Below are 130756 nucleotides of genomic sequence, written 5' to 3' on the forward strand. Positions count from 1 at the left end.
ACAGGGCAAAGAGGGAGATTGTTTTTCATCATCAAAATGGATGACATATAAATATAAAAACATCGTCTTTCAGATCACAGACCGCGCTGTTATATTTTATCGGAAACCCTATAGGTGTGTGGCATTTTAATAATTTTACCAAAGCAAGAGCATAATAATAAGAAGAAGAAAACAATATCTCATGAAAGCATGACTGATTAATTATTAAATGCTTGACCACTATTTGATATTAATAGTTGATATTAATATTATTAAAACAGGCAAAAAATTTCAGCAATTTCTCCCTCTCTGATGTTTTTTATAGGATTTTTTTTTCTTGCAAGGTTAGCTAGAAAATCTTTTTCAAATGGTTAGTAAAGTGCAATGCAATGAACTACATTGAAATCTCCTGTGAATTTCCTTCAATTTTTGCAGCGTAAAGAAAGATCTTTAGAAAATACACATGGTTTAGCACTTGCAGTCGCACTGGTTTTAATTATACTGTAGGTACATACTGTAGGAGGGGAGGGCGGTAGGGGGGTGTAAAAATGACCAAATCCACCAATCAATACAACGTAACTGACAATTTCTCTTTCAACTGAAACAAACACGATTTTCCATTTTAGCAACCTTACAACAGGAACACTAAAACTAAATAAATAAATAACACAGAACTACGTATGTGTTAAAAATCAACATGAGAAAGAAATGTAATGAATTTCTATGGAATTCCTGTTTCAAATAAAAAATACATTATACTACTTTGGTAAATGGTTGGCATTCATATACCGCCTTTATCTAAAGCACTGTACAATTGATGCTTCTCATTCACCCATTCGTACATACACACTCACACACCAACGGCGATTGACTGCCGGACAACTGCTCTTACCGCCTGAGCCAATGTCGGCCCGATACTTGATTTCACCATAAGGAAATACTAATTTATACAAGTCAAACTCTTAAAGGCAGATGATACAGAATTTTAGCCCTTGATGCGGCCCTTTGTTTACATACAAAAAACATATATGCCCCCATTCTCAACCTCGCTCGCTCCAAGATTATTCTGGCTGCAGATTATTCTGGCTGTTACAAAGACTGCAGTGTGAAAGCGCTGAGCTCAGAAAATCGCGGTCTAATATGATTCGTAAAACATCTGCTTTAGTAGTTGCTTTCCACACAAGCCATTTAGCTAGCTTTTTAACTGAGGTTTCTCGTGTTTGTATTTAGCTAAACATTGTTAGTGGTGACACTAGCCACTGCTAACATCAATCTGTCTCTATCCTGTCTGGAAGGAAGCGCAATTCTGTAACATAAGCACGCATACTCACAACACATCACTTCATGGTCACTTTTATTTTATCAGTCATATCAAGTCTTCTGAAAGTCTGGGAGGCTAGACATGGACTCCCTGCCCAGGAGAGGAAATAAGCCGGTAGAATTTCCCAAAAATATAAACAGTGGTACTGTGCAGTGAGACCCAGCTATCATGGCCTGCCAGCTGATATACATACAAACCATTCACTCACACACCTAGGGGCAATTTACACTCTTCAATCAGCCTAACCTGCATGTCATGGGGGAAACCAGACAAGATATCCAGAGTAAACCCACAAGGGAATGGGGAGATCAACTCCACACAGAAAGGCCCAGGCCAGGATGCAAAACCCAGAACCTTCTTAATGTGGGGCAACAGTGCTACCCACCGCATTGCATTATATTTCAGCCAATAGACGACATGGAAACATATTATTAAGCACACTGTGGAATAGCGCATTGAAAAATGGTTAAAAATTACAAATAAATCTTGGTTGGCAGCATGTATGACAGTGTGTAGCTAACATTTCACCTGTGCTTATTGGCATGGAGGGTTCTGTAACGTTCCAGTTGTAGAATCACAGATTTTCCGTAGCTGTGCCGGATGTGACAAGCACACAGCCATCATGCTGTTCCACCGCAATTATACCATAATGGCTGCAGATCTAATTAAACACTGAGGAGATATCCCACCACAATACTGAAATAAAACAGACTGCTTCAATGCAGTAACAAAGAACATAGCATTTCTGACTGCTCCCTGTTCCAAATATACCCTCAGTGAGCTCTTTATTATGTATTTATTAGACTTCTACTGCTGTCCTATCCGCTTAGAATCATGATGCATTGTGTGTTCAGAGATGCTCTTCTGCATACCACTGTTGTAATGTGTGGTTATTCTTGCATTACTGTGACCTTCGTGTCAGTTGTAAACAGTCTGGCTCTTCTCCTCTGACCTCTCTCAATAACAACAAGTTTTTGCCTGCAGAAGTGCTGCTCACTGGATGTTTTTAGTTTTTCACATCATTTTCTACAGACTCTAGAGACTGTTGTGCATGAAAATCCCAGAAGATCAGCAGGTTCTGAGATACTCAAAGCACCCTGGTTGGCACAAATAATCATTCCACCGTCAAAGACAGAGTGAGCTCACATTTCTATTCTGACATTCTATTCTATTCTATTCTAAACAGCTGAACCTCTTGACCATGTCTGCATGCTTTTATTTAATTGCTGCCACACAAATTAAATTTAAGTCTAAATTTAATGGCTGACTAAATATTTGCATTAACAAGGTACTGTACAAGTCTAACTAATACATTGAATGTATGTCACCCTTTACAATCTATGAAACAGATCAGCCAGTGATTAATATCTGGGGGCACAGAGGGTTTTTTACCCCTCCCATACCTGTTACTGGTTGATCACAAAAACATCACAGCGAGAGTGTAAGACATTTATATACGTTTCTTAGCCAAACGCAGCCTCCTTCATAAACAGATTCCACGCTGTGTGGCACTATATCAGCAGGACTGATATTCATTAAAGCACGACTCGTGTCAGCAGGCGACCTCTAGTGGCCAGTCACAGTAAGACGATCACCCTTCATTCAAAACTTTCCTGGTTCATTATAAAGATGTTGTCATAACATTTTGGTTGTTTATGAAAATCATATTTTAAATGTAGCCATTTTTTGGCTTTTATTATTGTTTGCTTTTTTTAATGCAGTTTGGAAACATATTTGTAATAATATGCTAAACAACAACAACAACAACAAAAAAACTGCTGTGAGCTTCTGCATCAAAGGCTTAAATAAGTGGTTTCTAAAGAAAGCCATTCCGAAAGTGAAATTAACAGCATTTTTCCACAGTGAGCACTGTGAGTTGTAGCTCAGAAGACTGTTCATAGTTAATGTCATTAATTAATTAGTAATTCACCAAAAAGATTTTTATGTAAACTTACAGTATAGTACTGCCACTAAAGTAGCAAAGAAGTGAATATAGTGTTTAATGTAATGTTTATTATTGCATTTTGAGTCCAATAGCAGTCCATACATTTTAAATCTTACGGTGCAAAACAAGCGTACCTAGTACACTTTTATGATATATATTACAACTTTCACTTTCTGTTTACTATTTTTTACATACAAATAATATCTATGATGTTTATATTGTGTATATTGTTCACCGTTTCCAACATCCCAACCATTACCGTAAATTGCACGGTATTATTAATTTGTTAATATGCTGTTTTGTATTAACAATATAGATTTTGTTTTTAATTAAAGTTAATTACGGGTGGTAATATAGCCCAAAGTTCTAGCACACAGAGTGCAAGCATTAAAGCAAGGGAACTAGCTGCAGACAACACCTCTCCTTCGACACAAATAGTGAAATGTATAGGCCAGCCAGGGATACTCAACCTTTCTCAGAAAGGGCTGGTGTACGTACAGGCTTCTTTTCCTACAAAGCAGTTACACACCTGATAGTGTAACAGGGTTAGCTCGGCTAGTTCGGTTAGCTCGGCTAGTTCTCCCATAGGCACTGTGTGAGGTGCGGCGAAGGCCCGGAGCAGGTTACCACGACAGCACTCCCCGATGACATAACCCTCAATTCAAAATAACATCGTTGCCCGTGGCTAGGGCCGAGTTTGACTGGTAACACGTTCGTCTGGTAATTATTTGGATGAGTGAGAGGCTGGGGTTCAAATCTCCAACTCGTTAAAATAGTACTAATCAATCAAAATCTTTGCTAACAATCTTGAATAGTAGAATCAGGTGTGTAACTCTTTGGTTGGAACAAAAGCCTGCACCCACACCAGCACTTTCTGGGTAAGTTTGTGTATCCCTAGTATAGACCATAGTTCACAACACAGGTGCACATTTCCCACGCCGAAGATCATAAACAACAAAGCTATGATTGAACAGATACCATCATACAAACAGGCTGTCCACAGGTTTGACTCCTAAACTACCATACCATGACAAATAGGTTGGAAGTATAAGAGATTGGGGTAAGTTTTCCCAGCACACTGTATCTAGGCAACTGTACAGTATACAATTTTTGTCATGTGACCATAAATTTAGGAAAGTTTATTTTTTCCTGGCTGTGATGGAGTGAATCACATAACTGTATGGAGCCAAAACAATCAGGGACAGTTTGTGTCCTAAGAGCTTAGTGGAGGGTGAGGGACAAGTGACAAAATTAATGACCTACATTTAGCACATTGGCAAATCTGTTAGGCCTCAACTACTTAGCTACATCTATCAGAGTATCTAGGTTACTAGGCTTTTTCGTTTTTTCAAGTTTTGGCTACTCTGAATGACTCAGAGAGGTTATCTTTGTTTTACAGGTACAATTTCCCTCCAAACATGATTCATTATGCTGATGAAACGGGTGTGACAACAGCCAGTGGATGTGAAGAACTGTGTTACTTCATTAGCCAATTCATTAGTCAGATTAATCAGATTGTTAATTAAGGGAAATTAATGAAAACAGGTTGAGACCAATGCTCAGTTTTAAGGAACATTCGCACCATAATTTTCAGCTCACCAACCTTTGCTGACAACAGCACATGCACCAAAGCATGGAGTGAGATGGAGAAAAAGCAAATGAATGCCATCAAAATGTTTTTTCAGGATGGTTTCATATTGTTAATGAATGCTGACTGCTCTACTCTACTGCTCTACTTTTTGTCGACAAATTTACCCCCCAATTTGTCAGCTATGTTCAGAAAACAAATTCAAATGGAAACCTATTCAAGCAAGGGACTTAGTGGCCGCTGATACGATTGGAATGCAGGAGCTGGTTGTTGCAAAACACCACTGAGTGAATACATAATCTGCACAACCGCGCATTCACGTGCATTCATGGACAGGCTGTACACCCAGCAGCGAGGTAAACTTCGCTAAACTCATTTTCTTTTAATCTGCCACATGCTCTACTCGTGAAATATGCATATTGAGACAAGCTTAATTAAATGCATAACATGCCGTGATCAATTTGTAAGTCAATTGAACAATTATTGGAAATACCAAAATATCCAGTGTAGCTTATCTGGCTAACTGATGCTAGTCTAGTCTCAGTGCCTTACAGTGGCTATATGAACAATGTGATGAGGTAACGTTAACTAGCTATATTGTGTACGTATACAGTGATAGCGAAGTACGTTAGATACCAGAAACAGTTTAACTTGAGATAAAATGGAATTGCTAACTGGTTTTTATAGCATACTAGCTAGCTGTACTCGCACATGTTAATGTGAACTGTTAGCCAATGTTATTGTGCAAGAGCAGTGTTATTATGCACGTCTTCCGCAAACTGCTATGAAAACACAGCTGTAGCCTTAATGCTTTTAAGACTGAGTTTTCCCACTCAGAGGACAAATTTACACATTTTGTGAAATCTTAATGAAAGACTAACATTAACATCAGTGGCTAGAGTGATGCTCTTTTGGTGTAGCTAACTTCGCCAACTTTAGGTTCGAGATCCTTCAGGTGTGCCTTTAACGTTGTTTGTTTGTAAACGTTATTGGCTGAGCCTGTTCTAAATTTAAAATCGCGACGCTTGCAGCTGCGTTATAGGCTAGCTAGCTAGATGGCTTGTTACCATCCGAATATCACGCAGTATCTAACATTAGCTGAGTTGAGTACTGCCTTGCTTGGCTCTAGTTTTCTAGCTAAGTTACTTTAGCAGCTGTTAACTCATCTTCTTAACTCTATACAAAAAAATAACCAGGTTAGCTACTGTTTACAATATGCAGCAGTCCATGAAATTAACTTTAGCTGCCTGTGTAGAGGTCAGTGGGGAAAAGGTTGTGCGCTAACTACATGGCTAACATAGCTAAGCTACCTCCGGCTAACTTGCAACGTGGGTGAATAAATTACGGCGGCGCTGCTACACATGTGATTGTGTGAAAACAACGTGGTTTGATATCAAGTGGATGACTTCAGGGCATAATTTAGCTAAAATAGCAAGCGTTTTGGTTTTGGCCCACTATAACGTTATATTTCGTTAAATTTGCATCGCTGTCTATTGATTTGTGGACTCAACTACATAATGCATCAGATCATACAAGAAAAGATTTTTGCATTCATATGTGGCCACGTTTTATAGCCAAGGGAATGACAGGAAGTTATATCTACAGCAACAGGTATTTCAGATGATTGATTTGTTTGTTAATCTTTTTCAAAGAACAGTGGTAACCAACCCTTTTCCCGTTGTTCTACCATGCTGTAGGCTTTCACTCTAACCCTAACAAAGCCAGCTAGAGATATTGAGCTGCCAAATTGTAGAGTTAGGTGTGCCAAATTAGGGTTGAAATGAACCTGTGGATGGTTGACCTCCAGGAACAGGGTTGGTAAATGGTTGGAATTTATATAGCGCCTTTATCCAAAGCACTGTACAATTGATGCTTCTCATTCACCCATTCATACACACACACACACACACGGCGATTGCCTGCCATGCAAGGCACCGACCAGCTCGTCTGGAGCATTTGGGGGTTAGGTGTCTTGCTCAGGGACACTTCAACACAGCCCAGGCAGGGGATCGGACGGGCAACCCTCCGACTGCCAGACAGCTGCTCTTACTGCCTGAGCCATGTTCTCCCCGGTTGGTCAGCCCTGGTTTAGAAAGGATTCCTATTAAAAATAACACTGTAAATAGTGAGAAGAAAAGTAAGTGAATACATTTTTTGGGAATATTTGAAGTGAATAATGCACAAAATGAGGTCACACAGGTGCCGTACCCAGGTGTGAGTTACATAAGTGTTCGTGCCTTTTAGCGACTGTCGTGTTAGCAGTTGCTATCATTGAGCTTTTGCTCCAGTTGACAGATTCTCCTGCAGAACTGTGGCACTGATGTGTAAAATTGGCGAGTTACTCGCTCACAAAATGGTGCCCAGCAGGATGCCATGCGCAGTTGTGTTTAGCACTGTAGTGACGCCCAGGCAGGACTAATTCTCTAGTGTTCAGGCACCCCTTTGCCAAAAGTCAGTTGACCGTTTTTTTTGTTTTTTCTTACCCCACTGTAGTCTCTTGTGACAACTGCAGTCTTTCCAAATGTGTAACATTTAGCTTATCTGGTGGCATCAGATATTTAAAAATGCTTGATCATTATATTAGCCATTAGATTAAGTCTAATCTTTACTTAAATAGTTGTGACTGATAGCAAGCCATTTACTGTATGGTTATGTCAGTGTGCTTGCAGGAAACACAAAGCCATAAATCAGTGAAGGCCCCCCCCCCCCCCCCCCCACGTAACATTGTCTCAGAACTTGTACCTTCTGACACACAGCTCTGCTCTCATGCTAGTTTAAATTGGCAATAAAGGAACTGAATTACAGTAGTCCTGAACTGTCACTCGCCTGCTTGTTAAACGTGGTCAGTTTCTACTTTGGCTATCAACAGCTAGCTTAATGCATTTCCCACCTGTACACTGTTACCAGGCTAATGTGCTAATGTGGAATTTACCGTTAGCCTCCTCACACGGTATGACTGGCATAACACTCTGAGTAAGGCTATAATGTGATCCCGTAGATACTGCACACAGCTGCTGTGCTCTTTATCTGAGGACACAGCGGAAACCTCTCCAGTCTGTAAGTATTTGGACAGTGATACAATTTCTGTTTGGCTCTGTACTCACACATTGGATTTGAAATGTAAAATAATGAATGTCTTAATGATGTTCTAAACAGTTTGTTTCGGTTTCAGCATCATTATGGCTTCCTTGGCTATCATTGGCGCAACTCTGGTCCTCGTATTGACAAATGGTAATAACACACTCCAAATGCAATCAAAGGCTTTGAATCAAGTCCAAATACTGAAAGCTCTCTTCTACCTGCACTAAGGTAGTGACTGAGTACACAAAATAGACTAATCAGAAACTGAGAAGCTAACTGTCAAATTACTTTTGGTCCCCTAAAATGGGGGGACTAGGACTATAAAATTCCTACAAGGATCTCCCAATATGGATTTACCAAATTAAAGGGGACATTCTGCACTTTATTCATTGTTTAATTTCAAATCCGATTTGCTGGAGTACAGAGCCTAAAGAAGATAAATTGTACCACTGTCCGAATACATATGGACTACACTGTACTCAATACTAATGCATCTATAAACTTGGCATGTAAAATGTCTGCCTACCAGCATATTGATATTACAATTACAGGTAATATACTACTTTAGGGTTGAAAGCATACCACAGGTGTTTTTTCATGTTTTTATTTTATTATTATTTTACCAGGGACAGTGCACCCAGGACCTTTTTGCTGTGATGCAACAGTGCTACCCATCGTGCCACCCATACTTCATCAATGTGATGCCTAATACAAAATAATTTGGATAGCGTTCATTATTCTTCATACGCATGTAGCACACACTTTTAAAATTCTAAATTCTGTGAATCCTCCCTGTCATACAGATTAATAGTTAGCTTTACTCCCTTGCACATATGAAAACATTCGATAAAATAGAAACGGTTGCTTATTGGAACAGATCCAGTACACTTAATATTCTTACACTTAATATTCTTGATCAGACCTAATTCACACACTTCCTGTGCTGTGTGGCATGATGTGTTCATCTTGCCAATATTTAAGTGCCATTATAGGGGCACTTTTGGCATCGCCATGGAGAACAACAGTTATGTTTATTGAAGCAAAGGTCAAGGTGATTCAGTTAGTTTTATTTTTTAGATATGATCTAATCAGTCATTAGTAAGATGACCTGGATCAAATTAGTTATTGTTATGGATTCAAATACTTTCCTGTGCTCAATTGATCTGGCCTGATGCAATTAACCAGAAGGACCAGAAGGCAGGGTTTGCAGTTCTTGAGAATATTTTGTAGTATCCAGTCAACCAGACAAGCTCAGTAAAGTGTGGAAAAGTATTTGAATCCAAAACAATGATGGCAATCAAATGAGCAGTTGTGGAAAGGTAATGAAAAGTAGCACATTGGTGCAGTAAACGGTAATCTGCATGCAGGACACAGGGAAAGCCAGTATAAAGCCACCTGGTACAGGATTGTCATGTGTAGGCCGGAGTCTATGCGTCTGCAGAAGCAGAATGACACTGCTTCTATAATAGTCTATTAATACGTCTGTTCATTTACAGTACAGAGCAGCTTGGCTCTGCTGTTGTTGCTCATATTTTTTCTGAAAACATACAGCACTGCCTCATGGCATCAAGCCTAAATGAAGATAGAGTGCCAAAGACATCTGGAGTATTTTTAGACACCAGTACAAATTTACAACTCCTATCCAGATCAAAACAATATCAGTAAAACATGTTGCAAAAAAATATGGTTTCTTTTTTAATTTACCAGTTTTTTGTTTTTTTTTACCCAAATTTGTTATATGTATGACTTGATATTAATGCACAGTCATTTTAGTAATTTGTGAAGGAGTCAAAACTAAGAGTAAATGTGTTTGAATGTTGCTACTAGCAGCACAGTTCACATATTTTATGCTGACTAGCCATGGCCACACACACACAAGTTCAGGAAATATTTATGTAATCAATTTGAGGAAGCATTGCTTGTGTATTTTCTGTGAAATGTACAGTAGTGGTTGTATGACCACAGGGTTCAAGTCGCTGATACAGCATGTTGCACTTTATAGATGTTTGATGAATCCCTGCCAGACCGATTCAGAGGCTTGCGCAAAACCCTTTGTTGTTCTCAGAATTAACACAATCCACATTGTGAAATCAGCAGGGTATTGGCTGGAAAATGTATTAAGTTAAAGGTAAGCTGTTTCCTGCGGCCACCGCTGTTTTCAAAAGGCTCATGCATTCACATTTCTAAAGTATTTTGCATACTGATAGAGAAATTGGTCTGGAGCACATTGATTTCTTTATTACAAACAGACAAACATTTCAACGAGTCAAACATTAGTCTCTTCACAGTCAGTTTGCAATGAAAGTGGCAAATCTGTGTGCTCAAGACTGATTCCTTTGTCTGAGTTCACCGCCCTGTTTCTGAGAAGCAAGGATTCAAATATGTGTGTGTGTGTGTGTGTGTGTGTGTGTGTGTGTGTGAGGTGCACATCCTAAAGACAGTGTGTTGGAAGTGATTGGTTGAGTAAATCAGTATTTGCATGACTTCTTTTTCTTGGAAGAGTCTGGTGACAGTAGCATTGTACCGTAGCTTTATGGAGATGACCTGCGATAACCTGGATATATTTTTTCTTGTAGGTGCGACACAATGAGTGGTGATGTTGTGGTCGAGGGTCCGTGTTCAATCATTGGCAGGTGCTGAGGACGAGCAAAGGTTAATACGTTTGAGCAGCTTGTCAAGAGTGCGTACGGCATGGAGCAGGATAACTCACCAATCACCGCTTCTCACCACACGATTACACTCATCTGTATCGCCGCCTCTTCTGGTCCCTAAAAATCGGAACACTAAAAAGTGATAGCATAGTCTCAGGTTGAGACTCTTCAGGACTTTGTAAGGAAACTCCTCAAACTTTGAGTGAGCTTTACACACTCTGCCACATACTATCGGACGCTTTACTAAGCCAAACGGATTGGGAGTTTGGCTCCAGGGCTCCACGGTGAGACATGGTGGACACCATGACAGGTGATGATGATGATGATGTCAGGGACGCCGACAGGGATTTGATGAAAGACGCCGACGGGGATGTGATGAAGCCGACAGGGAAGCCTGAGGATGAGGAGAAGGGTCCCTCACAGACCCCCGCCACAGAGCCCCCCACCTGGGGCTGGTCAGTCATCTTCCTCTGCTTCTACGGCTTCATGTTCCAGCAGAAGCCCGGGGAGCCCTTCATCACCCCCTACCTGCTCAGCTCCACCAAGAACTTCACCAGAGACCAGGTCAGTCAGCCGAGCGGGTCAGTCAGCTCACTGTGTCCCAGAGCAGGTCAGTCAGCCGAGCGGGTCAGTCAGCTCACTGTGTCCCAGAGCAGGTCAGTCAGCCGAGCGGGTCAGTCAGCTCACTGTGTCCCAGAGCAGGTCAGTCAGCCGAGCGGGTCAGTCAGCTCACTGTGTCCCAGAGCAGGTCAGTCAGCCGAGCGGGTCAGTCAGCTCACTGTGTCCCAGAGCAGGTCAGTCAGCTCACTGTGTCCCAGAGCAGGTCAGTCAGCCGAGCGGGTCAGTCAGCTCACTGTGTCCCAGAGCAGGTCAGTTAGTCGAGCAGTCTGGGGAAGAAATGTGATCTAAGTGATTGTTGCTATGATTGTTGGTGCCAGACAGGGTGGTTGGTGGTTGTCTGATCTCCTGGGATTTTCACACACAAAAGTCTCTTGAGTTTGCAGAGAATGGTGCGAAAAACAAAAAGCATCCATTGAGCAGCTGTTCTGCGGACAAAAACTCTTGTTAATTAGAGAGGTCAGAGGAGAGGGGCCAGACTGGTCAAACCTGGTCAACTTGTCAAACCTCTAAGTGCAGAAGACTTAATAAGTCTAAAAAAATACCTAATAAAGCATTCACTAAGTAAATCTATATTTACCTAATAAAGCATTCACTAAGTAAATCTATATTTACCTACACACAATGTTATGAAATAGATTTTTTTTAAATATCCTGCAATATATTGACACTTTATGTAATATATTCAATTTACGTAAGGGTAGAGTAGTGATTACCAAAGTTTCTGGACATCCTAAAATGGAATATTCTGCAGTACAGCTCATGGAACAAGCACATTGTGCGTATAATGTGAGTGCTTTGAATATCAGTTCTAGTAAATACTGTAAGTTGTACGTCACTCTGGATAAGAGCGTCTGCCAAATGCCAATAATGTAATGTAATGTAAGTTATCTATTTTCCCTTGTGGCTTTATCTCCTCCTGAGACCCACAGTGAGGGAGCTGGCATTGAGGACACACTTCTATTATGAAAACCCTGCAGTTTTTATCTTCTGCTTCTTCATTGCAAAGAGACACAAACACGTTTGTGTAATTTTGCAATGTGTGAGTGTTCACCATGACTGGAAGGCTGGCTTCAGAAGCTAAAATGCAATTTTGCTAATACTCAGTTATTCACCTATAACCTTATCGAGGGCAACTTGTGGATAACCAGCTTTTTCTGTCATCTTTTGCACAGCTGGCTTTTTAAGGGTAAATTCATGGGAAGTAAATTGCAGAAGATTGCAGTGGCAGTGCCTCATTTGGGAATCAAACCAGCAGCCGTGTGATCACCAGACCTGGGTTTGGATAGTGTTTGTTCTGGATTCAAATACTTTTCTGCATTTGACTAAGCGTGCCTTGTTTATTGGAAGAAACAACATTATCCCAAAAGTGTCTACCCCACCCATCTGCTCTTCCTTGTAGGCTCAAATGCACCAGGTAAGATCAGTAGAGCACAGAAATGTATTTAAATCTGAAACGGAGTCTATTTGAGCCTAGGTCTGGTGGGTACAGGCCTATTATAGTGCACTGCCACTGTGACCCCCCTACACAGAGCCAGATAGGAGCTGTCCGCCACAGTACCCCAAACACCCCTCTCTCCTCGTCTAAAGAGATGTGTGTGTGTTCTTCTGACGTATCCTACACAGGCGGTCAACTGTGGCACCTTACACACCCCAAACACCCCTCTCTCCGCGTCTAAAGAGATGTGTGTGTGTGTTCGTCTGGCCTTTCCCGGGTCTTGTGTGAATCCCTCTGGGAGGGCAGTAAACCCAGCTGTTTCAGACATACGGAGCGTTATCTGCCGCTGACACACAGGGACATAGTGCCCATCACCTGATCCACCGGGCCAGCACTGACGTAACCGCCTCAGCGGTGCAGTTACGTTCATGACACAACGGTTGCGTAATTTAACCGTAATAGGTTTCAGAATGCCTCATCGAGATAAGCGCAGCTTTTTACACGTTTCGATCCTGGCAGCTTTGGGACGAATGCAGAGCAGGGTCCCTGCGTCAGAGAAACCCTGCATCCTGGGTACAATTCCTGAAGGTCTTTGTGCCCACCCCACCCCCACCCCTACACCACTGAATGGGAACGGTAATCCACTGAAATTTTCCTCTCTGGACTGGAACAGCTAGCTGGGTAGAGAGTGTTTAGCCTTCCCAGCATGCACCTCATTAGCGAGAAGCCGACTGCTGTGTCAGGACTGGGAGGGAGAGGGGGAGGGGGCTCCAGCCTGTTGAATGAGGTCAAAGAAGACATTCTTTAAGTGGGTCAGTACTTTCCTGCAATGATAAGACAGATTAAGACAGAGGAACCCTTCAAACAGAAAAACCCTCTGGGTACTTTTTATGGATGCATTACAAACACCAATTTTGTATTTACCATGTTTTTTTTTTTCTCTCATGTTCAACTCAAAAAGACAGGTTGTTAAATGAGTGAGTCATTTATTTATATTAGCCCAGTGCTGTGGAGTGCCTCATTCTGTTGAATGCCTTTCTGTAACTTGTTTCCAAACGTGTCATTTAAGCCATCAGGAGAACAACAATCAATCAATCCGTCAACCAAATTGTATTTATAGCACATTTTAGAAAGTATTTGTATTTGCAGAAAACTCCGTGGAAGACATGTAGCATGAAACCTTGGAAGGAACCAGACTCACTTGTTTGGCCGTGGGGGAGGGGGGTGGGTCGTTGTGAATGTTGTTCAAAACAGACCATTTGGGCAATTCCACAGTAATGTCAACTTCAGCACGAAAAAAATAAACTTACTTACTTCCTAATTAAACGTATTATGTCCCAAACAGTCGATTATAACCATTTTGAAATCTGATAAAAATATAGGCTAACAAAAGGAAAATTCTAAAAAATGTATTGATTAGTCCCATTTGAAATCAATGCTATTTCGTAGACATCTTGAAAACATTCAAAACCATATCAGATGGTCCCCAAAATACCGGTCTTTTTGCGTCACATCCATAATGTGTAATATTTGTGAAATTTTTTCTGGCTGAACAATATACTTTTTTTATTTTTTATGTGTCCTTCCTGTCAGCAAAGTGTGGGTGCTATGATAATATGCATTAAAAATGTTTATCATGTAAGAAGAGTCATTTTTCTGAGGGATTTTGTAGTTGCCCATTGATTTGAAGAAGGTCCCATATTGTATATTGTATACCTTTCCAGTATTTTGGTTTTAATTCCCCAAAACAAACTATCCAGTTTAAATGTCCATTCTCCAGTGCCTCTCTTGAACTTTATCAAGAACAGGCTGTTTTTCTGACTGTGTCTTTAAGGCTCATTGATATCAGCGAACTGAACACCGTCTGTGCTGAGCGCTTGGATTTGTTCCGCCTTCAAGATGGGCCATGCAAAAGCAAATAAGCGTATCTTTATGTCATAATTTCACGGAAGTCCTCCTTCATAATCCATCTTGGAAATGTCATTTTTCACAATATGGGACCTTTAACTTGAAAATGAAAAAAAGTTTGTGTCTGCACACTGAGTTTTGCAGATTTACTTTAACACGATAACAAATGTGTTTCGGGGGCAGGGGGAGAGCATTTTTGATACTGAATATCCCTACTTCATCCAATTACAAATCCAGGAACTAGCTTGTGTTCCTAGATCCACTAACACAAACTAAGCGGCGGTACGCACTATGAAGTAATGGTACACATTTGATCAGGAGTACCAGCTCGATTCAAGTGCTGACAGGGGCAGAACACATTAGCGGGTTCTGGAAATAAGTCACAATCCAAAGAGCAAAACAGAGAAGTGCGACCGGTGGGTACCAGTCCATTGCAAGCACTACTTATACTAGTGTCCTGCTAATGTGTATACAAAATAAACAAACGAGCGACCTTTTTTTAAACAAAGGTTCAGTTGGTTTTTAGAGTAGCCGCGATAACTCGGTTAAGCTGGTCTCTACCCACAATGCCTTGCAGATCACGAACGAGGTGACCCCGGTGCTGGCCTACTCCAACATGGCGGTGCTGGTGCCCGTGTTCCTGCTGACGGACCTGCTGCGCTACAAGCCCGTGCTGATCCTGCAGAGCCTGAGCAACGTGGCCATCTGGCTGCTGCTGCTGCTGGGCTCCTCCCTGCTGGAGATGCAGTTCATGGAGTTCTTCTACGGCATCAGCATGGCCGCTCGCGTGGCCTACTCCTCCTACATCTTCTCCCTGGTGCGTCCGGAGCTGTACCAGCGCGTGGCCAGCCTGTCGCGGGCCTCCGTGCTCATGGGCGTGTTCACCAGCTCCGTGCTGGGGCAGCTGCTCCTGTCGGCCGCCGGCGTGTCCTACATAACCCTGGGCTGGGCCTCACTGGGCCTGGTGAGCTTCAGCCTGCTGCTGTCCCTCTGCCTGCCCTGGCCCAAACGCAGCTTGTTCTTCAACCGCCATCGGCAGGCCAAGGGGCCCGGGACCAAGCCCTGCTCCTCCTGGGCCGAGTCCACCTTCGTGCTCATGCTGAAAGAGCTCCGCAGCGTGGTGAGGGTGCCAAGCCTGCGGCTCTGGAGCCTGTGGTGGGTCTTCAACTCCACCGGCTACTACCTGGTGCTCTTCTACGTGCACGTGCTGTGGGACAAGGTGTTCCCCGCCTCCGAGAACCAGCGCGCCTACAACGGGGGCGTGGAGGCAGCGTCCACCCTGCTGGGTGAGTAAGGGAGGGAGAGAGGGTGGGAGGGAGGGTAGGATGCAGGGGGCAGGGAGAGGAGGAGAGGAGGGTCGGCTGATTCCCGCTGTTACTCAGCTGAACACACACAGAACAGCAGGCTAGATGTGTTCTTCAGATGTTTTCTCTTCATGAGGTCCACACCTGGTTCCTGAGGTCTGAACCGAGTGCTCATACTCAGGTGCTATTCTAAACAAACCCCTCTCACCTGGGGGCTCTGCTGTGACATCTGACTACAGAGCTAGTCTGAAGGCTGCTTTCACCTGTCACACTGTTTAAAATATCCACAGCAGTCAGAGCTCCATCTGATATCAGTGGCTATCGCATGTCGTTGCTGCTGTCAGCTCTGCTGCCTTATATAGCGAATGCTAAGGGAACAGGTCTTATCAGGTCATGTGTGTTCAGATGGATCTCTGTTGTCTTCATTGAATCTTTGATGTCGAGCCACAAGGCACACTGGTGTGTACACCGCTCTACTCCGCGTCCGTGTTTGTCTTTCCAAAACATGAGGGGTGAACTACAGGGTGCTCCACAGCTGTCCAAACCTGCGCAAACAACAACTTCACTTGGCCGCATGGCTGCGGTGCAAAAAAGAATGGAAAAAAAGATGGAAAGAAAAGGCCTCTGGGGGCATTTCTCCTTTCTCCCCTCCTGGGGTTTCATTCAACCTGTTTCCTGATCCCAAAGAAGGATGGGGCTTCCAGCCCATGCTGAATCTGAAAGGTTTCAACCATTGTCTGCCTTTTCGGATGCTTTTTGTCTGTAATTGGTCCACCACAGTGGACCTCCGCAATGGTTATTTCCACATTCTTGTTGACGGGGAGCTCAGGAAGTACCTCCTTTTTATGTTATGTTGGCGGTCGATGCCCCTGCATACACGTGGCCTCAGGCCATTCTGTACACCTCCCCCCTCTTCCCTCTTCTGCCAGTGGTTCTGGCTAAAGTCAGGGTGCTGCTTGTGGCCCCAGACTGGTCCCATCAGTCCTGGATAGCAGAGCTGGTAGGATGCTGAGGGGATCCCCTCAGGTGCAGGAGCTGTGGCAGCTACTCTACTCCACAGGCAGCCAGGGCTCTCTCTAGTTGGGTGCTCCATGCTGGTTGCTGGAGCAGGTTTTGTTGTTGGTGCCAATCCAGGGGCGAAGTCCCGGTTTCATGTGGCACCTCAGCGGTTCTGTCCTTTCTTCAGTCCCTTCTGGAGAGTGGACTCTCAGAGTAGACCCTAACGGGTCTCGCGCTGCCTATGTCTAGCCGCCATAAGCTTGTTGTTGACTGGGTTCTCAGTCCCTTGTCAACTGCTTTCCTAGATGGACACAGAGGCTGTGCCCTCGAAAAAGTGGTATGGTCCCCACACAGGACCTGGGGGTGGTTTTAAAGGCCCGTACGGAGCCCCCCTTTGAGGCGTGAGTGAGCTGTGTGCTGGGGAAGAGGAAGGCTGTTTTAACTTTGTCATTGTGGGTTATCGAGTGTATATTGTGTGTAGAAAGGTATCCATTTAAAAGTAGATCTACTACTCAATAAGGTGTGCAAAACGTCAAGGGGTCTGAATACTTTCTGAAGGCACTGTATTCACAACTGAGTCTAAAAGGCTTGCAGCCTCCAGCAAAAATGTTAATTTGTCCCGAGGTGGGCTCCTTACAAAATCACCATATCTCATGAATGATTTTCTATTATTTTTTTGTTTTGTCTTTCTGTTTGTCCAATTACACATTACACATGGCAGTACCATCTAATGTCGACCAGGCCGGGAATTTCATCATTTTAGGGGAAAGGCCCCTTGGTGTGGCCAATTTTTTGACGGCATGAACGCCACATGCCAGGGCAGTAAGGCCATCAAGTAAAAAACTATGATTTTGAATGATGGAAATAGGCCATAATTAAAAGGCCTGAATGAATTCTTTTTTCTTTTTTTTCCCGGCCTTTTTCAGCTTTATTGGACAGTATAGTATAGAGATCAGGAAGAATGGGAGCGAGAGAGAGGGAAAGACATGCGACAAATGTCAGACGGTCGGATTCGAACCGCTGACGTCGCGGCTCGCAATGAGCATGCGGACAGTGCTCTACAGGCTGCGCCACCGAGACACCCCAGGCCTGAATGAATTCTAGTTTTTTATTGTTATGTCTTACATTGCAGTCCATAATTATCTGGACAGTGACACATTTGTTGTTGTTTTTGCTCTGCTCTCCAGCAAACTAGCAAACAGTTGAAATACAACAATCACCATGTAGTTAAACTGCAAACTTTCAGCTTTAGTTTGAGGGTTTTACATCCATATTGGGTGAACCGTTAACTGTAACAGCAAGTGACAGAGTTGTAAGGCCCCTGTAATGAAACGTACTACAAGCATTAACATGACTCGGCATGTTACACTTGGCAATGAACCAAGTTATCACAACATACGAGCTATGCCTGTCCTGAGTTGCCTGTGTTAACGTTATACATTCATCAAACTTTCTTAACTCAAATCACTTGGCTCTCTTCTCTACCACTGTCACTTTTGCCTCAGGAGTCTGGTCAGGGATTTGTCACTCAGTTACAGTTTCTTTGTCGTTCTTAGACTCGCACAAAGCACCACACTGTCACAGATCATTGGTTACGCACGCAGCGCTTCAGTTGATTGACCATTGAAAATCAAATAGTATCTCAACAGAACAACTTTGGTTGGCATTTTTAACAGGAATGTGATTGAGGCGAAAACTGCAAAATCAGTGAAGTGAACTGAGTGACAGTGGACAGGGCAGCAAGGCCACCTTGGTCGCATTTTTTTCAAGGGGCACTACGACCAAAGAGTGGGGCAATGATGGCCATGGCTTAAAAAAGGGATAAAGGCTGTGGTGGCTGGCGGTTAAATTCCTGCCCTGATGTGAACTCATCCACCGACAGTGTAAAGAGCCTAGTTTAGTCAGGTTCAGTGAAATGAAGTGCTGGCTGTGCTACCTGTGGGTATAGGCCCACATCATTTGTGAGATGCTGCCTCTGTGGACGGAGGTTGCTGCACTCCTGAGACTGATTGAGCTAAAAGCTCAGAATCTGCACTTTGACCACCTGCGAATTGTCTGACTACCAACGGAGAAAATAAATAATTAATCAGAAAAGGGCAAGGTGTGTCCAAACTTTTGACTGGTACTGTATATCATCATAAATATTGATAATGGTCGATGTGCAAAAAATGTTCCGGCTGTAATGTAGTTCTGTGGTCTTGAGGGTTTAAAACGCATTACACGTTTATTTCTCTGTCAGTGAATTGGGAACAGAGTGTGACTCCGGCTGGATTTTTTTAGTTTATTACTTTGTGGAGAACAAGTAAAGTCCTCTGGGTACAAAGGGGGTTGCCCTGGCGATGCACAAATCCACTGTTGCCCACAGGAAATGGAAAAATACATACAGTGCCAGGAAAAAGTATTTTATTGTATATTTGTCACACTGAATGGCTTTAGACAAAATGTACAGTACAGCCTAAGGGAACTGGATTAAACACAAAACTTAATTTTAATTTAATTTAATTTATTTGATGAAAGTTATATAACAAACAAATCATCCCTGTGAAAAAGTAATTGCCCCCTTTAGCTTAACAGGTTGCACCACCTTTAGCAGTAAAAGTAGCCACAAAACACTTCCTTTGATATCAGTCCTTCAGATTGCTGTGGAGGAATTTTAACTCATTCATTCATTTAATTCATTCATTCATTGAATGTACACAATTTGGTTCGTTTGGTACGAATTAACTGTTTGTTTAAGGTTCACACCAGTGTACATAAATCAGCATTCTTCCCTTCCCAACGTCTTAAACATGCAGATGAAAACCCATGGCGGTGAAGCGAAGCGAAGCTCATCTGTGTCACAGGAAGTCAGTAGGCGTGGCCTGGCCTTCTGATAGGCCTCTGCTGGAGCCAGGCCGGGCTCTTTCCTGCTGCCATGGCAACCATACTTACGGCTGTAAAGATGTCAAAGTTCTGTGTGGGCCGTGGGTGGAGATCGACTGTGACATGATTATGCATTTCTCTGTAGCACACCATTTTCTTGGAACTGCAGTAATACCATTCTCCACTGGGTGTCAGCATTTGTACAATTTATGCAATTCATTAGTCTCCATTTCTTTGGTAACATTTATCGCATACTAGTTTGCCCTCCTGGATTTTCTATGCAAATATAAATTGTTTAATTATGATAGTCCATTCACGTGAACAAGTCTTACTTTGATAGTGGATAGGAAAAGTAGATATGTGAATGTACACTCAGTGAACACTTTATTAGGTATTGTTTAGAATTTTCTTTTAGACTTATTGGTCTTCTTCTTCTGTAGTCTGTCCACTTGATTGACGCGTTGTGTTCAGAGATGCTCTTCTGCATACCACTGTTGTAATGTGCGCTTATTTGCGTTACCTTCCTGCCACCTTCCAGTCAGCTTTGACTAGTCTGGCCCTTCTCCTCAGACCTCTCTCATTAATAACACGTTTATGCATGCAGAACTGCTGCTCACTGGATGTTTTTCGTTTTTCGCACCATTCTCTGCAAACCGTAGAAACTGTTGTGCATGAAAATCCCAGATCATCAGCAGTTTCACACCACCCTGTCTGGGACCAGCAATCATGCCACAGACAAAGTCACTTGGATCACATTTCTTCTTTATTCTGACTGAAAAACAGCTGAATCTCTTGACTATGTCTGGATCCTTTCATGCATTTAGTTGCTGCCACATGATTGTCTAATTAAATATTTGCATTAACAAGCTGGTGAACAGGTCTACCTAATGAAGTGATCACTGAGAGTATGTACAGTATAAGTGTGGTAGCAGGTAATTATTTTGCGGAAAGATTTTCTTGTTCTCTGGTATTGTCCTGGTCCTGGGCTGTACATTGACCATTGCCGGGATCATCAACTGTGGCCCCCAAATCCATACCCAGCCCTGGTTTTCTTTTCTCCTGGGTAAATAGTGCTACTGATTGGCCAGACTGTCTTCACACCTGACTCCCAGGTAAAGGGAGGGTGGACAACCATCAGTTCTTGGCTCTCAAGGACCGTGAGTTGCTGATCCCTGCTGTAAGGCTTTGCAGTTGTGTTCAGTGGTTCAGTGATTCTGTTGAGTGATTCTTTGGTTGTGTTCAGTGATTCTGTGGGTATGGTGAGTGGTTCTGTAATTGTGTAGAGTGGTTCTGTAATTGTGTAGAGTGGTTCTGTGGTTGTGTTGAGTGGTTCTGTGGTTGTGTTCAGAGGTTCTGTCGTTGTGTTCAGTGGTTCTGTGGTTGTGTTGAGTGGTGTTGTGGTTGTGTTGAGTGGTGTTGTGGTCGTGTTCAGTGGTATTGTGGTTGTGTTCAGTGGTGTGGTTGTGTTGAGTCATTCTGTGGTTGTGTTTAGGTGCGATGACCTCCTTTGCGGCAGGCTTCGTGAAGATCCGGTGGAACCTGTGGTCAGAGCTGATGATCGGGCTGATCACTGCCCTGCAGGCCGGTCTGCTGCTGCTCATGGGCACCACCAGCAACATCTGGGTCTGCTACGTGGCCTACTCCTTCTTCAGGGGCTTCTACCAGTTCCTGGTGCCCATCGCCACGTGAGTGTCCCGCTACACCACTACAGCTTACTGTCAGGGTTTTTCACTGCTTCTCGACGGTTTCCGAAACATTGACACAATTCACATCTGAACCCTCCCATCTACAAACTGGCTAAATTCACACATCTGAAACCTCCCATCTACAAACTGCCAATATTCACACATCTGAAACCTCCCATCTACAAACTGCCAATATTCACACATCTGAAACCTCCCATCTACATTCTGCATTATTTGAATGTGTGGTACTTGGGCGTATTCAAAACCTTTTTATACCAGTGGAATAGGCCTGCACTATTTTCAAGTTATTTTATACTGAAGACATTCATGTCTGTTTCCACCAGCTCCATTTGTCAGTTATCAAACAGGAAATTCATACATTACGATCTCACCATAGCAGCACAACTAACTTTAGCGTATCTTCCAAATTATAGCTTCAAGATAAGATGGAAAAATTGATAGCATTTCTGGACCCTTTGAAAAACGGCCATCAAAAACATCAGGCAACAAGCATCCCTGCTAATACTTAAATTAGCTTGAATATCTTTGTGGAAGTCACCATTGACAGACACGTTCAAAGCCGCCCATGTAACAGATGTTACGTGTGCCAGCAGTACCTTTCTAAATTTGCGTGAATACGCGTCGGCAGGAACAGAAAGTAACAAAGTTATTTTTGAACACTTGGCGTCAGCAATGGATTCATTTCAGCGCTGTCACGTAGAGAGCACAGTGATACATAAGTGACAGGGGGGGCTTTAGCTGTGCTTAATCTGACGCAGTGTGTGTCCTACCCCCAGGTTTCAGATTGCCTCTAATCTCTCCAAGGAAATGTGTGCCCTGGTGTTCGGGGTGAACACCCTCCTGGGAACCATCCTGAAGACCTTCATCACCCTCATCGTGTCTGATAAGAAGGGCTTGGGACTTGCTGTCCACCCGCAGGTTGTGCCGCTGAACCAGAACACACTCACACTTACGCATACGTTGCCATTTTATCATCATTTTCCTCAGCACTTTTTAAAAACGCCACTGCATCACTGCACTCATCCGTTTGCTCTTAACCAGCTCTGACGAAACTAGATTCATCAGTGATGATTTTTTTTTTTCGTTTTACACTTTTTCCTCAGCAGACTTGGCTCTGAAGTAAAGGATTAAATTGTGCATTCTGTTCATGTGAATGTCACCTGTGCTCAGGTGATTCCTTCTGTTCTGAAGGTCTTGTTTGTCCTCTCTGCAGTTCCTGGTGTACTTTTTCTACTTCGCCCTGCTCACCGTTGTGTACCTGGGCGCTGCGGCCTACGTCATCACAAGACATTACCGCAGCCAGAGAGGGGGCGGGGCTACGCCGGAGGCCACGCCCACAGAGCTCAGCCCCATGGAAATGGACCCCGGCGAGACAGACTGTCTGGCCAATGGGGTGGAGGCCAAGGCCTGAGCTGCGGTGGGTGTGGCTTCATTAAAATCCACCTGCAGTCAGTTTCTAATGGCTACACGTAAAGATCCTAAATTTATATACATTCTTTTTTTGGCAACACAGCACACTACTGCCCACTACATACATTCGGATTGTTGTTTGAGACAGTGTTGCTTATATAAGCAACATAATGATTTACAATTTAACCAGATACTGTAGCAGTGCATGTTTTGGGGGCTACCAATCACAATGGACCTTTAGTAAGTATGTAAAGGAGAGAACGTCAGATTCTCAGCTCTCCTTTTTAGAAATGGCACACTACATCAAAAGGGAACATGATTATTGTTGTTTATAAAGTATGTAAACATTGCTTTATAAACGTTGCTTTAGTGAAGAGTTTAAATGCAGGAAAAGATATCTGAGTGGTTCTGCGGTTGTGTTGAGTGGTTGTGTTCAGTGGTGTTGTGGTTGTGTTCAGTGGTGGTGTGGTGTGTTGAAAAGAGCTCTAGCTTACGTGCTCATAATCCAAGCTGGGTTTTCCTCCACAGAATGGGTGGTAGCTCGGTGCGGTGCGGTGTAGAGAACACGGCAGATGCTGCCAGAAGGGATCCTCCATGTGCTGCCAGAGAGGCCATTTTGTGGGGGGAAACTGGAGAATGGCTGGGAAACATCCTGAAGACCAAAAGGCCAAACTCCAATGCCAAGATTTCCCATCTCATTCTGACAGCGCGTTCACTCTTATGTCAGGATATATCAACTGCTGCTTAGATCAGATGTGAAGTGTGCCTAGTACCACCTTAGACTGAAATGTGTTCATGATCATTTTAACCCGTAAGAACCGAAGAAACAATCCAACAATGAATATATTTGAAATTGTGATTTTTTTGTTTTTGAATGAAGAATTGAGTTGCTGAAGTATTGATATATCCCTCCCCCTTACAATACTCAAGGTATGTTTGATTTTCACATAAAAAAACCTAACTATTTGAGTTTTAGAGAACATTTAGAGTTTTATACCATTGAGAATGGTATACTGTTACAATTTGCCTTGAATATCAAACGTATACATTTGTAATATTGTGTGCTAAGATTCCACAGTATGCATTGGAGTAGATTATTGATGATTTATTTTTTTAAAACAGGAGACTTGATATAGCTCATTCCTGGTGGGGATTCTTTGACTGAGAATTTTAGTTTTTGGCCTTTGGACCACACATGCATGGTTTACCTGAAAAGTTAAATGCTCATTCAAGTTGTCTGTACTACGCTTGCAGAAAAGATGGTGTACCAGCCTGTTTTGTAATGCTGGGCAGGAACTATTTTTATTCAGAAAGTATTATACTGAATATCAAGGATTTTGTAAGACATTTTTATTGTGCAAGGAAGCAGTATCTAGATTTTTGAATTGTGTAATGTCCTGTAATAAGTTGATATCCATGCTTTTCTGTTAGGTGTACAGTATTTAGCATCTAATTACGCTCAATACGTGAAAATGGTTGTGAAGGGAGACGTGATTTTTAAATTCTTTCCTGCCTTGTAAGAAGTCCTGGTAGTATCCACAGAAATCCACAGTTTAGTTACTTTCACAACAATTCAGTGGCCCCCACCTTTTCTTAAACGTGCAAGTTGTCATGATACATGAGTGTAGACATATCAGTGACACTACTGTTAGTGACCACTGGGTGGCGATGGATCGAAGGCTTACATTTGAGCTGTATTTGTGTTATTGTCTTCCTGATTCCAGTTTCTCTGATGTGTTACGTGGCAGACATTTCTCTAACAGAGCCATAATGTCGCCGTCATGAACGCAACATCGACTGAGCGCGAGAAGCTTCGCAGCACCGCGAGTCACTGCAGTTTATTTCACATTTATTATTCATATTTTTCATTTCAACTCCATTCTAAGCAAATTAGGTGGCACAATTGAATTAGTGAATAATTATTAGTGAATTAATATTATGACAGTTGATTAGTATTATCGATTATTATACTTCTGAAACAATGCAGACAATGTTAATAATGTGAAGATGTGTCTTGAGTAATGCTTGAAGAACGGTGAATGTCCGCGGCCGACGTGCCGTTCGGCCGTTTGTGGAAGAGGAGCGCTGTGGTTTTGTAAGAGATATTTTCACTGATGAAAAATAATGTTTTGTATTACAAATTTCTGTTGAATTACATTTATTTTAAGGAACCCCAATTTATAATAGGTGGGGGCAGTAGATTTTGGTACTTATATACATATTTCATCTGCAGTACTACTGGGCATAATCTGTGAAGAAACTGCATTTGTTACTGCTGTAAAATAGCACATTTTGATTTGTACAGATAAATGATTCCAAAAAGGACTGTGTACTTCCATGTTTACTTCCTCAGCCAAATCTGCCAGGAGAAAAACACAAAGTGTGGTGAAAGATCAAATGGATTTATTCAGTGCCTGGGAGAAGTGGAACAGCACATTCTGATTACAAAAAGAAATGAGATCCACAGGTTCATTCTGTGTGGCTGGTCACATCAGCAGCATTGCCTGAGTCAGTGTTACCCAAGGGAATTCTCTGAGGAGCTAACGCAACTAGTCTTCATTACTTACACATCCGCTAACCCACTTATCACAGCAGTGACTGACAGAGTAGCATCGATCGGAACAGGTTTGAACCACTTCTAAAACATTTTGCTTTCTGATTAGTAGCTCGATTGACCCTTCCAAATGCTACTCTGCTTATGAAACTCATACACTCTTAACGTGGGAAAATATAAATATACATTTTTATTTTCACTCAGGAGCATGTGTCAGCTATACCCTTGGTTGCATTATGACATATTAAGGTGGAGCTCATATTATAAAAAGGATGTATAATTGGAGTTGGTAATATCTGAAGCTAATATCTGACCACAATTTCTTGTCAGTCTTTTTGCTTAAAGGTGCATTGACTTGCAAGCACATTCACATTTTAAATTCTCAACAAACTGTTTCCTGCCTCAGTAACTGACTATAGCAAATGTAATGTTGCTTACTAAAAATTTTACTTTTTGTACCCAAATTGTCTCAATTGAAAAATAAATATATTTTTTAATAGCTTTTTTGTTTTTGTTAAAATATTCTTTGAAGGTTGCGCTGCCCTTCAATATTCCACAATCCTTGGATGGAGAATAAAAATGAAAAAAAAAAAAAAAATTAAAAATCTGAAATGTTATACAAAATTATAGCTACAACTGGTTAAATATACCAATTAAAAGACATCTTAAAAAGTAACAACGACAAAAATAAAACACGAACAACAACCATTTCATATACAAAATTGAAACCGGATACATTTTTAAAACACCGCCAAGGCTGGCTTCTCCTCTTGTCTGTTGCTCACCCCATTAGGAAATATGTGCCAGAACCTCTCACAGAGTGAACACCGTTTCATTTAGACCATCTCTCTTTGGCATTACAGAGGGGAGGACAGGACGAAAGGCCACTTCTCTGCTGTGAGGAGTCGCAGAGCCAGTTCAAAGGGCGCGTGTGTGTGTGTGAGGGGAGGGGGGTGGGGGGGGTTAAGGTGGGAAGGCCCTTATTGGTCAGCTGTAAGAGGTTAAGGAGGTGGTTATTATTTGGACGGTGCGATGTAGCTGTTCTCGATGCACAGGACGATGTGTCTGCTGGAGCAGCTCCGCGGCGTCTGTTCGAGGAGCTGGCCGCCATGCAGGGACGACGACATGCCCGTCATCACCTGCTCCTCCATGCGCCACGTCTCGCAGTAGTTATCCGTCTGCCGGTGACCCCTGCTGCTGGAGCCGTGCCACACCATCTTCTGCGGCCTTTGCGCAAAACAGGAAAACAACCAAGTGGTCACCAGTGTACCTTCTCCCAAAACTCCCAAAATCTTGTGCTATCAAGCCCCTCCAGCTTGTCCAGAATGTTGCAGCCGCCTGACCACCAGTCTGCCCAGGTTGGCTCATGTCACCCCACTCCTCATTGGCCTCCCCTGGCTGCCTATTGCCGCACGCATCCGCTTCAAAGCGCTAGTGTTGGAATTCCAGGCTGCTAAGGGGACCGCCCCACTTTATATCCAGTCTTTAATTGCTCCCTACACCCCAGCAAGACCACTGCGGTCTGCCAGCTCTGGTCGCCTTATGGTTCCCTCATTACGAGCACCAGGTGGTCAAGCTGCACGTTCACGCCTGTTTTCCGTTCTGGTTCATCATTGGTGGAATGACTTGCCTACCACTGTCAGGACAGCAGAATCCCTCCCCATATGTTGACGCAGACTAAAAACACCTTTTTCAGATTATACCTTAGTCCTCCCTCCAGCCCCCCCCCCCCCCCCCCTCTTGTCTAACCCTAACCCTTAAAAAAATAAAAAAATGTATTGCACTTACGATGTTTAGAACAGCTCTTCATACGTATTTAGCTATTTATGGATTTTATGCTTTTAACTTGTAGAATAACCTATGCACTTGTAAATCGCTTTGGTCTGCCATATGACAAAAATGTAAATGTAATGTTTCCAAGTTCCTCAGCGAATCACACGTCCATGTCCTGAGGAGTCGAAGCACTCAAATACACACCCCGCTTCATAAATAGGTCAGTAGGATCTTCGAAAATAGGATTGCTGTATAATAATATTATGCCAAACAATACGTCTCCCTACACAAATGTAGGCTTCCTTAGAGGATGTTAAACACTTAAATGTCTACATCTCTAAACTGACCACGCACATGAGCCTTGTGTCAGCATCTGTCTTGCAATCACTTTTTAATTCTGAAGTCAAATATAGCTGAAAGCAATGTGGTTGGAACCTCGCCCAGCCAATCAGCAGTGATTTTGGCAGTGTGTGTTCGGACCCGAGCCGGGGACTCACCACGCGCTGTCTCTGAGGATGTCTCTCCCGTCGAACGAGTAGATGGGGACGCCATCCTTCATCTTCCCCCCTGTTTCACTGAACAGCGACTCCCAGCTGCTGTATAGCACCTGGTCCTAAAGGACAGGAGACATATGCTCAGAGATACACTTTTCATTCATAAAGGCTATAACAGGTCCTCATAAACAGGTCTGTAGTGATACACTTTTCATTTATGAAGGCTATAGCAGGTCCTCATAAACAGGTCTGTAGTGATACACTTTTCATTTATAAAGGCTATAGAAGGTCCTCCCACAGGTTTGGGCATACTGTCAGCCATGGGCTCTTGTAAGCAGGAGATCAAGCAAGTGCATAGTTCAGCTCAGTTTTGATTGTTTAGCACTTCTCACAAAGGACCAGCGTCTAAGCACTTTACAGAGATTATTGGCCCCAGACCCCCATAAATCATCTTAGGGGACAGGAGCAGGGTTCTTGGAGGAAACAGGATGCAGCCTTGGGCGGGTCCCATGGGGATGCAGAAGTGGGGTGGACTAGATTTAGCAATGTTAAGGTGTGGAGGTACTGGAGTTGGGCTTACTTTGAGGTTGACGATCGGCAGGTTATCACGGTCGGCCTTGCGCACGATGCTGTAGAGGTCCTGGAGCTTGGACGATAAGAAGGCGCGGAAAGTTCCCTTCAAGCCGACAGTGCGGGCCTGCTGGAAGCACAGGTAATCCGCCCCCCGAATCCCATGCAGGTTGCCCAGTTGGGGGGTGTTGAGAGCAATCAGGTGCAGCTGGGAAAAGAACCAAGCGTTAAGAAAAGAAAAGCACACAGGAACACAGGTTCCACTTCAGCAAACAAACCTACATGCATATGACCTGTCTACATTAAGGGAAGTTCAAAATATATGTAGAAACTAGCAAAAACATTCAATTGAAGGGCATTTTAAAATGAGAACTAGCTAGTGTGTGTGTGTGTGAGAGAGAGAGAGAGAGAGAGAGAGAGAGAGAGAGAAAGACGTGTGTATGAGGGCAGGCACTCACTCCTGGACCTGATGTGTGCTCGTGGGAGGCGGGCTGTGGTTCTGGAGGATTTGGCCGGCGTTGAGGATGATGATGTCGGGTGTCTGGCTGGACGGCGGGCCTCTCCTCAGGCCGTACAGGGGGATGCCTCAGGTCTGGCTGGGGCGGGTACCTGGGATCTGGTTGAGAGGGGGACTGTGGATCAGGCTGGGAGGGGTATCTGGGATCGGGATGGGAGGGGTGCTGTGGATCAGGCTGGGAGGGGTGATGTGGATCAGGCTGGGAGGGGTACCTGGGGTCAGGATGGGAGGGGTTATGTGGTTCAGGCTGGGAGGGGTGATGTGGATCAGGCTGGGAGGGGTACCTGGGGTCAGGATGGGAGGGGTTATGTGGTTCAGGCTGGGAGGGGTACCTGGGATCAGGATGAGAGCGGTTATGTTGATCGGGTTGTGAGGGGTGATGTGGATCGTGCTGGGAGGGGTGTCTAGGATCGTGATGGTAGGGGTATCTGGGATCGTGCTGGGAGGGGTATCTGGGATCTGGATTAGAGGGGTATCTGGGATCGTGCTGAGAGGGGTATCTGGGATCTGGATTAGCAGGGTATCTGGGATCAGGATTAGCAGGGTGGTTGGGATGAGGCTCGGAGGGGTTGCTGGGATGGGGGTTATGATGCTCTGGCTGACTGGGCTCACTGTTGGGGACCTCAGGGTGTGGATGATGGGGTTGGCCACGGTTGGCCTGCTCAGCGCCGGTTTTGTCCGGTTCGTAGTGCACCACAGGAGGGGGCTGGACCGCAACCACCTCGTTCTCCTGCACACAGAGAGCCTAACTTTAGTGTGTCTCAGATCGACATTTCCCATTTTACCTATGCAGCACATGCACCTGTCCAATCTTTTAGTCCAGCCTTTTACAGCACTGAATGTCATTGGGCGCTGCTTTGATATGAAAACTCACCCGGTCCCTGGAGAAAGTCCTGTAACCCCCAAGCTAGAAAGGAGAAAAAAAGACTATGTAACACCATGCATCACCCTACATCTCCTTGTAAGAAGGTGAACTTGTTGTCATGAACACCATGTACCACCATCTCTCTGTAAGAAGGTAAACTTGTTCACATGAACACTATGTATCACCCTACATCTCTCTGTAAGAAGGTAAACTTGTTCACATTAATCAAAGCTGGTTTCCTGTGGACGGGCCATCAGTTACCATGACTTGTCGGATTCCTTCCCGGACTCGGATGTAGAGGTCCTCCCGGTCCTCGATGAATATCAGCGTTCCTTCGCGCTGTCTCAGCGCGGTGGATAGCAGGGTGGAATCTGACCCCAGCACCGTCACCTGCGGGGTAAAAATATAAAAATGACACATGCAAAACTTTTATTGATTGCTTGAAAGACAATAATCAAGCATTCAATGTCAATTTTTGAATATCGCCATTGACCGGTCATCACATAACACTGCATCTTTTTCCAGAAATAATCACAAAAAAATCACAACCCTTAAAGAGATCAAACTGAGTTCCTGGCATCCCAGCAACCAGAATTGATTAATATACAGCTCCTTTCTCTTTGGTAAATTACTGTTAATTTCTTATTCAGTGATTGATATCACTGTGCTTCTTCCACAATTCCTTGCTTTGGGCACTCACCCCTGAGGAATGTCCAGGAGAACCGGGGGGCCCAGGTGGGCCGGGGGGTCCAGGGATACTGATAGCTGAAACAGAGATATCAAACATTTTCTTTCAAATGTACTTTCATATATTGTTTTATACTTGTAGCATTTAAACATCCTGCAACCCTCACACAGCTTTGGCCACATTTTAACACATTTTAACATTTTAACTTTAGAGGTTAGGTGTCTTGCTCAGGGATACTTCGGCACACTTAGGGTGGGATCGATCCGGCAACCCTCCGACTGCCAGACAACTGCTTTTACCACCTGAACCAATGTCGCCCCTGTCTCCCCATCTCAACCTACCATCTCGATTCAGTACTGTCAAGATGGAGACACCAAGACCACAACTTAAAAAAACACCTTGTGGCTCCAAACAGCTAGCAGCAGAACCCATAGAGGTGAAACAAGGCACTATCTAAATGTTTCTAATCCATGTGAAAACAACAACCCCATTATCTCTCCATAGTTATGACAATGGATGTGTGTTACTTACAATGTGATGGCCTGTGGGCCCCTGGCAGTGAGGGGGACCCTGGGGGCCCTGGGGGGCCCGGTTGGCCTGGAGGACCTTCCCGCCCAGCGTAACCAATGCCTGGGTTTCCTGGTGGGCCTTGTGGCCCTGGGGGGCCAGGGATCGCGTCTCCCTTGGGGCCCTTAGGAAAAGCAGGAGAGCAGCATGCGGTATCAATAGAGCACATCTTCGACACCATTACCTGCCCCCAGGACAGCGAGAGGTCTGCCAGGGGTTCACCAGGGAATCTCTGCCCCTTCCACACAAGCTCTTACCGGCAGTCCTGGGTTTCCAGGAACCCCAGGTGGGCCCTGTCCACCACCGTAGCGGGGGTCGTAGTAACCCCCTCCACCTGACTCTCCTTTCTCCCCCTTGACCCCGGGATCTCCCTGCTCCCCTCTCAACTGGTTCTGCACAAACACATTACATTACACTACATTACTTTGTTACATTACACTGCACTACATTACGCTACTTTACATGATATTACACTATACCAAATTACATTCACACAGAGAGCATCCATCTGAGTTATGTGAGCAGTAATAACTGGTTAATAGCAATCCCACAACACTAACACACTAAACGTAAGTTAACTCGCGCCAACCTAAAACCATAATAGATTCATACAGCTGATACCTATGTAAAAGCAAAGAGCATGTTAAAGATATAATCCTAAAGTAATTATGTAAGAAAACAGTGCAGGGATGAGGGTTTGTGGAAAGAGAAGGGAGTCGTTGTGAAACACAGTGGAGCTCACCCTCAGTGTGTAAAGGTCCACGTCAGAATTCCCACCTAGTCGGGTGAGAATAACTCCGTCAGGGAAAGCAAAACACTCCTGAATTAATAAATTCTGCTACGTACAAGGAAATTTAACCTAATTTAACCTAAATCTGATGCTGCATTCGTAAGACCACTGATACACGTAATATGAAAACAATTATAACGCGTAGATCTAGTATACACCCCCCCACCCCAGGGAGATTCTTGACACAAGTATGTACAAGTGTCTTAGATAACAAAAACACATTGCATATGATTTACTTAATTTAATTTGTTATTTTTACTGAATGTCCCTTAAAAGAGAAAACACTGAATGAGTTTCGGGTGACCTTCCTTTAAAAGGCCTAAATGACCTGTAGGCCACAGGTAAAGCATCTTACCTGATGTTCCAGGAATGCCCGGTTCTCCACGATCACCTTTGTCCCCCTTTGAGGCTGAGAGAATTTGTAAAAATATTTTCGAATCGATAAATTCAAAATTGCATTCCAGGTGTAAACATTATTATTGATGACACAAATTTAATGGGCCAGGTTATTCACGGTATTCATTTTTATACGACTTCATTGATGAAATACTTAGAAACATGCATTAGCATGACATGATGAAGGCTGTTGAACTCAACCATGACCCTGCTAAATATCTGTGAAAATAAGGGCGGCCATCTTCAATTCCCAGTCCACAGTGTTTGGGTTCGGCATCATCTCCCTCGATTTTCTGGATTGCATAAACATGAATAGAACTGAATCAGCAGGACCTGAAAAAAACAGAACTCACCCGGGTAAAACCGTGCATCGTCATAGCGCTGCAACAAAAAGACAAAGGCAAAGTTGTGTGAATGTTTCCACACTTGCTGAATATATGTTAAATACAAACAGAGTTTCACTTGGTATATCAAACATAACATATTTATGTTTAAAATAACACTATTTTTGGCCTTTCAGGTCATATAACCAGCCAGAGCACAACTTGTGAAGGCAGTAACTCATAGCCCATGTTATGTGAACAAGGTGTATGTCGGCAATTAAACTGACACCTAGTATTCTCCTCCCCTTAAGCTGAGCACCTTTACACTTATACACAGTCAGCCTTAACACAAACACAGATGTTCAACTTTTTGAGAGATCATCTTAAGACCCAATTACTCCCACACTAAATTTAATCAACTATTATAGAGAGATGAAATGTTCGGAACATGTTCAAAATAATAAACCCTACTTTTGAATGTTTTATTATTTTATGTAAGTGCTACATTACCTACATTGATACATGCATTGCAGACCATGGTTAGCATACTGTAATGTATCTGACAGAACCAGGTAATTTAATTATGGGACTAGCTGGATTACTTGACAGGATTAATGGACCGTAACTTAATTACCAAAATAAAAAAAATAAAAATCTTTCTCATTCTCCATAGCTAGCTAGCACTGTAGATGGCCTCTCTGCCTTGCACTACAGCCATACAGGAGTATTGTCTGAACTACAGTACTCCTGTAGTTCAGAGAAACATTCTCACAGAGCCCAGTACAGATGCTGGTGTTGTTTGACTGATCGTGGCTCAGCCCAAACCTCATACAACACATGTAAACCAGTGCTCCAGCTGGCTGTGACTCACGTTGAATCTGTCCACAGGAAGGGCCGGCCCAGGGGGCCCTGGGGGTCCAGGAGGGCCAGAAGGACCCTGAAACGCATCAATCAAATTATCATTTTCAGTTAAATTCAGAATTATTTCATTAACTTCTAACTTTTTTAGCAGCAGGTTTTTAAGTCATACTCACAGGCAGCGCATACCCGGATTCTCCCTTTTCGCCTTTGTACCCGTTCACACCTGGGCGACCCTGCAATCAACAGTCAGTCACTTTAAAAGGTAAATTCACCTAGGTCCTTTAAACATATTGCACTTCTGTGCTCAATAAAAGCACTCAGTCAAGGCCATATCCATTTGTCCTTAACTTTTAAGTACTGAGCATTAACAATTAAAAGCAACTTTGACAATTATAAGAAAGTACATTTGATTTTTCAAAGATGAAAGCTAACTTGGCAAACAGAGATTGTGAAACCTGTGTTTAGCCCAAGGACTTGATTGAATACAAGAAAAAAAGATTTAAAAAATTGAAAACAATATTCACCATATTGGCATGTCTACCATTAAACCCCACACTGAGATACTCACCGGTCTACCAGGACTAAACCCCACACTGAGATACCCACTGGTCTGTCAGGACTAAACCCCACACTGAGATACTCACTGATCTGTCAGGACTAAACCCCACACTGAGATACTCACTGGTCTGTCAGGACTAAACCCCACACTGAGATACTCACTGGTCAACATGGATTAAACCCCACACTGAGATACTCACTGGTCTGTCAGGACTAAACCCCACACTGAGATACTCACTGATCTGTCAGGACTAAACCCCACACTGAGATACTCACTGGTCTGCCAGGACTAAACCCCACACTGAGATACTCACTGATCTGTCAGGACTAAACCCCACCCTGATATACTCACTGGTCTGTCAGGATTAAACCCCACACTGAGATACTCACTGGTCTGTCAGGACTAAACCCCACACTGAGATACTCACTGATCTGTCAGGACTAAACCCCACCCTGATATACTCACTGGTCTGTCAGGATTAAACCCCACACTGAGATACTCACTGGTCTGTCAGGACTAAACCCCACACTGAGATACTCACTGGTCAACATGGATTAAACCCCACATTGAGATACTCACTGGTCTGTCAGGACTAAACCCCACACTGAGATACTCACTGGTCAACATGGATTAAACCACACACTGAGATACTCACTGGTCTGTCAGGACTAAACCCCACACTGAGTTACTCACTGATCTGTCAGGACTAAACCCCACACTGAGATACTCACTGGTCTGCCAGGACTAAACCCCACACTGACATACTCACTGGTCTGTCAGGACTAAACCCCACACTGAGATACTCACTGGTCTGTCAGGATTAAACCCCACACTGAGATACTCACTGGTCAACATGGATTAAACCCCACATTGAGATACTCACTGGTCTGTCAGGACTAAACCCCACACTGAGATACTCACTGGTCAACATGCATTAAACCACACACTGAGATACTCACTGGTCTGTCAGGACTAAACCCCACACTGAGTTACTCACTGATCTGTCAGGACTAAACCCCACACTGAGATACTCACTGGTCTGCCAGGACTAAACCCCACACTGAGATACTCACTGGTCTGTCAGGATTAAACCCCACACTGACATACTCACTGGTCTGTCAGGACTAAACCCCACACTGAGATACTCACTGGTCTGTCAGGATTAAACCCCACACTGAGATACCCACTGGTCTGTCAGGACTAAACCCCACACTGAGATACTCACTGGTCTGTCAGGACTAAACCCCACACTGAGATACTCACTGATCTGTCAGGACTAAACCCCACACTGAGATACTCACTGGTCTGTCAGGACTAAACCCCACACTGAGATACTCACTGGTCTACATGGATTAAACCCCACATTGAGATACTCACTGGTCTGTCAGGACTAAACCCCACACTGAGATACTCACTGGTCAACATGGATTAAACCCCACACTGAGATACTCACTGATCTGTCAGGACTAAACCCCACACTCAGATACTCACTGGTCTGCCAGGACGAAACCCCACACTGAGATACTCACTGGTATGTCAGGACTAAACCCCACATTGAGATACTCACTGGTCTGTCAGGATTAAACCCCACACTGAGATACTCACTGGTCTGTCAGGACTAAACCCCACACTGAGATACTCACTGGTCTGTCAGGACTAAACCCCACACTGAGATACTCACTGGTCTGCCAGGACTAAACCCCACACTGAGATACTCACTGGTCTGTCAGGATTAAACCCCACACTGAGATACTCACTGGTCTGTCAGGACTAAACCCCACACTGAGATACTCACTGGTCTGTCAGGATTAAACCCCACACTGAGATACCCACTGGTCTGTCAGGACTAAACCCCACACTGAGATACTGATCTGTCAGGACTAAACCCCACACTGAGATACTCACTGGTCTGCCAGGACTAAACCCCACACTGAGATACTCACTGGTCTGTCAGGACTAAACCCCACACTGAGATACTCACTGGTCTGCCAGGACTAAACCCCACACTGAGATACCCACTGGTCTGTCAGGATGAAACCCCACACTGAGATACTGATCTGTCAGGACTAAACCCCACACTGAGATACTCACTGGTCTGCCAGGACTAAACCCCACACTGAGATACTCACTGGTCTGTCAGGACTAAACCCCACACTGAGATACTCACTGGTCTGTCAGGATTAAACCCCACACTGAGATATTCACTGGTCTGTCAGGACTAAACCCCACACTGAGATACTCACTTGTCTACATGATTAAACCCCACATTGAGATACTCACTGGTCTGCCAGGACTAAACCCCACACTGAGATACTCACTGGTCTGTCAGGATTAAACCCCACACTGAGATACTCACTGGTCTCTCAGGACTAAACCCCACACTGAGATACTCACTGGTCTGTCAGGATTAAACCCCACACTGGGATACTCACTGGTCTGTCAGGACTAAACCCCACACTGAGATACTCACTGGTCTACATGGATTAAACCCCACATTGAGATACTCACTGGTCTGTCAGGACTAAACCCCACACTGAGATACTCACTGGTCTACCAGGAAGCCCAATTTCACCCTTTAAGCCGGCAGGTCCGAACGGTCCCTGTAGAAATGTAAAAATAATAAGACAATGTTACTGACAATATCTTTACTGCACAGAAAATGTCCAGAAAAATGCATGATTATATTGGTTATAACTCATAACTATATGTTATCTTATAACTTAAAAGAAACTGGACATTTGTACTCTGTCATGATTCTAAATGTTAGTGTTGAATTACAGCAGGGGTGTGGAGTATTTTAGCACTGCAAGACCCAGAGGATACTAAAGAATATTCTGGAATATCCACTGTAGCCCATGTGTCATCAGGACTTTATATACACAGTTGACACTGGGAGAAGATTCAGACTTCAATACAAATGAGAGAAATAGCAAGCATACAAGGTAAGACGCTTTAAAAAATATATATTTATATTACACCTCCATATCTATATAAGCCATTAAACTGGACCAGCAAGCTGATTTTCAACATTTCTGTGTGCAGAAAACATACTCTAAATATATCTGGTGTTTAGTCCTAATGCGTTTAAAAGCTAAAAACATACCGGGGCACACAACTGGATAATAACTCAATTAATATGTAACAGGATTGCACAGTGAACTCATATGACATATTTCATGGTTTACCATGACTGCTATATATGCTTCCAGTAGAGTACATTTTAGGATGAACTGCATTATAATATGAATGTGTGCTGTTGAGAATTCAGAAAATGTAAAGCATTTTAAAAATGTCTTTTCTACGTCAACCAATGATTTTTTCTTTCATTTTAGCCATTCGGCAGTCATTCTTAATTCAGCCACATACACCGATTTCTCACTATATTGCTAATGTACATGTAACATGGATAATTATTTACTGAAAAAACTACAATTTTGAGAGTACGAATACAAATATTTCCTTTTGATTACGTTTAGAAGGTAGACCCATCCATAAATATAGTGAAAGCAGAAATGATACTTTGTTTCGGTATTACATTTTTTCACTTTAAGGTTGGATTTTTTTTTGTTTGAAATGCACTCACAGGTGGTCCGACTGGTCCAGCAGGTCCTCTTTCACCCTAAAGAAACAATGAACAGCGTGTGAATGCCAAACTATAACCCACAATGTGGAAGTGAATGAAGACGACCGTGCCTACAACACTGACCCTTTGTCCATGTCCTCCAGCAAAGTGGAGTGAGTTCCCATCAGGCCCTATGATCATGCCCGGCTCCCCCTTCTCTCCCTTTAAAACAGTGCAGGATGCAGGCGTTAAACTGAACATTCGCCGTTTTGAAAAAAAAACATCTGTTTTCCAAATGTAAATTTAAATCAATGCAGGCTTTTCTTAAGTGGCATCTCCAACCTTGACTCCATAGCCTTGGGGGCCAGCATCTCCTTTGTCTCCCTTTGGTCCAATGGGGCCCTGGAGGAAGACGCTACATTTCAGAATCTGGTGTGTAGAGTGTTTTAAATCTCATCTTTCTTACATCTCATCTCTGCCTCCACAGACCCTGGAAGCACTTCACTTCTATTTCACAGAAATTTCAAGTTAATTTAGGAAGTGGCGCTTACAGGGAATCCAGCTTGGCCAGGAATGCCAGGATTGCCATCCTGAAAATGAGAGAGACAAAGGTGAAGAGTCAGAGTTCCTCTGCTTTTCTCAAGAAATAATAACCCTGCACTCAGCATCAGGTCAGTGTCAGAAAAGAGCACACAACCACACCTTAAATTGTGAGTGAAAAGAACACATTTGTGACGTTGTACAGTATGAACAAACCCTTTAAACAGAAAAGTATTTGTGACATCGTACAGTGAGATCTAACCCTTCAACACATACCCGTGTTCTCGGGCCATCAACGGTCCTTTCACCCTGGAGAGCAGAAAAAAAGATTAAACCATTACCTAATGCCAAATGCGTGCGTGTGAGTTAATGCAGATCAGCACTGGGAGACAGAGGGTGGGAAGACGTACGCCGGTCTGGTAGATGATCTGTCCGGGAGGGCCAGGTGGGCCGGGAGGTCCTGGGATTGACGTCCCATCTCGACCAGCCTCCCCCTAAAGGCGAGCAGCATAGTGTATCAGTGCCCCTGTCAGCCCGGCTCTGCTAAACCGTTGTCTGACAGTGAGAAGGAGCGAACGGCACTGTGGAAACACTCACTCTGTCTCCACGCTCTCCCTTGTCCCCCTTCAGTCCCTGCACCAAGAGAAGAATGGGACACACGGTTAATACTTTAATCCGCTGGTATTGTTCAATATAATCAGAGGCAGGCGTTTCAAACCAATATTAATCCAAGCAAAGTCATTTCAGAGCAGCTTCTGTTTCAAAATGACGACTTGCATTAAAAGAGAAAAGTGCTACAACAATATCAAGCAATGGCAAGTGACAAACACACCAAAGTGCAGGGTTAACAAGGTAATCGGTGAATTGTGTGCAAAAATGTGTAGACTCCTCGAAATCATGAGGCAAGAGTGACGTGTATTAGTAATAGTGTTCTTACAGTAATGTCCTAACAGTAGTGCCCTTACAGTAGTGCCCTTATAAACTATTGTCGCTTGTTCTAACCCGGCTCAATCTTTAGCCCCTTCTTTTGTACGTTAATCTAGGACTTTTGAATTTGTATTTGTCTCAGTACTGTAGTCCTGACCTTATTACATAGAGACTTCGGCTATCTACCTTGTGTATTGGACTTATGTTCATGGCTTTACAACCGATTCTATGTGAATTGTACCTTACCCGACCTGTTCATTTGTTCTTCTGCTGAATAAAACGTGAAGTAAAATAGTTCCCATACAGTAGTGTCCTAACAGTAGTGCCCTTGCAATAGTGCCCTTACAGTTGTGCCCGTTGTATGGTTAAACCGTACGTAAAGGTACAATAGCGCGGTGCCAGAGAGTGGCAGTTCTCACCGGTGGTCCTGGGAACCCATCTAACCCTGGTCTGCCGTCCCTCCCCTGAGGTCCTTCGCTGCCCTTCGAACCTGGTATTCCAGGGAAGCCAGGTTTGCCCTGTGTGTCAAAGGTGTCACAAAACGAGTCATCGTTTACAAAAGGTGCCTTGCACAAAAAATGCAACACTTGCAGTACATTGCATTATCAGTATTTAACGCTAACTTCTACTTCTAGTGTAAATAAAAAAGGTTCTCACAGGAAGGCCTGGACCGCCAGCAGGACCCTGTAAGCAAACGGGAAGCGACAGTCAGCGTTAGCCCATTGGCCAGAAAGAACAGGCGCCTCTGTCGCCGGGCAGAGAAAGCCAGAGGGCACTCACCTGCCTGCCTTGGGGTCCTCTCACCCCAGGAACCCCATTCAACAGTCCCACACCCGAGCCCTCCATGTCGTCCTTCACAGAGACAGCAAGGTCAGAAACACCAGAAAGAGCCGCGCCATTCAACCGGCAGCCATCTTGGCACCAGAGAGCTCTCGCTACCAAGCCCAGTCACTCCGTAAAACACAGAGCTTAGCAAGATTTTAAGCACAGAGACATATTATTTACACATGTATGTGCATATTACTCACACATACATAACTGCTCAGCAGGTTAGCTCTTACCAAGTAGCTAAGAGCTAACAGGCATAAAGATAATAGATACCTTTTTGTCTTTTTAAAAGACAAAAATGAGGCAAGATGAAAAACCAAATCAGGATACTTTAGGAACCTCAGCCAACAAATAAACACCTTCATAAGCCCCCAAATGTGCCCTCTTGCATGCAGTCAGAGTGGCAGAAGGTAAGATGCAGTAATGATACTTGTGCATGTCTGATGCTACTTACAAAGCCTGCCTCGAACCCTGAGCCAGAAGGGCCTGGGGGCCCTGGAGGTCCTACGGGGCCCATGGGTCCGGGGAGCCCAGCCAGCCCACCCTCTCCTGGACGACCCAGTGCACCAGTGGGGCCCTGGGCACCCTATGGGAGAGAGGGAGAGAGTGACCAATAAGAGGTGAGGAGACTGATTCAGCCAGGTGTCTCAAACGTTCTCCCAAACGCTGAAGACAAGCCCAGCTTATACAACCATGTCCTGCTATCCACAAGGACACGGCAAAACCCCAAAAAGAAAATCAGGGGTCACTGAAACATGCACATAGATATACACACACAAACACACACACTCTGGGATTTCTCCATGTGGCTTCACATTAGATATCACATTGAATTTAAACTTCTCAGGAGACAGCTGGACCTGGTAGCTGTGACCATGCCCCTCCTGTGCCTAGTTACAGATTTAAAAGGCAGACGTCTTACAAGACTGAAAGATATGGCGAGCCTGTATCCCAGCAGAATATAATGATGCTTTAAATGATCTTTTATGTGGCCATGTCTAAGACGTCCACGGGAAATAAACCATCAGCCTCTGAATTATGATGTGTGATATCACACTTGGACAAATTAAGCTGTGTTAGTAACACTCGCTCACAGCTGGTGTGGCGCATGTGTGCCAACGTAGTGAGTCCGAAGAGTGTGTGATTGTGTGAGTGCCTTAAGTGTGTATGCCAACACACCGAGTCTGAAGAGTGTGTGATTGTGTGAGTGCTTTAAGTTTGTATGCCAACACAGTGAGTCTGAAGAGTGTGTGATTGTATGAGTGCCAAAAGTGTGTTTACCAACACAGTGAGTCCATAGAGTGTGTGTGATAGTGTGTGTGCGAATGTAGCGAGTCCAAATACTCACCTTTTGCCCTGCAGGTCCTGGAAGTCCGAGTTCACCGCCTTCACCCTATAGGAAAGAGGGATGGACACGGACTGAGAACATCTGAAACAACCAAGAACAGCTACAGCCAGCAACACTGTTATAAAGGCAAAACCAAGAACAGCTTCTGCCAGCAACACCATTATAAAGGTAAAACCAAGAGCAGCTTCTCTCATACTGTTATGAAGGCTAAGCCTGGTGTACATGGTTGTGATTACTTAGCAGAAAACCTGCCCAAGGTATTAACACTGTAATCAGTATAACACTGGAGTGTTACTGTTGGCTACCTTCGCTCCTTTGAGGCCTAAAGATCCTGGACGTCCGTCAGCACCACGAGGACCAGGTGCACCCTAAAATCAAAGAGCCATGATGTACCTTAGACAAAGTCCCAAACACAGACACACACTCACAGACAAAGTCCACCAGCACAATCTTTAGGGTGACTCGCAACTGCAAATGCTTTTGTCATAAGTTCACAATCACACACACACTCACACACACAAACACAAGAAAAGCATACTTACACACATTGACGCATGCATGGATGCATGGCCACACAAACACACACATACACACACTTTCTTCCGAACCATTCATACCCACCGGTGCACCAGGCTGACCAGGGGTCCCGGGGCCTCCAGCAGACCCAAATGAGCCAGCGCGATGGGGCCCAGGAGGGCCAGGGGGGCCAGGGGGGCCAGGCAGGCCAGGCAGGCCCTGGAGGCCCTACGGGAAGGGAGAGCAGACACACACCATTTCAACTTTGTCAAAAAGGGCTGGATGACTTCAACTATAGCACCATCCTTTCATCAACTCCTTAAACTTTGTGAAAAAACTGGTAAAAACAGACAGCAGTGAGGAAAACAACATCTATATGCATAATTAAGATGACAAATTCACAGAATATCTCCAATATAATTAGGCCTGCAGGCTTGCAGACTGAAATGTCAGGAGAAATAATGTCCTTCTGTGAACCTCACAATCAGACCACAGTGCATGACGTTGCTCCTACTGAGAGATGAATATAACACTAAATCATTTTTGTCCAATTCCCACACAAGGCATCGGAACATTCTGAAGGATGGTCAAAAACGTTCCTGTGTATTCATGAAACCGACCACAGAAAAACCTACCCGGATGCTCTCCAAATCTGGGAATCCGGACCCTTCCATGTCCACAAAGGTCTTGAAACAAAGAATCAAACATTACACAGTGGAAAGCAAAATTACACAAGTAATTTGTAATAGAGCACAAAAGTGATGTTGTGGACACAGCAGAAGTAGTTAATCAGCACTGTGAGTGAAGTTTCCCCTCAGAGGTGCAGTTTCACAGTAAAACCTTCTGAGATGATTATGGGTAGTGAGTGATCGTACTCACAGGTCTGTCTGATCGAGAGGGCCCGGGGGGTCCGGGGGGGCCTGGAGGACCTCGGGGGCCTGGCTGAACATCGCCTCGGTCACCCTGAGAGGAACAGAGAAGAAGAATGTGTTAGCCACTCGTGGCTCTGAAAGGTCCACTGGAAGATACCCACTCGGAGCGGCAGTGTAACTCAGACTTAAATCCAAAAAAATACAACACAGGGAGACCATCAAAACTGGTAAACTGGAGAATTTGACATGAAAGAAACACAGTTTCTATGAATTTACCAATGCAAAATGAATACTATTTTGGACAGTACTTTTAGCTTAAATTAAAAAATTTCTTCAGACTGAACTAATTATTCTCCAGTGGCAAATTTCTTTCTGATCTTTTTCATTTCTATTTCTACTTACCCAGGGCACATGCCTTTGTCCCACAGTCTAACAGCCTCCATGAATTCACTTCATGCACCATTGAGCAGTTTCCATAGGAATACATGGAACCAGTTCTTATACTACTGTATATCTCAGAGGAGTCAATACAAACCAAACAAAGATGCTTCCAATATTCCAAATTAGAGAGGACAGACAGTCCAACGGAAACTCCTTATTAAAATGGAGATTCAATAAAATACCTTGCAGTAATAAGAGATACTCTATGGTTTTACTCTCTGCTTTTGCTCCATCAGAGCCTTTGATGCAACGACTGTGACTCTGCTCAACACTGTGTATAACCGTTGCTGTGAACGGTTCAACCACAGGCACATCTTGGTGGTCTGTCTCATATCTCGGTATAGGAATGTAAACAATGGAGATGGTCCATAAGGATGCACAAACTTTAATGTCAATTATCCGGTGTAGGGCACTGTCTCTTCAACACAAGCAAGCCTCCAGTTATTATCATGTCACCACAATGTAACCTGGATGCCAGCTAAGAGTGATTCCTGAAGTGAACAGGGCCCATCAATTAGGCATGTGCCATGCCTTTGTCTGTTAGCACTGTTCAACCACATTGTAAGGACTTATTGATGTGATGCCACTTCAGGTAAGTACTGATATCTTGGCAATGACTCAAAAACACAATAACAAATTTCCCAGAGACATTGTACCCAAACTAACCAAATTTTATACATTTTTCCACAAATCAGCCTTCAAGATTATATTCACTCGTAACTCAGTTACCTTTTGGAGTATACAAAGACCTATAAAATGACACATTCGGAATCATGACCTATAATAATGGAGATATGGCTTGTCAAAGTTGTGGAATCATGTCAATTAGCCAAAACTTTGTTAACCCATATCGGTACAACAGAACAGCCGTTTGTGAAATTGAAGACAGAAATGGAGTCCAGGCTCTTGGTCTCCTTACCTTCTCTCCTTTAAACCCACGATCTCCCGGGATGCCTGGGAATCCAGGAGGCCCAACAGCACCCTGAGGAGGGAGTGCAGAGAATTGGGTCAATAATTGATATACCGCATTCAGAGTCTGGCCCCAGCCCGATAATAAAAGCACTAAACTGGCCCATAAACTGGCCACGAATAATGAATATCAATATATTACAACTGTAAAATGTTGTTACTGCCTTGTATTTTCATAGATTACAGTGAACTTACCGCGATGCCATCTTCCCCAGGATCACCCTATGAAACAGAACGTATTTGTTCTTAATTTGTCATGCATAAAGACAAGGAGCCTTACAGAAATAGCAGAAAAATCCTTACAAAGAGCAATATTGTCAATCACAGTAACAGTCTATCAATATGTACAAGTGATATTTCCTCAAAACTAATTCAAAAACAAACTTTAAAGGCAATATCTCATTGGCGTATACAAACTCAATACAATACAACATAGATAGCAAAAACTACAATGAACTACAGGAAATTATTTAACAGATGCTCTTACTCAGACTGACTTACAGCTTACTTTAGCACAAAATCTATTTACACAACTGGATACTTGTGTGACTGAATGTAGCTTAGATACCTTTAGCTCAAGGGTACAATGGCAGTACCACAATTGGAAATCAGACCAGCAGCCTACATGTTACAATGACATTTCCTTAACCATTATACCGCACTGTTAAAACATTGAAACGTACTGTACATATACGGCCGCTTTCACGGATTATTACGTTTTCTATGCAGAGTCAACTATCGTTCACATGCACTAGCCTTAATCTGTGCCTGTGAAACTGACCCTTGATGTGTTCAGTGAGAGGACCACTCTACAATGTGTTCAGTGATGGACCCAGAACAGTGTGTAGTGTGGGGCTCACTGATTACAGTGAGGGACCCAGAACAGTGTGTAGTGCGGGACTCACTGATTACAGTGAGGGACTCAGAACAACGTGTAGTGCGGGGCTCACTGATTACAGTGAGGGACCCAGAACAGTGTGTAGTGCGGGGCTCACTGATTACAGTGAGGGACCCAGAACAGTGTGTAGTGCGGGACTCACTGATTACAGTGAGGGACTCAGAACAACGTGTAGTGCGGGGCTCACTGATTACAGTGAGGGACCCAGAACAGTGTGTAGTGCGGGGCTCACTGATTACAGTGAGGGACCCAGAACAGTGTGTAGTGCGGGGCTCACTGATTACAGTGAGGGACTCAGAACAATGTGTAGTGCGGGGCTCACTGATTACAGTGAGGGACTCAGAACAATGTGTAGTGCGGGGCTCACTGATTACAGTGAGGGACCCAGAACAGTGTGTAATGCGAGACTCACTGGCTCTCCGTCAGTTCCTGGGGATCCAGGGGAGCCCGGGGGCCCAGGTGGTCCTCGGGGCCCGGTCACCTGCTGCACCACCGAGCCATCTCCCCTCTTCAGCACCTCGGCTGAGGGCCCTGGGGGGCCTGGGGGGCCTGGGGGTCCAGCGGGGCCGGGGTCTCCCTTCGACCCGGGATATCCGAACCCGGCACTCCCCTTTAGAGATGAGACGTTACTGGAAACAGTTTACTGTACTTGTGTCTAAAGGTCTCATTTTTATCATGATAAAACAAAGTCAGGCAAAATACTGTATATCTGCCCTGCATTAAAACAGTGTGCAGATTGTTATGAACATGTTTCTTAAACTTTTCAAACATACCTTCACTCCTTTCTCCCCAGTGGTACCCTGAAAAAAGAAACCCAAATACTTTATCATCTCAGCCATGCCATCTCAGGCAGTTTACCATATCAGCCACCTTACCATCTCAGCCAAGTTCATAGGCATTGCATATGAATACAGCAATACAACTACCTCTACTAGCATTTAGAGGTATTGGCTACAAAAATTCTTAAATATATAAAATAATTATATTTATATTAATATAAATATGTATATTAATATACCTTACAGTAAGGTAAAATCATGCAGTATAATTTACTATATAATAAAATAAAGAGGAGAATCTTGAGATTCAGAAAAAATCTCATGTGCTGGATGTGTCGCTGCCTTATCTGATGATTGCTACAGCAAAATTAAGCCAAAAACATAAGTTAATAAATGTTTTCAACGTTATTAAATAAAGTTTTTTTTTCTTTGAAAGTGCTGCACCTCCCTTACGACTTATGAACAGAAATCCCAAACTCAATCGAGCATTATCTTAATTTTATCAAAATGATCAATTAATGAATACAAAACACACAAAAACACAAATGCATCAAATTCCACCTAGAACCTTGTGTTAAGAGTGACCTGCATTGATTTCTGCAGGACTGACAACAGTGTATAGTCATATTCTGATCGATGGCCCAAACAGGGACCAGCCAATCCGCAGTACCTTCTCGCCTCGGCCTCCGCCCCCATGCGATGCAAACCCAGAGGAGGAGCTGGACTCGCCCTTCGGACCAATGAGACCTCGTTCTCCTTGGCTACCTTTGTCTCCCCGGTCTCCCTTCTCCCCCTTTGTACCTGGAATAGACAGGAACTCTTAGACCATTAGACTACACAAAGCATCCCAGAGCTGCTTTAGCTCTCCTCCTCCATCCCACAATGCATCTCTCCATCACAAGTGCCAAAGATCCCAGCATTCTCCTCTTCTGTCCCACAATGCACCTCTGCATCATGGATACCAAGCATCCCTGCACTTCATCAGCACTCTCCGTCTTTCCTATAATGCATATCTCCATCATGAGTACCAAAGATCCCTGCACTCTTCTCCTTCCCACAATGCACCTCTGTAGCATGAGTACCAAAGATCTCAGTTCTTCTTCAGCTCTCCTCCTCCTTCCCACAATGCATCTCTCCATCAAGAAGACTCAGGTTCAGGTTCTGAAGATCCTGTGACTCACCTTGCCCTCCTGATACCACCCGGCGAGAATCATCAACTGCCACCCGCCGAGAATCATCAACTGCCACCCGCCGAGAATCATCAACTGAAACCAACGAGACAAAACAGGGAAGTCAAAAAATGTTAACTTCCGGATTGGGTTAAGATTGCCTTCAGTTACCACAAGATCTCTCTGCATATTTGTACAGCTAAACCTTTAACTACAGCATTTACAAATATCTGTATTAGGCTGAGCCTGTACTGTTCCTGTAGACTTTTTTTTAAATAAGGCTGAGAAGATTTAAAGCAGAGGCAGACTGGAACCTCATAAGTAGCATAAAAAGTAAATTACCCAAAACATTAACTGTCCAGCAGTTTATAAAGTTCACTTGTGCATTAAGTTTCTTAATTCTTTCTAAAGGGACAGAAAAATAGTCATAATCTACGCACAGGCAATGTCAACTCTGTCCACCAGAGGGAGGCCATCACTTCCATATAAACGTGTACACTCAACTGCTGGCTTACAGAAGAGGAAGCAAGTGACTGTTGTCTTTTGATTAAAACTGACTAATTGACTAGTGTGAATGTAAGATCAGAATGAAGACTGAGGTGTGAATATGGGATCACAATAAAGACTGATGTGTGAATGAGGGATCAGAATGAAGACTGAGGTGTGAATGTGGGATCAGAATGAAGACTGGGGTGTGGATGTAAGATCAGAATGAAGACTCTAAGGTGTGAATATGGGATCAGAATGAAGGCTCTGAGGTGTGAATATGGGATCAGAATGAAGGCTCTGAGGTCTGAATATGGGATCAGAATGAAGAGGTGTGAGTATGGGATCAGAATGAAGAGGTGTGAGTATGGGATCAGAATATAGACTGAGGTGTGAGTGGGGGATCAGAATGCAGGAGCTGATGTGTAAATGTGAGATCAGAATGAAGGCTCTGACATGTGAGTGGGGGATCAGAATGAAGATTGAGGTGTGAGTGTGGAATCAGAATGCAGGAGCTGATGTGTAAATGTGAGATCAGAATGAAGGCTCTGACATGTGAGTGTGGGATCAGAATGAAGACTGATGTGTGAATGTAAGATCAGAATGAAGACTGAGGTGTGAATGTGCACATGGAGTTTCATACTTACCGGCCACGTGAGTTCTTCTGGTGACCGGAGGCTGCTGTATCGGCCGGAAGGCCGGAGAAGTTGTCTGCGTAGAAAAAGAAAAACTATTTTTTAAAGTAGTTATAAACACTAAATCAGATTTTACGAGTTTGAGTCAAGTATACTGTCTCCCTGTGACACATCGCATTAGTCCTATGGTAAAAAGGAAATAACCACAATTCTAATTAAGCCGTGGCACTGCATTTCACACAAAAAAAGAGCCATGAAGTGTCACCCAAAGGTGAAAAGTTTTGTTTCGTTTCACCTGGAGCCCAGGCCACATCCGTGACAGATCTAGAAATCCAAGACATTTTCCTTGTTCCATTTTCTAAATCATACTTTAGCTCAATGTTCGGTATTTCAGTCTTCTGTCAGTAGTAATAACGCCTACGTGCCTATGACACATTACTGACTGGTTCGATGGACTGCTCTTACTCTGGACCTCATTTTTGTGTCTTTAAAATGGTGGGTGGAGACAGGCCAAACAATGGTGTTGATGTACACTGAAGTGATACTGGTATGACTGGCTTCATGGGGCGATGCACACAGCGTGCAGATCCACACAACAACGGCAGGCCAGGCTTCCATAAGAAACGCAGGAAAGCTAATGTAAGGATTCATATTCTACACCGGACACAGCAGCAAGAGCAAAAGCATGGGCTTTAACCCTGGCAGTCACATACATAGTGTCAGTTTTAGCTCTTTAGAGTGGTGAGAGACATCAAGGTGACGTGGTCTCCATGCCCCGTAGCGTGTGTAAGCAGTACCTGGAGAGCATGTTTATTTTAATACTACAAGCCATCGCTGACGGCAGTTATTCTAGTCAGGACAGGCACAGGAATGTGGGCTTCTCTGGACTCCATGGTCCTTAGATATGAGGTGGCCAAAGATCAGCCACCGCCAGTAATCTGGTCTTGGTCCCTCTCTTCTGGCAATAACCCACATCCACTCTGTCCAATACTAAAAGTGCAAATGTGGAATTCCACAAGGGTCCATTTTGGCCCCCTTGCCCTTTACTCTATGTTACCCCAGGGCCAGATAATGAGGCAACACAGAGTCAACTTCCACAGCTATGTAAACTACACACCTCTGCATGACCAGGAAACAACAGTACATAAAAATACATCCTTTTTTTTCTTCTAAAGATGGATGAAGATAAAACTTAGCTATTGGCTCCAAAGCACAAAACAATAGTGCTCTAGCTAATCTCGGACGGCTGATTTCAAGCAGTAAACCACATGACAAGAACTTTAGGGCTTATTCTTTTGGCGAATATGAACTTTCATGCACTTGTAAAGAATGAGGCCAATGTGACTTTCCTACACTTATGAAGCATTCCAGGGATCTGCAACAGTCTAATCAGTCTTGATTGATGCAATGTACTCCTCAGTGGTACTCCAGAACAAACTGAACCACGGTAACTGGTACGAAATGCTACAGAATGAACAAAACCAAATAAGAGCACAAGATAACTCACTACTTTCCACTTGCACTTGCTGCCTGTGACTATGAGAACTGACTGAGGTTTTTTATTGGTTCTTTAATTTGATTCGTTACCCAGATGCATGAATTATATGTTAATAAACTGTTGACATGAAATATGCAACCTGCAATCCCCTGACAGCCTGCTCTGCCTGCCAAAGGTAAAATGCGAAGTATTTTTCATTTCATTAAAAAATTCTTTTTCCCATTTAGTCTTTATAATAACCTACCAAAATATATCAACTTTTATTATTTGTTTCATCCCGTTTTTTGTCTCTAAATCTATACATTACTCTTCTAATGTATGTAAAGCACCTTTGAAAAGTGATGGCAACAATGTGATGATGATTATGAAGATGATGATTATTATAATGCACAATTATAATTTGTATTATTATCGTATTATTATCATCATCTTGCACAGTCGGCCTCTGATTGAATAGCTTTATAAACAGCAGGGATTAAGAAAAGCAGAGCTCTGCGCATCCATTGGAGTATATTCAGAGAAACTGAGCCTTAAAACCTAAATGTGTGATTATGGGTCACAAGAGAGGATGTTTACTCCACTTTCATATGCTCCAGTCTCCATAAAGTACAAAGAATATGAAATTATATTCTCCATGAGACGGGATTTGAGCCTTGGCGTTTACATGTTCTTCTGACCTTGCGTTGTAGCTTTAGCTGGCTGACACTTACAGAGTCTAAAGAAGACTGATATACAGTGTAACAGATGGCAAACAACCTTGGGGGAAAAATTTCTGATTCTCTTCAAGTGATGACTTCATTCCGTTCTACAGTGGTGGCATGCAAAAACGGACACATTTCCTCCCTAAACCTGTCATAGCCAGTTTAATGCATGAATGCAACACTAAACAATAATTACTTGTAAAATCTGCACATTCATAGGGGGTGTAAGATTGGCACCTTAACCAGCTGTTGAGTATGTTTGAAGCCCTAGTACACCGCATCACTAAATACATGCTGTAGGAGAATAGGGGTTGTGAGATTTCCGCCGGCTAATGGAGAAAACGGTAAAAAAAACAGGAGAAAGGCGGCGAGTGTCGCCCGGGGAAACGGCTGCGTCTCCTCTCCTGCTGTGCGCCTGCCCCAGGGGCTGCTGGGATGGCAAGCTGTCTGCTTAACTCCACACATCCTATCCCCCCCCCCCCCCCCCCCCCCCCCAATGGAATACAGGTCAGCGAGGTCTCAGCATGGCTGTCAGATTCCAACCAATCACAAGCCAGCATTTCCTCATAGAATTCCTGTGTGATGTCACCAGTGTCTAGGATGGACTAATTATAGAGCTCTAACCAATGCTCTGTGTCAAAAGGATGATAACACACTATAACCATTTTCCTATTGTGTGTGGAAGGATAACATGCAATAACCATGTTTATGTTGTGTGTGGAATGATAACATGCTATAACCATGTTTCTATTGTCGGTGGAATGATAACATGCTATAACCATGTTTCTATTGTGTGTGGAAGGATAACATGCAATAACCATGTTTATGTTGTGTGTGGAATGATAACATGCTATAACCAGGTTTATGTTGTGTGTGGAATGATAACATGCTATAACCATGTTTCTATTGTCTGTGGAATGATAACATGCTATAACCATGTTTCTATTGTCTGTGGAATGATGACATGCTATAACCATGTTTCTATTGTGTGTGGGTTGATACCATGCTATAACCATGTCCCTATTGTGTGGGGTGTCCTCACCCTACCTGTGACTCAGCGGATCACATAACCTTGCATGTTCACTTTTTCTCATTTTGATTCTTTTAACACACATTGAAAGTCATTTTCTGGATCTATGAACTGACAGAGTTTCATAACTCAGCAAGTAACAAAGCAGTTCAAACCCCCAAATGACAAAACCATAAAATGTATTTGGGAACGGAAAACAGTATAATTTTTTCTTCCTGAGAATTCCCAGTTTGGAGACCCGAGGTTTATGCAGCACCCTGAGGACATTAAACTATTTAAAACAGAAAATGAAAAAGGGACGTACCGTGTCTGTCCTTCTCCTGTCCCCGTAGCCACTGCCGTAATCTCCCGAGGCCTGCAGGAGGGGAAGAGAGCATCAGCACAGCGTTCCCTGGAGTGTTTGCTGCTCCTTCCCAATCAGTTCCGTCGGGAGTTATGTTTTATGAGACGGTCTGAATCTCACATCCCTCGCACACCCACTTTGTTTTATGTTACTATTTGGTTTTCAGATTACGTTTTTTTTAGAGTGAAGAGACGAGAGAGAGAGAGAGAGAGAGAGAGAGAGAGAGAGAGAGAGAGAGAGAGAGAGAGAGAGAGAGAGAGAGAGAGAGAGAGAGAGAGAGAGAGAGAGAGAGAGAGAGAGAGAGAGAGAGAGAGAGAGAGAGAGAGAGAGAGAGAGAGAGAGAGAGAAATGGCAGTACTTATATCCCAGCTTTCTGCCTAATGGCCGAAGAGGGTGGTGGATGAAATATCCATATCCATTTTGAGAGACTACTGCAAATTAAAATTTAGATTTCATATTAGAAATGTAGAACAGTCTATCCAATATGACTTCACTGCATATACAGGTCAATATGTAACCCCAGTGCAAAGTTGCAGTATGTCTTTGGCAGTATGAGAGTTTACAAACTAGGCCCCCCTTGTTCCAGTCACAACTGAAACCCCTGAACTGCCTACCTTAACTGTAGAGAGGTGATTTACCCCCTTATGGCCACAATATGTCAGAAATAACCGCCCAGCCAATGTCCCATCCCAGCAGTTTAAGCCGGTCAGGTTGAATAATGCTTTAATTCAGTGCACTATGTGGCAAATGATTCCTTTAAAAAGCGGTTTTAAATTACATTTCATTGATGAAATCAGTGGGGTTATTAATTAATACATAGTGTACATGTCGAGTGCCCAACCTGTACTGGCAACAATCTTAAACGATCAAGTGACACACACAAGCATACACACACACGTAAACACACACACAAACACGCACATGCGCGCGAGCAAACACACATACATACATACATACATACATACACCCTCTGTTGCTATATTAACCAGCTGACGTTATCCTCTTTCCAGCTAATTCCACTAAAAGCCAAGTGCCCCTCACTCTCCATTGCTTCAGTGTTTCTGATTGACTGCCTTTAACTTTGACTCACAGAAACATTTATGGCTGCCGCGGTGACACATAACTCTATCAACTACACTAAGTAAGCCATAAAGTCATACACACTGCAGGTGAGCTGGTCTAATCTTTTACACATATACAGCAAAATGCACAGAAAGGAAAATCTATATACAGTTGGGAGTACAGGTCAGTTTACATAAAGCATATGACCCGGGGTCAGTTTATCAGCCAGGGCCCAGTTCTCTCAAACCTCACTCTATCACACTCTGGGCTGTGTGACAGCCCCGGCATTTTCAGCCCTGTGAAGCCTATCAGCCTCTCACCCGGGCAGAGATATGCACATCTACAGCCTGCTTACGATATCGGCACAGAACCTCCTGGAAACTCCACCTGCTCACGTGCAGCTGGGGTTTGTGCTTTCAGTTGGACAGGAAGGAAAAACCAGCGCTCACTATTAAAGTGATTTGTTCATAATTATTGCACAATTAGAAATGCAAATGGCAAACTGTGTTTTCTCTCGTTGTTTTGCGGCAGAACCAAACGAGATGTTTCAGTCAACTTTAAGGCAAGCTGAGCGCATCGCTTTAAAGTGAAATGTTTGGGGCTGGAGTGGGGGCAGGAAGAGGGTGATTATCAGCTCTCTGGGGTGTATGTGTGTGTGGGGGGGTGTAACTCACCGCATCAGAGTCATCTTCATCTTCCTCGCAGTGTCGTTCAGCTGCTCGGGGATCTCCCAATACCCTCAGCTCTCCTACGACCCCCTGGAACACACACACATACAAACTCTCATAAACCATGCCCCCGGGTCACCTGTACTGCATGTCAGGACTGCGTGTGAACTCTGTCACCGCGGACTCACCAACACGCCAGTTCTCAGCGTGTATCATGTGAGCGTCTCGGACTGTGTGTTCCCTCAGACACGCGTGACAGATCGGTTCACCGCTGATATCATCCCACGGGATTACCACCTCTGACATTTCAGAGATGACCATCTCCAGTGGAGCTCTGGCCTCCTCTGTGGTCCCGATTCGTCAGCGTGGGCAGAAAATGTAACGCCCGAAACAATGAGCTCTTTCAACATCTCCAGATCTCAGAACAGATTCCGTCTTCCAGAAGCAGGGCTTGGTGAAGAGGCCATGTGCCCTCCTGCGAAAAGACCGCCCCGGGATGGGTTCATTGCCCTAGCCACTGAATTCAAAGAGGCTTTATAACAGTTTAATTGAGCCTTTGTGTGTGCCCCCCACCCCACATTCTACAGTGAGAGACCCACATGCAGAAGCCCCGCCCATCTCTGAGATCTGAGCCAATCAGAGCACTACCCTGAATGTGGTTGATAAGCAGAGACTTTGCTTATGGCAATATATGGCATATATTTATATTTCTAGCATTTTAATTTGCTTTATATTCATCCTAACAATTAGGACTGCTCATACCAGCTCAGTCTAAGAAGTCTGGTATAAGCAGCTGGGGAAAGTGATTTGTTTTAGGTAATATTTGGTGAAACCAACTGCTCTGGGTTTTTCAGGGACTTCCGTTTTGCTTCAATCCCGATAACAAACATCCAATGAGGCTGCAGGCTTAATTGCCGATCAAAATTGGAGAAGAGAGGATGGGTTTTTTGAGCTGTATACATTCAAAATATTTCTTCTTCTGCCCAGATTCTGCTTGCGCCCAAAGATCGCCTACCCCAGCTTTAAGAAAGCATAGCCAGTCAGGGCTTCCAAAACTTTCTGATCTTCAGTTTATCTGATTAATCTACAAGGGTTCAACTTTTTATCTGTGATCACTCTAGCACTTGGAACCGTACTTCCCTCAAGGGTTTTAAGTGCACGAGTCCCTGGTTTTGATTTGCGTCGCCAAATGACTGTAATGTAATGTAACGATAATTATCATGTGCAGTTAGCTACTGTATGTCCAAATGAGCACAGTTATGATGAGTGGTGTGAATATTAATGAGCAGTGTAATGACTACAGTAAGTTGTAGATTCTTTCTGTTTGCTGTTTTTTTAATGTCATCACATGGCCTAATTTATTCCTCTTGTGACCACCATGTTCACAGCCACTGCTCCAGGCAGGCCAGAGAGAAGCAGCGCTTCAAACAGGATTATTACATTCTGTAAGTGAAGACAGGTTGGGGGTTGCTGTCATGGTAGCAGAGGTAAACAAGAATGCCGACCCTCTGACAAGACCCCCTGGAACATGAGTGGGTAATACGTGCAGAAGTTTACCTGTCTCACATCAGCGTAACTTATAACAGCCAGGCAGCCATTAGCCTCCTGCTGCTGCTGACACATTTTGTCGCCATGGATATTTGGATAATTGGACCGAGCGGACTTCCCTGTGCCCCTCTCCCACGGCCGTTATTAGAGCTCCCCCAGGCAGGGTCAGACCCCCCGGCATGGTCAGACGGGCACATTCCCCAAACCAGACGGCCGCCACACACCCCGGAGACACAGAGACACGTTCATGCCCTCAGCCCACGCTCAGACACAACCAGGGCGTGGCCCTCATGTTCACACGCTCAGACAGTACAGCTGGATGCAACACGCCACTGGAAAACTGTGAAACAACACCAACAAAAACACACTGGACACTGTGAAACAACACCAACAAAAACACACTGGACACTGTGAAACAACACCAACAAAAACACACTGGGCACTGTGAAACAACACCAACAAAAACACACTGGGCACTGTGAAACAACACCAACAAAAACACACTGGACACTGTGAAACAACACCAAAAAAACACACTGGACACTGTGAAACAACACCAACAAAAACACACTGGACACTGTGAAACAACACCAACAAAAACACACTGGACACTGTGAAACAACACCAACAAAAACACACTGGACACTGTGAAACAACACCAACAAAAACACACTAAACACTGTGAAACAACACCAACAAAAACACACTAAACACTGTGGACAAAGGCTTCAATAACTCCACACAAACCTCCAACACCAAATGTTCTGCAAAACCCAGCAAATTTCTAAGCATTCTAAATTTCGAGCATTTTTAATTCATAACATACACCCTAAAGCCCATAAAACATGCATTTGGTATAGCAGAGAAAACTTCTTCAACTTTCCACCCAACTTGAACTAATTAAAAAATTCCTCATGACGGACACCTTGCCTGAGCCACACAAACGGCTGTAGTTTATGTAAACTGCAAGCCCTCGTTTGGACTTAAGCGGCTCACAGACCTGCTGGGAAACAGGCTGTCCCATCTCGTCGCGACAGAGCTTAGGGCGACCTTTGCGCCTACCCAGCTGGTCAAGTCATCGGGCCTAAATCACTGCGTTTGTTCTTGTCAACCCCCGGCTAGAAGCATAAAGACCAGCAGACAGATTCCTATCTGGGGCGGGACAGTGCTCATGTCCATACCCTACGGCATACTGCCCTGGAAAACGTGACACAAGGAACTTTCCGGCAGTATGTTAAGCGAATGTGCCACTGCAAACGTAACGTACACGGTCGAAAGACACAGCAAGCCTTCTATGAGTGGGTCTCTTTTTACAGTCAAGCGGTTTAAACTCCTCTGCTTTAAGGATGTATGGGGATATGAGTGATGATTCCACATATCTTTTGGCCTCCAAAAAAACTTCTCCAAATCGGTTTTCCAAGTCTGTGCGGTTATGAGAGGGGTCAGATAAAGTCACCTTGTCTGTGTTCACACATCAGGGGGAATGGTAAACCGGTCAGTTCAAGACCAGGGAAAGTTAATTATTCCCCTGTGGTGGAACGATGTAATTAACTCTCGAGCTACCTTGAGGTGACGAGGGCACTGTTTATGGTTTATGTGTTCTGGTTCATGGGAAGCCAATTTTAAGTAATTAAGAGTAAAATCACAAGGGAGTTCTCATAGCAAGCAGATTCCACATTCTGTGCTTTCATACAGTTGTGTTGCCACGTGGTGTACCTCCCAATGCGTCCAATGGCGTAAAGCACAATGTTCTTTCAAAAATGAAAACCTTGCATGGCATTAGAAAAGAGAAACATTAACAAAGCTGGCAGAAATGTAGATAATTATTACTTCACTTAAACATCAACATGAATTCAAGGGACTCTGAACAATGCCTGGCAGAGTTCATATTATTACAATGGCACACACACAAAGAAGACCATAAAACCCTGAAAAAAAGGGCAAGACTATGGGCAAGTTTGGGCAAGATGCCTTTACACAGACGCAAGTGCATGGTCTGGTTCTTGCCCGTTCGCAGGAGGCAAGGCTCGGGTGATGCCCGGCAGCCGTTTTATGCAAATGAGCTAATTGACATATTTTGTCAATTAGAAGTCCATACTTCATGATAATTGATCTGGAAGACCAAAGATTTGTTTTCGGTGGAACACTACCTTAACTTCCATAAGCAATAAAGGCACATACCAGGAACTTGTCTGGGTCGGCTCCTCCGGCCTGGCCCACGAAGACCCCCGCCCCGGCCTCCAGCTCCATCTCGTCGGGGGAGCGCTCGAAGCGCACCACCTGGGGCTCCGAGTCGCAGTTGAGGTAGAAGCTGACGCGGTCCTCCACCACGGCGATGGCGAAGCGGGTCCAGGAGTTGACGAGCGAGGGGACGCTGAAGCTGGCGGCCTCGTAGGAGGCCTGCGAGTCAGGTTCCGTGTAGTACAGGATGACCCGCTGCCGCCCAGACGCCACCGCAGAGAGCTTGACGCCCACGTACATGATCTGCTGGGAGGAGTCGGTGATGGAGAAGATGACTCCGGCCTTGCTGGAGGTGGGCTGCAGGTGGAAGAGCATTGAGAAGTCCCGGTAGAAGGGGCTGGGCAGGTGGGCTCGGGCGAGCTGGCCCGTGTTAGCCTCCGGCCCGAACACGTAGCCCGGACTGTTGTCGGGGCCATAGACCCTGGTGATCTCTTCGGGGGGAGGGTCTCCGATCAGCTGCAGGAGGGACACGCCACTTTCACCTGCCAGGAGAGGAACAGGAAGTCAGGACACAGGGTCAGCCACCGTGAGACCGGCACAGTGCAGGATTCGGTTAGCAAGCACAGACTATTAGTCTGGTTCAATACATACCTCGGCAGCGAGCGCTAACAGGTAAGAGCTGTACACAAAACAGACAAGTTGCTGCCTACAAGTGCTAGCTAATTTTGAAGCATTTTGTGAGTAAAGTGCGAAGCAAATTACATTCATTCCTGTTTCTCGCTGGACTAATATTCAATCCTCACATAAGACATGTGGGTACGCTCAAGTGACACTGTTGGACAATATTGTCTTTCAATATTGTCAATAAATGTCAATATTGTCTGAGAATGCCTATTTCATAAACTATCTTGGGAAACTGTGCTGACCATTCAGTACATGTCTACTGTATCTCCTCTAGGAATAGCCCTTACACTTTGCCAGGTCATTGAGTGCAGAGGAAAAGTAAACACATTTGGACTGAGAACAAACATCATGAATCCAAGCACTAAAGTGATGACTGATGACTAACATGAATTTCCCATTCTAAAAACTGTAAGAGGAAGTTTGACCCCGGCCTTGTCTTTAGCCCTGATTCTCACAAGAAATTTCAGCTCAGGGTGTCTTGGGGAGGCACAAATTTAAATAATCCCCTTCCCACTGGTCCAAAATAGCAGAGCGGGGTATGGAAACCTAAAGTGGCCCAAAAAACCCTAAACTCATCTCTAGGGGCCAAAAATGAAATCTATTAAACAGACACTGTTTGTCTTTAGCCCCAAGAGAATATATACTTTCATGTGAGATTTATTTTGCGGCTCTCGTTATTACAGTACTCTCGGTAACAGCTGATGTAAAGAAATGCGTCTCACAATGAAGGGAAAAAGCAGAACAACACACTAAATCCTCAAGGTTTAAGCTTGAGCGATGGATTCCCAAGGTTTAGAACAGGCATAGCATCCATAGCATCCATTTTGGAATAATGTGAAATCACAGTGCATAAAAATTTATCACAATCCCTTTACTACAAAATGTCTTTACTCATGATGCAATACAGAAGGACATCATTAGCCCCAGCAAACGAAGGGGAATGATACAGCCATCAGCCTGGGAAAATGAGAATCTGGTTTTCACACTACGGCAATTTTAGAGTACCAATAATCACCCAAAAGCACCAGGTTCCTTTCACATTCGAGAGGGTCTCCTCTTCTGTTTGCTTGAACAGTATCAAAGCCCTTTAATCTGGGCTATATCTAATCCCACACAAACTGCTCATTCTGCTACACTAAATCTAATCTCACACAAAGTGCTCAATCTGATGGACTAAATCCAATCTTCCAAAAGAGCTATCCAGAGGCCAATGTGTGAGTTTGGTCACGTCTCACCAATCAGGGTTTACCGTTCTGACACGACACACCAATCAGGGTGCACCTTTCTGACACGTCTCACCAATCAGGGTTCACCTTTCTGACATGTCTGCGGCCAGAACCCACGCAGGCCAACAAGAAATGTGCAGCTGTGGCGAAATATCCCCTATTTTCCCAACTATCGTCCAGGGTGGACACGAGGAACACTGAAGCGCTTCATAAACAGGGGACAGAGAGTTATGTGTCTTCAGAGTAGTGTTCACCCGTTTGGCACAGGGCAAAGACTATTCACTGCTGACTGGAAGGCTTTCCGACATCTTGTTGATTATCCCTCACTTTCCATAAACAATCCCACAACAGAAGCTCTTCCGCTGTACGCGTGCTGAATGCAAACAGGCCTATGGTTCAGACCTGGGTCAAATACTGTACGTAATTGTTTTTGGTTCAAATACATTTTTGTGCTCGATTGTTCTTGCCTTGCCTTGTCTTGAGCCAACCAAGAGGACCAGGAGGTGGAGTTTGTACTTTTATTAGAGAGTATTTCATAGGTTCCAATACAGCTCAGTAAATAGTAGAAAAGTATTAGATTCCAAAACAATCGCATATTTACCCCAGGTCTGCTGTGGTTTCTGCTTGTAGTAAATAGCAGGGGCAGTTGTGGCTTATCTCAAACCGGTGCACCAAAATGGCAGATTACTCACTGCATTTGGCATTTACATTGTGTTTACATGTCACGGTGACACATACTAATGCTTATCACATTCAAAACTCACAAGAACACATCATTCGGGTTTGCAGATGGTAGCAGCACTGCACCATCTAGATCCATATGAGATGCTCCACATCTGACCTCTGACCGTCATACAGGAACACAGGAATGAAAATACACTACCAAGAGGCAGTAAATATTCCACAGACAAACACAAACATACAGTGCATTTTTTTGGGCCTCTTCCTTTTAGGGTTAACACCTCAGGCATAGCGAGTTAGCGGGATGAAAAAATGGCAGGTCTGGTCAAGATGAGGTCCCAAACAGGAAGTGGCTGCTGTCCGTGTAATCACACCTGAGCAGCTGCAAGTCTGCTCTGTGAAACGTGACCAGATTCTGTGGCGTGCTAATCAGTGCGTCACACACACGTACCTGAAACCTCATGGTATGACACATGTATCTGCAAAAATGTCCAGATTCCGTGGCGTGCAAATCAGTGTGTCTCACACACGTACCTGAAACCTCATGGTGTGTGAGAAAGTCTGCTACACAGCTATGACAACTCAGAGTGAGGCCAGTCCAGCTAGGGCATCTGCTCTTCAGTTGGATGTTTGAGTAAATGGCTCTTTGGACCACAGGATCACAGACTGACGTTTCCTTGGTGGCAGGTGATAAATCTCCCTCGCCCAATCCAGGTGTTTGTTTGGATAAAATGCAACTGAAAACACCCCCGGGGCAGTGTGGTCTGCTTTTACAAAAAAGAAGAAGAAGAAACACTCTGCAGGGCACTGGAGCATATAATTTAGAGTTACACTGGCATTCTGCCATTTTGTGTTACTCGACCCTTTCCTGCCCATGAGGGCTTCAGCTGTGTTCAGGCGAAATTCACGTCTCCACACATAGCAGTGAGCAACAACCGATTCCTGTGGAGAACAAGCCCAACAGGGGTTAATGAGAGGTAACGTGATACGTCTCCGTAAAACGCGGCTCTTGAGGGATCCCGTTTCTCCATGTTGAAGACCTGACAGTGCTTTACACTCAAACACGATTCTCCAAAGATAACTTATTTTGATTTCCGAAGGAATTTGACTCAATTCAACGGCACTCTCCACCCCCTCCCCAGCTCTCTGTGGAGAGCGTTCCACATTTTCTCCCCAGCAGATGGTTAGTCTCTCCATCACTTCCACCGACCTCTGACATTAACGTAACGGCACAGCGGGTCTAACGGGAGATATCTCTCTGACATTCGGCTCAGTTCACTTTTATTTGTACAGCGCTTACAGAGACATATCACACTTCACAGAGTGTTTTTTGTACAGCGCTTACAGAGACACCGTCATACTTAACAGAGTGTTTTTTGTACAGCGCTTTACAGAGACACCGTCACACTTAACAGAGTGTTTTTTGTACAGCGCTTTACAGAGACACAGGAAGTTGGACAAATTTGGCACGGTTGAGCCAGACACCCAGACACCCACCCCACCTCCCCCCAAATCTAGCAAGTGAAGGGGGAAACTCCCCAATGGCAAGAAAAAAAAAATTCCCCTGTGGGAAGAAATGGTGGGAGGAAGCCTGATATGGGGGGGAGCCCATCCTCCGTTGGCCAGCCTAGGGTCAGTTCGTGAAGATAAGCTAGATGATAAAGGACTGATACAATAGAGATTCATATAAAAAGAGCACCAACAAACCATGAAGCAGCACAATGATTCAATCAATATACACTTGATGAACTTGAATTTAAAGATGAAAGCTACTGTTTGATTATGACACTTTGACAACTGCAGGACTCGCAAACAGTGCTGGTAAAAGTAATAACTAACACTCAAAATTTATTTAAAGTTAGTATATACTGAATCCGGACCATGATAAGTTAATTCAGAGAATAGCTTATTCTGAGGTAGCATTATGGTTAGACGCCATTCATTCCTCTTCAATGTCTCAACATTGAAAAGGCACAAAACTACTGATAACTCAACCAATAAGAATGTACATGTTTGGAGACAAGAACCAATCAAAGTCTCCAGTAAGTCACTTTGGAATGTTACATGTAAACCGTTCAAAATTCAAACAAAAAGCAAAGCATTTGAACAAAACGATGACAAACATCCAAATGTGTACTTCGACACTTGAAGTCAACCATAATTGGACACAGAAAACACCTTTACTCTTACTGCCATCCATAAACAGCTCTTAAACTAAAAAAAAACTTTCCATTTGTTTTGGGAAAACTGCTATTAGGGTTTTCCCCTCAGAGACGACTTCCTAAAGTGGTCTCTGTACTTGTGAGCCAGACAGCAAGAGTGGATGTAGACTAGCAACCCTGCATCTGTGCAACAGCAGCTTGCCAGTTTAATCAGTAAAACCAATCGCTTTCTTGGGGTTAAAAATTAGCACTTTCATCGGAATGTCTATTCAGCCATGAGCCTCTTTCTCTCCTTGCAAACCTCTGACAGCTAAATGAGTCCTCCAGCGAATTAACTAAAGAAAGACCCTGAACAGACTGACAGGGTTTATGGTCCTATTCTGTCCTGTCTTGGTTTATATCATGAGGGTCAACACAAAAGCCACGGTCACCTTTTGAAGAAAGGGCTTCACGTGCATGCACGCACACACAGGCACACACATACATACAGGCACACACAGGCACATATACACACACGCACATACATACAGGCACACACAGGAACACACACAAACAGATAAAGGCACACATACAGGCACATACATACACATACACACACACACTGACGAACCCATATGCCCACACACATACGCACAAACACACAGACACACACACAGACAGACCCGCAAGCACTCACATGTGCACACACACACACAGATACACACACACACACACACACACACACACACACACAAACACACACACACGGTCCTCTCCATCTACACTGAACCTATATGTGGGAGTTAGAGGACACACATACATTTTACATTTATATTTTAGTCATTTGGCAGATGCTTTTAATCCAAAGCGACTTACAAGTGCATAGGTTCTTCCACAAGTCAAAGCATCACATCCATAACTAGGAAAATACACATGAAATGCTGTTGTAAACTTATAGTCATCATAAGTGCAATTTTTTTCTTTTTTTTTGGCGTTAGACAAGGAGGATAGGGATATCAGAAAGGGGGGCGGGGGAAATCAGGAGGGAGGACTAAGGTAGAGTTTTAAAAGGTAAACCATTGCTTATTGTTCTGTGAAACAGCTACACACAGTTCTCTCCGCACACGGACTCTGATGTCAGCAGTGAGGCTGTACGCGGGATTTAGCGAGAGGCCAGGAGGAATGACCATTGGGTCATGTGGAGACGGGAACCCTGTTGCCGGGCAGCATGTTCCAGGGCTATCCATGGGAAAATGAGAAACATCTGGAGGAATCTGAATCGCCATGGTGAACTCCGGTCCCCACGGTTACGCTTGGCCACCAGTCCAAACATCTCCATGAGGGTCCTGAAAATGTCCATGGTCCTCTCTAATACTGTAACCAGCCCATGGCATACCCTCCTCCACCAACGGCTTCCAGTGGGTTATATATGACACAGGGAGGAAAACGGCACATCCTGTGTGCCATTCCGAAGCCTGAAAAACGTGCTATGGTTCGTTTGCCTATAAACAACCCCGTGTACCATGACGCCGTTAGCACAAATCACGTTACGCACAAGAGGCCGAGGTTTCATCCTGAGAGCTTATTTTAAGCAATCGTCAGTGTTTCAGGCAATTCTGCAATAATTAGATTTACGTAACAGTCAATATCAAATTCATCAGCTGAAACTGTGAAAGCCCAGTATACAGACGTGCCCACTGTAGCCTTTAAATCTTTATTCAGCGTTTATCAAGGCATTTCTTTCATTCCCTTAGTAATGTTGTGAAGTGCTTTCCAAAAATAAAAACAGCTTCGAGACACAACACAAAAAATGCAGCTCAAGCTTTTCAGAGTAATCATCTCCCCGTTCAGCCATGCAGGCGGTGCAGTACTGAAATTTGAGCGAGGTAGATGTGTGTGAGGTTCAGGGATTTAGTTCTGACATGCCTAATCAAGTCAGAAGAGATACAGAATAAAAATCTTATCTACATCGAGTATCTCATCTTAGAAAGAGATGTTTAACAAGACTGCTGTTAATACACTGCTCTACCATGTGAGGACTTTTTGTCTTATTGACAGACTCTTCAGTGCAAGGCCCAAAATAAATAAACGTCCATCAAACCAGACACATCACACTCAGAAAATCTACTGTACATCTATCCATGTTTGCGTTAATTACACCATCATATTCGCTTACCATGGGCCTTATTGCTCTGAAGGCTTCCACATACAATGACAAAACCCTGCCATAAACAAGTGAAGCATTTAAAACATGAAGTGAAAGAAGCAGCCATCGCATCCAGTGTAACACCCGTAGGTCACCTGGACAAGGCTTGAGAAGAGGCTTAACTTGGTTTGTTTATGTTGTTATGTTGGTTTCCTAACATACACCCATCACAACGAGATAAAACGGAAAACCAATACCGTGTGTCGGAAAGGCTGCCGGATCGTTCCCCGCCCCGGGTGTGTCGAAGTGTCCCACCCCCAATTTGCAGTTGGTGTGTGTGAATGGGTGAATGAGACGCATCAATTGTAAAGCGCTGTGGGTGAAAGTGCTATATAAATGCAATTCCTTTACCATTCTGCTGCCAGATCACCAGAACTGCCCCTTTTCTTTCATAGAGGTCAGAACTTCCGAGAAACAATAACATTATTAACAACCACCCTGGTATTACCAACAGACCCGCCCCACTGTCACCCAGGGTTAGCAGAAGTATCACTGAACTATGGAGCACAGGATACCAACGGCACCTGTTCCTGCAGGGACAAACCTGTGTGAGAGTGTTTTCTCTTTCTCTGCCACAGCTGGTTAGAGGTCATCTCTGTACTCAGATTCGGGGGGTTGTTCATTATTTTCTGTCACTGTTCTTTCATTTTATGTGTGATGCTTACTGTCTGCCACTAATTTCACCTCCAATATATCATAGATCAGCTTCTGGAACAGAAAAATAGCTATAGTGTACACAACACATTAACTGTACATTTCCAAATAGGGTATTCAGACTTGACACACCCAAATCCGAATACATATGCGTATAAATAAATCTGGGACACGTCATAACCACAACAGAGCAACAATACTCATACTGTAGTTCATGCTTATTACTGAATCAGTCATACCATACAACTGACATCAGGCAATTATGTGCTTTTTGGCAAGCACTTTCTTTTTTCAGGAAGATTATGACCATTATTGGACTGAGCACGCAGCTTTGCTCCATGCTAAATGGTGAAATGAACAGACAGATATGCCAGCTGCCAGGTTCTGTCTGGCTCAGATAAACATGCGTATAAAACCATGAATTCCCCTGAACACTCTGCACTGCTTATTGCTTATTGTTCTGTGAAACAGTACGCTCTCAGAAATCAAATTTTAAAAAACGCGTTTTGGAATGGAGAAAATGTTGGCCTGAAACGTACATATCAATGTCTTTGTTCACCATGCAGTCCCAGAGGACTCTAGCCCATAAACACACAACGGCCAGATGAGAAAGCTACGCCCCCGCACAGAAGACATGCGATTCTCCCAGAGCCGTGCTGCTCCTTCCTGTACATCTAGCGCAGGGGGACGGCATCTCAGGAGGCACGGGTCCAAATCGCCAGCCTCTGTCCTTCGACTGTCCCCCACGCCCCCAGTACAAATATTCTGCCATCCTGTCTGCTGGCAGTCACAGGCATCCTTGTAACCCAGAGAACGGCATGGCTGTGCCTCCCCAAACCCTCCCGCCCCCATAACTCTCATAGACGGGACAGGGCACAATGGGCATCTCTTCCCACGGCGGCCATTTTGTCTCCCGCCCCGGCCCTGTCTTCAGCACAAAACCCCTGCAGAATGCCCGCGAGACCCCATTAGCCAAGTTCCAAAGTGGGCTGCAGCGCTTCCTATGAGAAAGCCTTCAGAGTTAATGCAGCTATACAACCAGATTAAAACACACATTTGCTGTATGTGAGATATATGAAGGGTTTAAGCCCCGAACCGTGACCGAGAGGCCTGGTGGAGCCAAATATGGAGATAAATCTCACTCCTCTGCAGCTGGCGTCCTGGGACTCGGAGACAGGGCAGATGTGAGGTGTGGTACCCCACGGAAAACTACACAAGGTTACAACAACACCAGGGCTCAGACATATGGCCAGTGTGTACGCTGAAGCACCAAAGACTGAAGACTTGATTTACATGAAGGAGAAACCTCGAGCGGATGCAACACTTCAGCTCGTCACCAGGAACGTGGCCTCGCCCTACAGCTTTGAGGGGCTTGCACCATGAGCCACTCAGAGCTCTACGTCGAACAGAAAAAAAGTTTGAATATGGCTAGCGTTAGCTAACATTTGCCGTCCTGAACGCACGTCAGTTCTGGAACATTCTACAGCTTCCTCAAGGCATCACCTCTATCCACTACGAAGAAGAAAAGTCACACTCCAGCAGTGTAGGGCTCACAAATCCGTTTCCAATCCCCCAGAAGCCTAAATACAGCTGGATCCAGATGAGTCAGGGATTTCTGAGCAGGAAACACAGAGTGATTGACACCTTGGGTATAGGAAGTAGGTCATTCGAACAGACTACTAATAGAGGACTTTCTGGAATGTGCTGGTGTTATTTCAACAGCTTTTTCATCTGTATTAAAACTGACTCATCAGCAACCACCAAACATAGAGAAGACTGGGCAACCTTCTGCTGATTAATGAGTTACTCTTGAGGCACGGGGGCCTGATGGAGATGAGAAAGCCAGCCACACTTTGCCTTGGCTCACCACCCTGCAGAGAGAGGCCAACGCTTCAACATGGGAGGCAAGGCAACCGACGCTAATCAAGACAGACATTTTCAAACATTGGCGTCTCCCCTTTGTGTTTGCGTGCATATGTGAATGTGAGCTTGAGTTTTACATTAATATTATTTGTAGCCCCAATTTGCTGAAACCAGCACATAAACCCAGAGGCTTGATGTGTGAAGTTGCTGGTTTTATCCAAGACGGTACAGAGCCATGATTTACAAACCCAGCACAGAACAGCCAAAGAGAACAAATGCATTATAAACGGGTTACACAGTCTGTAGACAAGCTAATCGGTAAAAAGCCAATATGCCAAAGAGAGTAACGTGAGAGGAGCATTTTGTCTTCATTTCAATGCTCATCAGAAACCCTACACCTTTGCAGCTACAAGCTGCTCACCCATCCATAGCCGGAGAACCTATCCTCAGGACCTGTCAAAGCCTCTCTTCAACAGGAAATTCCAGACGCTGCTGCGCGGTTAGGTTATAATCTAAGTGGATGTCACAGAGTGGGGCACAGACAGATCAAAAGGCATTCAAACCATGTATGTACTCAAAGTCAACTCAGCACAAGATGCACTGCACTGGGTGTCTATAGCCATATCTCCGCATTGAAATTCCTTCAATGCCTCAACTTCTGTAGTCCATTGATTTAACTTTAGCACCAGACGCATCGTGTCCATGTTGAGGCAGCAACCTGTTTGGGACATCGGGCCCCTAGAAATATACACATTTATTTAAAGCATGTTGATATGACAGAGAGACAAACAGGAGCGGTGTATACCATGTCTCTGATAAACTGCATGAAGGCTGTAAACCGCACAGGAGATACCATGTCCTACAGCAGGGAAACTAGCTGCTGCAGACCATCACAGATACAGCATCTACAGCATGGACAAACAAGACAGGAATGTATATGAGAACACTGCCTGTGTGTGTGTGTGTGTGTGTGTGTGTGTGTGTATGTGACAAAGAGAGAGAAAATGTGTATGTGTGTGTTTTTTCTTATTGTTTTTTTTTATTTGTTTATTTAACAGGGACAAATGCATACAACATTGCTTTATATATAAAATACAAAGTAGATGCCATGCATACAGGTTTCTACCCATGGCTAATTTTCAACCCTTGCCCCGGGCCGCAACCCCTGTCCAGGGCCTGCATGTGTGTGAGAGAGAGAGAGAGAGATAGTGTATGTGCATGGTCTATGTGTGTGTGTGTGTGTGTGTGTGTATGACAGAGAGAGTGTGTGTATGTGTATGGTCTATATGTGTGTGTGTGTGTGTGTGACAGAGAGAGAGAAAATGTGTATGTGTATGGTGTGTCTGTGTTTTGTGTGCATGTCTGTGCATGTGCATGTCTGTGTCTGCATGCGTGTACCCGTACATGTGTGAATCTGTGTGTTTGGGGGGGTACTACAAAATAAAAATGAATTCCTTGAAATATTCCAGCAAACTAGAATTGACTTTCTGCTGAGATTTCCACAACATGGGAGAGATATTTCACCATAGTATTTTATTATGTATTTTATACTTGAATCATGTGATCCATTCAGTTTTTTCCACTCAAGCAAAGCCCATAATTCAGATGCTCTCCTTCAGAAGACATAAATGTAAAGATCCATCAGCATGCAACTGCACGACATGCAGCTGCAGGAAGGAACGTCATTCCTCCATAAAAAGCGGTAAAATTAAATAAATAATAAGAACATACCGCTCCTCAGAATCATCTGTCCAGAAGAAACTTTCCTGAAAGATTTATATCTGGTCTGAGGCTCTTTCTGAAAGGAATGCTCTGCCTAAGACTTTGAGTAATGAACAAAAAGAATGAAAACACACAGGCCACTCAAATCACGTCTGCCCCAAACTCAGCTTCTCCATCTGTAATGAAAAGGTTCTGTGTTCCTCTGCAACTTATCAAAAATTCATATCAATGCATTATCCAGGAAGCAATTTAGTTCAATGATCTTAGGACTTTATCTCATCCAAGTTGCTGCGAGTCAATGGAGCCAATGTCTTTAAAGTACAATTTTTGAGAACTTGATAGTTTTGCAAACTTAATCAAGAAACAGAGAAGTTGCACTCATAGAACTTTACACGCATACAACCGAATACAACCAAATTCAATACAATTGGATTATGAAGAAAAATCAACAAATTGATTTAGAAACAGAAAACCATTCTGTGCTCTGTGCTTCATCCCAAAAATACATACTGAAAGCATATTCCATTTCTGATCAGTCCACATGGCAAAAGCAGGGCTTTCCTTATTTTGAATGAATTTTCCTGCCAATAATATCTACACCAATCGAAGCAGGCCTGTATGTTGACATTTACCCCCTTAAATAAATGTGTGTCCACATTCTACACTGGAAAGGAATCCATATTAGCAGCCGTTTCCCCTACACCCAGTCTCTGCTCTGCTGAAGAGTGTGCTAAAGTAATCAGGAGCTACAAAGGAAGACCAACACACCGCACATTTCTGCCAAAAATAACCACACAACTGGATGTCTGCAGTCAGTTCCTGCCGGCAGCTTGCCTACGCGCAGTTCTGGCTATGAAGAAAAACAGAACCAAGTTTTTAAAAGACGCAACTTCAGCTCAGCATGTTCAAGCATTCTCACTTTACAGGAATAATAAATCAACACCAAACTCCACAGAACAGGCGGCTGCTCAGAAACTACTGGTGCTTTTTAAGAAAAATAAGCTAAAACGTGCTATTTCGGTTACAGCGTACGCGATGCATTAAGAACGACTGCGTGAGCTACAGGTTACTGGTGGCATGCTCTGCGGGAGTCAGTCAGCGCTGAGGTATGGCATGCACAGGAGCCCGCGCAGGTCCCACGTGTTAAGACACCCGTGACACGGTGCGTTATTCATGCCGCGTTTCCGGGCGTGCGCAGGAGTGACGAGGAGACAGCCGTCTCCATGGCGACCCCCCCCATCCGCTCGCACGGTGCGCTCCAAGCTCACACCCCCCCCCCCCCCCTCTGAGTCCGGTGTAGCTTCTCCGGATGGGGCGGAGGGTTTAGTATTAAAGGTGACCCGGCGTAATTAGAGGGTTGACAGACAGACAGGCGTGCCGGTTCAAAATGCATTCCCGGGACGGGGATGCATTTTAACCTGCCGTTACCTCTGCAGTCACTAACGAACTGGCAGGGATGGGCGCGGTGTCCCGGGCGTTCCGTGTCGGGAAGCGCGTGGCATGGCACGAGCAGACGCCCGTGGCTGAGGAGGCTCCAGCAGCTGTCCCTCAGGCCCTCGCAGAGGCTGCGGCAGGGCAGGGGGGCCGGGGCCGACCCGGGCGCGGTGCACGGCGGGGTCAGCAGGAGGCAGTGAAACTGGCGCAGGCTGGGGTGGCAGCCCGACTCCAGGAGCCACGCCCAGTCGCCCAGCGCCGCCCGCACCTCCCCCACGCTGCTCTGGTTCAGGAAGTTGGGCACGGCGAAGCTCTCTTGCCCCAGCCCACTGCAGAAGGGCAGATCGGACTCTAGGCGCAGGCAGCGGGGGGACTCCAGGCCAGACTGGGCTACGGGAGAAGTCAGTAGACGCCCTGCAATCGTGTACTGCTTGGGATACCTGGCTGACCTGCAGTTAGATGCATTCTGACTCGAGTTACAGTTACCACTGCCACTCTGGGCAGCTCCCTGAGGTTTAGAGAGACTAACGCTTTGGAAGGACTTCCTGTCTAAACTGTTACCCTCAGGACTAGCGTCCTGCCCCCCAGCTGTCCGGTTACTCATGCCCAAAGCATCCTGGGAAAGGTCTACCCCTGCCAGCTGTTTCTCAGCTTGTACCCTTGCACTAGCTCCTCCCAGCCCTGAGACCTCAGCAGGTCTACGCGCACCCTCTCGTGTCTGCCCTCCTAAAGGTGCCCCGTTCACAGGCCCAGACCCCAAACCCAAACCCCCCGAAGCAGCATTACCAGGCCAGGCTCCCCCGGCGATGGCCCCCGGTCGCTTGGTGACCGCGGTAGGCTCCACAGTAGTCATCCGGTCCTGGTTCTGGTCCCATGTTTGCACAACCTTGCGTATCCCGGTGGCCACATCCATGATCTTAGCCCCCACGCTGGAGATAGTGGCATCAGGCTCCTCCCCGCTGCCCGCGGGACCTTCACCCGAGCCCTCGCTGGGGGGGGTGGGCGGGGGCGTGGGGGGGCCCGTGGTGGCCGGCGGCACCCACTTGTTCCAAAACCAGGCGTCCGAGCGGCCCGCGCAGAGCGCCAACGCGAAGGCGAGGGCCCACCACATCCCTGCTTTAGCCATGGTGTGCGCTAGTTCCTCTGATGCTGCGGCTAGCTCACACACCCTCCGATGCCCCGGCACGGTCTACACTCCTCACACCAGCGCTCAGCACAAACACACACAGCGGCTCAGACACACAGATCACTTCAACAAAGGAGGAGTGGGGAGGGGGGGGGGGTGGGAACAAAACTGCAACTAACTCCTCATTGGCTGAGCAGCAGTGCACCGCACCTCCATCACCCCCCCTCCCCTGCTCCTCCTCTCTCTCCCTCTCTCAGCTCAGCTGCCTCTGTTGAAGCATTTCATTCTGAGCTCCAGAACTGTGAGTGCCTGCATCTGAAGTTGGACACAGAACTGTAGCAGTGTTCAGTAGCTGTAAAGTAGATCAGCAGATTAATGCCGGAGGGGTCGCGGGAGAGGGAATGTGACAGCTGAACTTTTCAAGTCTTTTCCCCCCTCTGCACATCTGCCCAGTGTGGAGCTGCGCATGAATTATAACTGAAATGTAATTACCAGAAATGTGTCACACCAGGGTCATCACACTCAAAATTACACCCCTACCCCCCTCTTTTTTCTTGGGGGATAGGGGATAGGGGGCTGAAAATGATCCGACTTAATGCTGGAATTCTCCACATTAAGGAATATTTGACACATGCTCCCTCCAGTTATCCGAACACACGCACGCCAAGACCTTCAAAGGCTACCTCTGTAAAAATGTGCCTAAAAGTCCGTCATGAATGCTAGTGACCTTTCTACATTCTGGAAAGACTGTCCCCGTTAGCGAAACCCATTCATGGAGCCAGCGAGATGAGTGTGATGAACAACACTGGGTGCGCTAATCCGCATACATCGCTAACCCCCGGCGCGATGCAGGCCAGCGAACAGGTCCTTCCTCGAAGCGGGGCTTTGTAGGAGGAGCTCAAGAGAGCCGAGGCAGAATTCCTCACTAATTCTCCCACCCTGTCCCCCTGACACCATAAATCAGCGTCTCAGCGTCTACCCAACAATTAATGTTCGCCCTCGCTCAGGGCTCAGTTTCTGAATAAAGGTGGTCTGCGGGCTCCTGCTGCTCGGGCCAGTACAGACACGCACTCACGGACCGGCAGAAAAGACCCCTGGAGATGTCAAAATGGCCGCCGAGAGTGTGGGAGATTAGCATGAAAGGAAGATGGCTGTCTCCCGCTAATACCGGCTTTAGAGGAAATGCACACCCGTCTCGAAGGGGCCGTGTCTCCGGGACTTTCTCCGTGTCAAACGAGACAGAAAAATGCACCGCCTGAGGCTATGTGTGGGGAGGGGGGAGTGGGAGGGGGAGGGTGGGATCCGGGCCTTTCTCAAGACTGTTGATTGAGCTCCATTTTCGACTTTCAGCCGATCTATAATGCAGACTACTCAACACAGCAGGTTGCTCGATGAGTTAATCACAGAGAAATCTGAAAACTCAAACCCTGACACTTGCCATGAAGTTATTTCACAAAGTGCAACAGGTACCTGTGAGTAGGGGACAACACACAGAATAACAGAACACATATAGCATGAGGGACAGAACCCAATGGCATACACTCACTAAGCACTTTATTTTCTTAATTTTTAGACTTATGATGAGGTTATGATGCGGTGTGTGTTCAGAGATGCTCTTCTGCATACCACCATTGTAACGTGTGGTTATTTGCATTACTGTCACCGTCCTGTGAGCTTTGACTAGTCTGGCCATTCTCCTCTGATGTCTCTCATTAACAAGGCGTTTCTGTCTGCAGAACTGCTGCTCAATGGATTTTTTTGTTTTTTGCACTATTCTTTGCAAACTAGTGTGAGTGAAAATCCCAAGAGATCAACCGTTTCTAAGATACTCAAACCACCCTGTCTGCCACCAAAAATCATCCCACAGTCAATGTCACTTAGATCACATTTTGTTCCTATTCTGATGGTTGGTTGATGTGAACATGAACTAAAGCTCCTGACCCGTATCTACATGATTGTATGCATTGCACTGCTGCCACACAATTGGCTAATTAGATAATCTCATGAATAAGTAGGTGTAATAAAGTAAAAATGTTGAATAAAATGCTTTGTGAGTGTATATCACAGAGAATAAGAAAGCAAAGTGAGACCCTTTGGTTAGACGGTAGTGGCTGGATAAGACCCCACAACAACAGAACTCCTCTATTCTCAAACACGAGGAAACTCCCTGTGCAGTTTGGCAGCACTTATTGGCACTGAGTGTGTGTGAGTGTATGTGTGGGGTGTTATGTAGGGGACTGGGAGAGAAAAAGAGTCAGTAAATGATTTCTAGAGCACTGGCACCATGCAATACAAAACTGTCAATCGACAGCCATGTCTTGTTACTGTTTTGCTAAACGCTTATTTCAGCTCCTTAATGGCACTAAACAAGAAAACTTCCAGTTTTCCATTTCGAAACCCTGAGCAGAAATGGCTTCACACAAGTGTGTAGACCTCACAACAGCCCCTGTTAGCAACTGTGCGTGTTTTATGTTTTTTAACCCCAGTCTGTGAACACAATGGAGTCCTGTCTGCCTCCTCTCTCCCCCCACATAGGACTGCAGAGAAGAGTCATTCCCAGATAATCAAACGCGGTCTGACTGACACAGGCTGAAATTAGAGAGTGAACACATCTCAGAATCATATCTCCAGTCTGGAGGTGAGCGACCTCTGATCCAAACCCATCCTCTCCCACAGGCTACTGCTCCCAGCACTCAGGAATGCTGATTGATGTGGAGCCCCCTCCAAGAACAGAGCTCAACCCCCCACCAACCCCCAAATCACAGGCCCCCAACCCCCCAGAAACAGACCCCCCCCCCCTCCAAGAACAGAGCTCAACCCCCCCCCCACCCACCAACCCCACAGACACAGACCTCCCCTCCAAAAACAGAACTCAACCCCCCCCACCAACCCCCCAGATCACAGACCTCCCCCCCAGAACAGAGCTCAACCCCCCCACCAACCCCCCAGATCACAGACCTCCCCCCCAGAACAGAGCTCAACCCCCCACCAACCCCCCAGATCACAGACCTCCCCCCCAGAACAGAGCTCAACCCCCGCCAACAACCCCCCGATCACAGACCCCCCCCCCCCCCCAGAACAGAGCTCAACCCCCCCCCCACAAACCCCCCAGATCACAGACCCCCCACCCTTCAATCCCTTCCCCACTCCCGAACCCCCCAGTTACAGGGCCCACCCCAGGGTAGATAACCCCGCACCCCCCAGAGAGGGGGTAAACGCTCAATGGCGTCACACACAGCGCCGGTGTCACCCCTGTTATCAGGCGGCTCGGATGGCCCTATCAGACGCCTCGGTCCATGTGTCATATTTCTGATACACCAGGAGGACCTGTGGAATCCATCTTTTTAACACGATGACATCCTTTCCTTCCTTCCTTAGACTCTCCTTTCCTGTTTTTCTCATTTTCTGCACAGAACTGCTCCTCAGATCAACATACTTTACTTCATATCATTTTAATACAGAAACACAATGTACAAGAGCAAAAACGATTCTCCCACTTGCGCATATCGCTCAGCAGAGCTCTCGTAAATACTCTCAGTGCCTGTCCGGATCTGACTGGGCTATAAGGACTACAAACGCTCAGGCACCACTGCCAGGGACGTGTTTATTAGACATCGTGAGAGACGCTAAGAGCTTTTAAACCCGCCAGCTGTCCTATATGAGTGTTAATGTCAAACCATTGAGCTCCATTTATGCAAAACACCTGCACCTCTTTCCCACCTGCCGAAACTGTCAGACAAAAACAGGCTTTAAAATGGTGGCCGCGCAAATCGAAGCGCATTCACCGCCGCGGCAATATTATCGCAAGCACTATATCGAAAACACAATAGCGCATTCCTGCAATAGCATTTTCATGCAGGGCTGGAACTGACACGAACAGTAGCTCATACTGTACATGTTCAGCCATACGTGCCCAATCTGAAATACCCTTCTATCACACATTTCATTATCTGACACAGATTCCTATGTAAATAGGAAGTGTTTGTTTTTCCCTATGTATGGTTTAGCTTGTCCATCGGTCCACAGAGGAAGCCTGAGATGGAGGTTATTGACGCTGGACTACCACAGTATGTTTTCTTTACATTAAGGCCCAGAGACAGAACCTTATCAGGCATGCAGACTGATAGAAAGCTTAAGTAATCACCAGGACAAGAAATGACGGCTACTTTGGGAAGTAGTTCCTAAACAATGGGACATTTCCTTCAGCAGTCTTTAGATTGACACCAGCTGTCTGATGTTCCTCCCCTGTTTATATAGGCACATTCATTTCCATTTGTCTGTTCATGTGTTCACCTCTTCTAGAGTCTGACCCTTTCTCCCTGAAAACGTTCCCTCTCCTCTCCTCCCCTCTAGTTCATGTGAAAGAGGCACCTGAAGCCATCTTCTCCTCAGTCACACGGCCTGGCACCTTCCTTGCGTGATTAGAGTTGTGGAAGGGTCGCTCTCAAACCCGACAGCGGGAAAAAGCAGACACACAGTTCAGAGTCGCGCTAACAGCCAGGCACGTCCTGTTCCGCAGGCTACGCCCCCGAGGGGGAGCCCCCGGCTCTTCTTAAATTCGGGGATATCCTTCCAGCCTTCTCTGTCCTGTGCCAGGACGTTATGACTAATGAAAGGCTTACAATGGCAGCCCCAGGGAGACAAAAAAACACAGCCTCGGATGTGTGTGGCTTCCATATCACCGAGGGACTGCCAAAATGAATGCTGGGGCCCGGCGAGGGTGTCTCCGTGTGCCCAAGAACATTGCCTTGGCACTCTGCATTATGAGTAATATGTCAGAACCGGGCGTGGCTCACACCTTCGCTTGGCGCGGTGTCTCTCAGCTTCCCCTCAGAAGCTGGAAGTCATCCGCTGCTGCGCGGGGGGACGAGATTAAGCCCCACACACGGAGCAGCCAGCCCTGGCCTCCTGATCTCACCGGGCAGGGCGAGAGGTTTTTTGGATGCGCTCAGACGTAGAGCACTGCTGAACAAACACGCTCACACTGCGCCTCAGCAGGACACAACATTCCATCTCCCATCTGCTCAACACTCACCATGGCCTCATAAACAACAGGCACCTGAAACCACACACACACACATACATGTACACACACATACTGTATGTACACACACTCACACACAGGCACATGCACCCACCCACACACACACACACACACCCACACACACACAAAATAACACTTGCTCGTACACACACACTCACACATGCACCCACACACACACACACACATACACACAAAATAACACATTCTCACACACACACACACACACACACACATACCCACACACACACACATACGCGCACACACACACACACACACAAACACATGCGCATACACACACATTTACAGCATAATATCTCCAAACCTGTACGTAAGGATAAAGTATGCATAATACATAACACAGTCCACGCAGAATAGGTAAATGTACAAAGTAACACTCATTGTAGCAGGTTCCTGGACCTATCGCACTGAACCTAAAGCTATCGGTATTTCTGGGCACCACAAGCTCAATATCTCCACTCAGCAGGAGGTGGAGTATCTGGCAAGACTGCAAGACAAACTGCAAAAAAAGTTACGGGTCCGTTCCCTTATCGGTGTTATCTTAACTCAAAATGATGTGCACACATTGAAAGTGCCAGCGATGTTAAACCGTGTTTTCACAAGGAGAAATTCAAATAGTGATAAAGTGCTGTGGTATTTGCTTTTTTATGGGTTTGACTCCTCCCGAAGGAAAATATCCGGATTAAATTCCTCATAAATCTCGGTCTGCAGTATGCACATCCCAAAATAAATACATAAATAAATAAAGATTTGATGTATTTACCCAAAACAAGTTGGTGTATTTCACACTAAACCCTGCATTTCCAGGGATGAAAAAGGACCTCACAGACTTAAGGGCTGTCTCGTAATGAAGTCTAACACCTGTAAATAAATCTTGCGGATGTCTATTGCCCTGTAGCTTGATATTTTGTAATGAAAGTGCTTTGCGCCGGCCTTATAGGCAGACATGTAAGTGAAAGCACCCATCTTGCGTGTGAAACACTGACTGGCCACAGGGTTCTATAATCCTAAAGTGTCTAAAATGCCTTTCAGCGATGGTTCGGCAGGGCACGACACTTTCTCTGGTATTTCTTCAGCTCCTCCTCACTGAGATTTATAGATGGATTCAGGCGAGTGTGTTATTTCTGTTTAATTCTGCTACTTTGACATCCTGTATCGCGTGTTCCCGAATAAACCCGACGAACTCTTTTGTGGGGTAAGGAGAACAAACGGAGCCTTATCTTAAACAAGGCTTCAGTCTGCGGCATAGCCGTCCGTCAACGCGCTCGCAAGTCGAGACACGGTCTCGCCCACCCCCCCGTCCCCTCAGGAACGATCACGTACATTTACACAGAAAACTTTGCTTAACCCGCAAGACATACTGAGACCGAGTCAGGGACTAAAACATCCAACCCCCTTCTCTATGAGGTGAGAGTCGACATCGCTCCGCATCGAAGAGCGTTGGTTCTGTGTTGCATTGTGGGCTTCCTGTGCGTTTTCTGTTCGCTGGTGTATGAACTCGCTGGCCGAGTGGACGTTACTGCGGGTGGAAATAGCTGCAGGAGGGGACAGAAGTGTGTCTTTGTTTCCATACATCACACTGTGCTGAAATCAGGGAAAAGACCTGTTCAGGGACTCTCTCTACATGCGCTGCACAGCAGGCCGTAACTTATTCAGCTGTCTGACAGTCACAGAGACCAATGGCGGTCATACCACTCCACAGAGACTCTGTCTCACACACCGAGGCAATGACCGTTACACCACTCCACAGAGACTCTGTCTCACACCGAGCCAATGACGGTCATACCACTCCTCATAGACTCTGTCTCACACACCGAGCCAATGACCGTCACACCACTCCACAGAGACTCTGTCTCACACCGAGCCAATGACGGTCACACCACTCCTCAGAAACGCTGTATAACACACTGAGCCAATGACCGTCACACCACTCCACAGAGACTGTCTCACACACCGAGCCAACGATGGTCACACCAATCCTCAGAAACGCTGTATAACACACTGAGCCAATGACAGTCACACCACTCCTCAAGATGAGTGCAGTCTTTGAGTGTGAGTATGTGTGTGTATGTGAGAGTGTATGTGGGAGTGTGTGTGTGTGTGTGTGTGTGTACGTGTGCATGTGTTAGAATACACAGTGTACTCCTACATGTCCGCGAGTACACTGTGTGTGTACAGTACGTGTGTGTTGGGAATAATTGGCTGTAAACAGGATGAAGCAAGCAGCTGTGGGCAGAAACAGCGGTAAATTTGATTTGATTGGTCAGATTTCACGCCCGTCACGGTCCTGGCACCACACTGCCCAATGGGCCAAAGCCCAGCCTGACACAGGTGCTCCCCGTTCCCCAACACTGACCCAGGGAGGATTTAATATGGCCCCCCGTCTCATTCCGATTTAAAACGCCCCCCCACCTCCCTCTCATTCCGTTCACAGTCCCTCAGTGCCCAGTGCAGCTGCCACATCCTAACAGACCTCCAACACCTGGCCTCCCCTCCACCATCTCTCTCTTTCTCTCTCCCCTTTCTCTGCCCTCTGTTTCACTCCATCTCTCTCTCTCTTTCCCCCTCTTTCGCTCTGTTCCTCTTCCCCCTTGAAAGCACATTGAAAGCATGTATAATTGAAGTTATAATATGTTATAACTAATATTATAACTAATATCTAAATATAAAGTAGTATCATATAAAATTATAATTAATATTATAATGTATAGTAGAGTACACTTGATTAAATTAGATTAAGAACAGATTACACACTGTACAGTTTCTCTGTACAGCGGTTATGCTTTTGCTCTGTGGTTATTCACTGTCCCTCGGGTTGTGCAGGGTAGTGCTGAGAGGGGGGCTCTTGAACCTTCTCCCAGAAGGATTTGTACTTTTCCACATTCGTCAAGGAAGGAAATGTGTTTGCTGAAATATGTCTTTCTTTCAGACTATTTCTCACAGTCTAGGAGGAAGTGCATCTCTCTCACCACTTCTCCTGTCTTAGAATGACCTCTTGACCTTTCACATCCACAGAATGTTTTTCAATAGCTAAGGTGTGGTCACTGAGCCTGGTCTTCAAATGATGGTTTGATTTGTTTTGTTAACTCAAATGACTAATTGTGAAGCAGTGCTGATCTGAAGCTGGTTTGTGTCTCTTGGGTTTGTTTGAGCCTTATATTGTAATTTAGTAGTTTTCTGCGCTACTTTTTAGATTCTAAATAAAATATAATGCCCTTTTCTGGATTTGAAAAATAATTGAATATCTGCATAATTTAGCTTTACATGCATTATTTGTAGGAAATATTTGCTAAATTCTGAATGCAGAATTTCAGACGGAACATCTATTCTAGTCTTACTGACTGAATAGACCCAGCATCTCACTTCCATAAAGCACAATTGGCAGGATAACACTATCAAATATGTTATCCTGCCAATTGCTTATTCACACTCTGCTAAAACTGTAATTCTGAGCGCAAAACAGTTGGGTTCTGCAGGCATTTATGGGATTATAAAAAAACAGTTGTGGATTAGAGGGCAAAGAGCTGGGAACTTCGGATTTCAGCCCACGCATGACCAGGCAGTTCCATACCAGTGGAGGCAGTTATATCTGATACGATATCTTCTTTTTATCAGCCTCTTTAGCTCGATATTTATAACCGTGTTGTGACTCAGCCTGCTCTCTTATGAAGCTACCCGTTTCCCTCTCTAAGGTTTGAAAAGACGCCCCTGTAACACAAACCTCACCACCGCAGTCACAATATCCTCCTAATTAAAACCCCATTGAAGCCGCTGAACGTAACACAATATCTACACATCTCTGTGTGGAGCTTTCAATGCAGTCCGGCTTCCCCTGACCCCACTGTCGTATATCTTGTCTTGTACGGTGCAGTTCACATAAAGTATTTACTACTGCTACAGAGGTCCTGCAACCTGAAACCCCCCATTCAGATCGGCCTGATGGAGTGGAGGGTGGCGCAAATGACACGGACACAGTGTGGTGTGTGTGTGTGTGTGTGTGTTGGGGGGGGGGGGGTGTTTGTGTGAGTGTGTGTGCACCTGCCTTCAACCCTTAACAACTTTAATTCCATTGATAGTGTTTTTCATATTTCCCACATATACCAGGGAAATGGCTGTTATTTACCCTCACACCCACAGCACACAGACAGACCTCATCAGTGTATGTCCTCTAGTCCATTGGGCCAAGCGTTGTGTTTTTACACCCCTCACTGGTGGGAAGACTGCCAGAGATGAGTCAGTGATACAGTCAGAGAAACAAAACCCCAACCCCCCACCCCATCTCCTCCTGAACCCCAGAGACCCAGCGGACGAGCCCCCCCCCCCCCTAGGACTGTGACAGACAGGGCGAGGCTGTGACCTGTAGGGGGTCACAGTAAAACAGCCTGTGAGGTCACACCGGGGGCCAGAGGCCGGTCTGTTACACACACATCTCAGGTGACCCGGGGGTCGGGGTATCCTCTGTAAGCGCAGCTCACATGACCGCAGAGGACAAGCCAACACACGCACGCAGGAGGGGGGGAATTCCTCAGAGAGAGGGGGGGTCAGCTCAGAGGGGAGGACTGGATGAGGGGAAGAGGCAGGAAGCCCCCACAGAGGACCCCGCAGACACACACCGCCTGTCTGATGTGAGTCGGGCTTCAAAGGCCTGCACTTACAGCATGACATCGTCTTATTTTAACTAGGCTGTGCTGCCGGGGGCAACCCCACTGCTTCACAGACCAGCCCGGTGTATTCTAGGGCCGCGGGGAGAGGGTGGTCCAGGCCATGCATGTCTGACGAGGGTCCTGACGGCTGCCAGGTTTAACCCCCTCACTCCCCCATTGGAGAAAAGGTAGCCAGGTTTAACCCCCTCACTGCCCCAGCGGAGAATGGGTCGCCAGATTTAATCTCACCTGTCTCCCAGCCGAGAATGGGTTGCCAGGTTTAACCTCCTCATCCCCCAGCGGAGAACGGGTTGCCAGGTTTAACCTCCTCATCCCCCAGCGGAGAACGGGTTGCCAGGTTTAACCTCCTCATCCCCCAGCGGAGAACAGGTTGCCAGGTTTAACCCCTCACTCCCTTAGAGGAGTACGGGTTGCCAGGTTTAAGCCCCCCTACTCCCCCAGTGGAGAACGGGTTGCCAGGTTTACCCCCTCCCTCCGGCTCTCACTGTGAAAACAGACGGGCGGGTGCAGTCCCAGGCCTGCGCTACATCTCCACCAGATGTGCCCGTCAGTTTGCGGCTCTTCCCCGTAGCGAAAGGCAGCTGTGCGGAAACCCCAAACAGAATCAGTCAGGCTCATAACAGCAGCGCAGTGACTCCGTGCCCCAGCCGTGTACCCCGGGGGCGGATAGCAGGGTGATGAGGTAAGATCTGGAGGATTTAAGGAGAACATGGTGCAGCTCACCCCCGCTGACCCCCCCAGCGGTCCCACAGCGCCCTGGGCACAGCCCCGGTCAGTCAGGGCCTCTCGCAGAGCGAGGTCGGGTTCATTCATCGCCTTCGTTCGGACAGAACCGTTTCCGGAATTTCCTGTTTTCTCTGAGGGCGTAAATGGGTCACGGCCGTGTTAAAATAAAATAATGCGCATTACGTGCTAGTATTTTCCTGCAGACAGGTATTCAGTTTACTTCTCTATGACCAGGCGAGACAATCGACATAAGGTCAGGAGGTAAGAGCAGTCGCCTGGCAGTCAGAGGGCTGCCGGTTTGATCCCCCGCTCTGGCTGTGTCGAAGTGTCCCTGAGCAAGACACCTTACCCCTAATGCTCCTGGTTGGTGCCTTTCATGGCAGCCAATCGCCGTTGGTGGATGAGTGAGCATGTGTGACAATCAATTCGATGAAGTCGCTATATAAATGCAGACCATTTACCATTTGTCTCGTGCCAGACCGCTGTAAAAAGCAGCGCCGTCCGGCCCCAGCAGGGGGCAGCACTGAGACAGTGCCCGGCTGTAACAGCGTTAATCCCCCTGTTCCTGCTCATGTCTCAGCTCTGCATGTCTGGGCTGGAGCATCACCCTAAACCCAAACCCCCCTCCCTCCTTTCAGCTGTCACAGAGGTGTAGAGGAGGGATGGATGACAGACGGAGGAGAGAATTCATACCCCCGCACCCCCACCCTCACCCCATACCCACACACGCCCACCCCCCAGCCTGAGGGCCACACAGCTCTGCGCCGGCAAGTCAGAACTACTCCCCCTCGGTGATGAATTCCACCGCCGCAGGGAGGGGGGCTGGCGGGGGGGTGCTCTGTGTGAGAAACGCACGACTTCGCAGCTCTCACTGCAGAACATCCTCCCTCATTCATCACAATTTCCTCAATTCAGTTTTTCCACTTCAGTTTTAGAGGTGCGGGTGATTCGCAATAAAGCCTGTTGATTCACACAATAAAGGCTCCAAAATAATCTGAATAATCAAATTGCTAATGCTTTTATGATATTTTGTATGCATAACCTAAGCCAGTGATTTTCTAATGGTTTCACACACATACACATATACAGTCATGCACACATGTGCACACACATGCACACACACACACTATTGAAGTAGTCTTTTATAGAAACAGACATTTTCAATTTGTCATGCAAGAGCCCATAATGTACTAATCCCAGCAGGGCAGCTCTCTGTACCTCTGGGACACTGACTCTGCTACACTGTATAGATCTGTTTCATCAGGCAGCTGCTGCTCAGCATGGACTTTACATCCAAATCCAGAAACAAACCCATATACAGCAGCGCCCCCTCCTGTCCACAATGGAACCTGCAGCAGCCAAAATCCTGAAACCAGCACATTTCCTGGGTCCCTGATAGTTATCGCCCCTGACCGTTAGGGCCCCAGACCGTTTGAGACCCTGACAGGTAGGGCCCCGGACCAATATGTTACGATATTAAGCATAATATTTTGATCATAATAATGGCCTTAGCCGTCCATAGTCACCATTTTAGTTCCAGACTACACAAAGGAAAGAGGCAGGTCTCTAGCCCAGAACCAGACCTATGAACCATTTCTATTGATAACATTGATTCTCTATGGCAACCAGGTCTTCTGCTCTACTGCCTCTGCTGGCAGCTGGAGGTACCGCATGTTACAACTGTGTCAGTCCATCATATGGAGTAAACTGTAGGGAGAACGAAGAAATGTGTGTGGGCGGCCTGTTGCGTAGTGGTTAAGGTAAATGAGGCGAGGTCGGTGGCTCTAATCCCGGTGTAGCCACAATAGGATCCGCACAGCCGTTGGGCCCTTGAGCAAGGCCCTTAAGCCTGCACTGCTCCAGGGGAGGATTGTCTCCTGCTTAGTCTAATCAACTGTACGTCGCTCTGGTTAAGAGCGTCTGCCAAATGCCAATAATGTAATGTAATCTAACGTGTGGCTCACTCTCTCTGGTCACATGCATGTGTACAATACTGATGACAGCCACCAGAGGGCAGACATTTTCAGAATGGGCAGCAAAAAAAGAAGAAAAGGAAAAAGAACTTCACTCCTGCAACTGCAATGAACTGCAGGTGGTCTCAGGCAGTGTTCTTTTAGATCTCTTTACCTGAAGTGATCTTCCTATTAGAAAAATATGAACATAATCAATTTGGAGAGAAGTGCATGAGAGTGTCAGGCACGGCGATCAACATAATTTATCCAGACTAGTTCTTTCGATGCCCTCTTTTACATTCAGAAATAGACACACACACACAGGTAGCACAGCTGCCCATGTTTAACAGGATATGAAGCAGATAGTATCAGCCTCTTTTAAATCCGCAGCCTGATCTGACTAATCAGGGAGGGAGAGAGCGTAGCAGGAAAAGCGTTCCTCACAAAGACACAGCTGTCCAAACACGAGCAGTGCTAAAGACACCCATCAGCAGCGCTAAAGACACCCGTCAACAGCGCACGGTACTGCAAGAGCACGAGAGAAGAGGCACGAGTTTAAAGCAGGTGACCCCACAACGCGGTATAACTTCTAACACTGAGAACTAGCAACACCATGTCCTCCCAGAAACGAGGGAAAATACAATTTAGTATTCACTGCTTAATGCTCCTCAGGGTTCTTCCACAGAAACACACACACACACACATATACATACACACACACACACACACACACACGCACACACAGATAATTATAATATTGCCCAAAAATGGATGTACAGAAACGATAATTTAGCCAATTAATTGTTTTAGCATATTTTACTATGTGATTATCAAGCGACTATTATTATTGTTGTTATTATTATGAAATACTGCATTGCATGTATATAACGGCAGGTGAGATACACTAAAATACTGTGTACCATGCTGAATAGTCCCTTCTGCAGTGAATTTTCACGCCAATAGGGAGAGACAGAGGGCTGTTTAAAGCATATATCGCCTCAGGTAAGGAGGGTTGAGAATGAGCAGATTTGACAGCATCAGTGGGGAATGCAACACCTCAGGGCGCTATTAACGGGGTCTACAGCAGCTGAGCATAGGTGGGAGGGCGGTGTACAGGCAGGGGGCGAGGGTGAGGGGCTCACCACTCCATCAGGGGAGACCACAGCGGCCCAGAGCCTCGCCCTGTCCCACTCACTAAACGCCACCGAGCCTGGGAGCAAAACAAGCGCTAATACCAAACGTTAATGATTAACCTGACCGCAGACCGCAGACGTCCGCCGCCTAGTCTCCCTGGGTTACAGACACGGGCGTGCCAGAGGGGCAGAGCAGGTGATGGCTTCTTAGCAGCAGCATTTACCGAGAGCAAATGCAGAGGAGGACCCAACAACTGTTTACCAAAGGCCAAAGATTACTTAAAATGGCTGTTTAACTTCGGACAAGAAATGTACTGGAATCCGAGACAACAATAGCTCCAAGACCCTTACATTTGTAAATGAGGACTGTTAAAAATGTGAACGGATATGGTTAAAAGGTCTTCCTTGCCTGTTAAAAAGCTGGAATAGTCCCAACACTTGACCCCCACCTCCACCAGGCCCAGACAGGCTGCTCAGGACGGTCTTGTTGAGTGACAGGGTGAAAGTCAGTTTCTGGGTGACCGACACACCAGGGACTGAATTGTCTGGTGGGGTTGAAGACTAATGTCACACTGACTGCAGACAAACGCTACACGCATCAAGCCATTCTGTGCTGACTGGCTCTAAAAACTGCCGTCGATCTCAACAATGAAAGCTGGCAAACTCTTCAGAAAAGAAGGCAGGGGAGGGAGAGGGGACCAAAGCCAGCAGCTGCTTTCGGAGAAGATAGGGGTAGGGGGTAGGGGCCTTTGGGGTCTTTGAAGAGCCCCCACTCAGAGGTCTGGGATGGCTGTGCTTTGAACTGCACGGACCAGCTGCTGTCTGGCCAATGGGAGCACAGCACGAGCAAGAAGCAGAGATGACAGGTCGTTCTCGGGCTCAGAGGCGTGCACCACCCCACCTGATCAAAGCCTCGAAGCTACGCGGGGCCAGGCCAGCTAAACCACAACCAAAGCTAGCAGATCTGCGCAGATACGCCCGCCCCTTTAACATGTAAACGACCCCTCTCCACGCGTCTGAAGCCACCGCGGTAGGAGGCCGTCGAGCTCGGTCTCAGCACACGTAAAGAGGTCTGATTAAAAGCACAACTGCAGTGTCAGGTTTCCGTGACTGCCGGCGCAGTCTCTGCCGGGAGAGCGGAAGAAGTCACGCAACACCAAGCCACCAAGCCCAGGAGGAGGAAAGCAAGAAGGTAAGGAGCGGTCAGCTTTTAAAGGCCAGCTCTACCCACACTGCCTGCCTCCCTACGCGTGCGTCACCCAGGCACAAACAAACGCATCTGAAAGGAGAAGAAGCACTCTGCAGTCCTGGGACTAACATCTTACACGAAAATAACACTTAGTGCAAGTAACTGATTGAAATCATTACTTACACAAAACTAGCTTTTAAATATGGGCTTCTCTGAATTTGCAGTACTACAGCTTCAAGTTCATAATCATTGTCTCTTTTTCAGTGACCTGATACTTTGGCATTGACTCTCACATTATATTCTATATTTTAAAAGTGCCAAGATAAGTCCCTTTTTCTTATTTTGAAAGCATATGCTCTTTTTAAGAATGTAACCTGTAACTTGTGTAAATTCTGTTTATGTAATTATGTCTCATTTCTGGTATCAGTCATAAGAAGCAGCTTGATATAAAAAAATATATAATTGCATGTTCTACATCTAGTTTCACACCAGATCAGTTGACCATCCAGTTTGTCAATTTAAGTATGATGACTCAGCAGGTTTATTGTTTACTGCTAATAGTTTACCATGTTGCATCATACAAAGCTGCCATTAAATGTTCCCCTTGGGATGCTCTGTAATACATGAGCACTTAAATAATTATAGTTTTTCATTTCACAGAGAGTGTGCACAAACAGAGGTGTTACAGAGTACTGCTGCAGTAGTGGGACATGTTATCTTCTCTCAGCTGCAGCTCGGTGAGAGTTGGAGAACACTGGGGTGTTTTGAAATAAAGGGCGTGGGCACACTGTTCTCCCTGGTAACGTCATTTTGAAGGACAACAAAGGCCATTCAGAAAAAGGCCCATCAAAGGGTAAATAGGTTGAGAAGGCTGAAGGCTGTCTACCCGTAGAGAATAGCTGGCCTCTGGGTGTGTGCCCCCCCCCCCCCCCCAAATCAGAGGGGAGATCTTTTCTGATAATGACGCCCCCCCTCACTTAAACACACATATCTGCAAGCAACCCCCCCCCCTCCCCCAACACCAACACCACCCAAAAAGCACTGGTAATTTCTACCACATCATAAAGCATCACAATTCTACTGCCAGGCGCTCCCATTCACACTAAGACACACCAGGCCAAGCTTTGAAGTGCAGAGTAAAACACTCTTTTGTAAAGGGGGGTACCAGTCCAGGACTGTTGTGGCAGCCCCTATAATTGAGACCAAATTCTGTCTCCTGCTTGGACAGGAATCCCTGAGCTCTTTATCTCGTTACATGTGCCGATGGAATGAGCTCCAGACCTCCAACCTCCTCGCTATGCGAGTGGAAAAAAAGGCTCTTCTGCACCTGAGGAAGTCGAGGAGAAGCAGGTGATCTGCTCAGACAAGTATGTACCTGAAGAGGACATAACTCATATAAAAAACATATTTTAAATGCTGACAGGGTTAGCTCAGTCTTTTTAGACACTTAATTTAGACTCATTGCCCGTATAGGTTTCCATGACTCATTTACAGAGCTGTCTAGAGTACTAGGTTTGTCTTAGGCTGATGGAGCTGCAAGCGAAAGAGAAAACAGTCATCAACGCTGACTGCCAAGCAGAATGCACCCTGCTCCAGACAGACTGTGAGACAGACTTTGTGATGTTGTGAAGATCACATCGAGGGCTTCACAGAAAGTCAAGGAGATGTTGAAGAGGCATCCCAAACAACGCTATTTAGAAGATTTCCGTAAACAGCCGAGTGTACACAAACATTGAGTCCGAGGGATTGGAGGGAAAGGCTATATTCGTGGTCGCAGAGCTTCCTCCCCTTCATATAAACATCCAGCGTCTCTCCTTTCTCTCACACGCAGAGAGGAACTCTCACACGAGCAGAAGCTCATAAACCCTGCCTGAAGCTGAAAATAGGGCTCCATTATATGAATCACAGCTCTCCAATGTCTGGTTCTGTATCTTAGAGTCAGACAGCATAAGGGGCTCCACAGGCAAGTTAGGTGTGTGTGTGAGTATGTGTCTGGGTAGGGACTCTCGAGGTAGGTGTGTGCTTTTGGGCAGGGACTCTCGATGTAGGCGTGTGCTTTTGAGTAGGGACTCTGGAGGTAGGTGTGTGCTTTTGAGTAGGGACTCTTGAGGTAGGTGTGTGCTTTTGAGTAGGGACTCTCGAGTCAGAGATGCGTGCGTTTGGGTAGGGACTCTCGAAGTACGTGCGTGCGTTTGGGTAGAGACTCTCGAGGTAGGTGTGGGCGTTTGGGTAGGAACTCCCGAGGCAGGTGTGTGTATGTGTGTGTGTGTGTGTGTGTGTTTGGGAACAGTATACCACAAACCACAGCAGCCCCAGCTTGAGAAACATCCTCAGCATAAACATTTACACCTGGTCTGGGAGAGTGCACATTCAGGCTCCATTTTCACAATGGTTTATTTAGCTCACAGGAAAAAGGGGAAAACCCTGCAGATTTCTCTGGAAAAACATTAGTCATTGTCCCCTGCCCATCAAAAAACAAAACCTAAGCACAAAACCCTTTCCTAATCTGTGTGTAATTTCAATGCAGTACTGAAATCCCCCCTACCCCCGCCCCCCACCCTGGCTAAGGGCCTGGCTAATCACTAGGATCTGGGGGCTTTCACCTGCGTTCCCCCAGGACTACACCATTTCACTCCGCAGAGCAATAGGTTACATCTTCTGCACAGACCGCGCTAGTTCCCCCTTAATCCCAAAATGAGACTCCAAAGTCACCTGGTTTTAACATCAAAAACCCCCCTCTAAAAACCTTGCCTTGCGCAAACACGTTCTTCGGTGCGCCGGCAAGTGAAAGGACCCTGTTTTCGGTCGTGATGCAGCTCAGCTGGGTGATAAACCACCTCGCCATGTCTGTAAGGCATGCTTCAACCTGGCGTCTGTGTTCAAGCCATCCCAGGGAAGAAAATCCCGAACCGGTGAGTAACAGCGATGGGAATTCACGCAGACACAAAAAACCCAAGCACCACCATAACCTCACCAGATGACATTAATCGCGGGAGAAAGCGCACCAGACAGCAGAGTATGACTAAGCAGCTCAAAGATTTCAGTCAGGACAGCCGTGAGAGGGTTATTACAGAGGACAGCTGACCCTTCATCCAGCTCCAGCTGACCCCAGCGCTAAGCTGTCTGCTGCCCAAGAGTAGGCCACTTTCCCTGGGGAAACTTCACAAAGTGGGCTTAACAAGGACAAAAAATGTAAAAAGCACTCAGTCACTCAAACGCCTCCAAAATCCTTCCAGCCTTTCTTCTCCTCCTACAAGTCTGGAAAGCATTTTCCCACACCAGGGGCAGAAGGTTCCAGAATAGCTGCTGTTGAAAGGGAGGAAGAAAGAACATACTGTACCATTTCAAAGTTAGTTTGTGTTTAAAAAGCAGCCAGCAAACAGCTGCTGTGTTTGTGGGAGCTGGCGTAGAGGCGAGAGATGCTAATGAGCATGCTAAAACACCGCGATCAGCTGTGTTTGTAGGAGCTGGTGTAGGGGCTAGAGACTCTAATGAGCACGCTAAAATACCGCGGTCAGCTGTGTTTGTAGGAGGCACACAGCTGGATGGCCTGCAGGTCACATGATGCAGAGCGAAGGGACAGGGTCAGGGGTCAGCACAGCCTTTTCGGCCAATCAGAATCAGAATCTGAATTAGGCATTTAACAGTCACTCTTATCCAGAGTAACCTAGACAGTTACCTATTCCTTAAATACACTCACACAGCGGAATGTTTATTCAACGAAATTGTATTTGTACAAAGCTTGTTATAGAACACTGTCACAAAGACGCTTCACAGAGTAACAGAAGAGCAAAGAGAAAAGGGCAAACACCATGCCAGATCCCCAAAATACCAAACAAGGGGAGAAAAACCCACAAACAGTGGCCAGAAAAAACACCCCAGAGGGAGGAAATCTTGGAAGAAATCCAGCCATAGAGGCAGAGCCCATCTTCCACACAATTCAGACTGAGCACCCGGTACATGACAGAATATCCACCTGGGACTCAAACCTGCACTGTGCCACACTGCTACCCACAGAAGATGCCCACTTTCGACAACAACACTCCCCATACAGGCCTCACACTGGCACCAAATCAGCAGAGCCATTAAGTGTCTGACCCCCATGAAACTCTACCCCCACATCACCACTATGGAGGGGGGGCTGACACAGGAGAACAGCATCAAAGTGTCTGTGCTTCCAGAGTAACATTGCGGGGGCTTAATCACTAATTTTTGGCTGTTGTACAACACTAGTTGTGCAGACATAAAACATATTATTTTTAAGGAAAATAATGGCTTCTTTTATGGATTAAAAAACAGCAACTAAAAAACATGAAACTAGTCATACAGTTTAGCCTGTTCACAGCATATTACCAGAATGGTCAGGTGTATTTGTAGTGACTTAGTGAGTTTGATTTTAGCCAATGACGTTCAAATGAAACAATAAGTTTGACACAGTGCACTGGTTCATCCACATTTCCAAATGAAATCAAACACGGCTGAGATAGATGAACATACTCAAGGTTCAAAAACTGTGGAAAATATTCACATCCTGTGTGGTTTTTCTGTTTATCACAGCGTTATGTGTCTGTATGCTAACATATGCTAACGTATGCTCACAGCAACAACCTGCTCTTCCTCTTCCATTATATCATACTGAATGATGCCATCGTGCTGCGGGTGTTATTTCATGCTAGCTGCCTGCTTTGTATCATTGTTGTCCTTCTCTTATGTCATCTCTTTTAGCGCCTCCTTCCATTGTGCCCAGGGGACTGCTGAGGTTGGCCAACACTGGCACGTTTACAATAATGTCAATTAATGTATATTTGGCCCTGTAAAATAAATCTGCAAAATTAAATAAATAAATGCATGTCGCTGACAGACTGATCCACCCTATTGTTTGAACTGGCTCTACACTTCAAACAGCTCTCATAGTTAATCTTTTCTTTAGCATTCCATTACATCCACATCTCAACCTGTACTCGGTCCAGAGACACTGGAGATGAAAGGCGATAAAGCCTCTGGCTTAATGAAGGACAACACAAAAAGAGAGACTTCCTGTATCTTCTGAAAGTCTGCTGCAACTGGATCCAATTCATCTTGAGGTGGCGATGACCTTTAAACAATAAAGAGAAAGATCGAGGCCTGGTCTAAATCCAATCCCTGGTTCATAGCTTCATAGCTTCCGATTCAAGGTGTACATGAGGACATGAGAATATTTGGGGCACAGATGCAAGGCTAAAACAAACAACAACAGAACAAAAAAGAAGGACTCTTGCTTGGGGAATAATGCAATTATCCTGTTTTGCCTTGCATGTTTTGAATGCATTGGGCACTTTTACATGAATTTGAATAAAGTTTATTTTAAAAAAAAAGACAAAAAGACAAAACTAGGAAATGGACACCTCAGGCAAATCAGAGGCTGCCGGTTCGAACCCCAGGCACGGCCACAGTACCCCTGTGCACAGATACATAATCTGAGCTGCTTCAGTGAAGCACACAGCTGTATAAATGCATGGTATATAAGCACCTAAGCAGTGTAAATCTCTCTGGATAAGAGCGTCTGCTAATTGGCTGAATGTAATGTTTTGTAATTATATGGTTTAAAGAGGAGGAGTCCCACTTCTAACTGAGTGCCTGAGTAATCTACAGCAGTGTGGCTTTTTCCTGTCAGTTGCGCAATATGGCGTTCTGCTGCAACCCACAAGGATGGCAACAGAGCTCAAAATGGCAGCCTCTTAATTGAAGCGGGGCGTGTAACTCATGTCCTGTTATTCACTGAAAAACAGGCTGAGCAAAGATGGTGGGGGTGGGGGGTGGCTGCTCTTTCATCCTGAACCCCCCCATCCCACCCTAAAACACAGCAGACTCAGACCCGCAAACAGGACACAATCCTGATGCTGAACCTCCAGTTCACTGCCTTTAATCTGTCCAACCTCCTGCACCCCCCCACCCCCACCCCTCCACCCCCTGACGCCGAGGTAAGAGAGGGGGTCCATTGTCCACGGGACGCATTCCTAGCGGGACGGCCGCTTCTCTCAGGAAACACGGCGGGTTTTAGAGGCTGCGGCGGCCTTTCACACTGACCTCTACTTGGACCGGAGCCATCGTGCTAACCGCCATTTAAACGCAGCCGAGAGAGGAGGCATGAATCAGGGCTTGGAGAAAGGGCCCGTTCCACACGCCGGAGCAGAAATCACCCCCCCCACCGCTCATCCCCCTGACCCGTACTGTCCGAGGGGATCTCAGGCCTACTGTCAGGAGAACGATGTTGGAGAGGTAGGAAGAGGGTTTTTTTTCGATGACAATGCGCCATTCATCAGGGAATAGTATGCAATGAAAGAGACAACTGTGAATTCGAAAGACAATCTGCAGAAGAATGAGATAAGGAAACGCTTTGTGATGGACTGAATATTCCCCTCAAAATTGTTTGTTCGAAGCCAAGCAACTTTATCCTTGGTTACGTGGAAGTAAGTAACTAGAATAAAACATAACTCAAAGGGCCAAAAACACACCTGGATTTATATTACAACAGCAGATACTGTAGTTCAGACAATGCCATCTACTGTTCAAAACAAACAAAAATGCGTCAAATTCAACCAACAGTTACAAAAGTAGCATTTACACTCAGAACTCCAGACCTGAATCACACTCAGAACTCCAGACCTGAATCACGCTCAGAACTCCAAACCTGAATCACAGCAGGGGAACAGGGTAAAGATGAAGAAACCCAAAACGTCACAATGCAAAAATAAACCCCCGCCTCCTTTGAAATCAAACACTTTGAGTAGAATTTCAAAAAGGCGCATGTAAACGGTCAGGCATGTGTCCTACACCCTTCAGAACTGCAAGCGTATACTTGCACGTCACTGTGTGGGGTCAGTGGATACTAAGAGAAATCCATCATAAGCAGCCAGCAGCTATTATTTAAGGCTGGACAGGAGTTGTTCACAGCCTAAGTATCAGTGTAAATCTTTGGCTAATCGTACAGAGTGAATGGTATTAAAGAATACGGCATCTTCAGACAGCTGACCTGTTAGTGCCTGACTCAACCCTGCCGATGACACTTTAACCAGTAGGCCGCCAAAGCCCCACAGAAAATATCAGATGTATTGGGTAGCGTTCCGTGACCAAATAGCTGCGCCGGAGAGGATGGCTGGCAGCCGGAATGCCGGAATGCGTGGCCGGAATGTGGGAACGCCGCGTGGGTGGGGCGGGACACACCTGACAGAGCAAGCAGGGAATTCTCATAAAGTCCCCCCCTCTCCCTCCCTCACGGAGCAGGAAAAAAACCCTACCCCAAAGGAGAGCCCCATCAGACCCCCCGCACAAGCTGGGTCAGGGAGACGCATCAGGGGCCAGGGGCCACGCCCGGGTGCCACGCCCAGGCTTGTGTCGCCCCCGGCTGACGTTCGGACAGGGGCACTGAAGCCCTGCTGCCATCATACAGCCAGCACCAAGGGGCCAGTTTTCCAGCTATTAGTTTTGCCAACTGGTATGAGGTCACCCCCTAGTGATACCTATACATCAAAAAGCCCCATTGGACTCCATTCATGTTTGAGAGCAAATTAAAAATGTCCGCTCACATACTGATGTTCAATCTAAAATTGACATTTTATTTTTTTCCGAGGTCTGTTTTTTTCTCTCTAGCACACAGACAAAGAAGTGTTTTTCATTGGCTGAAACACATAATTTTTCATCGTGAATGTGACCAAGGACTCAAATGAGCATGTGAATTTTCCCCATTGGTTTCTCTATATAGAATATACTCTACACTCCAAGATTGGCAGCACATTTCAGTTACTCCCCACATTTTTCAGTCTCAATTTTCAGAACAAGAACAATCTCGTCTCACCTTCAGTCATAAATTGGCATGCACAGAATTTCACAGGTAATTAGCTCTAACAATTTTACAGTAGCAGTACTTTCCAGCAGAATAGATGGTAAAACTGGTGTATGGTGCGAATCCCCGCCCCCCCCCCCCAACAATCTCTCAGCACCCCCCACATCTCTATATGGGTCTTTTTGAAACATACGATTTATGTCCATGCATAGACAGCATTATGAGGTTTATGTGCATGCACAGCCAGAATTATGAAGTGTATGGGCATGCACAGCCAGAATTGTGTTGATTTTGGTATGTTACGCTCCTGGATTGCACACTGGTCCACACTCTGGAACTCCAAGGGTACAGATGGCCTCTGGCACAGTTTACAGAAGAGTGGTGGATTTCACCACCCTCATGAGATGCACTCCTATTTACGATATGCTACAGACAGTGAAAGGTTCGCCATGTCAACTGTGAAGAGATTTAGTCAAAAAAGCATATCGAAACAGATAAGACTCTGCAAGGCATTTAACCCTGACAAAGCATGTTTAAATTAAAAACAGATCTCATAAACATGTGTAAACACCACCTCACAGTCACAGAGTGCTGTTTGTGAACTGAGCAGGCTAGAACCTGCATGGACAATCTTATTTTACAGTTTACCAGCATCCCTACACACAGCTAAACCTGACATCGTACTGAGAACTGGGCACTGCATATTAAGCACTGTGAACCGAGTACTGGGCACTGAGCACTGCATACTGAGCACTGTATACTGAACACTGTGTACTGAGTACTACATACTGTGCACTGCGTACTCAGCACTACATACTGTGTACTGTGTACTGACTACTGGGCACTGCATATTAAGCACTGTGTACCGAACATTGGGCACTGAGCACTGTGTACTGAGCACTACATACTGTGCACTGTGTACTGAACACTGCACTGAGTACTGGGCACTGAGCACTGCATACTGAGCACTGTATACTGAATACTGTGCACTGAGCACTGGGCATTGAGCACTGGATTCTGAGCACTGTGTAGTGAACACTGCCTATTGAACACTGTGTACTGAGCAATGGGTACAGCATACTGAGTTTAATCTCCAGTTAGACAATAAACAGTCATGTTGAGGTTTTAGGTTAATTATGAATTTGTAATGAGGAAGTGTGAATGGTCAGAGGATTATGTAAAGCGTTGTGATGTCACAGGCCTGTAGGTCTCCATAGAGACCCTTCAGTAGAAGAGGCTCACAGGGGCATGGTCTCCCAGCATAAGGAATGGGGGCACATTACATAAGGCGCCCTTCTATGAGCCCCCTACCTCTCTCTCTCTCTCTCAGCCCAGAGTGGCTCTGTAACAATGCACTCTTAATTATCCAGAGGCTCCAGTGCTGATGGTGATGTAATCGGCCAATCAGAGAGGTTCATTCACAGACAGATGGACGGCTCAACGCTGACGCCTGAATACAGACTTCAAAGGGCTGATGGCCAGCTGGGGTCAGCACACAGGATTACGCTGCAGAACCTGCAATGAAGACCCTGAGGATGACATCATCACAACGATGGCCCTTTGGCCTGACGTGAAGGCACAATCGGTGTGTGACTCACTCAACAAACACCTGAGGGGACCTTTTCCACCTGCACAGGTCTCGCCTGGAGCCCGTGGCATTACAACACGCACAACTGCCTCTTACAGAAAGCCTAATCTGTCAGATGTGTGGTCAGATCTGCACCACCTGTTTAAACTGGGCTGAGTCAGAACAACCACAAACAGGAAAGGCGTACCAAACATCCTAGAACGTAAAGACCTTGTGCAAACAAAAACATTTGAAAAACATAGTTATCCATAAAGAGCCAAAGGAACCAAACACTACGATATCAAGGCCATAGTTTAGAGTTTTTTATACTGAATTAGGCAAACGGAATGTCCTTGCTCCGTGAAACATCATTTCAAAGACACGTCAGTTTACATAGTTTACAGAAAAATGACATGTATAAACATGGACGTTCTGTATCTTGAAAGCATTACACAAAATGCAAAAGGTGATTGAACAGTATCTTTAATATTATGTCAGAAAGAATGACATCAGACCTGAAACGGTAAGGTAGTTATGGAGACCACATGACCTCAGTCACCCCCCTGGTGAGCTGATCTGGATTAAGACAAATATTTTAGGTAACCGTGACATTTACATTCCTTTGGGCAGTAATCACCCAACCCCAGTCCTGTTGATTTACCTGATAAAATTCTGAGACAGTGTGTGTGTGCGTGTGTCTGTGTGTGTGTGTGTGTGTGTGTGCGCCTGCATGCATGTGTGTGTGGTCACAGTCTGCACTTTCTCAGGTCCTCTACTCCACTTGACCCACGTCAGCCTATCACAATTCCCACTGTCGGAGAGAGAGGGGGGGGGGGGGGTTAACCAGGTTTACCTCAAACTCAAAGCCTGTTCTACAAAGAAACACAGAAACCGCTCACAAAAGGACATATTCAAGCATCAAGCTCCCGGATAATACCGGCCCATGGACTGCAGTGTGTGACGAGTGAGCAGTGAAAAGGCCTCTCTGACCAAACATAAGAGCAGATCTTTTTCATTGTGTGCCTCTTCAGATCAGTCTGCCCCCTGACCACACACAACACCGCTTCGCTCCCGACGCAACATAAATCAGCATCGCGGTCGCTCACAGACACAAGATAGTGCCTAAATCTCCAAATTAAATGAAAAATTATAAAAGGCAGACATGAATCAAGCTGACAAATGAGTTAATTCAAGACAGAAAGTACATTCTGCTTTTTGATTCTTTTCCCTTCTGATACTGTCAAGCACGTGCGTGTGTGTGTGTGTGTGTGTGTGTGTGTGCATGTGCGCGCATGTGTGTGCATGTTTGGGGGGGTATAAACCCCATGCCGTCATGACCAGACGAAGACCGAGAAAAACTGTGTTTTCATACGAGTGGAGCTGAGCTGATCTCATAAGCAGATATCTACAGGAACAGACCCAGCCATTGTCACTTTCAGAGATGTGTCCTAATTACGCCCCTAATCCCGACCACCTGACCAGGTGAGGCCGCCCTACAGCGGGGCCCGCCGCATTCCGCAGACCGCCAGCGGAACGACAGTCGACGACGAGGCGAACGCCAACGACACGAGAACAAACGCCACCGCAGGAGAAGGAGCACCGGCAGCTTCATCATAACAGGAAGGAAAGACACCATTTTGGGAGTCCTCTGCAAGTGGCCATTTCAGTCTCAGGCCATAGGAATCTAACTGAGCCTGAGAGAAAGAGGAGCTCCTCTTGTTTTCAGAGTTTAAGGAGGGTTAAACAAGTAAGGCGTATTTAATGCATTCATTATTAGGAAGAGTTCCTGAGTTAGTCTCCCTATTTTAAAGGAATTTGCCTCTTCTTGGACAATATTCCCAGCCAATAGACTGTCAGCTCCTGTCCACAAGGTTTCTCTGGAAGGTTCCAGATCTAAAACCTGCCCCAAAAGGGACCCTGATAAGACCAACTTCCTCAATATCTTCCCTTTCAAACAAAGTTGCAGGGGTGGTGTCCTTGCACCATTGTAACTGTATTCAGGTACCGTTTGTAGGAAAGGGAAGCCATTTGCATTCCTGTAGCCCTTCATCTAATGAAAAAGAGGCCTCAGCCTAGCCAAGGCAAACCAGCCACGGGGGAATTAGCATTCTTAGCATTCTCCTGTCAATCACTGACTGGAATTAATTTGACAGCTTATTACCACCACGACCACTTAAAACAAGGCTAAATGGTTTGATAATTATTCCCATGGCAATGATCCTTTGTTTTACCCACTTATGAGTAATTCTAATTACGCCACGGTTATAATCATATTCATAAATCAGCCGTCTGAAACTTGAAGCTGTATTCATGGATTACTTCCATACCTAGACATTACGGAAATCGTAAAAATAACAGATTTATTGTTGAGTCATTTTAAAGCTGCTCAACTGCTTCATGGTCAGAAGGCCCATATGAAGGGCAAGAAAGCTCGGAAAAGTCCACTAAATCCATCTCAGTTTCCCAACTATGATTTAGTCAGCACCACTGAAACAGCTTCACTACCCAAAACTTTCTGTGTCCCTCAGTCACAGATAAAGGCAGTAAGGAAGGGTCCTGGTAGCCTTCAGGCTTTCCCTGTTCATCGCATCCTACGTTTCCCGCAGAAAAAGCCCCAGCCCCAGGACAGAGCTCACGACACAGGTTAGTTTGTTGTTTACGTAAAGCCGTAATTGGGCGATTTTAAAAGGCTGCGCGAGAACGCGTATGAGAAGTGGTGGGTGGGATCAGAGCACAAACAGGCTTTTAGGCCCCGTGCCGCCTGTCATTTTCAGCCGCAATTAGACCCAAGATTAGAACCTTCCTTTTCTGGAGCAGCTGTCTCTGTACTTACTCAAACTTCAGGGACCAGACTCAATCGTCCTTTAGATCCCAGCCCTCTGGAGCAATTTCCCCCAGTGGAAGCTGAGATGGCAGTATGTAGCCTGGTAGGAAAACGCCAGGCTACATACAGCATTTACACCTACCCGCCCCCCACCCCCCCGCAAAAAAGAAAGAAAAGAAAACTTCAAAGATGAAGTTGACTTCACAGGTGAACAAACAGACGGAATGTAGGACTCAAAGGGAAATAAAGTGCCCATGTCAGCCACAGCCCGCTGTACAATTATCACCTAATTCTGGACAAGGCTCTGCTTTCAGGGCACAGATTCCGCTGAGCGCTCTTTTTGTCTTGTCTGAGCAGGCCCAACATTTACAGAGTGGATTATGAAAGCTGGCAAACGGAGCCGCGTAAGTCTTCCAATTTTCCACAGCGGCACAGAGCAAATTGCCTGTACATGTTGGTGCTTTTGAACGCATTAGATAAATACAATCACCCATCAGGGGGCTGACGACAATCACGAGCAAAGAATGCCTGTGCATCTCCAACTGCAATGGGACATCTCCTTCAGAACCCAACAGGGTACTGCATTTCCTTTAGAACCCAACAGGTTACTGCATTTCCTTAAGAATCCAGCAGGGTACTGCAATGCCTTCAGAACCCAACGGGGTACTGCATTTCCTTTAGAACCCAACAGGGTACTGCATTTCCTTCAGAACCCAACAGGGTACTGCAGTTCCTTCAGAACCCAACAGGGTGCTGCATTTCCTTCAGAACCCAACGGGGCACTGCATTTCCTTGTGAAAAGATTTGGGTACTGCTTTCCTTTAGAACCCAAGAGGGTACTCAAATTCCTTTAGAGCTGAGTGGGGTACTGCATTTCCTTTCCCAAATAACCTGGTTTTACTGAGAATGAAGAAAATACATTCTCAGTATGTATTATGTGTCACAGGGTCCTAACCCTGATCTTGCTTTAAGTCTAAAGCTGATCAGTCTTTTAACTAGAAATACGAAACTATGGAACATAAATACAGCTTTGATAAAGAGATTGGCTGAAAGGGAACCCAGTGTGCATCTTTTAAAACTTATAACATGGCACTCGATCTCCACACCAATGGTGTAGACCTTTGACAGCCGACAGAGGAAGAAAGACAACAATGGACACAACAATGTCTGTTGCAATGGCTCGATGATTCTTCTGACTGTGCTTCAAAGCCAAGCAGGTCTAGTTCATGCGGTTTTTTAGAGGGGCCAAAACTCAATGAGCTCTACTTTCACACAGAAGGCCAGTAGCGACCTTCCCACTGTGTTCACGCATTCATCTCCAAACGTCTGAATGGGAAGAATGCCATTCACCGCCTTTCTACCCATCATTCCGAGGAAAAAATATCTTTAAGACGACAAGGACCATTAAACTCAAATATAAAAGTCCATAAACCTTCAGTTCAAAGCTGGCATCAAATTCCAAGGCACAGTGAAGGCTATAGCCCATTATTCTATGTTAATCCCTGTTGCTTGGTTACTGGCTGTCAAAAGAATCGAATTCCTCAGGATTAGTTAGTGGACTGTGACCTTTTCTCTGATTTTCAAGAAATACTATTTGGAGAAATTGTCCCTTACTGCTGATGGACGAAAGCCTGTGGCCCGCAGACACAATCCCACAAACACAGGCAAGTGCTAAGCTAAAATAAAAGGTATTTTAATCTGGGGTAATGAGGGGGGTAATGGGGAGGGGGGAGGCCTGGAGGGGTCAGTTTTGGCCAGCAGCCCAACCCGAGCCCTGGGATTCACTAGGGGGCCACAAGGCCAGACAAAGAGGCCTTTCATCAGGGAGACAATGTCTGCTCTTCAATTAGCAGGGCCTGAAAAGAGTGCCAGGGCCATTGTTGAAGGGCTGGGGTGCTGCCCCTGTAGAACCTGAGGAGTAACCCCTTAAACTGCAGCCAGAGACCAGGAAAAGGCCCTTAAACTACAGCCAGAGACTAAGAGAAGGCCCTTAAACTGCAGCCCGCGACCAGGAAAAGGCCCTTAAACTACAGCCAAAGACCAGGAAAAGGCCCTTAACCTATAGCCAGAGACCTGGGAAAAGCACATTAACCTATACGTCAGGTCATTAAGTGCATATTCAGAGTGCATGCACTCACCTGCCTAAATTCAAAATAGAGAGAATAGCGATTGCGTGAAATGACATTGCAGCCAAAATCACCGCTCAGATGAAAAGACCATAATTTCGAGGTCAGGCAGCAGGAGAGATAAACTGTGTGTAGAAAAGTGATATGTGGTGATTCTCTGTTTGAGGCTGAAGTGCTGGAGTTGGAGAGGACTGTTGCTCCTCCAGGGAGCGTCTCAGGTGCCCCCCCAGCCCCCCCCGTTGGCATCTGGGTGGGGCACCTGAGACGCTCCCTGGAGGAGCAGATTAGGCCTCACCTTAAAATGCCTCACCTTAGGAGAGGAGAGAGGGGCACCAGCAGCATGCCTGTCTGTCTGTCTGTCTGTCTGTCTGCTCCAGGGACTGCAGAGAGGACAGGCCCAGCGCTCTGGAGACTGCACCGCCAGAGGGGTGGGTGCAGGTTGATCTGTGCTGCTCTCGAACCTTTGGCCCAGGCACTGCACCCCCAGGAGAAGATTATTTCTATGCATTTGCAGATTTAGGGCAGAGGTTAGGGCAAGTCTGTCAGGTGGTGTGGTTTGGAGGTGTAGCCAGGGACAGCTTTGTGTCTCGTTGTGTACTGTCAAAGAGCTTTTCACTGCATGGCTCTTTGTGTCACATTAATAGTTGGTAAGCTATATATCATTTTTAAATGTTGTAAACTTTCACAATCGTGGGGCACACAGCAACCCTCATATGGATGCAGGTGATGTTTGTGTGGCAGTTACTACATGGCAAAATTCCTCATGTTAAATCTTCTCTGACAGTGTTTGTGTTCCGTTAACTTCCATTTGGACAGCACTTTTTACAGAGACACAAAGAAACTTTGTGAGAAGATTTTACAGCGAACACTGAAAACTTCTTACAGAAGTCACTACGGTATGTGATGTGGTGCATACCACAGATGGCCATTCATGTTCCACACAGAGACATTAAAACCAGGGGAAACGGTACAGAGTCTTTAGGGTTAGTTACATGTTCAGATGGATACAGTACAAAGCAGAAGAGGGATCATCAGTCAGCAAAGAGCAAGCATGATAATAAAAAACTCTCAAATTCACAATCACTGCTGCCCCTCTCCTCAAGACCGATTGGGCGATCTGTCACTGCTCCCTAAATGTTTCAATGCCCGCCACTTGGCTGAGTCCCTCTCCATGGCAGCGAGCCATCTGGCGTACATCAGGGGGTCGGACCGAGGCCTTCCTCTATTGTCCTTCTCCCAGACCTGGAAAAAGACATCAGCAGCTTCTGACCAGCCGGTCCCCTCTGTTTCTCGGCATTATGTGCCAAAACAAGCCATGGTGGACAGAATAACCAGTCCGGCCCTTAGCCAAGCCCCATTTAGTTATCTTACCAAATGCACAGCGGCAGAAAAGCAGTTATCGTTTATAGAAATGCATCTTCCTATCTTAAGTTAACTGGTAATGAAGATTTTGAACACCCCTAAACGACCAACATACTGGCCTGGAAAAACTCAGTTCTCTGGGCGTACAGTAAAACAAACTAGATACCGGATTTCAGTGACCACAGGTCAAATTTCACCTGGGGATCCAGTACCTCTATCTCATGAAGGAAGCAAAAACTTTGTGATATACCTAGCCACTGTGCTACAACAAAGGACGTACACTAGTGCTAAAACTCAATCCGTCACAGTGGTCTGTCAGGTAGGACAGCGTGTGGCTCCCTAGAGATACACACACACAGGTACACAGGGCTAGCCTCCAGAGATACACACACATACACACACACACACACACACAAACACACAGTGCTATCCTCCGGCATTACTGAGCAGTCAAGGCCAGATGACCACGTTCATGACATCCAAGAACCTTGAAGCATAACTATCATTTCTGCACATCTCCTTCCACAGCCTCACCCTTCCACACACTGGAGGCACGGGCAGAGGACGGGAGAGAAAGTCACACACATACACACATACGCACACGCACACACACAGGATGGGAGAGAGGCCGGTGGCTGGTCGTTCAGGAGGCACATTTCTTCAGGAGGCACATTTCTCCGGACCAGAGACACAATCGACCAGCCAAGCAGCGGTCTGTTTTCATCATTACGCATCTTTACTTCATCCTTCAGGGCGTTTCACATTTCCCGGTCTTTGAGGTTTCCGATGGGGTGACATTTGAGAAAGGTCTACTGAAATCATCGGTTTTCAGTGGATGTGGGAGGCGTTCCGGGATCTCTTAGTGGGCCGAGCGCCTGGAGAACCCATCAGGAGCGCAGGCGGAGGAAGACCGCGAGCGAGGAATAAAATATGTGGCAGATGAAGAGATCCGCTGGGCTTTCCCTGCGTCTGGGAGGCATTTCACCGGAATGAGTGCTCCCGTTAATTAAAGCAGCAGGAGACCGCGAGGAGAGGAATTGAGCAAAACGGGGGTTTCTGCTGAGACAGTATCCGCATCGGTTAATTCGTTAACATCTGCGAGTTTAAGCGCACGTCTTCACCTCCCGTGGCCTGACGAGGCCTGTTCATGTTCCGTTCTCATTCACGGAGACTAAAGAGCGCGGTGTGCATTTCCAGACAGTCTCTGGTTTCTCCACTGTTACCTGGGACAGGTAAACACTCCTTAAATTGGAGGGAGGGACAAAGTGGAAGTGGTGGTGGGGGGAGGGGGGGGATCACATTTCTCACAAGAAGGTGAAGCAACGCTTTGTGTCTGACAAATCTGCACCTGGTGACCATGGAAACCATTATCCGACCACCTTTCACCGGAATTTCAGCCAGTCAGGGAAGTGACCTAAATCATAAAGTCTGTGTTCAAAATTGGCTGAGAATTTATATAGGGGTCAAATCAAAAACGTGTGTGCTGCAGTTCTTTCATGTCATAAGACCTATAGTGAATCTAATATTGCACTCACCATGTTAGGACTACCTTTCTGTATTTGTAATTAATTTGTGTAACCCGCAAAACTAATGCTGATAAGCCAAAATTTTGTACTGTATTTATATGTATGCATGTAGAATGCCACGACATTGATAATTAGTAGTCAATTAAATTCGAAAGGCCTTTTTTGCTACAATTAAAGCCCTTTGAACCCCATAAAAGTGCAGTTTCCTTTCCCTACTCATTCACAGATACTCCTGAAGCTGACCTTCCACACCTGGCGACACAACAGTGACACCTTACTCACACATTACACACCCTTTACTCACAAGTTCCACACGTTACTCACACATTACACACCCTTTACTCACAAGTTACACATGTTACTCACACATTACATACCCTTTACTCACATGTTACTCACACATTACACACCCTTTACTCACATGTTACACACACATTACACACCCTTTACTCACATGTTACACACGTTACTCACACATTACACACCCTTTACTCACACTTTATACACCTTTTACTCACTTTACAGACACTATACTCACACTCTAATTTCATAACTCCAGGATTTTAAAACTGAGATCAAGAAAACATTTTCTAAAAATAAAAGAATATACAGTATATATAGAACCAGTGCTTCTTAATATTAGGTGCTTTACATTTGAAACTGTACATAATATTCTTAACTGACACCTGTTAGTATGAGCACCATTCATAATAGTGAAAAGAGACATAAATAAAAAGGCGAATCAAAATGGCATCAGTGATGCATTTGTAAGAGCAGACCTTCACCTGGGACTGATTACCAATGATGGGGAAGGTAATTGTCCCTCTGTAGCGGTGAACTCGTGTAGATTTTGGGATAAGGGGCTGTAGGAGATCATTAACCCCAGCCTGCTTTGACCCACCACGCACGCACGCGCACCCACACACACACACACACACACACATAGACACACAGACACACACTCATGGGGGCCGGGACCTCCTTCTGAGTTAAATAAAGGCCTTGAAGTAAAGTTTCTGGCAAGAGCAAACTCCGTTTAGGGAACGCTACTCAAATCATCCGTCTGAAAACAAATCTCCCGCACCACGCCCCGCAAATCTTTAATCCCAACAAAAGGGCGAAGGCTCCCCACACTGTCGGTCCCCTGGGGCAGCTGGGACGGGCCCCTGGGCTGGCACGGGCCCCTGGCAGCCTGCCACGCCCTTCTTCGGCATGCATGAGATCATTCCGTTTAATCAGAAACACATCTGAGACGGACTTTTAAAGAGGGGCGGGAGGCCTCCAGGTCGGCCCAACCTGTGAGGGGTTTTCAGGTCAGGGTGACTGCAAAATGTACGCCATAGAGAGAAAAAAAACTGCAGACTAAGGTCTACGCCAAGTTCTTTTCACAAAATCTATCAGGATCAAAACAAATGGTTTTTGTTCTCAAGGGTGGCAGGATACTGCTGAGAGAACTGGGCTTGTAACCTAAAGACTGCAGGTAACATTCTGCAAGTAACATTCCTTGGTAAGTTACTGCTGTTTTACCCTAGAATAGGGTACTTAACCTGAATTGCCTCCGTATTCATCCAGCTGTAAAATGGATACGCTGTATACGTCCCTTTGGATAAGAGCATCTGCTAAAATGCCTGCAGCACAGTGTAATATAAATGGCTGTTTCATGGTGAACATTGTGTTATAAATTCAAATGTCAGACAATGGGTTTGGCAGCCCTCTGAAAGTGGCTCCCTAAAGCACTAAATGTACATTTGGGAGGATATAAAAAGACAGTGGCGGAAGTGGATGTTGCAGTAAGACATGCAGGCAATGAGTGAACACCTCAGCAGGACCACGTGCAGGAAGGAAGGACCCCTGGGACACAAAGCTGCTGTTGCTATAGTTACTTTATGTTGGACTGACTGTCACTTACATTTTGCAGATTTCAATATGGTTAACCACCTAAGGCCGAGTAATTCATTTCTGTCCCCTGTAGGGGACTGGCATTTCTGGTGTTAATCTCAAGAACTATATAAATTGCTATGCTGAAACCTACACTACAAGGGCCATTCAATACAAATTTTATAAATCATATTTTGAAAATATTTCCACTGCATATTTCTGTTATCAAAGACACAGCCAGGTCTCAGGAGGTTAAGAGATGCCGGTCTGTGATTTGTTACTATTACAAAAGGAGGCCATTTCCGGGATTAAGGATGAATAAACGTGAGTAAAGCTTCAATAATCGGAAAGGAGGTTAGCCTATGAGGAAATGCAGGGGAAACACTCCGAGGGCTATTAGCATTAGCACACAACAATCAGTACGACAAAACCCCCTGTCATCGGACAAGGTGTAATTATGGGTTTCCTGTGGCTGTTTGGCAATGTAAGCTATGCGCTTTGACTGTGGGACTGTCCCAGAGCACTCCCCTGAAGATGAGAGCGTACAAAACGTAAAGAACAAACGGCTGCAGACGGAGCTCATGAAGACACAAAAGCGGGACAGAGAGGGAAGGGCAGCGCTGAAGGGAAGAATCCATTCGCTCATATGAAGCATCGATTTAGTGTGACACAGTAACATTAGAGAAGCTGACAGAATCCTGCCAAAAACTGCGGTCACCAAGCTAAAGCCAGCATACGTCAAGCTAATGAGGACATTCATCTTGCTGTAATTAAGGATTTTATAGCACATTATTACAGGTTTGTTTTCTTTGCGTTGCAGTCGCAAATATCGAGTGGACAATCATTTATTATTATTATTTAAAATGAGACGATCTTGTGCTTGAACTTTTTCACGTGCCATCAGCTGACCTTTGATAAAGCTTCTTTTTTACAGCTTACCCAAAGACACTGAAACATGGAATTTATATTTTCCATATGTCTGCAGGCTTCAATTGCAATGTATATATTTTGGGGCCATTAGGATTAGTTCGTTCTTTCTCTCAGATGCAGTTATAAGTTATATATCAGGCTGTTAAAGCAGTGGCTAGTTTTGGGTTCAGGACCTACAGACACATCCAGAAGCCTCTCAGAGAAAACTGAGGTGCAGGGGTGGAGTCATTTTAGTCACTTCAGAAAATCAACCAAAATCCTGTTGATTAATTAAAAAAATGTCCATAATGTTCTATGGGGGTGTTCTTTTTGACAAATTCACTGTCAATTTGTTTCCTGAACTGACTAAATTGAAACCGTTCCTAACACAGCTGAACTGTTTCCATGAGGACTGTTGTAGAAGTTACTGTACACTGTATCACTTCAGGCCAGGTGAAAATGTGGCAACCTTACAGTGATATGTTACAGTGTGAACCTGGAGAAACCGCAGCAGATCAGCAACAGAAGCCCCCATCAGCTCTGGAGTAAGGTGGGTGAGATTTACGGTATGAGCTGGGTGTGCCAGACTGCCAGCTATCTCGGGCGGCACCATTCTGGCCTAGAGAGCGTCACCATGATCGACTGCCCTGTCGCTCACCTCTCCCAGTAACCCCGTTGGTATTTATGGCAGTGGGTGTCAACGCTGAAATGGTCTAAAGGGTCAAACCTGAGTTAATCTTTCCAAGATCAACATGGAGGAGCTATACAAGGAGCAGGTGAGTCATAAGTGAGTGATAAAGAGGGAAACCTTGTTTCTAAAGAACTACTATATTTTGGGTCCGGGTCAGAATCTTCCTCTACCGAGGCATGTTGCAATCTACCAAGAGCAATTAAGGTGAATAATTACACTGTTCCAGAGCACAAACAGCCTGTTGTTGGCACATCACCACAGTGCATGGTAAAGCCTGTTAGCACGTTAGCACATCACCACAGCGCATGGCAGAGCCTGCTAGCACGTTAGCACATCACCACAGTGCATGGCAGAGCCTGTTAGCATGTTAGCACATCACCACAGTGCATGGCAGAGCCTGTTAGCATGTTAGCACATCACCACAGTGCATGGCAGAGCCTGTTAGCATGTTAGCACATCACCACAGTGCACGGCGGACAGCACGTTAGCACATCACGGCAGTGCAGGGAAGTCTGCTCCAAAGCCCTTCTTCTGAAGGTATGCTGTACAGCAAGCCCGGGCTTCCTTTGATCTCTCATCCTGTTACACATGAGCTCCTCACAGTTCTTTCAGTTCTGAAATTCACATACTGTGCACCGTGTCATTTAGAGACTCAGGTTTCAGACAGGCCTCGAAATCCCCACTCCAAACCTGGTAACCACTTCCCCCCCCTCCCACCCCAAACCCGTCACCCACTCGTCTGTGTCCTTCAGATAAAACCAATCTGAGCGTCCAATTTGAGCTTTCCATGGGGTCCTATCTATTCTAAATGTAACCCAGCCAACAAATGATGTTTTAGTATGATCAATGCACAGTAACATATGATTTATACAGTATACCGTTCATATTATATTTCTCTTATAAAATGCTTTTGTAGATTGCATTAGGACTGCCAGTTCAGCTGGTTGCACTTACACTGGAACCAAATAAGCAAGCGCTGGTTGGGTTACTGTTGCGACTTGGCGCAACACGAATGTTGACTTGGCTGTGAGATTTGACAGCCTACTTTAAGCATAAGTTTCACGTTAGACTAACAATAACAAAAATTGGATTGAGAAGTCACGACATTAGCTGGTACCACATGTCTACCGAAGAATAAGAAACAGCTGAGCCAACAGGAAGGAATCCAGATGTGTCATATTTAGGAATCAAAGCAGGATGCGTTAGCTGTGGTTTCCCTGTAAGACATTATCATTTGGATATCTTAAATTAAGCCGACATTTCCTCCGCTGTCACCGTGGGAACTCTTTCTTCCAAATGAAAGCTTGTTGTTTAAAGATTGTCTGAACATGCTAGAGAATGGCATCTGTGCCCAGCATAAGCTCAAGTTCCAGCAAGACCAGCATGCACTACCTGGGTGTGTGGACCTCCGAAGATGGTTGACCATCATATTGTGTTTACCATGCAATTTTCACTATTGGAGTCCTGGACAGCCACGGCATGCTGGGTTTTGTGTTACTCATTTAAGTGATTATATCCAACTCACCTAGTTTCTGGTGTCTGAAATAGCTGCACATTTTTTTGTGAAAACAAAAAGCAGCAGACCCTGTGTCTCCAGGACCAGGATTAGGGACGCCAGCAGACCCTGTGGCTCTCCAGGGCCAGGGTTGGGAACCCTAGTGGGATTTTTCATTACCCCCTTAATGAGGAGTTTTTACCCCCTTTTAATAATAAATTAAAGCTCCCATAGGTGTTGAAAGCAGACAGAGTCCTGTTATTGTACCAGGAATAATCTCCCAAAATCCTAACAAGACGAAGAGGTCTGAAACTCACAATCCCTCGGATGTGATGCAACAAGAGGAATGAGTGGGATCTTGTAATCCCCAGTTTTGTAAACGACAGGAAGGAAAAGATGATGAGAAAAACGTTTCACTGGCAACACCGACGCTTGAGTCACCAAAATGACAAAAACACTGTATCGCCAGACCTAACCTCAGCAATGACCATTGACACATATAAACCTGCGCATACAAAAAACAGGCCATTTGTAAATCGACTGATGCTTCTCTAATTTATTTGAATGCTGACAAACATATATTTATATTTTGTTTAAATGAATTATACATATACAAATAATAAGCTGCAAATACACAATACAAGAAATACTATTTTTCAGGCTATGAAAGTGGATGACTGGCTTACTGGCACACAACAACACACTGTCCTCATCATTGTTATTGTCTGAAATTTGTGTGGGTAGACTATTATTTTCACAACATTCTTCTTTCCACAAATGCATGTTTTGTGTGGGATGATGTGGGGGGGAGGGGGAATTATTAAAATACTCTACCATCAATCATCAGTCCCAGAGTGGAGTGTACTTGTAAGGGTGGTCTCCCTGAGTTCACTGGCACTGCTAATACTTGATCAGAGTCTGCCACAGTCCTGAACAAATACCCTCTGGCCAGCGGTGAATCTGTTTATTGACTGGAAAAGCCATGGATTATTGGGGGGGGGGGGGGGGGGGGGGGGCACCAAGCCAGAGAACAAAGGGCCAACTCTCACCCATGTGGAAGACTCCATTGACCCAAGTTATGAAGCAGTCAAAACGGAAATGGAGTCTCTGTAAATCTACAGTAACTTAGAGCCAGCACAGACCAGGGTAAGAAAAACATTCTCTGTGAAATGCATTGAGATGAAATGCATGTCAATGTCTACCTGAAAATCTGCCATACAATATAATGCATCAAGCTCCCATTTAAACAAATTGAATAAGGTAGCGTTCATCAGCCACTGAAGTACAAGTCCAGACATTCAGCTCCATTTTAGCAGCTGCATTCCACCTCAAAGAGACGGAGTACTTTTAGAGAAAAGAGAAAGTCTCGTTTCCAAGAGTGTTTCATGTCCCTCCAGACACACTAAGTCCTTTCCACACTTACAGGCTTACCGTAGGTCAGGGCATAAAGATCCACAGATCCCGGAAAAATCTGTAATGTCACTTAAGCTTTGCCAGTATTCACTGCTGATGATCATGAACAGTGAAAACTGAGTGTTGGTAATGAGATAAGCTCTGTGAGTGTTGGTAATGAGATGAACACAGTGAGTGTTGGTCATGAGATGAACATTGAGTCAGCAAGCCATACAATTCTGTATGGGGCTACAATAAGACCAAGACCATCGGCAACTGGAGAGTTTCTGTAGTACAGTCAGGATGATCAGTTCAATCACACGCAGGTAAATATATCGTTCTCACCCCCACCCTCTTCAAGTTCACACCAACTATCGCACAGTGTGTACCTGGTGTTGAGGGAAATAGGCAGGAGTTATTGTATACCCGCGTCACTTCAAAGCAAAGCACTCAACAGCTACGCAACACACCTGGAACTGGCACGTAGTGCTGAAGAAAGACCAGGTAATGTTCAACTTAAGGCCAAAAATCCATCTTTAAAGCTTAAAACCTGTATACCAGAATGCATACTACATGCTCAAGTGCAACACTACAGTAACGTAAGTCGGTACCTGAGGCACAGTCAAATTAGCGGCCACACTAGCGACCTTCGGAGGCGCTGAGGTTACAGGTTTGCCGCAGCGGTTCTGTAATTGGTCTGAATCAGACAGATGAAAGACAAGCAGGGGGCGAAGCGCACACTGTGTGAAACACGAGCCTTTTGTGTCGCGCTAAGCTCGGCGTAAAAGGGGTGTCATTTCAGCGGGGGTGTACACCCTGACCCCCCGGGCACGGCCCACAATGGGCCCTTCCTGCTGTCAGCGTCTCCCTTTCTCATTCCGCCGGTGGGGCTCCTCGTTCGCAGTGATTTTTTAATGCGGTATCTCACCGCGTCCCCAGGACACAGACACACCGGGAGGGCTCGCATAAACGCAAGACAAAAGAGTCTCCCCCTCCAGGCAGAGAGACAGGTAATCTCACGAGCACAGCTATCCACCATCAGCTCCACCAATCCTACCATCAAAAGAGAAATTTACATTCAAACACAATCTATTTAAACAGCTGGATATTCGCTGAAAGCAAGTTAGTTTTAGTGTACTGATCAGAAGTACTAGTGTACGGCAGCAGCCCCCACCTGGGAATCAACCTCAACTGGCCCAGGTCCCCAAACCTTCTGCTTCAAAAGGCAGGCAACGCTATTCCAGATATTATGATGAAGAACTACTGATAAACGACATGCATTTTACAGATATTAAAGTTAACTAATTAGATAGGCAGGCAATTTCATATTCATTTGATTTTATTTATTTATTATTATTTCTTGAGTGTATATTAGATCAGGGAATATGCATATTGGCAGATGCACTTAAATGTTTTATTAGTTCATGTTTTAGTTTATGCATTGGATTCACCCAGACAGTTTTTCTATGTGTAATGAGGGATATTTTAGATGTGCATGTACTATACTAGCCATTGAAAACCCAGCAGGTCTTCAGGAACGTAAATATCTAAATCGTAATTGCACACAGTATCTGTCTTGGCCAATTTAATTGGAACACACACTTAGATTAAAATAATATTTAAAAAGAAAGACAGAAAGTTAACTGTCCCTTTACGTGTAAACAGAAAGCATATGCCCTGCCCACACTGGGTCCCATTGGGAACAGTGGTAATAAATGTGCAATTGTTACAGCCGGCTCAGTTCAGGCCATGATGAATGGAGTGGGTGTAATCACAGCACCACATTATGCCATAATAATGTCATGAGTGCTCCAGAAAAACTTTCAGGGGACAATGACCTGAATGCAGGTCATCGCGATTCTTGTGTTTCCTGGAGAGAGGTTCTCTGAATCCAGGTTGTAGTCACTACTCCCTGCAGGACCTCTATGAGTTGAAGAACCTGACAACCTTTCCACTGGGCAGTTGTACAGTGTGAGTGAGTGAGTGAGCACTGAGTGAGTGAGTGAGTCAGCACTGAGTGTGTGAGTGAGTGAGTGAGTGAGTACAGAGTGAGTGAGTGAGTTAGTGAGTGAATGAGTGTGTGAGTGAGTGAGTGACTGACTGACTGAGTGAGTGAGTGAGTGAGTGAGTGAGTGAGTGAGTGAGTGAGCACTGAGTGTGTGAGTGAGTGAGTGAGTACAGAGTGAGTGAGTGAGTGAATGAGTGTGTGTGTGAGTGAGTGAGTGAGTGACTGAGTGAGTGAGTGAGAAGAGAGCGAGTGACTGAGTGAGCACTGAGTGAGTGAGTGAGAAGACAGTGAGTGACTGAGTGAGTGAGAAGAGAGTGAGTGAGTGAGTGAGTGTGAGAGTGAGTGAGTACAGAGTGAGTGAGTGAGCACTGAGTGAGTGAGTGAATGTGTGAGTGAGTGAGAAGAGAGTGAGTGAGTGTGTGAGTGAGTGAGTACAGAGTGAGTGAGTGAGTGAGTGAGTGAGAAGAGAGTGAGTGAGAAGAGAGTGAATGAGTGAGTGAGTGAGTGAGTGAGAAGACAGTGAGTGACTGAGTGAGTAAGAAGAGAGTGAGTGAGTGAGTGAGTGAGTACAGAGTGAGTGAATGAGTGAGTGTGAAGAGAGTGAGTGAGCACTGAGTGAGTGAGTGAATGTGTGAGTGAGTGAGTGAGTGAGAAGAGAGTGAGTGTGTGAGTGAGTGAGTACAGAGTGAGTGAGTCAGAAGAGAGTAGTTGAGTGAGAAGAGAGTGAGTGACTGAGTGAGCACTGAGTGAGTGAGTGAGTGAGTGAGAAGACAGTGAGTGACTGAGTGAGAAGAGAGTGAGTGAGTGAGTGAGTGTGTGAGTGAGTGAGTACAGAGTGAGTGAGTGAGTGAGTGTGAAGAGAGTGAGTGAGCACTGAGTGAGTGAGTGAATGTGTGAGTGAGTACAGAGTGAGTGAGTGAGTGAGAAGAGAGTGAGTGAGTGAGTGAGTGAGAAGAGAGTGAGTGAGTGAGTGAGTGAGAAGAAAGTGAGTGAACACTGGTTGTGTGAGTGAGAGAGTGAGTGAGTGGGTGAGTGAGTGTGTGTAAGTGTGTGAGTGAGTGAGCACTGAGTGAGTGAGTGAGTGAGTGAATGAGTGAATGAGTGTGTGTGACTGTGTGAGTGAGTGAGTGAGTGAGTGAGTGTGTGAGTGAGTGAGTACAGAGTGGGTGAATGAGTGAGTGTGAAGAGAGTGAGTGAGCACTGAGTGAGTGAGTGAATGTGTGAGTGAGTGAGTGAGAAGAGAGTGAGTGAGTGTGTGAGTGAGTGAGTACAGAGTGAGTGAGTGAGTGAGAAGAGAGTAGTTGAGTGAGAAGAGAGTGAGTGACTGAGTGAGCACTGAGTGAGTGAGTGAGTGAGAAGACAGTGAGTGACTGAGTGAGAAGAGAGTGAGTGAGTGAGTGAGTGTGTGAGTGAGTGAGTACAGAGTGAGTGAGTGAGTGAGTGTGAAGAGAGTGAGTGAGCACTGAGTGAGTGAGTGAATGTGTGAGTGAGTGAGTACAGAGTGAGTGAGAAGTGACTGAGAAGAGAGTGAGTGAGTGAGTGAGTGAGTGAGAAGAGAGTGAGTGAGTGAGTGAGTGAGAAGAAAGTGAGTGAACACTGATTGTGTGAGTGAGAGAGTGAGTGAGTGGGTGAGTGAGTGTGTGTAAGTGTGTGAGTGAGTGAGCACTGAGTGAGTGAGTGAGTGAATGAGTGAATGAGTGTGTGTGAGTGTGTGAGTGAGTGAGTGTGTGAGTGAGTGAGTGAGTGAGTGAACACTGAGTGAGTGAGTGAGTGAGTGTGTGTGTGTGAGTGTGTGAGTGAGTGAGTGTGTGTAAGTGAGTGAGTGAGTGTGTGTGAGTGAGTGAGTGAGTGAGTGAGTGAGCACTGAGTGAGTGAGTGAGTGAGTGGTGAGTGAGCGAGCGAGTGAGCGAGTGAGTGAGCACTTAGTGAGTGAGTGAGAGAGCGAGCGAGCGAGCGAGTGAGTGAGCACTTAGTAAGTGAGTGAGCACAGAGAGAGTGAGTCTTTCCGCTGAAATAAAATCCACTACAAAACACTTGGTGGAACCAAGTAATTTGGTTAATGTTGTGAAAGAACAAGCAAGGTAGATTGATTTGGATTAAAATTGATGAAGCATCAGTCAAAAGGCAATTCAAAGGCAGTTTGGTGGCTCATTCTGTTCTGGTGCACTCTTCTAGTACATGGATGGGCTCTATGGTCTAGTATCTGTTAAGGATCTGTTCTAGTGTATGGATGGGCTCTATGGTCTGGTATCTCTTAGAGCACTGGCCTAGAGCATAAATGGGCTCAATGGTCTGGTATCTGTTAAGGCTCTGTTCTAGTGCATGGATGGGCTCTAAGGTCTGGTATCTGTTAATATTTGTTCTAATGCATGGATGGGCTCTGTGGTCTGGTATTGGATCCAGAAAGGACTGTGGCCAGCAGCTCGGTTAGGTGACAGAACTGACTGTAGCACTGAGCAATAGTGGGAGAGTTTCTGTCACCTAGACTACAGCATAGCATCTCATCGCTCACTAGTGACCCCCGCTGGCCCGTCAGATAAGCACATGTTGAGCTGCATATGAAGCGTCTTCCTTTAAAACGAATCCCTGCCTTAAATCATAACTCAGGCCGGCAGGGACACAAAACGCGTGGTGTTAAAAAGTAGCGGCTGACATCACACCCTGGTCTGCACTCTGCAGAATCAAGAGCAGAGGTTTCAGCAAAGATAATGCTCAAATACTGTACATATAAAACCGGCCATTTCAAAGAAAAGGGAGAAAACGCTAATTAAATGAGAGATTATTCACAATGAAGCATGTTCATGTCCAGGAGATTTTCTTAAATTGCTGAGAGATGATGTATGAAAGAAGAAACTCAACTCACAGGCTCTATAAGCCTGGCTAATCTGCATCATTTGTAAGCTTGAAACTAATCATCTTATGAAAATAGTGACAGACAAGAATTGAACACAACAGTTTAAAAGGTTAAGTCCTTGAAAATCTTATTTTGTACCAATAGTTCTTTCACTGTAGACTGTAAATACATGCCACTGTTCTGCAAAATCTGTTTAAGCCACTTATCTCAAAATGTTCCCCGATTGCTCAATGGCATGTTCTTGCTAGCGCTAGGGCAATAAGATTATTATTATATCAAGCTTTCCACAAGCAGTTATCTTGTATATCATTTATGATGCTTCAATACCAAGATACACTTAAGAGGAAACTTAATGTCTGTACTGTATACTTGTATTACTTGTGTTCTGTACATGTATTACACATGCATGCATGTACACACTGTATATACACAAATTTAGTACTTTATGCATTTACATGGCCTACTGTACATATATACAGTGTTGACAAATTAATATAATAAATACATGCATCCAAAAATAAAATAAATATTCTTTGTCACATTTTTTGCCATATTATGGTTACGCTCAGCTTCCAGCCAATGAGAATCACTGGTCCTTTCTCTTCCAATAGAAAGCGGAGTAGATATGTTTCATATTTCATATTTCTGTCGAAACGCTGTGTTCAAGTTACTCTGCTGTTTCTTATGCTCAGGGGCCCAACTCCCTTAGTCACTGCCTGCAGCTATCTTTTCATTTCATGTTTTATCTTTGTAAGGGCCATCTTTATAATCAGTCTGTTTAGTCAATAATAAGAGTAGTACCTATTCCATCTCCTATCACCTACCTGCAAATGTTTCTGCCATGTTTCTGAGAAATTATCCACAGACACCAAACTATACAAAGAAGCACAAAGGGCTTTAATGAAAAGAATGCCCAGAGTCAGCTTGATTTCCATCATATTCTCAAATACAGACCTCCCACATATGGGAGACAAGATATAATCTGCTCTAATCATACTTACTTATACACTGTCAGAACACCTCTGCTTAATCTGAAGCAGAGATCCTGCGGAACCTGTAGTCCTTCCTGCTGGTCAGGTAACGGACCCATTCAAACCAGCGTGACTATCTCCAATTTACATCTCCATGGACAAATAAATACGGCATTCTGTATAAATACGGGAAACTGAAGCCTAAAACGACCTCTCTAATTCTTATTTTCCTCTTTATCATCTCACAGCTGTGTGTATAATAGAACTGTCCCTATAAACACATTTCCCTTGAAATCAAAGGCAAGGCTGCCCGCATTAATTAACTAGAAACATTCAATACGCCTTTTTGCCGACTTCTACTTCAAGCTATTACAATATAATTTCCACACACACTCGGGTTTAAGGTGAAGGATAAAACCACAGTATGAAACTTCAAATGGTAGCGACGTGGAGCAGAAGGGCTATGGACATGCCCCGACAGTACATGCAGTAATTTGAATAGTTGCAGGTCTCAGAAGACTCCTTCCAATGAAAAGGAGAGCTACGCTGACAGCAGTCGGATACCTTTCATCCCGAGAGCATGAATATTTTATTTATGGCAGTCAAAGGTAGAGGTCTATTACCATTCTTACAAGCATCAGTCTAATGGCATGCTATATGTATATGCAATTAGCATTTGTTAACTTGCAGCCATACTCCCAACAAAAAGTTAAAGCTTAAATGATGCGTCTTAACAAGAGTTTCCACAAAACATTTTAAGTTATAACAGTTTTACGCGCGTCCAATAATAATACTAACAATAATAATAATCTTCATATTTCTAAGTGAGCAGAACATTGATTTTTTTCAGAGATTTTATTTCTTTTATACAATTAATATGATCAATTTTAACAGGCTGCACACATCATCCATCCATCTGTTAAGTTGTCATACAACAGTGAGTGCAATTCCATCGCTAGAATTGCACGTAAACCGCCAAAAGGTGCATGAAGTAAACTGCGATAGACTACAATATTTCTTACCAGCCGAACATCCCAGGAATAAACGGACAACAGGTATCCAGTGATATTAAACAGAAAGCATATTTAAAGTTTACACTGAGACTTACCTGGCCATTGCGATTCGGCTGGAGAGAGCCAAAGCAGCACAAAGCAAGCTACCAGCTCCAGCCACGAGGAACACCTGCAGGGAGGGAGCATTATTTGTCTCTGGTTTTTATTTCTTTAAAACTTTTCCTCTATGCAGAAAGTAAACACTTTCTGTGCATCTCAGACTCGGCTCTTCAATGCTGCAGACTGCATAAGATCGCCGGCGTATGGATAGTGATGAAAAGCCTACGCGACTCCCCAAACGCTGGAGCACCTCAGATCAGCGGCAAACAGCTGATGAGACTAAAGGGGGGAACTTGGTACTGCGAAGTGCAGAGTGACCCACGAGGTCTGACACACAGCCCCGCTGGGTCCTAACGCCTCTAGCAGCAGTGATTGACGGGTTCTTGTCGTAAATGTATGGAAAAGCAACTGGTTGACCGTGTTATTGCAGAAACAACAATGTTCAAGTGAGAAAATAAACATAGAGTAAAAGCACGTCTGAAATAAAAACTATTAGAATCACAATTTAACAGTTTTGCACGACAGATTTACATGTATCCTGATAAATATACATTTTTATCTCAAATGTCTGTCTTGGGGGTTTCTTTTGTAATAAGTCAGTTCATTCGTAATCACTTTGATTACTCTGCCATCAACCTTTCCCCAGAGTCGAGAGTGTAGTGTTTCATCCGTATCTCCATACTGCAGCTTAATCTTTAATTTATGACTCAGAAACAGTACACTAAACAATGGCAATTGGAGATCCCACTTTACCTCTGTTACTTAACAACATTCACCAAGTGATTCAGGTGACCAATTAATCATTTCAAAGTAACTCCACACCCGCTGTGGCACGGATGAAAGTTGAACCAAAATGTTTGCAGTTTGCTGTTTTCACATTTTATGATGGACATTGCAATGGGATACATTTTTGCACCATAATGGTTCAATTGCAAGATTATTTTGCACGCTCAGCTTCCTTGAAACTCCTTTCTAATAGACTTCTCTTGAATTTTTAGTGGTATGTGAGTTTTTTCTACCTGAATGCCTTTACTGCACACACCCACCACAGTCATTCTTGAACAAATATTAATTTGGTTTCCTATTATATGTTATAAGACCAAAATGAGTCATTAATTAATATTCCATTTGAAAAGATATGAAATTATGGTCTGAGTAAATTAAATAATCCCCCTATCATTTAGAGAACAGAGTTTGAACACCCCAATGGATGGGGCTGTAAGTGTACTTCACTGGACTGCACTTCAAAGGAAAGCCTCATTCACAAACATGTCATCTTCTTGTTCCTACCAAAGAGTGCTTATGCTCCAACATCTGGGATGAACTTGTCATCACAGAGTTGTCAGTGGAAACAGCTCTTGAGTTAGTTTAGCATGGACAGGGCTGTTGGGCTTTGTGCTAACCTAATGGCAGGGAAATGGTGGATTTATGGAGAAGAAAGGGCAGAGTCCTCACACAAAGTTATTTACTCAGCAGATACAGCCAGGTCCTTCTGTCATTGTGAGACCTTCTGCATGTAATAAAAGACACCATTCATAGTGTTGTAAGTAACATTTTAAGAAATGCTCCGCTGAAAGCCATTCCCCGTGGAGCTCAGCTGGATCTCCTCACATGTGGGGAAGACGGGTGGTCTTCAGTAAAGCTGATGACAGAGGAGGCCAGTGACTGTGCAGCCCTGGCCAGTCAGGGAGACATATTTTCAGTTCCGTAGATAAAAACCAATCAGATCGCCCACATTCTTTTCAACAGGTGACCAAATGGAGCAAATGTTAACAATGTTTTTTGTTTTAACATTCATCCATTGAGACTACCTTCTCTTAAAGTCTCCACATGCTGAGGGTATTAATTATACCAAACCAAAAACAAATTTAGAAAACATAGAGAATATTTTTTATAGTGCCTAACCTTCTCCCTCTCAGTTTCTGTCTCCAGAGTTCACCCCTTACTGTACACTAGCTGCCCAGTGGAGGATGCCCCCCCAGATCATATTTGGGAGCCTTCTCTGACCACCACCTTCTGGCAGTCATGCTTTTGGTTTCAGCCCAACTTTCCTTTAGATTCTCTGTAAAGCAACTTTGTAACAGTTCTCTGTAAAAAGTGCCATACAAAATAGTTGAATTGAACTGAATTTAATTAATAGTATCATTCAGTATGTAGAGTAAAACTTAAATTTAGAAAAAAATGAAATACATTTAAAATTCTGTTGTTTTTTAATAATGCACAAAAGGGTTTATAAAACAATTGGTGAATGCATGATGCTTATACTGTAGTATATAATGCATTACATTGCATTATACATTATTTATTTATTATTTTATTATTATTGCATTATTTCTTATTTTATTATGTTGATGCATGTCACAAATAATGTCAATAATGTGAAATGCAGTATTCTAGTAAACTATAGCATTTTGAAAATACTTTTTAAGAACAGAAATGTTGTGTTCATTGATTTTACGCACATGCTGTACGGTCCATGTATTATATAATTAATTAGTTTTGGTAAGGGATGACCCATGAACCCTGAACCCATCCTCAGTAGAGCTGACTGCACTAGCCCCCCCTCCCACATCTCAGGACATACATTGTGTGCATTCCTTCCAGGGTGCACTCCCTGTTCCACGGCCGAGTTGGAGGAGATATCGGAGGGAGTTCAGGTGCAGTAGCCAGAGCCATAAGAATTCTCCCCAGCACTTAATAACCGCAGGCCCTGGAGCCCCTGTTTAGACATGTCAATTCAGCCTGCCCCAGCATTCCACGGACGAGCACCGCTTCTTCGACAAACCACATGTTCAGCAAGAGGCCAAGAAAGACTGGAAGAAAGGAGGAGAGGGAGAAATTAATTTCATATTGATTAGCCGGGTAAAGAACTGATATCTCCTCAAGCAGGGACTGACATTGTTGAGAAAGAATGTCCTGTAACGGCAGGAGGTCTGTGGAAGGATTTTAAATGGCATCCCATAGCATCCTAGTGGCACAGAATAAGAGCTGTTACTATCTCCACCCTAATGACCTCATCACCCTCTAATTCTGGCTGGAGGGGGTGATGTCACCCTTTTTGAGAGGCAATCACGCAAACCCCACCCCCCAAAAAAAGTTTGTGGTTTGTGGTCTGCATAGCAATAGAAGCAATAGCAATATAATACATCATCTATCTAAAGACAAAGGTCTCCACACAAGGGGTGGCATTGGATTCTTATTCAAGCTCCAAGCAGTGATATCATCTTCTACACGTGACATGAAGCCCTGAATTGGTATGCATGTACACGTATTGTTTTTTTGGAAGGTATTCAGGTGCAGTACCTGGGGAGAGTGCTTCATCTTCACGGCTGTCTTACCTGGAGCTGGGAGCGAGCCCACCTGTGTAGTGCAACGTGTCCGGATGACCTGTGCTTCTACACTCTTAAAAAAATGGTTTCAAAACCATAGAAAAAGATGTAGTTAAAGGGTTCTTTGTCAGGAAGCTTTCACACTTCACACCTATGATAGAGCGTTCCTTAAAGAACTATGGAGACAAGCCAAAGAACTGATTTCTGAGAGTGAACAGTATACTCTGCTCTTACTGTCATTCTGGTACAGACGAACAGTCGACAGAGCGAGTTAGCGTTAACGTTACAATAGGTAGTGAAGACACGTGGCACCAAAGTGAGGCACCAAAATATGCACTGCAATTCAGGAACAGTTCCCTGTACCGGGAGCTATATGGGAACTGGTGCCATAGTGGTACCGGGTTTTGGTACCCAAACCTAGTGGGCAGTCTTTGCTGAAATATCGGTGTGTCCAGCAGCCATAGCACCTGGTGTCATTCTCTTACTTGAAGTGTGTGGGGGTGGGTTCCTTTGAAAATACAATGTTAACCCAAGGTTCTGACTCACTGTGTTCATTAAGGATCCCAGGGTACTTTTCAAAGGAGTCAACCCCAGTGTCCTGGCCACATTCCCATAAAAACGGACTCTACATCCGGTTACCTCATAACCCCCCTGTCTGATCAGCTACATCCTCCCTCATATTCTTTCCCAGGCCATCGCTGCAAAAGAGAACATGTTCTCAGTTGACCTATCTATACTCACCCTCCTGTATGCTGTATGCTGCAGAAGCCTGTGTGGGCCCACAGTTCAGTGTATGAACACTGCTGAACAGCTCAAGCTAAATCTTGAAACAGCTGGTAACTGGTTGACCAGTTTAGACCATCTCAAGCTATATTTTGAAACTGCTGGTAGCTGGTTGACCAGCTCATAGTCAACTAGAACGCCATTATGACCAGCATGACCATGCTGGTTGACCAGTTCATACCCAGCTAGACCAGTGTTATGACCAGTTTGGCCATGCTGGTTGACCAGCTCATACCCAGCTAGACCAGCTTTATGACCAGCTTGGCCATGCTGGGTGAACAGCTCATACCCAGCTAGACCAGCTTCTGGCCAGTTTATGATCAGCTCAGTTGTCAAGCTGGCATAGCTGGATTTTACAGCAGGGAACACTGCTCGGATCTCGCTGCTCCAGGTATCTCTACATTCCAGCTTTCTCTTCCCCTCGGCGGGAGCGGTGGAATTTTCCATTCAAAACTGAACCCCGCTCACAGGTGCAGACAGCATGCAAAAACGACCACGGTCACGCTTCCCGGGAGGTAAGTCGGTAAAAGCACTAGCCTCAGACCATAGTCTGAGCTCTATAGCCAAGAAATCATCAGTTTCTGCAAGTGGGAGGCATGCTTCAACATCAGTGCTCACTGTCCTGTAATACTGCACCACAACACAAAAATACAAGATAAACACGTAAAAAGTAAAAATACAAAGCCATAAACAATATATCCACAACCCTCTAGAATATGGGGCAGTGGTTTCTTGATGAAAACAGATTGATTCTGTGTGACTGTAGAAGGAAGCATGGTGTGGACCCAAACAGAACCCTCCTCTCAGCTGGGAGCTGGAATACTGCCCGTGCAGGGAAGTTCATTCAGGAATTTCTCCTCTGAGAGACCTTCATCTCCGATGTGGGAGGAGACATCTGAGAGGGGTCGGGTCATGCAGAGTGTCTGGCCAATCACGTGGCCCAGAGCCCTTGGAACGGTCACCTGACTCCAGAGGGATACAGCTTGTAAAATATATTAATAAATTCATATTTGAGATTTAAGAAAATAATCTGATTATTCAGGAATTCCACATGTATGCATCGGTGTGTGAGTGTGTGTAGGAATGGGTGAATGAGAAGCATCAATTGTACAGTGCTTTGGGCGCTATATAAATGCCAACCATTTATGCAGTTACCAGCTCAGAAATGGGAAATACATGAACTTTGATACACAAGTAAACATCGCTGACCAATAAACAACACAGTTGTTAGTTATTAGATAATGTAAGCTGCTTTACTTAACTCTGCCACTGACACTCTGTCAAAAGCAAAAGCATGCAAGTAGCAAACACACAAACATATGGATAAGTGCATTCTCACTATTATTATAGAACAAGATGTCAAACAGAAGGTATTACACGTACAGTACAGGGAAGCAATAAACAATAATAGAGAATAAACAAATGGCAAAATGGCTTGTTCGTACAGTACATCTACACGCAATAATTTCTGATTGGAATCTGACTGTATGCATGGAAATTGGCTAGGCTGAATGTGACTGTATGCAGAGGGATTGTCCAGGCTGAATCTGACTGTGTGCAGGGGGGTTGCCCAGGCTGAATGTGACTGTGTGCAGGGGGACTACCCAGGCTGAATGTGACTGTGTGCAGGGGGGTTGCCCAGGCTGAATGTGACTGTGTGCAGGGGGACTACCCAGGCTGAATGTGACTGTGTGCAGGGGGGTTGCCCAGGCTGAATGTGACTGTGTGCAGGGGGACTAACCAGGCTGAATCTGACTGTGTGCAGGGGGGTTGCCCAGGCTGAACCTGACTGTGCGCAGGGGGATTGCCCTGAGCAGCCCTTTAATCTCTGCTCTGCCCATGCCCCTTTCATTATCAGTGGGGACGCCACAAAGATGGCCAATTCTTCAGAAGTGTCAAATGGAAATATGTACTTTTCAGAGGGAGAAATAACTGCTGCAGGCTAGTCATTTTCCATTTATTTTAAAAGCATGTACACAACACAATAATATTATAGTATGATTCTTAGTCCTTCTTAAATTAAAGGAGTGCAGAAAATGTAATTGGCATATGTGTTATATGCAAAGCTATTTATTACACCTGGAAGTCTTATCACTTTTGCAATAATGGAAAGCCATGGAGCCAAAAAATCTGACATTAGCAGATCTGGATCACTCACCGCTTCTTACCGAACCAAAAATGGCAACCTGTTTGTTGTCCTGTACCACGGCCAGATTACAGGCTTTTTGATTTATCATTTGGTGCCAACAGGCATGATTACTCCCGCTTTTCACCAGGGGGCATCCAAACCTGGCATGTCGGATCATGCTTTTTATGCATGTCCTTAGTTTAACCCTGATCTTTAATGAATAGACCTTAGCGTCATGACTTTTCATCAGTTGTGCCGTTTTCTTTTCTAAACACTGCAAAAAATGCAACATTGGGATGGAACCTAATTTATACAACAATATGAACAGAACAGTAGAGTACAAAATAACAGCAAGTGTTAGTTGCTTTCCAGCTACTTTGATATGGAGAAATCATTCAATGATCTTCACCTCAAACTTGACCAAATGCAGAAAACCAAATGGTCTTTGACTGAAAGAAAGCACTCTGGACAATACTGTACCTCTAAAATCACCACCCTGAACAGCTCAACTCTGTAATTCATCACATTGTATACAAATCCCAGACTTTGGTTGGATGATGATGTTGGAAATGAGAATGTGTTCTTTCCTCTAACTGGTCAAATAAAAAGATTACATCAAAAATAAATGAGCAATGGTTAGGAATCAATTAATAACATTTGAAATTAAGTAATTTCAAAAATATGTGAGATGAAATGAAAAGAGCCAAAATAGGGTGGCCTGTAGCGTAGTGGTTAAGGTACATGACTGGGACCCGCAAGGTCACTGGTTCGATTCCTGCTGCTGCCACAATGTGATCCGCACAGCCGTTGGGTCCTTGAGCAAGGCCCTTAACCCTGCATTGCTCCAGGGGAGGATTGTCTTCTGCTTAGTCTAATCAACTGTACGTCGCTCTGGATAAGACCATCTGCCAAATGCCATTAATGTAATGTAATGTAAAAATTAAGTAAGGCCATTATCACGGCCTTAGCTTTGGCGATGCCAGCAGGAGACTGTTATTGGCTCCTGTCAGTCCTCCAGGTGTGTGTGTACAGGTACGGGTAGCTCAGCAGCACCTGGTCCTTTCGAATTCCAGGTGCTCACAGGGTTGGTAACACAAAAGGAACACCAGCCAGTTTCCTACAAGCCACAAATGAGGCACATTTAGTCAGTGGCACCATTTTCAGCGGCAGAGTGGTGCAAATCTGTATTAGGGGGGTCTAGTGCAGCACTACTCAGTTCCACATCCTGCGGGCCTCAGTGACTGCAGGTATTTGCTCCTACCTTGTGCTACACCACCAGATTTCACTAATTATTTTACCTGCTTGGTTCAGATAATAAGCTAATCAGTAAAGTCATGCGGTGTACTGCATGGTTGAAACAAATGCCAGCAGACACTGTGGCCCGCAGGACATGGAGTTGAGTAGCGCTAGCCAAGTGTGTCACTGGGAAGAACCAATCTGCAGGTAGCCTGGGGAATCCAAACCAAAACACACCCACTGCTTGTCCCTTAATATCTCCTGCAGTGACAAGATCGATTGTGTTGTAGTGCAGTTGTAGCTGAGGACACAGAACTGAAGAACTGAAGAAGATCTAGGCTTGACATTTGCTGAGTGGAGAGCATCTCTGCCTCTGGTACATGACCTGGTCAAGCTGTTTTGTACGTCTCTATATAGGAATATCAACTCAGTTGATCTCTGCATTTTAATAAACAGGATGAGTAAAATTATTTGTCTTTGTTCGGAAACATGGCGAATAGAATGAGATCTACTTGTCAGCCCTAGTGGAAATTACTACTAGCCTGAATGAGAGATGGAATCTCACTAGAACCAGCTTCTGCTCCATCTGGATACCATCTGGAATTTGGTGATGGTCTGTTTGGTAGCGCCAAGCTGGCCAACCAACTGGACATGGTCTTGCCAGCATGGTTGCCATGCTCAACCAAAGCAGCTTCAAAGAAGCTGGACCAGCTTAAAACCAGGCTGGAACTAAGCTGGGTTTTCCACCAGGATGGAAACAGGGCAAGGAGAATGTGAAAACATCCTGCTGCCCTACTTGAGACATTTTATTAAAGACTCAAGACTGTTCTGTTCATTTGTCAGTCTACAATTTACAAAGTAAAGTACAAAACATGGAAACATCTGTAAAAACGCACACTCTCTATTATTAGTCAGCACTGATAACAAACATCACACCTGCATTTTGGACTCCATTTTGAACAAGTTTGTACAAATGCAACAAAAATGTAATTGATAGATAACAGTGATTTATTGTGATAATTCCATCTCTGGCTCTCAGAAGCTTATGGTTGTCAATGTTTCCTCTGATATCTCCACACTCGTAGCAGTTTGGGTGAGCTTAAGATCACCGTGGGCATATGTACTTCAGCACATCAGCGATGAAAGAGTTGTGTTTGTTTTGTATAAGATAACAGCCGCAAGGCATACACATTCTTAAAGTGTCACTGTTGGAACTTAGTGCTTGTTGATATCTGACAAATACAACAAAGCTTGTTCGGGGGCTGTTCATGGAAAGAAAGTGACAGCTCATTATATTAGTCAAACTGTCTGTCAAGGGAAAAAGGAGGAGGAAAAATAAACAGAGGAGAAAGACGCGAAATAGACCAAGGGTGGTTTTTATGTTGCACAAAAGCATCTTTCATATGCAAAAACACCATACATGATTTAGAGGCCTCTGGAGGCAGGCATCTATGATACTAAACATAGGTAATACTGGAATGGAAAACAGGCAATGGAAAACAGGCAAACACTTTGGCATCCTGGACTCATTGTAGAGCAAATGCAGAAATAGATAAAATGTTAATAGGCAGGTAATGTGGTAGACTAATTTTTAATTTGATGACATTGGCTATATAAATCCTTCCACAGATATGAATTCACTCACTAAGTCAAGCTGTAAAACTTTACATTAACAAAGACTTTCCGATCCTGGTCCCACAGTATCCTGTGTTCGCTGGCTTTCATCCCAACCATAATTGTAGTGCTGGACATATAACAAGCTGTTCTAACAGCATTTATTGAGGGATGATGTATCCTTTAAATGCCAGATCATCATGTTACAGAGAATGGATATTCCATATTCAATCAAGCACTTAGTTGGATATGTTCTCAGATAATATATGCAAGCTAATTTACAGCTAAGCTGTAAACAATTTATTTTGTATTTATGAATTAATGGAAATTAATTAATTAATGAATTCATTAATTAAAGAAATCAGTGAAGACCTAGTGAAGATCAGTGAAGATCAGAGGTGCCCAATCAAGTGCCATGCAGGACTGAGAGTATACATTAATTCCAACCAATCACTACACCTGCTGATTTCACTAATTAATATACCTTCAACCAGAGAGGAAGGAAGTAATTAGTGAAATCAGCAGGCAAACTGATTGGTTGGAATGAAAATCGGCATACCGTCGGTCCTCCATGGAGCATTATTGGCCCTGTCCTAAAAACAGAACGTATGGATACCTGATGACGGGAAAGTAAACCTTCTGTGGAAAGTGAAGACAAAGCACATACAGTAGCAACCAACCAAACATACTTTGCAGTAGAATACATTTCATGACAAAAATTATAGGGTTGGAAATCACTGGCATAGAACAAATGAAGTTCTAGTAAAATGTTAATTGATATATTGCCAACACAAACTATACTTATGAAACATTCCACGCAATCAAAATTGCCTCTGAAAACAAGATGAAAACTTTAGTTTAGAAATACATGTTGACTGACGTGACGGCAAATCGATAGATAAATTAGCAAGCTAGCACATGACTTCTAAGTGAGGTAGGAAGCATAATTTGATCTGTCACTCAACAGTTTCCGCTCGACAGTAACATTGCAGCAGTAAATTAAAGATACATTTCGATCTATTTTCAATCAAACTGTGTTTGTATACTGGCAATTCACTATTGTACATTGTAAAGACATAATCACCTCACCTTTATGGTCAGCAACAGTTGATTTAATCATCAGACAATGGATGCAGAGTCCAACCAGAACTGATATCCTTTTGCTTTGGAAGCACATACAATATTCAGGGATCTCAGTTGACTTCCAAAAAGCAAATTTATAGGCTTGAAACGGTTTTGATGGGGTCATATATTACAGTGCCACAGATAACATCATCCTTGTGAACGTCTCAAGGTGGTTGTACCTTTGTTAGTTCGAAAATTTGATCCAAGAAGAAGATATTTGATATGCAATAACTAATGCACAACACAATTGATACAGTATGCTTAAACCAACTACTCAAACATTTGATCTAAGTGACGATTTGAAATTCCTTCCAAACAGTCATTAATCCAAACAGCCTCATTCTAAACCCCAGCAAGGATTGGAAAAAAAAAAACATGGCATGTTTTAACACCCACGCACTGTATACAGATAGACTTTGTATAAAGATGCCCTCAGAGAAATTCATTTATACTCAGCATTTGCTCAAGGGCCAACAATCATATACGTATAATTAGGACACAAAGGAAGATATTGTGTTTAAACATGCATGTGTCAATCACGGCGGACGGGGGAAGCTGGCCTCTCACGCGAGTCTGAATGAATAAAAGGGGCGGATTCTGTGTCTTTTGGGGGATGGAATTGATTTATTTTTTTGCAAAGACCCCAGTTTGCATAATTGCTTGCATTCGCATCCAACTCAGGTTTTTTTTTTTAAGAAAATTTAGATATACACTATACTACACTCACTGAGCATGCTATTAGTTAGACCTGTACACCAGCTTGTTAATGCAAATATTTAATCAGCCAATCATGTGGAAGCAACTAAATGCATGAACATGCAGACATGGTCAAGAGGTTCAGCTGTTTTTCAGACCAAATGTCAAAATGTGGAATAAATGTGATCTAAGAGACTTTGACCATGAAATGATTGTTGGTGCCAGAGAGGGTGGTTTGAATATCTCAGAAACTGTGGATCTCCTGGTATTTTCATGCACAACAGTCTCTAGAGTTTGCACAGAATGGTGGGAAAAAGTGAAAAAACATCCAGTGAGCAGCAGTTCTGCAGGCAGAAAACACCTTGTTAATGAGAGAGGTCAGAGGAGAAGGGCCAGACTGGTCAAAGCTGACAGGAAGGTGACAATAACACAAATAACACACATTACATGGGCTACAGCAGCAGAAGACCATTAGGTCTAAAAAACAAGTTGAATACATACCTAATAAAGTCTTCACTGAGTGTATATACCTCAATTCAACATGAAAATTCTGAAAAAGAATGATAATGTTAAGGAGGGACTTATTCTGACTCTTGAGTTGAAGATTAAACTCACTATCACGCAATACAAAGGATAACTATTCAGTCTTCATATATTACACCACGTGGGGTAGAGTTTTCCCAAGAGCAATACTAACGTGTTATTTCAACATTAACTGCCCTCTCACACACAGTGCTGATAACACAAAGGTGGAAAAAAGATTGATTAGAAAACCAGCTTGAACACAAAGCCAAATATTAAATGACCAGGGAAAGCAGCCAAGACATGTACAACACCAGTCATGGTCAACATGAAAATAAAGACAGACTAACACAGGACACAGCTGCCTCAGAGCCCACATTCCAGGCATTTAGCACATATGTCCCTTTACCCAAACCTTCCCATTTATTTAGCTGGACACCTACTGAAGCAACTGGTACCGTGCCCCTGGGTGCAAGAGCATTGCCCAACCTGGGACTCAAACCTATGACTACAGAGCTGTAAACCCAGTCACCTAACCTTTATACTACACAGTCAGCACACAGTACCACCAGCACACGCTACCAGCTTAAGGACTATAGTGCATGTTGAATCATTTAAAACTTATTCGCTCAGAACTATGACTCATTTCCCGCAACTGCTCATCCAGAAGAAAAGAAGTGTCATCATGTCACGCAAACATCACTGTCACTTGATCAAGCCACACACCTCAAACGCCAAAATGTGAGCTCTAGTCACGAAGATCCAATGCACCGGAAAATGACGAGACTCACCGGAAAAGCTAAGCATCTGGAATTCTGGCCTTTGTTTAGAGACGGTGTGAAGAGACCTGAAGCATGTGCACGGAGCCCGCAGTGGATCCAGAACTCCGGATGTGATACTGCGAGCTTCCCAGATACCCCTGTGCTCAGGAAGAGAGAGAGCCAAACAAAGCATGCCCAGCTGTTTCAGATCCCGCTGGGGCAGGCTCTGTAATGCGGCACTGTAACTCAGCTTCAGATGGAGAACTGGACTGAGGCAACCTCAAAATGTAATGTTTCCAACATATGAACTTCTCCCTATGCATTTATACTATATTATACTATACATAGACTGTTGTGTGTGAAAATCCCAGGTGTTGATATTCTGAGATATTTAAACCAACCTGTCTGCCACCAACAATCGTTCCATGGTCCATCGTTCCACTTAGATCACATTTCTTACACATTCTGGCATTTGGTCTGAAAAACAGCTGAACCTCTTGACCACATCTACGTGCTTTTATGCATTGAGTTGCTGCCACATGATTGGCTGATTAAATATTAGCATTAACAAGCTGGTCTACAGGTCTACCCAATAAAGTGCTCACTGAGTGTATGTCTGACTTCTGGGGCCACACGGCACCCTGGGGGAATTTGGCCGATGTTCTGATGTCTTATCCCTCACGCAGACAGCCTCTGTAAAACACAATGTCCCAGCTTGAAACAGAGTCTTTTATCAAGGCAGATTCAGGCATATCAGGTTATGAATGCTAATTGTCTGTAAATTGGATGCATGTGTCTGTTCATGTTGATTTAGCATAAGGAATGAAACTCCCTAGCAATCACATAATAAATAATAAATAATAACTGCACGCTCCCTAAAGACGCGCTCTCTCCCTAAGGCATGGTTAGCCAAGTATCCCCAAAGCAGAAGATATGCCTTTGCTATTACTGGGATTGACTGTGCTCTTTATACAATATATCATTATTAATAATTTTTTATCAATAATCAAATAATTATTGGGCCTATTATTGTACTGATAAACATTTCCAAAACATGGAGATAGATCTTACAAAAAAAAAATTCAGATAAGAAAAAAAAGATTTGTAAGTGAAATTACTTTCACAAAATAACAAATAAAAACGGTTAATGCTATAAGGCATTTGTCAAAGATGAATTACTAAACCCTATTGGCAGCATTCATTTATGGCTACATACGTAACAGCTTGGTAAGCCCTGTTCACTCTGTGCGTGAAATAAAAAATATATATACATTTTGGACCAGCTAATAAGGAAGGTATGCAAAGAATAAATGTGATAAATAATTGTCTTTTTAGCAAATTATCTGTAGAGCAGGAAATAAATTATGTAGTCAGCCATAATTTATGAGTTCTACTATATCAGTTGCAGACTTGGAGTAAGCCATGCCGTAAGCTGTGAGGTGAGATCTGCCATATTTCACTCCTGAGGCCCAGAGTCAGGTAGCAGATTTATACCCAGAATGGCAAGACCTCCAGGGAGAAAGGTGGCAGGAATGGAGGGAGCCTCCTGATGCCCTGTTCAGATATCCCAGAATGCTCCATTCAGGTCACTGCTCTCCATTCTGTCAAATGTCAGACAAGGCCCTGCTTGCATTCCGATATGGAGGAGACTAGGGCACTTCGGGGGAAAACGGTCAATGGGCAGGTGATGAATGTTCTGCCCCCAGGAGATGTCAGAGTGACGTGTTCCCAACGCGGAGATGCGAATACCGAGAATGCTGAATTCTACACCGCTTCGCTTCTGCACTGCTTCTGACAGATATCACAGATGGATGCGGTACTCCTCATGTCAGGTTATGTTCCACCAAAAAGGCATATTTGGTCTTCCAGATCATTTCAGAGGAACATACTTCAATTATCATGAGGTATGGACTTGAAAAGATAAATTCCAACAAAATATGTAAATTAATGATCAAATTATCAAATTTCAGCATCTAATAATGATATTTGTGATGCTGTACCTGCCCCTAAAGCTTATAACAAGAAAATGATTGGCTCAAGAACCCTTACATGGAGTAAAGGTCTGCAAAGTTTCATGATGAAAGCATGACTATGCACTGAGAAAAATAGAATAATACAGAGTCATGTAATATCATCCAAAATCAGGTTATGAGAAAATCAACTCCAAAGATAGAAATGGTAAATAACTATACTAATATCACCATACACACAGTGTAATCATTCAAAAGGTGGTATTATCCAGAAATTTGAATAGTTGAGGGATAATTTGCAGCAATGACGAAATAAACTATCATCACATTTTTACATTTGTAAAGTTGTAATATGCTGAAATATGCTGTAATATGTAATAAGCCTATTCTGTTTCTATAAGGGACAGTGACAATGGCCACTTCAAGACTAGGCCTTAGAAGACATTAAAAACAACAGGCTGAAAAACCACTGAGCGTGGAAATGTGACTAATCCAGTCCAGGCCTGAGTGGCAGGCAGCAGTGGCCCTGGTCCTGTAAAGGACATGGTGAAGCCCAGCAGTGGATGAGCAGATCTCTACATTATGTTACTGAAGACCCAGCAGGTCTCAGGCTGTGGAGTTAGCCTCTGCCTGGAATCCCACTCGCCCGATTCCAGGTGCATTGCAGGTAGCCTGTCCTGTCCACACACGCAGGCCCCAGATACTGCATACTTTCCACTCTCTGCACATCTACAGTGGATGATATTCTGCCAGGGGGGGCAGGTTATGAGTGTCCAGGTTCTTCAGGCATCCATTTAAGATCCAGGTTCCTTTCAACCACTGTT

General features: G+C 44.9%; 2 protein-coding genes across 12 annotated transcripts; one reads left to right on the forward strand and one right to left on the reverse strand.

Annotated features, from left to right (window-relative positions):
- The first annotated feature begins 4133 nt into the window (after positions 1–4133).
- slc19a1 (solute carrier family 19 member 1) lies at positions 4134–25136 on the forward strand. 6 transcript variants are annotated; one of them, XM_061225542.1, is made up of 9 exons: positions 6074–6444; positions 7832–7890; positions 8006–8064; positions 10491–11129; positions 15107–15815; positions 21187–21379; positions 22177–22318; positions 22614–22817; positions 23339–25136. In XM_061225542.1, exons 4-8 carry the CDS (start codon positions 10857–10859, stop codon positions 22809–22811), a joined length of 1515 nt encoding a protein of 504 aa, XP_061081526.1. In that variant the 5' UTR covers positions 6074–6444; positions 7832–7890; positions 8006–8064; positions 10491–10856; the 3' UTR covers positions 22812–22817; positions 23339–25136. The 6 variants fall into 6 exon arrangements, with proteins under 6 accessions (XP_061081530.1, XP_061081528.1, XP_061081529.1 ...); XM_061225546.1 differs by lacking the exons at positions 6074–6444; positions 7832–7890; positions 8006–8064 and adding exons at positions 4134–4305; positions 9917–10042; XM_061225544.1 differs by lacking the exons at positions 6074–6444; positions 7832–7890; positions 8006–8064 and adding exons at positions 4134–4305; positions 9980–10042.
- Positions 25137–25193: 57 nt separating this feature from the next.
- On the reverse strand, positions 25194–116030 carry LOC133116209 (collagen alpha-1(XVIII) chain-like). Of its 6 annotated transcripts, none has more exons than XM_061225539.1 (44): positions 70166–70609; positions 69374–69769; positions 56769–57310; positions 53046–53129; positions 51271–51321; positions 47750–47813; positions 46629–46712; positions 46118–46248; positions 45442–45468; positions 45081–45278; positions 43966–43992; positions 43721–43783; positions 42368–42451; positions 42124–42174; positions 41594–41716; positions 41278–41340; positions 40973–41017; positions 40079–40210; positions 39577–39648; positions 39454–39480; positions 39216–39314; positions 38467–38502; positions 38280–38363; positions 38146–38178; positions 37881–37919; positions 37672–37731; positions 37474–37551; positions 37351–37386; positions 36314–36367; positions 33382–33441; positions 33219–33284; positions 32378–32405; positions 31984–32037; positions 31581–31615; positions 31096–31230; positions 30803–30962; positions 30284–30348; positions 29845–29973; positions 29593–29625; positions 29331–29448; positions 28660–28817; positions 28212–28409; positions 27635–27750; positions 25194–26591 (listed from the first exon to the last, which is right to left on the reverse strand). In XM_061225539.1, exons 1-44 carry the CDS (start codon positions 70503–70505, stop codon positions 26381–26383), a joined length of 4689 nt encoding a protein of 1562 aa, XP_061081523.1. In that variant the 5' UTR covers positions 70506–70609; the 3' UTR covers positions 25194–26380. The 6 variants fall into 6 exon arrangements, with proteins under 6 accessions (XP_061081523.1, XP_061081521.1, XP_061081518.1 ...); XM_061225537.1 differs by having other exon boundaries at positions 28660–29057; XM_061225534.1 differs by having other exon boundaries at positions 28660–29448.
- Positions 116031–130756: the final 14726 nt, after the last annotated feature.

The sequence above is a fragment of the Conger conger genome, chromosome 17 (assembly GCF_963514075.1).
Source record: "Conger conger chromosome 17, fConCon1.1, whole genome shotgun sequence".
Taxonomy (NCBI): Eukaryota; Metazoa; Chordata; class Actinopteri; order Anguilliformes; family Congridae; genus Conger; species Conger conger.

Coding starts and splice junctions, on each gene's coding strand:
- slc19a1 (XM_061225546.1), top strand. CDS start 10,857: ATGGTGGACACCATGACAGGTGATGATGATGATGATGTCAGGGACGCC. Junction 11,130..15,106: donor AGAACTTCACCAGAGACCAG/GTCAGTCAGCCG, acceptor AATGCCTTGCAG/ATCACGAACGAGGTGACCCC. Junction 15,816..21,186: donor GGCAGCGTCCACCCTGCTGG/GTGAGTAAGGGA, acceptor GGTTGTGTTTAG/GTGCGATGACCTCCTTTGCG.
- LOC133116209 (XM_061225534.1), bottom strand. CDS start 70,505: ATGGCTAAAGCAGGGATGTGGTGGGCCCTCGCCTTCGCGTTGGCGCTC. Junction 46,249..46,628: donor GGTGGTATCAGGAGGGCAAG/GTGAGTCACAGG, acceptor TGTCTATTCCAG/GTACAAAGGGGGAGAAGGGA. Junction 45,469..46,117: donor GCGGAGGCCGAGGCGAGAAG/GTACTGCGGATT, acceptor TTCTTTTTTCAG/GGTACCACTGGGGAGAAAGG.